At 40.4% G+C, this 144,179-nt stretch overlaps 1 protein-coding gene across 1 annotated transcript; it reads left to right on the top strand.

Annotated features, from left to right (window-relative positions):
- The first annotated feature begins 2,662 nt into the window (after nt 1–2,662).
- Nucleotides 2,663–99,978, top strand: TPH2 (tryptophan hydroxylase 2). The gene is made up of 11 exons (XM_047788533.1): nt 2,663–3,469; nt 5,832–5,984; nt 7,691–7,874; nt 7,985–8,085; nt 13,223–13,290; nt 34,597–34,793; nt 39,051–39,186; nt 58,716–58,842; nt 90,760–90,855; nt 99,341–99,474; nt 99,605–99,978. Exons 1-11 carry the CDS (start codon nt 3,365–3,367, stop codon nt 99,777–99,779), a joined length of 1,476 nt encoding a protein of 491 aa, XP_047644489.1. The 5' UTR covers nt 2,663–3,364; the 3' UTR covers nt 99,780–99,978.
- Nucleotides 99,979–144,179: the final 44,201 nt, after the last annotated feature.

Genomic DNA, 144,179 nt, shown 5'->3' on the forward strand with positions numbered 1-144,179 from the left:
GAAGTAATATTCAGTTCCATCAACTCCTGTTGATTCTTTTTTTTTTTTTTTTTTCTTTTTCTTTTTAGGGCCATACCTACAGCATGTGGAAGTTCCTTGGCTAGGGGTCTAATTGGAGCTTTAGTCGCCGGCCTATACCACAGCCACAGCAATGCTGAGACCTACACCACAGCTCATGGCAATGCCAGATCCTTAACCCACTGAACAAGGCCAGGGATCGAACCTGCAGCCTCATGGATACTAGTCAGCTGAGACATGATGGAAACTCCCCAACTCCTTGTTGATTCTTATGTTGACATTCCTTTTTCTGTTTATAACTGCCACCACTGTAGTTCAAACTTTTTGTTAATTTTCTTCCCTCTAACAGGTTGTCCTGCCTAGACTAGATCCTACTGAGACATTTTCATTAGGCTATAGTCACAATACAAAATAATAAATGCTTCCTTTTTAAATACAAATTTTTTATCCTGGCATTCAAATTTCCAAATAATCAGTCCTTCATTTTATTTTTTAAGTTTAATTATTGTCTTTGAAAAACTTACCTTCACTTGGCTTTCCTTTACCTACCTACCTGAATTTTTTTCTTTCTTATTTTCCTTTTCCTTTTTGTTTTTGTTTTTCCTTTTTCCTTTTATTTTAAACTGTTTAAGTTTGGTGTTCCTCAGTGTTATGTTTTGTTTGTTTGTTTGTTTTTGTTTTTGTTCCACAGCATATGGTCTTCCCAGGATCTAAGCTGCATTTTGAGACCTATGCTGCAGCTGTGGTGATGCTGGATGCTCAACACTCTGGGCTGGGCCAGGGATCAAACCTACATCCCAGTCCTCCAGAGATGCTGCCGATCCTGTCGCACCACAGTGGGAACTCCCCCAGGTTTCCGTTTTTGACTGTCTTCTCAAACACCATATTCTTTGTGAATGAAGCTATATTCACATAGATTCAGTTATTTGATGATTCCTAAATTTCTATATCCAGCTTAGGTCTCATTTCAGGTTTAAAATCTATATACTCAAATCCTTATTGGAGAGCTTCACTTGACATTCACATGCAATATGTATAAGATCTAACTTTTAAGAGTTTTTAAAAATTGCTAATATTTATTTATGTGTGGTCTAGTTCAATGAATGACACTAATTTACCCAGTCCCCCAAGGGAGAAACTTGGGAGTTAATTCTGGCACCTTTTTATCTGCTTCCACATCCAAATAGAGATGTTGTCCTATGGATTTCACCCCTTAACATCTTTTGTTCTTTTTATTACATGCCTGATCTTTTGCCATAATCCAACTCCTCATCTCCTGGTGAGACTATTTCAAGTCCTAAGTGGTTTATGCCTTCAGTCTTAAAGTCCCCCTCCAAGCTGCTACCTTTCTAAAATACCAATATGTTTATGCTATCACCTTGCATAAAGCCCTTCCAATTGATCTCTTTCCTCTACAGGATAAAGTGATAAAGGGAAAAGCCCACTGAATGCCATTCAAGGTTTATCAAGATTTGGACCTTACTTTTGCTTTCAGCCTTATCTTTCACTGGTGCCCTTACCGCAAATTCATACTCCATCCTTGTTGAGCAACAACAGTTCTCTATATATTTTCTTTTTTTTTTTTCTTTTTTGGCTGCACCTGCAGTATGTGGAGGTTCCCGGGCCAGGAATCAAACCCATGCCACAGTTGTGGCCTGTACCACAGCTGCAGCAATACCAGATCCTTGTGCTGTGCCACAAGGGAGCTTCCTCTTCATATTTTCTTATATTGTTCTTTCTCCCAGGAATTATCTCCCATTCCATTACAATTAAACCCAAATTCACTTTTTTTTTCTTTTTTGTTTTGTTTTGTAGGGCCGCACCCACAGCATATGGAAGTTCCCAGGCTACGGGTCGAATCAGGGCTGCAGCTGCTGGCCTATCCATAGCCACAGCAACACCCAATCCTTAACCCAGTGAGCAAGGCCAGGGATTGAACCCACATCCTCATGGATACTTGTTGGGTTCTTAACCTGCTGAACCACAACAGGAGCTCCATACAAATTCACTTTTAAATATTCAGCTCAGGCAATACCCCCTAGAAGCCTCTCTTGACTACCCTAAGGTAATATTGAGCACTTTGTCCCTTGTGCTTCTAATGTCTTCTGTAGAAAAGTCGGTGTATTTTGTTTCACTTGTTTATTTGCATGTGTATTTCTTTTGGCTAGTCTATGATTTGCTTGAGGCTAGGCATTATATCTCATTTATCTTTGCATCCCCAGGACTCAGGCTCAATACATAACATAAAGTGAGTGCTTAACAAATATTTGTTGAATTACACATCTTAAACCCTGTTCTAGCTGAAATAATCTGTGTGTGGTTTGTTGAGCCTACTTTTGTTTCCTTGTTTGGAATACTCAAGGGGCTTTAAAATGTAATAGTTGAGAGCATGGATATTGGAGCCAGCCTGCCTGAGCTTAAATCCTGCCTCAGCCACTCTTTAATTGTGTAAACCTTTGGCAAGTTGTCTAAATTCTTTGTGCCTCAGTTTCTTCATATGTTAAGGGAAAATAATTGTTACTGCAGTGTAAGTGTTGTTTGACTTTTTTGACTTATTGTAGTTTCAAGTTATCAAAGGAATGACTGATATATAGGCATTTGGTTTCCTTTTCTTTCCTGCTTAGTGAGGAAGATTCTAGGGTTAGTGTCTCAACCATATCTACATGTGGATAAATCACAGCCCCACATCTCCTGTACAATATGAGGGCTGCACATCATTGCACAGTGGCATCACATGGTTGGGAAGGAGTGCCTTTTATGAACGCCATTACAGACACACAAGTACATGCACACAGTCCTAACACATCAGATCAGAAGAAGTTTATGAAAGTAAAATGGCTTAGGGATTCTGCAGTGTTGATCTTTCTTAAGTTATTTTCCTCCTTTTGGAAAACTTTGCATTTATAGTCAACCCCAGGCTGAGGTTAACTTGCCAGGAGCAGGTTTGAGAGATGAGAACTAACGTCAGGGGATAGATATTTTCTTTTACAAATAAAACCCTGTTATGTATTGTTCTCCACCACCCACGCCTAAGCTGCTACTCGACTTATGAAACAATTCGAACCACGAACACAGATAACCCCAGGCTTCAGGTCTGTAATCTGACTGTGGCCATCAGCAGCCAGAAATGAGTTTCTTTCTAATCAGTCTTGCATCAGTCCCCAGTCATTCATATAAAGGAGCCTGGAGAGAGGAGGATTTGCATTGCTTTTTCTTCAGCACCAGGGTTCTGGACAGCGCCCCAAGAGGTCCACTGCTTGCAAGCCTCTGCTCTCTCTATCTCTGCGTGCTCATATTGCCCCTCTAGTCCCCCCTGCTGCAGAGAAAGAAAATTACATCGGGATCCATGCAGCCGGCAATGATGATGTTTTCTAGTAAATACTGGGCAAGGAGAGGGCTTTCTCTGGATTCAGCAGTGCCTGAAGAGCATCAGCTGCTTGGCAGCTTAACAGTGAGTATTGAGTAGCTGGCACTCTCCAGAGGAGAGTTTTCTAGGGTAGCAGTAGTCTTACCCTTGCCATATGAACACCTGCCGTAAATACACACACCCTTCAACTCCTTCCTCTTTCTGTCTATCCTGCCTCCCTCCTGTATGCCTTAACTCTTCCTTCTCTCTCCATAAAGTAAAGCGGGTGTACTGATCCCTGCTTGCTAAACTTTCTTTCCTCAAAGTTTATAAGTTGAATGTAGTTTCCGAACATTAAGAATGAGAGGTTGTATGGCCCAGCGTCTTACATCAAGAACCAAAAAAAGTGTGTAGAATTTTGAAAGGCTATTTGTTATGAGTAGGAGCAAGGAGAAAAATTAAATATATTTCAATGGTTCCTGCAAGATTTTTGTGTTTTCTATGCCCCCTTCCATCTGCAAAGACTGGTATTTAACCACAAAGTAATATTTTCTATTTCTGTCTACAGGTGCTGGTTATTGCAGTAAAAGAAAGATCAGATTCCTTTCAAAAGTCTTCCTGTGTTCCTCATTACTCCATTTCTTTTCAGTTTAATTGATGGGGTAATGAAAGCAATACACCTCTTGTTTCAATATTTAAGGCAGTTTTCGTTTAAATAATAACAATGAACAAGTAATATTTTGCAGGATTTTAGATCCTCATTTGGGGTATAGTCATAGGATTGAATAAAAAAGACAGTGAAATAAACATATTCATATTTCTAGTTATTAAAAATATTAAATGTTAATTCATTACTGTAGTACCAGAGTTTATCAACCAATTACAATTCAATCTGTACTATAGAAAAATCTGTTTTAATATTGTAGCTCCAAATATGTGCCAGAGGGTTGTATTGTACTGGTATCTTATTACTGCTAAAAAGTGTTGAAAAGTAATCAGGGCAAGTTTTGGAGAACTATTTAAATCAATTTACGAAAATGAGTTTAAAAACATAAATAGATTTTCTAACATTTAAATATCATGAATATTTGAATGAGATATTACAATGAAGAATTCTGAAATTGTAATGAACTGCTAGAAGGAAAATGAAGAAAACTCAAGGGTTATGATTAATGTACAATAACCCTTTCACGTAAAAAATGCTGTTGAAATATATGATCTTTGGCAGATGTTAAGAGTATTAGGACCTCTGAGCTTTTAATGAGTAAATATACTGTCAAATGCCAATGCCTGTATAAACCTCTTCTTTCTCTCATCATAAATTATAAAATATTTATTTTTATGATATATGAATCTAGTGAATTCGGCAATATTAATATGTGAAAATAGAGCTAGTAGAGAAATGAGAGGAACACATGGCAAGACACCAATCACTAAGTTCCATGTCAAATGTACATATCTCAGTTTCATGAGGAAATAATAGATTGGTGTGACTGCACTGTATCACTATCTGCCAGGGAGAAAGTTCTGTTTGCCCAATTCTTCATTTGCATACAAAGAACACGAAGAAGTACATCCCCTAAATTTGCTGTCTGTCAAAAGTTTCCAGCTTTTTTATTGTGTATTTCTGACAATGTGATCTGAGTTTCCGAAATCTATCATTTTTTTCTTTAACCAGTAGCACTAATAGTCATTACTTAGGTATTATAGTGTCTTGAATGGTCAATGAAGTGTTAATCTTTTTCAGTTCTTCAGATTCTAGCTTAGCTCCTCAAACGATGAGCTAATCCTCCCTTCCTTCCTTCCTTTACATTTTTTAATTGCTGAATTTTGATAGCCGCTTTTTAGAGATCACCTGCTGACACAGATGACCCTAATTGAACACACTTCTTTGTGCTGAACTTCTGCAGATAGATTCACATTGACAGTGTGGATCTAATTGCAGAAAGTAAGGTTATCAATTTCAGTACATGTCCTGACATATTTCAAAACAAAATGAATATATTGTTTTTAATATTTAATCAAAACAAAAATTATTATTGTGAAAAATATGTTTGGTCTTATTTTTGTTATGTTTAGGAATCATTATAGCTTCCATGTGGTTTAACTAGGCTAACAGATCACATTTCATACTGTAAAATAAACCTAGAAAGAAAGGTGGGACTTACTCATCCTTGAGACTTTTTACTTTATGGTGGGCAGATTTTTGTTGCTATTAAAGTGAAGCAAATATGATTCCCTTTTAATTTCAACCACTGGCTGATATTTTAGAGCATTGTAAACAGTGTTCCTGAGCAAATTAGACCAATACTTATGGTACGAAGATATGAGTGACTTTGGCAACTTCTCCTAGAGTTTATATGATTGCTGGGGCTTCCAATGTATGAATAGACTCTGGGGCAAAAAAGCTAGTTTTAGAGAACTCTGAAATCCTAATATTTGTGTGTGTGTTTCTACCTTCTTGAAGCTAAATAAAAGTAACTCTGGCAAAAATGATGATAAAAAAGGCAACAAGGGAAGCGGAAAAAGTGACACTGCTACCGAGAGCGGCAAGACTGCAGTTGTATTCTCCCTCAAAAATGAAGTTGGTGGATTGGTCAAAGCACTGAAGCTCTTTCAGGTGAATGTAAAATATCACTACCTAATTTTAAAAATGCCTCATGCTGGGTTACAAACCTATCATCTGTTGTGAAATATTACTGAATTCATTTCTGGATAGTGTGTTGAAGTTTCAAAGAAGCCAAACTTTGTGAGGCTTTACAAGAGGAGTTCTTCTGTCAAACAATGAAATAAGCAGATTTGTGGGAACCGTGTTTTATGAATTCAGAGTCAGTCTATTAGTAATGCCACAGACTGCTACCAGGTGAGGAAGTCAGGAATCAAAAGTATGAGCCCCACACCTGGAGATGCAAATGCCAAAGAAGTCACGGAAGATATCTTTAAATATCAAGAACCTGCAGCCTGATTAGATTTGTTAGCATTTGAATTGTGCACATGTCCTAGAGCACATTTATTTCATAAAATGAGGTATATTCTTATAGACATTCAGCATTCCCTTAAGCCTCATTGTTTCATGAACTTAATGTGTCTTTTGTAAAGATGAATCACTCTCCTTAAACTTGGGCTAGGCCTAGCTCTCTCTTTACCTTTAGCCCTTTCCTAGGCCAAATGGGTAGTTTGAAACCTTAAGAAAGAGCCTGGTTGAGGGGGAGGTGAGGAAAGCCCAGAATAAGTTTAAGTATTAAATTGCTGCCCTCCTTCGAAAACCGTGTAAGGAGACTTTTACCCCCGAAATCCATCATGATAGTTGCAGCAACACATCCTTGCGTGAAGTTAGGCCAGAAGTTGCTGAAAGATACCAGTTGCTAAGTGGTTCCATTTAGGAATTTGTTTTCTTCTTCTTGTTGTTTTTTTTTTTTCACCTGGCTACTTTTCTCGCCTCCCCCTGCCCCCCATGTGGGCCATACTTTGGCTAGTGTTTCCTAAACTTCAGTCATTTTCATATTACCTTCCCAGTTTCTGTCTTATATGTCTGCTATTCATACAATTAATTACTTTTCCTAAGATTATCTTATTATTTTAAAACTTTATTTCAGAAAGAAATGTTACACTACTATAAAGTCTGGGGTTTGAATTGTATTTTTTTTTTGAAAACATACAAAAGTAAATCAATCGATCAATCTGTGGATTATATGATGATGAACCCCCCCCCCCACACACACACCCCAAGAACTCATGCATATCACCAGTGGGATGTGGACTGCTCTGAAAAATGATAATGTTCATAATTATCATACATTTTATAGGGCCCTTTATGTACCTTAATGCCCCCCCCCCCCATTAAAAATGAGACAGGAAAACCTACACATCGTCACTTTTCTTATTAATAGAAACAGTGGAAAATTTTCTTTCTTTTCTTTTCTTCTTCTTTTTTTTTTTTAGGGCCACACCTGCAGCATATGCAAGTTCCCAGGCTAGAGGTCAAATTGGAACTGCAGCAGCCAGCTTAAGTCACAGCCGCAGGAACACCAGATGCGAGCCTCATTTGAGATCTACACCACAGCTCATGGTAATGCTGGATCCTTAACCTGCTGAGCAGGGCCAGGGATCAAACCCACGTCCAATAGATACCAGTCTGTTCATTACCACTTGAGCCACAGTGGGAACTCCAACATTTCCATATTTTAGTCAACTAAACAGTGAGGAGAGTGCCTTTTACTCTTTTGTGGGCACTTGGTTATGAGTTGAACAAGAACGTGAAGAACATGCCATGGCATCTCTTTTACTGTGCCCCGAAGGTGATTTAGAGATGCTATATTTTCACAGGAAAAACATGTCAATATGGTTCACATTGAGTCCAGGAAATCCCGGCGAAGAAGTTCGGAGGTTGAAATCTTCGTGGACTGTGAGTGTGGCAAAACGGAATTTAATGAGCTCATTCAGTCACTGAAATTTCAAACCACAATTGTGACGCTGAATCCGCCAGAGAACATTTGGACAGAGGAAGAAGGCAAGGCCAGTTTTTGCTTGTCGGGTAATCTTGCAATCTGACAAATGCTGCAAGGGGGAAAACACAATCTATGAGCTAATATTTTTGAACCTGCACTGTGTTTTCAACAGAGCTGGAGGATGTGCCCTGGTTCCCCCGGAAGATCTCCGAGTTAGACAAGTGTTCTCACAGAGTTCTCATGTATGGCTCTGAGCTGGACGCTGATCACCCAGTAAGTGTCTAGTAAAATCTATTCTACTCGTGCTCTGCCAGCTCCGCCAGTGTGCCATTTTCTGTGCTGTAGTGCTTTATTGTGGAGCAGTTTATTATTTCTTCCCCATGACTGAGAGCAGCTTTTAAATGATAAAGCTTCCCGGTCCACATGCTTTGGCTGGAGGAAGGTTAGAAGGATGGCATATCCATCTAGCCTTCACTTTTTAAAAGTGTTGGATAGAGGAGGAGAGTATAAACCTTGGAGAATATTTCCATAGAATTAGCTCGAAATATACTTGCAGATGGTGACCCTTGGAAAAATGATGCACTAAAATTGATCCTCCTTTGGGAAACTAGAGAGGACTAGGCATTTTTGGGGCTATTTTCCTTGACTGGAGGTAGTTGGGAGTAGAGGGATGTGGTGGACTTCAGTCTTGATGGAAAGGCAGGCGGAATGAATAAGACTGTAATGGAAGATGCATCTTTTTCCACATCTACACTGAATCTATTTACCACCATCTCTCCTCTACTCCAGTAAAAATGACCACCTTTAAAGAAATACAATATATAGTAAGCATTTCCCATTATTCGCTTTTTCCCTGTTTACATCAGTTTTTATTTAACGCAAGAGGTCTGGAACTTCTTTATGCTCAGAATTAAGTACAGTTTATAGTCTGGGAGAAGCAAACAATGTACTCATTTGCTACAAGCAGCTTTTTCCCCTGGTGCCTCTTGTCTAAAAATGGGCAGATTAAAGGGTGAAACCCAAGCAGATGGGTCATGCTTCTAGGAGCCTTTTGTGGTCTGAGGGCAGTGGTTTTCAAATATTCATTTTATTTAGATGGAGGAAATCTGGAAATCTGATAGTGAGACTGTATGGAATGGTTCTCTTAAGTGTGGTCCCCAGGACCAGCTGCATGAGCATCCCCTAGGGGTTTGTTTTAACAAGCCCAGACTTCAGTTTGAAAACCACTGCTTTAACGGAAACAACAGCAGCTTCAACAAAAGGGAATTTTTCAGTCAAACCAGTCAATTGGCATAATATATAAATTCAGGCCAAGTTGCAGCAGACCATTCAAACAAATAATTCAGTTGCATGACTTAAAAAGCTGAATCCTCTTTTTTTTTTTTTTTTTTGCCTCCCCCTGGCACTTGGAGTTCCTGGGCCAGGGATCAAATCCAAGACACAGGTGTGACCTACCAATGCCAGATCCTTTAACCCACTGTACTGGATGAGGGATCAAACCTGTGTCCTGGCACTGCAGAGATGCCATTGATCCCTGTGAGCCACAGCAGAAACTCCAAAAAGCTGAATTCACTCAAAGAGAGTGCCAACATAGCCTAAAATTTCAGAATAATTCACAGTAGTTCACATATAAGGCTCCTGAAATTTAGAAAAATAGTCAAAAGTGACTTAATATTCATCTATTTATTTTCCCCTTTCTACCTCAGAAGAGAGAATTAGCACAGAAGCCTGATTTAAGAGATTATCAAGTAACCGGATGGTCTAGATACCAGCTGTTAATTTGCAGGATGACCTTGGGCAAGTCCCTCTACTTCTGCAACTCAAATTCTTTATGCAAAAAGTGGAAATAAAATTCTTATTGACCTCAAAGGGGTGTTTGCAAAGCCTAGTTAATAGAACAACGGGAAAGCATTTTGGCAAGAGTGAGTGCTTAATTCCAGGAAAGGAAATGCTGTATTAAATCATCCAGATCAATGCCTAGACAGTAAAGGATTTCTTGCTAACCTCCTCTTTCCAAATGCTCCCCTTAGTCTAGTTTGGAAATTACTCATCCTGGAGAAAAGGGGGTCAGAACAACCACAGGAACCACTGACCTTGCTGTGAAAAAATTTATTCTAATACCCAGCATAGATTTTCCTGTGCTTAAATTTGTTCCAGTACTCCCAATTATACCCACCTTATGATACCTTCTCTTATTTTCTGTGCAGCCACTTGAAATAATTGCAAGTACTTAACAATCTTCTATCTCACTCATCATACTTTTCTGCCACATACATTTCTTTCATAAGTACACCAAATATTCATTACATAAAATTTGATATTGGTAAATTGGTATTTTTTAAAAAAGATTATTATTTGATGAAGATGAAAAAAGTTGTATAAGGAATTGCTGTGCCTGGGAATAATCCTGGTCCCAAGGCAGGGGTTATTATGTTAGGAGGGTGCTCTTGTACTGAGCCCCACAGAAGGGACTTAGCATATGAGTCAGGCTGCTGAGGCTCCCTAGAAAGGGTTAAATGTGTAGGTCAACCCATCTCAAATTTAAATGGACAAACAAATCACTTGGAAGATCTTTTCAAAGGAGGATCTTTTCAAAATGCACTTGAGAGGCCTGAGAGTCTGCATTTCTAGCAATCTCCCAGTTGAGGCTTATACTGGAGATCTGGAGGCCACAGTATTAGTAGCAAGGATCTAGACTGGGAGGGTCTTTCAAAGTGTTGCTTCACCCCACCCCCCTTTAATACAGTGCTTGTTAAAATGCAGTACCTGGAGACTCATTTGAAGTGTTCCAAGTCAGAACTTCCAGGGATGGGCCTTGGAATTTGCATTTAAAAGGATTTGCTGGAAATTCTGATGATTTCTAAAGTTTGAGAAGTAATGTCCTAGCTCAGAGATTCTCAGACCTAGCTTTCCATCCAAATAATCTGTGGGGAATTAAAAAATATACTCATGCCAGGGTCTCAACTCAGAGTGCTTAAATCAGAACCTCTGGGAGTGCGTCCAGGTTTGGAGTATTATTTAAAGCTCTGCAAATGATTCCCGTATTCCACCAGGGTTGACCTATTGGGGATAGCTATGTGTGCCCGTGTACATTCAGCTGTGCACTATTGTTGCTGGCTGGGTCTTCAATTCCTCTTGATTTAAATTGAGAGAGCAAGAGTGATGTGCAGAAGATACTCTCTGAGTGCTAGGATTTCCAGATTTGGCGAATAAAAATATCAGATGCCCAGTTAAATTTGCATTTCATATACACAATACATTTTTAAAAATGTAAGTATGCCCCAAATGTTTCATGGGTGTCCTGTATTTTATCTAGTACCCTTATCCCTGGTTTCAGTTCAGAATGGATGACCAAGAAATGCTGTGTCTCTGTAATCGCTGGTGTTCTGTTTTGCCAGTGCACAGTTCAGTCCTGGAGGCTCTGAATGTCCCATAACACTTGTGTAATCACCATAGCACTAGGCTAGTGAGGCAGGATGAGTAAATCACTCTCTTGCATGCCTGGAAAATGACTGGGTACTTGCCAAGAAGAGACAGTCAAGATTCTTTGGGAAGCCCAGCAAATTATGATGCCGTTACCATGGGGGATGTTACCATGCCATTACTACTTTGGCAGGAACCAGGGGACAGATGCTATGCTTTTCACTCTTCCTTTTGTCATGACCTGCTTTCTTTTTGAGTAATAAAAGTGTTTGGAACTCTTCATTCTTACCATCCCAGGTTGCTTGGTGTGATAGTGAGTATTGAAACCCATGTTTTCTAGCATGACCATGACTACCCTCTATGGCACAGGACCTTTTCTTGGGTCATAGACCCATTTGTGAAGGTGGTAACTATGGTCATAAAATTTTGTATACACATTTGAAGTTTCCACAAGCCTGCCTATGAACTCCAGTTTAAAAACTCTCAATGCCCAACAGAAGAAAGAGAGTGCTAACTTCAGGAGGTGGCGGGGCAGGGGGGCACTTCATTTCTGCAGGGCATTTGGGTGACCTCAGGGCACTAGTGCTCTCCCTCTGTTAGTGACCCTCGTGTCATTCCTAAGAGAAAAGCTGTTGCCAGTGGAAGTTCCTCATTTCCATTCAGCGTCTGGTCCTATGCAGATTTCTGACCTGAAGGCCAGTTCTCCTTCAGCCAGAGGAAAGAACGGAATGCTATACTCTGAGTTGAGGTTCCTCTTCAACAGCCCCCCTTGCATAAGTGAGTTGACACAGAGTGACCAGCCTTTGTGGGCCTGTCCCAGTTCTCCTCCCAGAGCCCACAACCCCAGTAGCCTGTTTCTTTGCCTGGCCTTTCTTCTTAGAGTGGCCCGAGCATCCTGGTTTCCCTTTGGGGCTGCAGGGGTTGTAGAGGTAAGAAGTTAAATTGAAACAATTCCTGCTGGGCTTCCAGCCATTTGAAGAAACTACCCTGGAAGGAAATGATCTTCTGAAAGTGCCTGAAGGAAAGGAAAATGGAAAGTCTGTTGACAGCAGTAGAAGTTTTTGAGTAAACCAGAAAGTCCTTTCAGAAGGAATCCACTTGATTGAAGAATGACAGATAGGATGTTTAATTTCCCAAATGCTTGAGATGGGTAAAATCTTGAAGTTGGATGAAGACTAGTCAGAACTATAGGAACTCAGAGGGGAAGGGAACTAGCCTGTTATCCTGAGCCTATGTGCCTCTTGTATTCCTAACATACAGCAAAACCTCCTTAATTCATCCTAATTTGGAGATTTGATGATTATTCTGAATCCTAGAATTTTTTGCCTTTTTTTTTTTTTTTTTTTTTTAAGGCTGCACATACACGGCATATGGAAATTCTCATGCTAGGGGTTGAATCAGAGCTGCAGCTGCTGGCCTATGTACCATAGGTCATGGCAACACCAGATCATTAACCCGCTGAGCAGGGCCAGGGATTGAACCCTCATTCTCATGAATACTAGTTGGGTTTGTTACCACTGAGCCACAACAGGAACTCCCCTGAATGATAGAAATTTAATACATGTATATTTATTATTCATTTACACGAAGATATTAAATTTGTGTTAACTACTGAATAACCATGTTAAAGGGACCTGTTTTAATGAACAGATAAGATTAATTTGTAAGATCAATTGTGTAAATGATAGAGAAAACCAAAGGATACTGTACACAACATCAATTTGCTTAATTAGCCATTCTGCCTGCTTCATGGAAAGGTTAACTTTAGTCTGAATTCCTATACATCCCAAATTGGGATGGTCCAAATTTAATGAGTTTTACTGTAAGAACAGTTTGCTTCTGCCTGTGTCCTCAAGGTCGTCATCCAAGGAAAAAATTTACATTTGAATTGGACACTCAATAAATATCACAGTGATTTTCTTTTAGGTCTTCTGCAGCTAATTTTTTGGGCACTCTGTTAAATAACTTAATCTCTTTTCTGTTTAAGGGATTTAAAGACAATGTCTATCGACAGAGAAGAAAGTATTTTGTGGATTTGGCCATGGGTTATAAATAGTAAGTACCTATGTAACTCTTTCCTGTAACTTGTTGCTGTGTTAAACAGACCTGTCTTCTCTACACTTTAACTTTTGCAGAAAGCAGACACAAACCATTTTAAACACTCACCAACTCTGAAGGCTTTAAATGCCAACATGGATCTTTGACTTTGGGTATAATTGTAAAATAATGAGAGCTGCTGGGCACATGCCAAGTAACATTTTCACCATTGTACTCAGCTCAGCTAAGGCAAGGAAACATTTTTGTATACTCTGCAGGGCCTGGAAAATGAGCTTTAATTTAAATTCTGACTTGGTTTTTCAGTAACCCCCTTCCATGTCCAGTTTCCCCAGGGAAACTTGAGGATTCAGAAAAAAATGGTGAAAAGGCTAGTGTAAGCACCCATAATAGGAAAGTGTTTGCTTTTCAGGAAAAGGGAAGCTTTTTGTAAGCTGGAGAGTCTATGGAAGAGTTTCATACCTACTCTGGGATCTAGGTTGTTATGAAATTGGAGAGCCTCAGGAGTGGGCTGAGCACTGTGCACAGTGCGTGGACAGTGACAGGAGGTTTGTGACTGGCAGTAATTGTAGTGTGGTAACTGCAGGCCACGTCTGGAAAAATGGGGTGGATGGTAGGCTTCTGTTTCTTCTGCTCACACTAATAAAAGTTATAGGAGTTCCTCAGTGGTCCAGCAGGTTATGGATCCAGCACTGTCACTGCTGTGCCATGGGTCTGATCCCTGTCTGGGAACTTCCGTACACCATGGGTGCAGCCAAAGAAACCAAAGCAGACAAACAAAAAAGCCTTACAGACCATTACAGCACTATCACTGTCTTTCCTTTGGTATGTGATCAGCTACGTGAATCTTGTCATCAGAACAAAATCTGTGTCTGTACCTGAAAGGAAAGAGTCTTTCTTACTTTAGTTGACTGGTGAGAGCTTGACTGTCCTATGGGGCAAGTGTGTCCTAAGTAAGAATTTAGGGCATTATGTGTGTTAGAGAGGGCACCATTCTTTGCCTTTTTTTTTTTTTTTCAAAGAAGCCTGACACACAGGTGCATAAAGCAAAGTGAGAGGAGTCCACATTGCACTTCTGATTGGGACAGTCATTTGCTCATTTCTAACCTCCCTAGATGCTTCGGTGCGCTTTCCTTCCTCCTCTTAAGCCCCAGGCATCCCTCATTCTTTCTCCACTATGTTTATAATCATAAAAGTCAGCACTCTTTGGCACATGCTTTTCCACAGGTGTTTACTCCAGTCCTGTATTCTCCATTCCAAGCAGTTTCTTGACCCTCTTTAGACAACTGTGACTTTCTGCCCCTTCACAATGTCGGTGTATTCACAGCCTGTCCTGGCCCGAGCCCAACCTCATGCCTACCTCATGCCCTCCCTTTTACCCTCAGCACCAGCTGGCTAACTCCATCTCCCAGTGTTTCTGAGTCAAATTGCCAAGAGAGGACTCTAATCAGCCAAATTTACTTTTTCACATCAGGCTCTGATAAGTGTTTGCAAGCCTTAAGGTTGGTGCCCCTTGGTTCACAGACCATCCCTTTGGAATCAGGTCATGTGTGCGTAGATGGGTCCTTAGAAGGGGTATGGACAGGACAGACCTCTGGGGCATGACCTTCCCAGGACATGATAAAAGCTCAGTGCTTGGTAGAATTTTTTCCTTAGATAAGACAGATAAATTCCCACTGTGGGGCAATGGGATTGGTGACATCTTGGGAGTGCTGGGACACAGGTTGAATCCCTGACTCAGCACAGTGGGCTAGGGATCTGGCATTGCCCACAGCTGCAACTTATGTCACAAGAGCGGCTTAGGTCTCATCTCTGGCCTAGGAACTGCATATGTCATGGAACAGCCCAAAAAAAAAAAAAAAAAAAAAAAGAGAGAAAGAAAGAAAAGGAGTTCTCATTGATTGTGGCTCAGTGGGTTAAGAACCTGACTAGTGTCCATGAAGTGTGGGTTTGATACCTGGCCTAGCTCAGTGGGTTAAGGGTCCACTGTTGCCGCAAGCTGTGGTGTAGGTTGCAGATGAGACTCAGATCTCGTGTTGCTGTGGCTGTGGCTGTGGCCCTGATTTGACCCCTACCCTGGGAACTTCCTTATGCCTTGGGTGCAGCCCTAAAAACAAAACAAAACAAAACAAAACATTAGAATGAGAATGAAGAAGAAAAGAACAGATAGATAAAAATGTATTTTATATGTAGATGCTATATATAATATATATAAGAACAACATATATATGTGTGTGTGTGGGTATATACGCACACGAAGGATTTTGTTAGCATGGTGATAAAGGGACTGCCTCAAATATAATTTATTTCTTCTTGCTATACCCCAGAAATTAGACAAAGAGAGGCTGAGAGTGTGGTGATACTAATAGAAATGGTATATATTTATCAACCAGTTTCAAGGAGGATTGATAATGGGGAGTCTTAAAAGTTTTAAAGAAAACGTTTATATGGAGAGGAGACAAAATGAGCCCATATAATTAAAATGATGGAGGATGAAGCTCTCAAACTGAGAGAGTTTGCATTTGCCATTTCCCCAAAGATAAAGACAGATTGAGGAGTGGTGTCTATGGAAAACAAAAAGTAAGAGATGGAAGTTTGCAATGGTGGAGATTTTGTACCAAGGAGGGCTACATGCAGCTGGAGCATTCCTCTATCTGGTCCTGGTATTCGAGGGGCCTGGCTCTTAGTAACTGAATGTTCAGGAGGCTGAGGTAGGCAGCATGCTGCCAATTCATCGTTATACAAGGAAAAACTACTCTCGTAGGACTCACAAAACTCTCCCTGTTGTTAAGATGTTGAGTTATGTTATTTGGTGGCTACAGAGTCAGAGCAAAGAGCGTTTAAGAGAGTTTGGAATCCAGGGGCATTATAACCCTCTCCTCTGGGCAGTGCTGACCACAGAGAATAACAAAGTGATTAAAAACTGGGGCTCTGGAGTCACATGATGTGGGGTTCGAGTCCTGGCTCCACTACTTCTTGGCTGGGTGAACAACCTCACTGTGCTTCCCAGCTTCTTCATCTGGGAAGTGTGTCTGACAAGAGGACCCATCTCAGGTCCATTGTCGGGATTATGAAAGAGAATGTATGTCCGGTGCTGAACATGGAGATGGCTCATGACTTGTGATCATAAGTGTCAGTTGTTCTTACTATGCCCCCTTTTCTTCAGGCTGTCTTCAGTTTCTAGTTGATCTATTTTTTCATTTTTTAGCTGTGTTAATGCTATTGTTTATTCAACATTTTAGCAAATGTTGTAGCTCAAATGTCCCTAAACGTAATCGTCGGAAACTCTTCCAGTTTCTCATTTAAAGGCTACTCATACACTGACACTTTTCATGCTGACCAACTCCCTCTTTATGGAGAGATTTCATAGAAATGAATCCTATTCCCATTTGGGTATATCTGGGGAGTTGCCAAGATACTGAGATACTGATAACAGATTGCCAGTTGCTTTGAGTGCTTCTTGTAAATGGACAGTATGAGGAAAGTGGTTAATCCTGCCTCAGGCCATCACTGCTGGGGCTTCTCTAAGTATGACTTTGAGGATGGATAAGGGCTAGCCACTGTGTGTGTGTGTGTACACTTATGTGTATATGGGCAAGCACCCTGAGGGCTGGGAGTAGGCTTGTGCAGTGGTGCTCGTGGGGTGGGGCACAGGTACTTACAAATCCCAAGTGGGTCTGGACCATGGTTTGCAGTGTGCCGAACAGTAAGGAAGGTTTCCTTTTGGTTTAACAGAAAATAAGGATGCAATTTCTAATTGCGATACGCATTTTTCTAGTGTTGATGGTTTTCTGCGTGAGCAAAGGAAAAAGATGTCAATACAATAATTTACTGAAAATAAGTTCATTTGAGGGGCTTCTGGCAGCATGCTGCAATCTGATTTTCCAAACCAAAGCTTGTAACCACTGGTCTGAAGGGCAGATTATTTGAAATTGGAGAGGTTCTAAAATATCCAGCATGTGAGGTCTCTGCAAATATAGTTTTGTAATAATAAAATTAAGGACTCTTTGGACATGGGGAGAATAATTTAGTTCCCTGTTGATAATTTGTTCAGGCTTAATGGGCACTAAGGAAAAGTCAAATATACGGTCAGAAATATAGATGGAGGTGAAGTACAGATATTTTGATGGTGTCGTAGTGCATGGCAGGACGGAATTTGAGGTGTCAAAAGTAAGGGGAAGGAAAAGAAGTGAAATCCAGAATAATATATATTGAAACCAATGCCCAGAAGCCCTCTGGGGAATTCGTGTTGAATCTGTATTTTCTATGATCGTCTTGAAATGATAAAGCAGGGGGAAAGAACACAAGCAGAGAAAAATGAAAAAATTCCACTCAACGATGGAAAAACAGTAGGCTCAAAGTCTGTGTTACTGTGAAGCCAAAAGGGGAGAGGGTGTGGGGACATCTCAGCACACTGAGAACTGTCGATAGGTGCCACTCAGGGGAGTTTCTGATTGACAGCGCTGCCAAGAAACAGGATTGATTACCCAGAGGCCGCCGCCACCGCCTGCAGACATGCCTGCGCGGCAGGGCCACGAGGGTCTGGAAGGCCTAATTGCCTCGCCAGTAACAGCAGAGGAAACATTCAGTAGTGCAAATATCATTCTCCACACACGACCTGAGAAGGAACTGAATGCAATGGATGGGGAGGGCATTGTTTCTAAAGTCTCCTGTAAGACGATGTGCAGATCACACTTCGTCCTCCTCCACCCAAATCGAAGAACTCCTAGTATAAACAGAAAAAGAAGCACCCCGTGATTAGATAACATGAAGTGTGTAAGACGTGCCGTTCAGAGGAAATGGAAGTGCGTAGGGGGCAGATGGCATGTGGAGGAAGAGAAAATTATGACTGTGATGCTGTGGCTGTTAGGTTTGTCTGAAACGATCCAGTTTTCTGTCACTGGCACCTTCATATTTTAACCCTGGCATTAGCTTTGTTACATTTCTGTGGGTTTCACAATTGCTATATTGTTGGGGAAGAAAAATCAGTAATATATTTTTTCAATGGACTGGAAATAAACACATTTTTCTTTGGGGGCTATTATAATGATTATTCCTCAACAATAGGCATGCATATTTAATTTAATTATATTTTTGGTGGGGGTAGCCGTAGTTATTTCAGTCTGTCTCACTCTCTTGGAAAAGGGCCCCGAGCTCTGACTTTAATTATGCCACTCTTGTTTGCTTAAATTGATTTTGAATATTACTATGATTGTGTTTGTTATAAATGTACTTTCTGCTGGTTGAAAGGCAGAGGTATATGAATCTCATATTTTTCTTTTGGAGCACTTTCTCTTTATTTTTTAGCCCTTGGAATCTGAAATGTAAACAGGTAAAGCAAATATCAATGGGTAAGGTAAACAAGGGAGTTTCAACATATCAAAATTTGCTTAAAGTTGAAAAATTCTCTAAATTTTGAAGAAAACTCATTTGATTTCAAATTCAAGGACCCTAGTAACTCCTTAATATCTCTCAGCCTCAGTTTTCTCCTCCATAGAATGGGGATAATAGTATCTCTCTGCCTCTCTCCTGCGAGTGTTTTAAGGATTGAATGAAATCAATGTACTTTATTATAATCTTTATCAAAATAATAATGGGGAGTTCCCGTTGTGGCACAGTGGAAACAATCTGACTAGGAACCATGATGTTGTGGGTTTGATACCTGGCCTTGCTCAGTGGGTTAAGGATCCGGCGTTGCCGTGAGCTGTGGTGTAGGTTGCAAACACAGCTCAGATCCTGAGTTGCTGTGGCTGTGGTGTAGGCCAGTGGCTACAGCACTGATTTGACCCTAGCCTGGGAACATCCATATGCCCTAAAAAGACAGAAAGACAGAAAAAAGAATAATGAAATAATCTAGATCAAAAGCCTGGGGTTTATTCAGACCCCTGACCCACTTAGAAGACCGTGGTTGTTTTATCCCGTTTCTCTTTTGATATGTGTGTAGAGTGGTTAAGAGCACAGAAATTGGAGCTGGATCACCTGGGTGAACTCCAGCTTCACCACTTACCAGCTGAGTGACCCCTGAAAATTATTTGTCTTCTGTGCCTCAGTTTCCTTATCTGTAAATTGGGGATAACTCTACCAGTGCTTTATAGTGTTGTCGTAAGGATTAAGTGAGCTAATATATTAACAGCATTTTGAAGATTACACAAGAACTGCTATTTAAGTATTTGCTAATATTGTTATAATATTTTTCTCACTTTAACTGACCTTTCCTTTTTGTCTACCCTTATGAACCAAATTTTTTTTGTTGTTATCTTTTGGTGAACACCCCCTTCATTCCCCTTGGCCAGTACTATCTTTAAGCCCTAACTTCTGTCTGATTTTTACACTGTATTAGTTATTCATTGCTGTGTAACAAATAATCCCAAAATTGGGCAGCTTAAAACAACAAACCGTTATTACCTTGCAATGTTTCTGAGGGTCAGGGATTAAGGAGCAGCTTAGGTGGGTGGTTTGGGATAAGGGTCTTTCTTTCACAAGGCTGAGTCGAAGTGTTGACCAGGGAAGCAGTTTATCTGAAGGCTTGACTGGGGCTGGAAGATATGCTTCCAGCATGGTCACTCACATGACTGGTGGCAGGAGGCCACAGTTTCTTGCAACATTGGCCTCTCCACTGGGCTGCTGAGTGTGCTCAAGATAAGGCATCTGGCTTCCTCCAAGTCAAGTGGTCCAAAAGAGAACAAGGCAGAATCTGTCATGCTTTTTATAACCTTGTTTCAGAAGTGACTTACCATCACTCCTGATATAGTCTGTTGGTTTCATGACCCAACTCTGACACACTGTGGGAGGGGACTACACACAGGGATGAATACCAGGAGGTAGGATTCACTGGGGACTGTTGTGGAGGCTGTGTACCACATACACTTAACTTGTGTTCAGTGTTATTTCTTTAAGACCCTTCCTAACTTATCTACCACAGTGGGTGCTAGTACCTTATGTGCAGAACTAATGCTCATGAAAGCAGAGGTACCATGGTGTACCAGAACATGTAGCTGTGTGTGTAGGCTCTGGAACTAGACAAAACTGGGTTTGAATTCCTGCTACACCACTTACAAGCTCTGTGGCCATGAGCACTGACCTAGTCTCTGAGTCCCAGTGCTTCCATCTTCAAATGGGCACAGTGTCCACATCTGACATTGTATTACAATGTCCGTGGTTGGGAGGATTATTTGGTGATTACAGAGCCCAGATGCTAATTGGTACAAAGTGGTGTCAAATCTATGATTGATGTGATTATTATTAGCACATGTCACATGTTTCTCCAGTTCATGTAATCATCTGTTAAGCTCATTTAAAGTGAACAAAGGACCTTGAAGTGTGAATGAATTAGGGAGTTTCAGGCTCCAAGATGGACTGGGTTAAAGGAGCTTGAAAAATATGTCTGTATGTGTGTGTGTGTGTGTGTGTGTATGTATGTATGTGTACATTGCAGTTTCATGTAATTTATGCACACAGCTTGCTCCTTCAGTCTGAAAAATTGACCATCTCTAGCACCTTCCCAGGCCAGTGAGTCTCAGCTAAGTTTAGAGAGGGCAGGTTGGGGCTAGACCATGTTGGACTCATCCCTGAGTGGTTGATGGTGGTAGAAAATGCTCACTGAAGCCGGACCTCTGAGTTGTCATGTTCAGATAGTTTTAGCTTCGTTTTGTTAAATTCCTGCCATGCGCTGGGCAATATGTTAAACATGTTGCTTATGGTCTCTCAATCTCACACTAAGCCTTTGAAGTAGGTGCCATTACTGTACTCATTTTGAAGATCAGGAAGCTGAGGTTCAGAGACATTAAGAAACTAAAGGTGACACAGCAGATTGTGTCACCTGCATAAACAGTAGCTGTTGATGCTGTCATTTCTCTGAAATTGGGCAGTAAATTGAAGAAGAGAATGAAAGCAAAAATTTATAATCTTAGGTTGATTTCCCAGGTGACCAGAATAGTTTCTAAATAAGGTCACTTTCAAGTATTCCTCTCATACAGAATCTAAACGTCTTTATTTGTTCAAGAAGGCACACCTTTTCTTTTTTCTGCTTCTCTTTTTTTTTTTTTTTTTTTTGGTCTGTAGGTGGCTATAGCACTTGACTTAACATAGGTAGCATCATACACAAGTTGAAAGTAAAAGTGACAGAACTAAGGGACTTGATATTTTAAAAAGTCATTCTTCACAGAATTCTCAGCATATTTGAAATGTACAGTTCTTGTGTGTACTTAGTACACTTATGACCTTATGACGCCGGCACTCAAAACAGCCCCTCTCTGACTTCAAGGCTTTGCTGTCTTTCCTGAGGCACTCAGGATGTCTGCCTGGCCCTGGTGTGGCAAACCCAGCAGCTCGCCCTGTGCAGCGACTTTGTTCTCTCAGGCCCTGTGCTTTTCTCCTCCAACTTGAAGCCGTGGCCCTCGTGGGATACATAAATGGCTGGAAAGAAACACAGCTGGGCTGAGGCTTAAAAAACAATTGCCAGGGATTTCTCCTCTCTGGCCTTTTCTAGTTGCGAGCCTATTTATTTCTTGATTTTTTTGACTTACAAAATTGCACCCTTTGTGATTCATTTGCTCCTAGTGTAAGTACATACTAAACAGAGACTCTAAAACAAAATAGCCCCAAATGGGGACTAGCATATTTGAAAAGTGCAATCACCCAGGCAACAGGCTTATTCAGTTTGGGTGAGCTTGTGAATATTCTACTCGGCGCCTCAGAAAGAGAGAGGAAAATTCACTCATTCAACATGGAGTGGTGATGATTTTAACCACCTCTCCCCATCTAAGCAGAGGAGGGCTTTTTTTTTTTTTTTTTTTGCCACCTTCCTTCCTCCCACCCACAGCTCCAGCTACCACGTATTGTCAAAATGAAAGCCTCCAGAACCAAGATTCAGTGATATGCTGTGCATTCTAAGATGTTGACTAGATACATAATCATGGCATGGATTTGCCTTGGAATAAACACATTGGGCTTCCAAGCCAACATCTCACTTCTCAGGCCTCCTCAATTTTCCTTTTCACTAGGTGACTCAGTGGAAGTCAGCCATAGGTCTGTAAAGAAAAAGAAAGAGATGGACAATCAGAGACAAAGGCTCCGGACAGATACAGGGTAGAGCTGTGTGCTGCCCTGCCTCACCTCCTGAGGCCCACCACTGGGCCTATTGGGATTTCCCTGCTTACAGGGAGCTGTGACGATTTAGCTTATGTTTCAACTGGAGGATTACTGATGTTGAGTTTTTTCCTACGAGGCATTTGCAATTATTGCAAGTTGCAGAAAAATAACTGGGGTGGCTCCACCTCTCCACCTTTCCAGAAATTTCAGTTGACCTTAGCATTTCTCATTTCATGCGAGAAGAGGCATGATTTATGGATCCTGCTTGGTTTCAGAACGTAGCTTAAAGGAATACATTACTAGCAGGAGTTGCGAGTGCCACATTACCTATTTTAAGATGGGCAAATCTTAATTGGAAACATAACAAGTAGAAGGTGGAGAAAGAATGAAAGGGAAAGTTATGCTTTCTTAATGAGGAAAAAAACTTAACTGGAAGTTGCAAATTTTTATCCTCGATAACATTTTCCTCATCACTTTCATTGGCAGATGGTCACCTTGATGAATTGTGGCCTCTATTGTGATGGGGGACTGAGCTTTAATTTTTTCCCTGCTCTGGCCTTTTGAGAAGATGCACCTAAGAAGGCAAATAAGTCTTCTCCCTGACTGAGCTAATTTTATCCCATTCCATTATCCTCTATTGATTTGCTTTCCCAAGTTTTGAATGAAACCGAGATGTATGAGGCTGTTTGGGTACTTTGTGACTCCTGCATAAACACCAGTTGTTGATGCTTTAATTTCTTTGAAATGGAGCGGTAAATTGAAAAGTAGAACAAAACCAAATATTTGTCGTACGGGGGTCATTTCTTGGATGACTTGGATAGTTTGTGAGGAAGGTCACATTAGGCATTTCAAGAGTCCTTCTCTTGTAGAATTTAAACACTTTTTGTTTTCTTTTTTGAAGAAAAAATCTGCATAGCCATTTGTATTTGACAGAGGTGGTATACACAAGTTGAAAACAAGAGTAATAACATTAAATGACATGGGTTTTAAAAAAGTTATTCTCCTCTGTACAGAATTCTTAGCGTATTTGAAATGCACTGTTCTTGTAAGTATTTAAAATAAGTCAGGCTTTATGGGAGAAGCATTTTCACACCAAATGTTTCTCTCTACCTGAAGTTCAACTCAATGGCTGAAAGGAAGGGAGCCTGAGAGTTGCAAAGAAAGACAAAAGGGAAAATTGATTTGGAAAAGATTTCTCCATTTTATTTTCGGGGCTTGGTAGGTGTTTTAGATGTGCGTGAATGCCTCAGTAGGATGTTGCCTGATTATAGCACGGCTCCCACAGCGGTGGAAAACATTAACACTGTTCGGCCAGGATCACTTACTGAAAAGGACAGAAGTTGCACCAAATTCTAACGTCTCTAATGGCGAATGAGGTATGAGTATTTTTCCTTTGAAGTGATTTTCATGAACATGAAGGATTAAAATTATTTCCACAACTACTGCCTGAGAAGTGAATGGATTTATATGGAAGAGGGCAGTTTTTCATCTCCAGACCTATTCCCAACCCTGCAGGGAAATGATGAGATTTTTTTTTTTTTCATTTGCGTACACCTGGAGGAAGGGAACTGACTATATTGGGTACCTATGAGGTACTAGGCATTGGCCTTGGTGCTTTGCAGATGATGTCTCGTTGATCCTGTGTGTTGTGTGGTTGTCTTATTCCCCTCACGAGGAAACAGAAGCCAAAGTCAATGCAGCATATTTATTAGGTACTCAGACTTTGCACTGAGGTGTGTTGGTTAAGAGTGGGGTCTCTAGGACCAGGCTTCCTGAATCTGAGTACCTGCTCTTCCATGTACTAGCTGTTTGCTCTTGGGCAGATCACTATGTCTGTTATCCTCAGTTTCCTCAACCATAAAGTAGGGGTACTGATAGTCATTTACACCATATAAAGTGAGCATTATATGACATGATCCATGCCATTTGCTATTATGTTGTGTTACTATTGTTACAGTTAAATAGATGGGTGGATGAATGATGCTGTTATTAGGCCCATGAACTATGGAGTAGCTGTGTTCTCTCTCATCCACCACTGAAAGAGGTTAGGGCCCAGTAGTCAGCAACGTTTAGTCCCTATTGATTAAGACAAGATATATGGAATTGTTCTGGAGACCCTAGCCTGGCTCTTTATCCCGATGGCCTGAGATCACTGGCTGCATTGACTTCTAAGCTCTTTTCTGGATTTTGTCCCCTGAGTTTTCCTTCCTGTGTATGTTGAGCATGCATATGCCGATGGATGTTAGATCTGCTGTTGTTGCTGTTGATATTTAATTTCATGGTAGTTTTGGCAAAAGAAAATCACCCCTCTGGAACGTGATAAGGGCTTTCTGCAAGGTGAGAAAATGGTGGGAAGCCCTATCCTGGAATGCACAGGACAAATAAAAACAAACAATTCCAGGAGTTAAATCTTCCCTCTCCCTGAGGCTCCCTAGGTGCAGTAGTTTATTTTCATTATGTCTCTTGTAAAGGCAGCACCGATATTAACAATGTGAACAAAACAAACTAACGTTTTTTGTTTGCTACCATCTGAAAGTTCCTTAGGGCCCATAGACTCATTTGCGAAAATTCATGTGCACAAAACTCATTTGCAAAAAGCAAATAAAATATGTGATCACAAATGCTCTTTACCTGACTGGCCTAGGGGACTAGCTGAAAATGAGTTCGTGCCTTTACAGTTTTCTCTCTGGTATAGTTTAGCAGTCCCAGGCTGCCCAGGCTCCTCATCAAATGAACCCCTCGTTGAACCACTTAACGTCAGATGACTTGAATGGTTTCAAGTATTGATATAACTCAAGATTTGGTTGTTAAGTCACTGAACTGATTTGTGAGTTTCCTTTTTGAAAAATTGCATTTTTTGGGGTCTTTTTAGGGTTGCACCTGTGGCATATGAAAGTTCCCAGGCTAGGGGGCGAATTGGAGCTGCAGCTGCCAGCCTGTGCCACAGTCATAGCCACACCAGATCCGAGCTGAGTCTTTGACCTACACTGCAGCTCACAGCAACACCGGATTCTTAACTCACTGAGGAAGGCCAGGGATCAGACCTGTGTCCTCTTAGATACTAGTGGGGTTCGTAACTGCTGACCCACAACGGGAACTCTGAAAGATAGCATTTAATCCCATTGTGCCTGTGGCTTTGAAAATACCTTTGAAAACCCATTCATTAAGGTAGCTAGCCAAGGAAACAGCTCTGTGTTTAGTTAAGTTTGGCTTTTATGTTGCTTTGGATTTGCACAAGCTGCTTTCTTTCCTGGTGAGTATTTTGGCTGCAAGTGTGATGGGTGACAATGCCTAGAAAACCTGAGTAAGAAAATTAGAAAAGAGAAACCCAAACCTGTAAGGTAAGCAGGATACAGGTTTAATTGGAAGTTATCAGAAAACTTATTAAAGTCTTAGAGTTTTTAGAGTTGCTTTTTCCTTAGCAATTAAAATACATGAGGCAGGGATGAGGTAAGACAAATACCTACCTGCCAAACTTTCTGATAAATAACTATACTTTTTCTTAACCTTTAAATGGGTGGCTTGTTTTGGTCTGATTGGTTGATTTACTTATTTGACAAATATTATTTATTGAAAACCTATTTGTTCCAGCCTTCATTCTGAGTGGCAAAGATATAAAAATGAACAAAGCAAACAAAAATCCTTGTCTTAATGGAGTGTACGTGGTCATGGGGGGCTCAATTTAGCAGAGAAATGATTTTGGATATTTAACTTGTTTTTCCTCCCTGAGTATTACTGATAGTATTTTATCATAAAGTTATTGAGCACCTTTTATGGTCTGAATTCTGAAGTGTAATATTATTAAATTTGAGACTTTCCTCCTTGACTCTTGAAAGTCAGTATATAAAAATGACATTGAAGTTCCCGCTGTGGTGCAAGTGGTTAAGGATCTGGCATTGATGCCACTCTGGTATAGGTTGCAGCTGAGGCTCAGATCCTACCCCTGGCCTGGGAACTTCCACATGCCATGGGTGTGGGCTGAAAAAAGAAAAAACAAAACAAAAACAAACAAACAAAAAACAATGGAGGAAAATTGGCATTATCTTTCTGGTTAAACTTTAATGGAATTCATCCACTTTACGAAGGATTTTGGCTTGTGGCAACATTTTTTTCCAGTCTCAAAGGCATAAGCCATCTTCTTGTAGAACACTTACTGACTGTGTGGCTCTACTCTGGAGACACCTGGCTGCAGGTGATCCTTACTCATGAAGATGGTACCAACCAGCATAGTAGTAGGTCACTGGCTATGGGTGCGAGTCAACTAGTAATTTCATGTAGTAAATTGAAGTTTCTACTCATATGGGGTGTCACCTCAGTTGTGAGAAGTATAGCAAATGCTGGGTAATAATTAATAGTAAATTTTATGAATGATGACTGTTTCTTTTTAAAAATTACGTTGAATCAAAATTGGGATTCTTTTAATATTTATTTATTTATTTAGTCCTTTTAGGTCTGCACCCACGGCATATGGAGGTTCCCAGGCTAGGGGTCAAATCAGAGCTACAGCTGCTGGCCTACACCACAGCCACAGCAACATGGGATCTGAGCTGCATCTGCAACCTATACCACAGCTCACGGCAACGCTGATTGTGTAACCCACTGAGCAAGGCAAGGGACTGAACCCTCGTCCTCATGGATACTAGTCAGGCTCATTAACCGCTGAGCCACGATGGGAACTCCAGGATTATTTATTTTTAGAATAATGTTGGAATAACATCAGTCTTATCTTTCCATATTCTTACGGCTTTCTTGGATGGGAAGGAGAGAGGATGAATTACAGATAGCTCCCTGGAAATGATGCAGAATTCAGGGTATATCCATGGAGGAGTGCAGCACACATGTCTCATAATTTGAGGAGGACAGAGACCTCCTGTCTTCATGTGCCAATAATTTTTCTCCAAAGTCTTTGTCCAAGCCCTTCGAGGAGCTTCTAATTGCTAACGAGTTGCAAAGTTGATGGATTTTTACATATCACCTCTTCTCATTTCCCTTCTGCACCCCGAGGTGGAAGTGTCAATCAAGAGAGAAATGCCCAAGGTGGGGAGGGAGAGAAAAGATGAGGCAGAGAGGAGAGAGACAGTTTATTCCAGGCAGATAAACAGCTCTTGAATAAGTGAGGCATCTCTTGCCCCGAGGAACATGTAATGAAATAAGATAGAAAATGAGTTCATTCCTGTTCCTATCAGATTCACCCATCCCCTTAACCAATTCTCTGTTTCCCTTCTGCTCTGTTTTGTCCTTGCCACTGAGGAAATCCAACTGTTTCCAAAGAACACAGTCTGCCTTGTGATTTAGCCAGTCTTGCCATCTTGATGTAAATACTATCAATTGCAGCCTGTCACATCTTCCTCCACTGAATAGGGGAATTGCTTCTGGACAATGGAGTTGCTCTGAAGATAACACAAGCCGAGAAACTATATCTCACATTAGGAATTCTAGCAGCAAGGAATCCAGGTGGTAGCCAGGATGTACCACCATAGTCAAATGCTTTCCAATTCCTCGAATAAGAAACATGTATAAGAAAACGAGCTTGCTGTTGGACATCCTGGAGGAGAAGATCAAATAGTTAAATAAAACAAAAGCATTATTGCTTATTTGTCTGGCTATAGAAAGAACCCCCATAATTTCAGCCTCAGTGGTGTACATGTCCCTGGATTTCAGTGTAAAAATGTGTTTGTTAAAAAGATTTGCTCTAAAAAGCTCAGGGCTTACATAGAATAACTCTATCTGTACGTGGCCCCAGTTAGGTTTGTCTGTACCTTCCGCTTCTTGCAGGGAATTATCACCCTGCCTCGAGGAAGAGTGGGATTTAACCTTGCAGGCAGAAAGTTGCCTCCCACAGCCTTCCGTATTTCCAAAGAAAATTCTTAGTCATCTCTGAGTCACATACTGCACCAGTAGGTTTTTCCTATTGTCAAGCTACATCCTGACAGTGAAGGTTTTAATCCTTTTCCTTGTATTGTCTTCACTGAGCAATGGTTCCCTATTGTGTTTATAAGATCTTCGTTTGCCATTCTTTGGCAAGAGGGTAGAAACTGCAGTGAGTGGAAACTGCTGAAAGTCACATCTGTTTTTCTCCAGTGAGTTAGGAATCTGTGAATAATAATTTTAGCCATTGTCAAGAATTCCAGAATCCTAAGTCCATAAAAGCAGAGGAGACTCCTTAGAGGTCTAATTATAATATTCATTTGTAATTAGTTTGTTGAGGAATCTCATCTTGTTGGGGTTTATACCAATGTAACATGGTTTTATTTTTTCCCCATTCACTGCTTTCAGCTATATTGTGTTGAATCCTACTTTCCTGCTGGGAAATAAGTTCCTTAGCAACATCTAATTTCCTGTCATTTTCAATTATTAGTATAGTCTCACTGGGGTATTTAAGGCCTAGTCTCATTCATTTAAAAACAGATTAATCTCCAACTTGATTCAAAGTGTATTCTCCCTCTTTGGAGTAAGTGTGCTTGTGCCTCTGTGTGTGTGTGTGCACAGGTGTGCACAAGCTCACGTTCTGAAATACCTTTCCTTCTCTCTTTTAGGACCTAGTTTCTCTGGAGTTGGGGGCTGGGAGTAGGGAAAGAGAAGGCTGAGGGCTCTTTGCAGGATTGTTAGACTGTCAAGGGTTGGCAGGCCTCAGGCCACTCTCACCCTGGTTCAGAGACCTGGGTGGTCTCTGTTCACATGGTCTCTGCATAGTGTTATGTGTAATTGTCTTAGGGGCAGGACCATCTTGTCTACCTCCACCCCTGCAAATATGCTTCTTGCCTTCCTCTGTCCTTGTCACTGCTCACAGATCATCTTTTTCTCCAGGTTGGGCACATCATAGCTTGGGCACCCCTTACACACCTGTGCTTTAGTGCTTCCTCATCGAAGGGAGCTCCTGGGGCATTTCTGTCTCCTGAGAACTGAGCAGAACTGGATTCAGAGGGGCTTCCCCATCTTCCTACCATGCACACCACATTGGGTCCAATGGAAATTGTTAGGTTTCATTGGGTATCAGGCTCCATGTTCACATGAACCTCAGGTTTCAGAGGATACTTGTCAAGGATCCCCTGTCTCCTTTGTAGCACATCATACTCCTGGGCTTTCATGCTCTTCCCAGGACCATCTCTACTGTTGTACTCTGGTGACAGCACCAGAGAGGGCAGGTGGTCCTGCCACTCAGCAAGTGTCCAGACGGGAAAGGAGAGGCCAGACCCTACTTCTTGAGGGCATCTTCAGTCCTTATAAATGATTCTTGTGGCACAGCCTGCCCTCTTCTCTTAGGGAAGGAGGAAGAACATGCCTGTCCCCACAATCCTGCACATCTGATTCCCTGTTATACTGGTGGGCGAGGTTTGGGGGTGGGTGGGAAGGGTGGTATAAGAGGGGTTTGTTGGTGGTAGAGCCATCTCTGCTGCCTCTTACCAAGCCCTGCAGGGAGATGGTTGGCTCCAACTGCTGGGAGCTTTCTCTAAAATGGGGAGTACTTAGCTGACTTCCGATATGGGCCAGAGCAGAGCTTTTGGATTCTGGAATATGATGCCTATTACATACATGTTATAATATGTACCCACAGATAGATGCTTAATGATATGGGGGTATATGTTCTAGGCCCTAAAAAGATCAGGACTCCCCTCTGTCCTCATATACAGTTCACAAAAAGCCCACTAACCCATAACAAGTGCAGAGAAGTGTAACACACTTTGATTTTTCCAATGACTACAATGTTTATTTTTCCAAATGTCAAATTTCAAAGTTTTTAAAAAATATGTGGGGGAGTTCCCGTCGTGGCGCAGTGGTTGACGAATCTGACTAGGAACCATGAGGTTGCGGGTTCGGTCCCTGGCCTTGCTCAGTGGGTTAACGATCCGGCGTTGCCGTGAGCTGTGGTGTAGGTTGCAGATGCGGCTTGGATCCCACGTTGCTGTGGCTCTGGCGTAGGCCGGTGGCTATGGCTCCGATTCGACCCCTAGCCTGGGAACCTCCATATGCTGCAGGGGCAGCCCAGAAATAGCAAAAAGACCAAAAAAAAAAAAAAAAAGTGAGTTCCCCTACATTCCTGTTGCCTCCAGGACTATCTCCCAGTCTCACTAAGGTTAATGAGTGAATAAATATGAAAGTACTTTATGTGATCTACAAATACATGCTAGTCACATGACTACATATGATTGTATGTGAGATTTTCTATATGTAAGTACACATACCTATAAGCCTTATTTTAATTTGGTATGTGAAAATAAGCTGGTGTCTGGCATAAATTTTTTATTTCTTTGGTGTATGCTAATCAATTAAGACTACATCCAGTCTTGAGCCAGGCTGACTGGATTTTAAGCTTGACACCATGATTTTAGGCAAATAGCTTAATTTCTCTGAGCCTTAATGCCCTCATCTGTAAAATGGGGGTCTACCTCATGGAGTTTTTGAGAGAATCAAGTGGGCTAAGTTAAAAACATTTAACTTTTAAAAAGTATCTGGCACATAGTAAATTCCCAAAGATGAGCTATTATTATATACCTGTAAAAACTACATAGAAAAATGGGACATTTATATTTTCTGTATTTGGGATATTTTTAATAGTAATTAAATGGATAAAACTAGCCTTTACTTTGTGTAAAGTTTATTTTTATTTTTTAAATTACTATTATTGTTATTATTATTTGGTCACACCCACAGCACATGGAAGTTCCTGGGCCTGGGGTTGAACCCTTGCCATAGCAGCAGCTTGAGCCACAGCAGTGACAATGCCAGATCCTAATCCCCTGCACCACTGGGAACTCCGAAGTTGATTTTTAAATATTTATCTTAAATAGCTGCCTGGGATGTGGGGATCAGAGCGATATGAGAAATCTCTTGATGTGATCAGCCAGACTTAACCTGTTCAGGCCAGCAGCAATGCACCGCACCAGCTGCTTACTCAGAGAGCAGGCTAATTTATTACCCATGCAGGACAGACAAGTGGAAACAGATGGGACTATACATGACCATTTGTATTCCCAAGATCATGATGCTGGAAATTCATTATTAAGTAGTAGATGCATACAATCAGTCCCTGACTTAGGATGATTCGACTTTATGATGGTGTGACAGTGAAATGCATTCAATGGAAACTGTATTTCACAACTTGAATTTTGATCTTTTTTCAGCACAATATGCAGTGTAATTCTCTCTGATGCTGGGCAGCAGCTGGGAGCCACATTTCCCAGTCAGCTACTCAGTCACTGGGGTGAGCAACTGATACACTTACAATCGTTCTGTGGCCAAACAACCATTCTATTGATTACTTTCGGTATAGTATTTCATAAATTACACGAGATATTCAACATTTTATTGTAAAATAGACTTTGCATTGGAAGATTTTTCTCTACTGCTGGTTACTGTAAGTGTTCTGAGCACGTTTAAGGTAGGCTAGGCTGAGCCATGATGTTTGGTAGGTTGAGTGTATTAAATACATTTTCAACTTAGAGTATTTTCGGTTTACAGCGGGTTTTTAGGGAGGTAACCCCACTATAAGTGGATGAAGATCTGTATAACTCCTCCTTCCTACCTGAACTCACACTTGTCTTTCTTCTGCTGCTGCCTGTTAGCCATAGTCAGCTCCCCTTTAAAATGCTGCATGTTTGTAGATTGATATTGAGGGGAAAAGTTTGACTTAATGATTTTTTTCAAGTGGCTTCTCAATATTTCATTTATTGTTTCAGCCTCATTGCTTTCTATCTTCTGATTGTGCATAGCCCTTATTAGCGTTATTGGCTTCCCTGACTCAGATTGATTTCATTGAATTTTTTGGAACTAGAGGCAGACCGTTTATATTTTTATTTCCTTATATCCTTTCTATTTTTATCTTTTCATTTTAAAATTTCACCTGAATTCATCACAGATGCCAAGTGTCAGCAGTCTTGATCTTCTTAGCAAATATTTGCCAGGTTGTAATTTTTTATTTGTTATCAACAGTCAAATTTAAATTAGGCTAATCTTGTTCTAATTTGATTTGTCATAAGCCCTAGTTTTGGTACTTAGAGAAAATAAATGTTAATTTCTCTTTTTTTCTTCAGTGTGTGTTATTCCTTCATCCCTTGTGTACTGCAGTTAACTTTTTTAAATAGAAATAATTTGGGGCAGGAATTCCAATCATGGCTCACTGGTTAAGGAACCTGACTAGTATCCATGAGGACACGGTTTCAATCCCTGGCCTTGCCCAGTGGGTTAAGGATCAGTGCTGCTGTGAGACGTGGTGTAGGTTGCAGGTGTGGCTCGGATCTCACGTTGCTGTGGCTGTGGTGTAGGCTAGTAGCTGTAGCTCTGATTCAACCCCTAGCTTGGGAACTTCCATATGCCTTGGGTGCAGCTCTAAAAAGCAAAACAACAACAACAAACAACCGAAAAAACAAACAAATAAAAAAATTACTTGGGGCAGTGTGAACCACATATGGGCCTGAACCTTGAACAGAAAGTACTTTGGTAAGAGCACTCTGAAGTATTTGGAGGGTTAGGTGCGGGATCTGCTTATGAGACTTCTGCTACTATCCTCCGCCTCCTTTTTACTACCTCAGGGGGTGCTTCCAGAAAACCTTGGCCTGCTGACGATGCCGATGCCATAGCTGCAGCAGACCTGAGGCACAGCTGCTGCCTGTGCATGGGCTCCTGGGGTGCTGCTGTGTAGACTGGTTACTTAGACCACAGGGGCAGAATCCCTAGCTTTATGTGTGTCTATTGGACTTCCATATTTTGTGTGTTTATGCCCCTGTGGTCAGAACTTGTGACAAGTGGCCAGGGAGGGCAGTGGGGGACTGTTGCAGGTAACTGTTGAGTTTGTTATGAGAAGTTTTCTCAAACCCCAATTTCACTTTCAGGATAGGTGTCTTCATCAGAGGCTATATCCAGTTTCTGGCTCCTCAAGTGATAGTTTGTGAAAGAACATGTCCGTATTCTCCACTTCTCCTGGCCTCACGTGGCATCAGGAGCTTGGTCCCTCTTCATTGCTGCTGACTGCTGTTAGAAGAGCATTTTTAAACTCACCTTTCTTTCTATCAGGGGACTCGAAGATGCTTCCTAGCCAAAAAGGCTCAGCTTAAGTTGTGCCTCTTCTAGGAAGCTCTCCCTGACTTTTTCAGGCCAGGATCATCTCTCAATATTTGGAATATGTGTCAGCTTGCTGCGGCTTGTGGGCTGAATCTGGCCCGTTGCCTGTTTTTGTAATTCATGTTTTATTAGAACATGGCTACATTCATGTGTTTACATATTGCCTGTCTTCAAGATATAATGGAAGTAAATTGAGCAGTTTTGATGGATACTGTATGGCACACAAGCCCAAATTAAAATATTTACTTTTTGGCCCTTTGCAGAAAAAGTCTGCTAACCTCTCTCCTAATTTAGAGGGCTTAATGTTTGCATCTCTCAGCATGATCTGTAATAGATGCTCCTATTTTGTGGTTTGCAAAACTCTTTTTTAAATTTATCATGGTCTTTTAGTATTTCCCAGACATTTTACTCACTGAACAAATAACCTCAAAATTATACTAGGAGATTGGGGTGAGTTCCCCACAAGGGATGAAGAGGACCCATAGGCAATTTTATTTTCAAGAGACAACATTCATTTATTACTGTTGTCAGGTTTTTGCAGAAAAAGAGCACAGCTTTGTACCTAAACAAGTTCCTTCCAACCCAGAATTTTTAACTTGTTACTGATCTCATTGTCAGAACAAAAATCAAATGTCCATAAGGATGTGTGAAGACATAACTTAATCACATCATTTATATGAAAATTTATTTTATTTTATTTTATTTTATATTATTTTTGCTTTTTAGGGCTGCACCTGCGGCATATGGAGGTTCCCAGGCTAGGGGTCTAATCAGAGCTGTAGCTGCAGGCCTACACCACAGTCACAGCAACGTAGGACCTCAGCTGCATCTGTGACTTACACCACAGCTCACAGCAATGCTAGATCCTTAACCCACTGAGCAAGGCCCGGGATTGAAGCCGCAACCACGTGGTTCTTAGTCGGATTTATTTCCACTGCACCATGATGGAAACTCCCATTTATATGAAAGTTTAAACACACATATACACACAATTAGAAGGTTAGCATTTACTTAAAAAAGTAATACTTAGTGGGATCCTTTTGGATACTCATGTGTCCCACTTTATATGAATCTGACTTGCATAGGCATGAAGGTGAGAATATGCTTAACTCTGTGACCCAGAGCTAGATTTATTCATTTCTCTTCTCTTCTGCCTAGTGGTCAGCCCATCCCCAGGGTGGAGTACACGGAGGAAGAAACTAAAACTTGGGGCATTGTATTCCGAGAGCTCTCCAAACTCTATCCCACTCATGCTTGCCGGGAGTATTTGAAAAACTTCCCTCTGCTGACTAAATACTGTGGCTACAGGGAGGACAACGTGCCTCAACTTGAAGATGTGTCGGTTTTTCTGAAAGGTGAGCATTGCGTGGGTTGTCTCTTCCTAGTCAGCATCTTCATGGGCCTTCCAAGGACACACGTGACAGCAACTGCCCTTTCTCTAAATAAGGAAGAACTCCCTCTGATTTAAAAAGAGGAGCATTGCACAGTTGCCTGGGAGGCAGAGCAGAGCCTCTGGGTGGGGAGACAGACTTAGCTGTTCACTCAGCTCAGAGCCTTGGGCTCTTTACATGGTAAACCCTGATGGATATTTGCAAGTTTGGCTTTGAGCTTTTTCTGATGTAGGAATGACTCTGTTGGGCTTATATAGGCATGGAATGACCTTACAGGTGGCTTTTTATTTGCTTTGTTAAAAATTAGGTACTCAAAATTCCCATCATGGTTCAGTGATCAACAAACCCGACTAGTATCCATGAGGATGCGGGTTTGATCCCTGGCCTTGCTCAGTGGGTTAAGGATCTGGTGTTGCTGTGAGCTGTGGTATAGGTCACAGATGCAGCTTGGTTCTGGAGTGGCTGTGGCTGTGGCTGTGCTGTAGCCCTGCAACTGTAGCTCCAATTTGACCCCTAGCCTGGGGACCTCCACATGCCGCAGGTGTGGCCCTAAAAAGATAATAAAAAAAAAATTATGTACTGAATGAAGAAATATGGATGATGTTGAACACTAGTGACTTTCCTGGGGTGGGAGGGGGGAGGAGGAAATCAATGAATCCAACCAGTACTTTTAGGTATAAATGGCCTGCCAGGGACGTTGATGTTGCGAGGTGAGCAGAGTCACCTGGTGTTCTTGTTCTCTGTGGTCACTCTCCTCAATGACCCTTCTGGGACAGCAACTGGGAAAACTTGTAGGGGTGGGGCAGGGGTCCCCTTCTCCTCTGTCCTTCTCTGTGGGTAAATCCTCAGGTTCTCTGCTTTTGTCTCTCTTCCCCATTTCAAGCACAGCAGTTCTCAAAGCTAAAACCTTGCTGCCTGCTTCCTTTCCTGGAACCCCCTTCCTCAGCTGTCTTCCCTCTTTCTATCGGTGATGGTAGATTCTCTAGACTTATCAGGCTCTAAGGACCCCTCATCTGAAATCCTACTCCCCTGCCCACTGTACTTAGCCAGATTTTCTATTCACTTCCTAGTCAGCTGTAACTATTACCATAAACATAGTGACTTAACATGAATGTATTACCTCACAGTTCTAGAGATTAGAAGTCTAAAATCAAGGTCTTGGCTGGGCTGGATTCCTTCTGGAGACGTCTGTTTCCCTGCCTTTCAGCTTCTAGAGTCTGCCCCCGTTCCTTGCCCAGTGGCCCCTTCCTTCCATCAGTCCCCATCCTCTGCTTGCATTGCCACATTTCCTCTGACTCTCACCTTCCTCCCTCTCTCTTATAAGAATCTTGTGATCATATTGGCCCCACCTGTATAATCTTGGATACTCCCTATCTCAAGATCCTGGAGTTCCCGTCGTGGCGCAGTGGTTAACGAATCCGACTAGGAACCATGAGGTTGCGGGTTCGATCCCTGCCCTTGCTCAGTGGGTTAACGATCCGGCGTTGCCGTGAGCTGTGGTGTAGGTTGCAGACGCGGCTCGGATCCCGCGTTGCTGTGGCTCTGGCGTAGGCTGGTGGCTACAGCTCCGATTCAACCCCTAGCCTGGGAACCTCCATATGCCGCGGGAGCGGCCCAAGAAATAGCAACAACAACAATAACAACAAAAAAGACAAAAGACAAAAAAAAAAAAAAAAGATCCTTAACTGAATCACATCTGCAAAGTCCATTTTGCCACCTGAAGGAGCATATTCCCAGGTCTGTCTAGGACATTAGGAGGGCCGCTGTCCAACTTACTCATCTCCAAGGATTACCACTTCTAGCTTTGTGACCCATTGTGAACCAGTTCTTTTCTTTCCATTTCACTGCCATCACTCACATTGAGGTCCCCATCATTATATCCTTGAAACCTCTCTCTTCTCCCCTCTACTCTTCTGCTTATTTCTTCCAGATGAAGCCTCCTGAAGCACTTCTTTCTTTCTGGCATCTCTGTTCAGAAGCTCTAAGTGGTTCTTTTGATTTTACTGGAGTTGGCAAACTTTGAAATTTTTTTAAAGGCCAGGTAGATAGTAAATATTTTAAGCTTTGTGGGCCAAAAGGCAAAATCGAAGTTATTATGTAGGTACATACAGAACCGTTAGATGTGACCATTAAAAAATGTAAAAACTATTCTCACAGGTGTACACCAACAGGCAGCAAGCAGGACTTGGATTATAGGTCATGGCTTGCTGGCCTCTGGCTTATACGAGCAAGTTCCAAACTGCTCAGCCTCCAGTCACAGCCGTGACCCAGCTTCTCAAGTTTGTCTCCTTGTACTGCACTCCTTGACACTCTTCCCCTTTGTGCTGTACAAACCCTCTCTTCTGGCTGTGCGTCTTCATACATTTGCTTAGGCTCTGTGCCTTGCTGGAAGAGTCATCCCTCCTCCAGCCACTCAAATTCCACCAGCTCTTCAAAACTCAGAGCAAGCCCTGTCTCCTCTGTTAATCCAGATCACAACAGCTACCACGACCTCCCCCTTCTCCAATTTCATCCTAGATCCTGTATCAGGAGGGCTGCATGAGTGGAGTCAGCCATGATATTTGTTATTGAGAGGAAAAGATTGAGAACCATTGATCAGTATCATTTAATTAGCACCTAATTACATGATACCTTATGCTATTATTTAACTAGATTATATTCTCCCTAATGGCCCTGCCTCTGGCATGTCCTGCTTTGTTGCCCACAGAGTTATGTGTGTATTATTTATTTACCATAGGCTTGATTACTTCTATATGGGGATTGCTTTTTTACTGCTTTGTTTCTCAACCCTAGTAATTAGATTACTATCTCATAATTTTTGCCCTGTCACCCAACTTAATATTTTTATGAGGGTAAGTATAGTACAGCACAGATTGTGGATGTGGAATGCCTGGGGTTGAATCCTGGCTCTGCTAGTTCCTGGCTGTGTGACTTTAGATAGATGAGTTAACTTCTCTGTGCTTCAGTTTCCTCTCTGCACACAGAGATAATTTTATCTACCTTACAAGGTGGTTGGAAGGGGAAACTCATTGATATACCTTAAAGCCCGAAAGTTACTGCTTTACAATGCTGGTATCAGAGAGAAGAGCCCTCCTGTTGTAAATTTTCTGGGCCTTCATGAGCAGGAAGCATTAGGCAGCCCTTAACTGGGTTAGCAGTATAGACGATTTCATAGATTTTGTTGTATTCTACTTATTTTGTTTTTTCCTTTTACCATAAATCACTAGAATATGTAGAACTTTAGTGTACCTCTGCAAATGCAGTAATTAATATAATTGTTTTCATAATATCACAGAAAACAACAATGTGGGATGAAGGGGTTAGGTGGTATTGATTCCATGATGCTAGTCGGGAGCGGGGGGGTTAATTAGCTGTGTGTCCACTGACCACACACTTGCAGAAAGGATCCCCATGTAGATGTGTCTTTAGAAAGATACCAAGTAATACATGGTAAGCACCACTTTATTTGTTTATTTATGTATTTTAGCAGCTTTATTGAGGTATAGTTTATACAACATAAAATTTACCCACTGTAATTGTGCAATTCAGTGATGCTAGTAAACTTAGAGTTGTGTGACCATCACACAATTCAGTTTTACAGTGTTTTCATCACTACAGAAAGTTTACTTTTGCCTCTTTACAAACAATCCTTGCTCCTGCCCCTAGCCCTGAGCAGTCCCTGATCTGCTTTTTGTGTATAGGTTTTCCTTCTCTGGACACTTCATATAAAAAGAATCACAAAAATATGTAATCTTTTGCATCTCATGTCTTTCAAAAATTTTATTTTCTTATTGAGGTCGCATTGCTTTAGAACATTATATAAGTTTCATGGTATAACCTCATATTTCTACTTCTGTGCTCATTACATTGGGCTCACCCCCCAAAATTTAGTTAGCCTCACTTTAGATTGTAATCTTCTGTGTCTTTAAGCTTTCCTATCTGAACTTGGCTTCTAAACTTAAATCCTTACATTTTTTTCACCTTTCTTTCCACATTAATGAATGCCTTGTTCCCCTGGAAACCATCATTATCAAGTGTATTTTAGTCATCAGAAGCCACAAATGCAATAGCTGTTAACGGTATGTCATTCAATTGTCAGAGCGTTTTAGAACCTTGATTACTTTGTTTCTAGAACATCCTTCTAAATAATAGGAAGCCCTGATTGGGCCGTCAAGTCCTGTCACATTAATGTTTAGCTGGCTTTTTCTGTTGCCCCTTTAGAAAGGTCTGGCTTCACAGTGAGGCCAGTGGCTGGATACCTGAGTCCACGAGACTTTCTGGCAGGACTGGCCTACAGAGTGTTCCACTGTACTCAGTATGTCCGCCACGGCTCGGATCCCCTCTACACCCCAGAACCGTGAGTACCCACACTGGACACCTAGGCTGGACAGAGACCACAATGGGAAGTAGTCAGTGCAAACTTTACTTGAAAGGAAATGGGGTCCAGGAAACCACTGTTCCTCTGAGTTCCACTGAGGTTATCACTTTGCTTATGAGGCTGTTTCACCTGAATAGTCTCATGATTAATGGGCTGCCCAGGTCATCACTGGGGAGTGGAGAGCCCTCGGAGAGCCCTCGGAGGTTCAAGCAGTAAAGTAGCTGATGGCAGCAGAAGTGGGCAGGGATTAGAGCTGAGTCTCTGAAGCCCCCTCCTCTTCCTAGGTGGGCATGAGGCTCACTCACCAGGTGGGTCCCTGTAGGGTCACTGCATTGTTTTTTAGCTCCTTTCAGCTTCCCTGAAAGTGTTTTCAGGGTAAACAAAGGTTTCTTATAGGACTCCAGACATTTGGGAGGGAAATGCTTTTTAGAGTGGATGAGTGCTCAAAGGAGAGTCAGAGTTAGCAAGGCAATCTCTAAATCTAGCCCAAAGGGTTTACAAATGACCCTGTTTACAAATAGTGGGCACTTTGTTAGTTCCCTTTGAATAACCAGCCCTCCTGAGACCTGGTGGTAGCGTGCCAATAGGTATGCAGAGAGAGGGCAAAGAAATGAGATTTTAGCCACAGAGGTCTATAAAATTGGGGGGATAATGTGTTACATTTTTACCAAAGTACTTTCAGCCAATTCATTCAGCAAACATTTATGTGCAATGCTAGCAGGGAGGTGCAGCGCATTCAAAGATGAATAAAATATAGCAGCTGTTTTTTCTTTAAAGCCTCTCACATTCTGGCAGGGGAGACGGAAACATAAATAATTATGAAAGAGCGTGGTTAGGGCTGTAATTGGGGGCTTGTGCAGAGTGTTAGTAGAGCAAAGAGGAGAGAGAGCAGTCCCGAAAGGCTTTTCAGAGAAAGTGTAGAAAGAGTAGGGGTCTAGAAGGGTGGGTAGGAATTTCTTTTTTGGAAGAAGCATGGTGGGAGAGAAGGGAAAGCTTTTGAGTGAAGGAAACAACCAGTGCAAAGATGCGGAGGCACAAAAAAAGGCATAAATGACCAAGACTTTTTTACCTTTAGAGGAGCCAGAGCACAAGTGTGTGTTAGGGATGAAATGATTCTTCTGTCTGCAGTATAAATAGTCATTTGTCAAAACAGGACATTTGAGCTTAATTCTCTAGGCAGCAGGGCTTGAGCATGATCTGATAATTGTGTTTGAGAAAGATGATGGAGGTCGGGTTGGAGAAGTATGGAGGATGAACTATATGGAAAACCAGTAGGAACTCCCACTCCAGTGAAGGAATAGTTTATAAAGCATCAGTGGAATAGAGCAAGAGGTGACCCCTGTGACAAACATCATCAAGATGGAATTAACAATATTCAGTGATGGTAATGAGGGTAGGAGATGAGAGGGTCCCGAAGGCCATAGTAGGGCTTTTGGTTTGGGAGGCTGAATGGGGAGTTTTTTCTAGTAATAATTGAAAATACTGGAAGGAGATTAGGCTTGGAAGGAAGAGGGAAGGCAAGAGGGAGAAAAGAGGAGGATTTAGGTTTGGAGCCTCCTTCTTTGAGGTGCCTATGGGTGGGACCTCCAGATGGAGAAGGCCCTGGTAGTTGGAAATAAGGGCTGAGAGTTCAGAATTGAATTATAGCTCCCCGTGTAGATTTGAGTACCTTCTTCTTTCACAACTCTGCTGACCACACAGACAAGAGGACGTCAGAGCATGGAAACTTGGGATTTGCTAACTTGGGCTTGTTTTTACAGGTTCTTTTTGGTATGTTTTATATCATTTGTTTTTGTTTTCTTGAAAAATTTTATTGAAGTATAGTCAATTTACACTATTGTGTTAATTTCTGATGTACAGCAAAGTTCATTCATCTGTTTCTTAAATTATTATTACAGTTTTATGAACAACATATATACAATTCAACATTCAACGCTTATAAAAGGGCACACCATGAATGATAACTTTTTTTCCCTCCTCTGCTTCCTTCACACTTACTATTCAGGGGCATCCACAGTTACTAGTTTCCACTGTATTCTTCCAGAAATACACTGTGCTGACACAATTCTCTGCAAAGCTCCCTTTAATCCTTGTGTATTGCAAAGTCCTAAGTCTCTTCCCAGCCACATGCAGTAGTTTGAATCTATGAAACACCAGACTAGTCGGGGAGGGCCATTTCCTGCCCAAGCACTTTCACAGGCATTGTCTTTGAAATGAAATTTCATTTCCTCAGTTGAGAACCAACTAGGGGGCAGCTTCTCCAATTTGTGTTCACCTTGGCTCCTGTGTTTGGTGCTTGTTCTCTGCTTCCACGTAACTGCCTCCTATTGCTCAACTGTTATGGTGGAGGCAGCTCTAATGAGACAAAGGTGAGCTCTGAAGACACGGGTAGAAATGAGAGTGAAAGCAGCAAAAACACATTATCTGAAAAAATAATTTTATTTTCCTTTTCAGTTTGGGTAGAATGTATTTTGATATCTCAGTTTTCAACACATATTGCGTTTTAAACATGACTTGTTCTACCATTTTACATTTTAAACTCTAGCTTCTCTAAACAACCAGTAATGGGACTTGAATTTAAAAAGCAATGGCAGTTGGTTCCCTGGGGTATTATTTGGCCTGGAAGACAGTAGGGAAAGTCCTGGAGAATCAGTGAGTCCTAGTTTTCTTGGTAGGAAGAGTTGCTTTTCCAAGTGTTTCTACCTGGATTGGAAGGTCACTGCTTCTACTGATTCTAAGTGAGGCAGTATTCTTGCCCTTCCCCCCTTTGAGAACTGCCCGAGGCAGGGATTCTGCACATCATTGTCGCACAGCTGCATACCTTGATCAGCTGTGATTGCAGGTAGCTTTGTCACTAATCTAGTATTGAAGTTTACAAATGATTTCCTTTAAAAAAATCATTTGGGTCAAATTCAAGGTTATTCCAGTAATAGCATCCCTCCCACTCAGCGGAATGAGAGGGAGAGAGGCAGAGCTCTAAGTTACACGGGTGTGTGAGCATCACCCAGCAAGCAGATAGTGGCAGAACAAAAATTTGGGAAGCCCCACCATCTCCTGCTCTCCTCTTTGCCTCTCTGGGAAGTCCATTGTGGGCTGTGTCATATCACATTCTCTGGTCAACTCATCTTTCATTTTTAATTTTTAAAATTTTTAGCTAGGTTTGACTGTGCTCATGGCATGTGGAAGTTCCTGGGTTAGGCAAATGTCCATCGACAGATGATTGGATTCGGAAGATGTGGTATATATACACAATGGAATACTACTCAGCCATAAAAAAGAATGATAAAAAAGAATCCATTTGCAGCAACATGGATGGAACTAGAGAATCTCATGCTGAGTGAAATGAGCCAGAAAGACAAAGATAAATACCATATGATATCACTTATAACTGGAATCTAATATCCAGCACAAATGAACATCTCCTCAGAAAAGAAAAGCATGGACTTGGAGAAAAGACTTGTGGCTGCCTGATGGGAGGGGGAGGGAGTGGGAGGGATTGGGAGCTTGGGCTTATCAGGCACAACTTAGAATAGATGTACAAGGAGATCCTGCTGAATAGCATTGAGAACTTTGTCTAGATACTCATGTTGCAACAGAAGAAAGGGTGGGGGAAAAATGTAATTGTAATGTATACATGTAAGGATAACTTGATCCCCTTGCTGTACAGTGGGAAAATAAAAAAATTATAAAAAAAATAAAAATAAAATTTTCTTCGAGGCAAAAAAAAAAAAAAAAGAAGTTCCTGGGTTAGGGATCTAACCCACACCACAACAGTGACTCAAGCCACAGTAATGGCGTAATCTGTTGCACCACAAGAGAATTCCCACCTCATCTTTTAAAGCAGGGTTTCTCAATCTTGGAAGTATAGATGTTTTTTAAAAAAACTTTTAAATTATAGATGATTTATAATGTTCTGTCAATTTCTGCTTACTGCAAAGTGACCCAGTTTTATACACACACACACACACACACACACACACACATTCTTTTTCTCACATTATCCTCTATCATGTTCCATTACAAGTGATTAGATATAGTTCCCTTTGCTATAGAGCAGGATCTCACCACTTATCCACTCCAAATGCTACAGTTTGCATCTACTAACCTCCAACTCCCAGTCTATCCCTCTTCCTCCCCCTCCCCCTTGGCAACCACAAGTTTGTTCTCCAAGTCCATGAATTTCTTTTCTGTGGAAAAGTTCACTTGTGCCACATATTAGATCCCAGATATAACTGATATCACATTGTATTTGTCTTTCTCTTTCTGATTTACTTCAGTTAGTATGAGAGTCTCTAGTTCCATCCATGTTGCTGCATGGCATTATTTTGTTCCTTATTCTGGCTGAGTAATATTCCATTGTGTATATATACCACACCTTTTTAATCCATTCATCTGTTTATGGACATTTAGATTGTCTCCATGTCTTGGCTATTGTGAATAGTGCTGCAGTGAACATACGGGTGCATGGATCTTTGTTAGTGAAAGTTTTGTCCAGATATATCTCCAGAAGTGGGATTGCTGGATTATATGATAGTTCTATATTTGGTTTTCTGAGGTACCTCCGTACAGTTTTCTGTATTGGTTTTACCAGCTTACATTCCCACCAGCAGTGTAGGAGGGATCCCTTTTCTCCATACCCTCTCCAGCATTTGTTATTTGTAGAGTTACTAATGATGGCCATTTTGACTGGTGTGAAGTGGTACCTCATAGTAGTTTTGATTTACATTTCTCTAATAATTAGTGATGTTGAGCATTTTTTCATGTGCCTGTTGGTCATTCTTATGTCTTCTTTGGAGAAATGTCTATTTTTTTTTTTCCCACTGTACAGCAAGGGGATCAAGTTATCCTTACATGTATACATTACAATTACATTTTTTCCCCCACCCTTTCTTCTGTTGCAACATGAGTATCTAGACAAAGTTCTCAATGCTATTCAGCAGGATCTCCTTGTACATCTATTCTAAGTTGTGCCTGATAAGCCCAAGCTCCCAATCCCTCCCACTCCCTCCCCCTCCCATCAGGCAGCCACAAGTCTTTTCTCCAAGTCCATGCTTTTCTTTTCTGAGGAGATGTTCATTTGTGCTGGATATTAGATTCCAGTTATAAGTGATATCATATGGTATTTATCTTTGTCTTTCTGGCTCATTTCACTCAGCATGAGATTCTCTAGTTCCATCCATGTTGCTGCAAATGGCAGGATGTCATTCTTTTTTATGGCTGAGTAGTATTCCATTGTGCATATATACCACCTCTTCCAAATCCAATCATCTGTCGATGGACATTTGGGTTGTTTCCATGTCCTGGCTATTGTGAATAGTGCTGCAATGAACATGCGGGTGCATGTGTCTCTTTTAAGGAGAGTTTTGTCCGGATAGATGCCCAAGAGTGGGATTGCGGGGTCATATGGAAGTTCTATACATAGAACTTCCATATGGTATCTCCAAACTGTTCTCCATAGTGGCTGTACCAGTTTACATTCCCACCAACAGTGCAGGAGGGTTCCCTTGGAGAAATGTCTATTTAGGTTTTATGCCCATTTTTCAATTGGGTTGTTTGTTTTTTGTTGTTGAGCTGTGTGAGTTGTATGTATATCTTAAAGATTAATGGAGTTCCTGTTGTGGCTCCAATAAAGAATCCAACTAGCATCCATGAGGATGCAGGTTTGATCCCTGGCCTTGCTCAGTGGGTTAAAGGATCCAGCGTTGCAGTAAGCTATGGTGTAGGTAACAGATTTGGCTCGGATCCTGCATTGCTGGGGCTGTGGCATAGGCTGGCAACTATAGCTGTGATTCAACTCCTAGCCTGGGAACTTCCGTATGCTGTGGATGTGCCCCCGCACCTCCAAAAAAGATTAAGCCCTTGTCAGTTGTATCATTTGCAACTATTTTTTTCCCATTCTGCACTATTGATATTTTGAGCTAGATAATTCTTTGTTATGGGAGTCTGGCCTTTGTATTATAAGATGTTTAGCAGCATCCCTGGCCTCTACCTGCTAGATGTCAAGAGGATGCTTCCACCACTGCCAGATGTGACATCCAAAGATGTCTCCAGACATTGCTAAATGTCCCCAAGGGCTACATCTCTCCAGTGAGAGCCACTGTTTGAGAAGAAGAAATTTGACAGGTCGTGTTAATGTTGCTGTTCTATCTGCCAATTATACTCTTGGAATCAATCTGTTTTGTTTCCTTTTAAAACACCAATCTGAGTGTAGCATTCCCTTGTTTAACTTCTCTTGGTTCCCTGTTACACACAGGGAAGAAATGTCTGATCTCATAAGATCACATCTTCTGTCTCTCTTTCTGCCCCCTCCAAAACATAACGCTCCAGCCATGCTGTGGAGCTCGTTGATTCATGCTTCCATCCCTTTGCACATTTGGTTCCTTTGGCCTAGAATGACTCTTGTGAAATCATTTTAATTCTCAGGATTTAAGCTCAGTTGCAATCCTTTATGTGAAGACTTTTCTTATAGCCCTTACTTCTATTTACTTCTATTTTAGTACTTACAACATTGCATGGTAATTACTTGTTCATGCGTCAGTCTCCTTCATCAGACCATAATTAATGGAAGGCCAGCTGGCAAAGGCAATGTAGGAATGAGAAGATCCAGACTGAGGTTGGAGTTGATCCCCAAACCTGGCACATAAAGTGAAAACTGAGTCCAAAATGGGCTGAAGCCTTGAACACCACTGCCATCAGGAGGTGCCAGATTTGAGACATACTTAAGAGTCCCGGACTCAGTCTGAGATCTGTAGAGTGAGGGGGCACAGCAGAAGTCCTGGCTGTACCCTGTGTGGTGGTAGCACCTTCTTCTGCAAGGCTACAGCCCTGTATGGGTGCATGTCCTCCACTCCCTCCTGGGCCTTTACTCTGATTTCAGGAACTGCTGCTGGACACCCCTCTATCAGTAAGTCATCTTAATGTGTTCAGTGTATTTAGGCAAAATCATGAACCATTAACAGTGGAATTTTAGACATCAGATGAAGCCGTGAGGAAAGGTCACTGGACCAGGATAGTTTTCTTTCCAAATCACACCCAGGAGGGGCAACCTGTTCTGCTCATCTGTTTTGCTCTGGGGATGATCATTTCAAAAGAAAAAAGTGGCTGTTCACTGTGAAGCTGAAGGAGAGGAGGGAAAGGAAATGTGAAGGTTGTCCCTACCTCCCTCTTATGAAAATGAGAGAAAAAGAGAGAGGGAGGGAAGGAAAGAAAAAGAGAGACCCAACTACACTTTTCATGGTGCTAAAAAAAAAGGTTTCCCTCTTTTTGGGTAACAAACACCATAAGGGCCAGAGAGCTCATTGTCCTTGCTTAAAAAACAGTGTCAGTCTGTGATGTGTTCTAAGTTAAATGTTTGAGCTTCTTAAATATGACTTTAAGAAATGTGACTTCCAACCTATGAGGTTGAAACTGGTGCAGGTCCCTGTGGGACAGTCCTGTGCCTGGATGTGTTGCCCATGTCTAAAGTTGAGTGGATCCTCCTTTCCCAGGGCAGACAGTGGATCAGAGAGGTAGGACCATCTCTGGATTTGTCTCTGGAAGACTCTTGCTGGAGAGGGATGGTGGAGATTGAGTTTAAGAAAGTCCTGGGCATATTGGGGAAAGAAGAGAGTTGGAGGGCAGGATCTTTCTCTCACTCCCTGGTCTCATTTGGCCTGGTCTGGTCCTGATGTCAGCTTCTGGTTTTCAGAGAGGGCTTTGGATTTCCAGCTATCATATGCATAACCCTCCCCCTAGTTCTGCTTCTGTTCATTTGGCTTTTCTTCCCGAGCACTTCCTTCTAGGGGATCTGTGCTCTCTGATCTTCATAGTTCCAACAGACTTTGTTTTTTGTTTTTTGTTTTTTTTAAATGTTTTCTAGGGCCGCACCCGCAGCATATGGAGGTTCCCAGGCTAGGGGTCGATCCCACAGCCATAGCAATGTGGGATCTGAGCCATGTCTGTGGATCCTTAACACACTGAGCAAGGACAGGGATCAAACCCACATCTTCATGGATACTCGTCGGGTTCATTAATCACTCAGCCACGACAGGAACTCCCCAACAGACTTCTTGAATGTGCTTTGTGCAAGGTGGATGTTGAATACTTGTGAACTGAATTTGCACGGGCATGTATACTTATGGTTATGACTTTCAATTTTATCTGCAGTTCCAATGGCCAGTGGTATCTTAGAAATGTGAAGCTCTTTAATAAGAAATACAATTTAATAGAACCATATTCTTCCGAGGCCAAATCTCATGCTTTTCTTCCAAAGATGTGTGGGCTCAGTAAGGTCTTGGAAATGCAGGCAAATAAGGCAAGAAGATCCTATTTTCCGAGGTTTTTTAATCCAGTCTTGTTCTCTCCAGTATAGGCCCAAACCCACTCTTTATATTTCTGGGGACAAGCAGAGGTAGCCAGATGCCTCATGGTTCTGTACCTTTGGAACACAGAACACTGCCCATAGCAGTGTTGAAGTACACATCCATAGCACAACCCTCTTACCCCTTGTCCATTGTTCAGGGAGAAGTGACCAGGAGTTTTCAATACAAACATACATTCTTCCACATCTGTTCTTGGAGGTCAAGCCAGTTCAATATCTGTCTTTCCCAAGGAGCTATTGCCAAAGTACGAGTGCGATTTTGTAGCAGAAATCCCTTTTAAAAGTGTTTTAATGAAAACTTTAAAAAATGTTCCTTCTTTTTTCAGATGTTGTGCTTAATATACTGGTAACAAAAATATCCTTGGCACAACATAATATAAGCTTATTCAGTCAGGGAGTTCCAGATTCAGGGCTGCATTGGGATGATTGATAATTCAGCACATACTGATGTGGGTCTATCTTCTGCTCTTTCCTAGTGTGTCACTTTTCAAATCAAAGAGCAAAGTTTCACCACTAGGAAGTAATTCATGACACCATTGACTCATATTGCAGCGTTTATTGCCATAATACAACTAAATGCATTTGCGCTAAGGAAAATTTTTCTTGTCACAGTTGAACACTTTAGGGGCAATTAATGTTATTTTTAAATATAACTATTTTAAAGTTTAAAAAAGGTTTTGCAGCCAGGTGATTTTTCTTATAATTGCCGCTGTGTTTCAATTTTACAAGAAAAATAAAAGTGAATTATTTCTGACATTAGTTTTCATCTGTTTCTAAGCTAAGCAAGTGAATTTTGTGCTTAGCCCTTGCTTATTAGAACAGAACCTTCTCTAAAACAGGCAGATGTCACTCATTTCCTTTTCTTGTGGCTCAGACGTTAATCCTCATTTTTTCAAGTCACAAAATCAGCGGGTGAAGACACAGACTTTCAAATTTATAAGCAAAGTTGGCTGCCCCTCTCTTAATTGAACAGATGCCTTTCACTAGGTCTGTAATGAGAGGGAAGTTAGGACCTTTCGTTTCCCAGCTTTCCCTCCTTGATGCCATCTGAGATCCTGGGTCTGTGAACTTGTCTGATTTAAGCCCTGACTGTCATGGGTGTTTTTAAATATGGGGTCTAGCTGAAGTCAAGTCTGGGCAAGGTCTTACTGGAGAGCTGGGAAGATAAGCCAGAGCTTTATAGAGTTTAACCTTCATTCGAGGAGCTCTTGTTTAGCTTACACTTGCTCTTTCCCACAGATCATCCTCATCCCTGCCAAGCGTGGTGCCAAACCTCCTGCCCAGCCAACTGGCTTCCTCCACATTTCTATCATCATTTTTGTTCAGGGTAGCAGAGAAGCATCATACCAGCAATTCTCAGAAAATGGCATGTTCTCAGAAAGCCAGTCCCATCTGGCCTCCTTCTCCCATGTTTTAACCCAGAGCTCATTCTCTTAGCATAGCAGCCTTCTTCTCCCTTGGGAGAAATTTGGTTTGGGCTACACCCATGGTCAATTAAGGTGTTAGAGGCCCTAAGGCCTGAGAATATTTTCCTGCCTTCTGTCCTCCAACATAGATAATTTCAATATTATTGAAACAGCAGAATTAATAATAATACAGACTTACTATTAATAACAAACATGTATATTCCAACTATTATGTGCCAGGCACTATTTTAAGTGTTGTATGTGGCTGAATTCATTTAATACTCATAACAACCCTCTGAGTTGTGAGTTACTATTATTATTCTGAATTTATAGATGAAGAAATTGAGGCGTCAGAAGTTTAGGTTAAATAACTTGCTCAAGGTCACACAAAGTCAGGATTTGAACTCAGGGATTAGTGCCAGCACCTGTGGGGTTAACCACTCTTCTATATTAAACAGTAGCGCTACACAGGAAAACTCAAAACTTGTGTGTGTGCTAAAGTTGAATAGCTTCTTTCTTGGTTTTCCAATTACAAGTTTTGTATAAGATAGTTGAGAGTGATACTTTCTTGCTTTAATTTGGTGCCCTTACTTTGCCAGGACCCTGAATACTAGTGCTGTGCTGTCCTATCCAGTGTTTGGTCCAACTACTAGGCTTTGTTAGAAGCCCACTCTCTCCTTTGATCCTGACAGGCCCATGGCTAGCCCTGCCCCCTTTATGAGGAGGAGGCATCTTTTATTTCCCCAGGAAAAAGAAGGGGGAAATATCTCACTACAGAGCAGTGATGAAGATGGGAGGCTGCTGTGTCCTCATCCTCAGGCAGAAGGCCCTATGGACCGCATGCCTGAAATCCAGGCCCCACTATCAGCTCTCAGTGTGCCTGTTGGCAAACCATTTAACCTCCCTGTATGAAGCATGATGAAGTAACGCTTTGATCTTCACAGAGAAAAAGGCTTTATATAAATACTGAATAGGTTCACTCTTTCTAGGCACCTCTTAACTTTGTGGAGGCTGCTGTGCCTGGTAGCGTTCCAGTGTGTCTTTGGTTACTCGACCACATTCCCAAAACTGGGACGCCCAAGTTTTCAGTATTTCGTGTAGTTTTGTGAAGTGGCTCTAAGCAAAAATATCCCCCAGGACTTTTTGCTGAGTCTTTTGTCTCAAAAGCTCCAAGCACTCTAACAATAGACATTCTATTAAAAAAAAAAGAGAAAAAACCAAAAAAACCCACAACCCTATACATTATTTAAAATCTGTGTATTTTTAAAAATATATTTTATTTTTTCCACTGTACAGCATGGGGACCAAGTTACACTTACATGTATATATTTTTTTCCTCCTTTGTTCTATTGCGATATAAATATCTAGACATAGTTCTCGATGCTACACAGCAGGATCTCATTGTAAATCCATTCCAAGAGCAATAGTTTGCGTCCAATAATCCCACGCTCATTATCCCTCCAACTCTCTCCTTCTCCCCCCGGGAAGCACAAGTCTATTCTCCAAGTCCATGATTTTCTTTTCTGTGGAAATGTTCATTTGCGCTGTATATTAGATTCCAGTTATAAGTGATATCATATCATATTTGTCTTTGTCTTTCTGACTTATTTCACTCAGTATGAGAGTCTCTATTTCTATCCATGTTGCTGCAAATGGCATTAGATCGTTCTTTTTTATGGCTGAGTAGTATTCCATTGTGCATTGTAAAACCAAATTTGTGCCTAAGTGCCTGCTAGAGCCCTGTTGTTGTTCTGTTAGGCTGTTAATGGTAGTGACTTGGGACAAAGCTTTCAGCTGTGTGTATATATGTATGTCTATATATAAAATTAGATATATTTTAGCAGAGTCAAAGTAGAATTCCTTTTTTATTCCCACTTCCACATTCACCAAGGTTTGCCTTCCTTATGCAGTGCCTGTAATCCCAAATTAGCACTCCTAAACATCCACACCCGAGACGACCTGGGAAAAAATGTTTTCTTAGAAATATTTGCATTTTTGAATTGCAAGTTCAGAAGAAATTCAAAGTGACTGAATCTTAGGAAAGGAAGAAGTAACCACTGGTTATATCTCTTCATTACTGTGTGGAGAATTATATCGATTGATAGGTACAGGAGCCACTATAAAAGAAAAGGAAAAAGAGATCTGATGTTTCCCACACGTGTTCTGTTCAGCTGGCATTATTCCACTCACGTCTATGAGGTAGGCAGGATTGTCACCATCTTACAGATGGTAGTTCCAGAATTCATTGAAGTTGGGTCATTTCCCTCAAGTCATACAATTAGAAAAGAGCAAAACCAAGATCTAGTCCAAAGTCCTTCTGCTACGTTGGAAATTAGGAAAATTATGCTTTGGATCTTGGATTTACCTTTATGTGGTATAATAGAGCCCTACCATCTCTGCTTTATTGTGTTGGGTTCAGAAAGCAGTTAATAAACATCTATTATGTGCCAGGCCTTTCTAAGCACCGGGAACCCAAAGATGAACATAGATAGCTTGACCTCAGTCTTGGAGAAACTTAGTGCTTCTTGTTTAAGTGGTAAAATGTCTTCCAAAAGGATGAAACCTACTGAAGTACAATAGACTTAGGTTTAAGAATAATTCTTTTTTTTTTTTTTTTTTTTTTTTAGGGCCACACCTGAGGCATATGGAGGTTCCCAGGCTAGGGGTCAAATTGGAGCTGTAGGCCCTGGCCTACACCACAGCTCACAGCAACGCCGGATCCTTAACCCACTGAGTGAGGCCAGGGATTGAACCTGTGTCTTCTTGGATGCTAGTCAGATTAATTTCTGCTGAGCCATGATGGGAACCCCAGGTTTAAGTATAATTTAATGTGTAGTAATATCTAACTTTGTTGGGAACTTATGTTTCTAATCCATTATCTTACTATACTGTTAAGAACCCCCTAAGATTGGGAACCTTATAATCTCCATTTTATAAATAAAAAATAATAATCTGTGTTGTCCAATGTGGTAGAGATATGACTATTTAAATTTATTAAGATGAAATAAAACTATAAACTTAGTTCCTTAATAGGGCTGGTTACTTTTAAGTTATTCAATAGTCTCCTGTACCAAGTGGCTACCATTTTGGATGATACAGATTCAGAATATTTCCATCACTGCAGGAAGCCCTATTGCATAGCACTGATCTAAATAACTTGCCCACGCAGGAGGGTGGGACATGGACGTAGGTCTGACTCCAGGCACAATACTTACTACCATTATGATATATTGCCTCCTTAATATCTAGCGAAAATTTGAGGGAAAGGCAGACAGGGGAGGAGTTAAAAATCTTTTATTTATTTAAGCAATTAGAAATACCTGGGATGGAGTTCCTGTCGTGGCTACCATGGGGTTGCGGGTTTGATCCTTGGCCTTGCTCAGTGGGTTAAGGATCCAGCGTTGCCGTGAGCTGTGGTGTAGGTTGCAGATGTGGCTTGGATCCTGCCTTGCTGTGGCTCTGGTGTAGGCCGGCGGCTATAGCTCTGATTAGACCCCTAGCCTGGGAACCTCCATGTGCCGTGAGAGCAGCCCAAGAAATGGCAAAAAAAGACCAAAAAAAAAAAAAAGAAAAGAAAGAAAAAAGAAATACCTGCGATGATAGGGGAACTAGAGACTAATGGGACAGTTTCCCTTGCAGCCTTTTTGTGGTTGTTTTAAGAATTGGAAACTATTTCTTTCACTGGATCAGGAAAATTAGTACTTGCTGTTTTCTCTTTTATGGAACCATGACGTGACTTTTGCTGAGAGTTGTTCTAGGATTATGTCTTACTTACTTTTAAGCCCCAGTTCCTAACATAGTACTTGGTATATAGTAGGTACACAATAAATACTTGAACTAAATTTCAAAAAACCCTAAAACTGCAATATCTTCTGCCGGTCTCAAAAGAATTGTTGTGAAGAGGAGTAACATTGGTGGCCTTCCTTATGATTCCTAGGGGGCAAAGGGAAGGAAGATTTCCACCAGAGCAATATCCAGGTGCTCGGCTTCATAAAAAGAGGGCCACAAATGCATTTATCTATACTCTGACAGGCACATAAGAGGGAGTGATCTTAAGAGCTGCCTAAAATCTTATCTGGGCCAGATTTTACAGTATGCTATTTTAAATCTAAAAAAACTTTGTATATAGCTTCAAAAAGAGCACTGAAAAAAAATTACCTCAATGTCAAATTAATTCCCATTATTTTCTCCATGCGATGCAAAGCTGCCCCCTTTTCAATATGTCCTGGTATGTTATCCCAGATTACTTGCACTCACCCACCAAATGTTGTGTGAAAGCTGGAAAAAATACCCTATTTTGGCTCCCAGTTCCACCTCCTTATTTTCATACAATGTACGCCCTCCCCCCCCCATCTTCCTTTCCTTCTCTTCATGATTTAGCTAAAGTGTTGGCTTCTGTGTCATTTAGAACAAACAAAACCTATTGAAATAGGGTTTGAAAGACAGAAGTGCTGATTTGGGATGGGAAGCAAACGCTGCATGCCCACTCACTGCTTCTTAAAAGCTTTAATTTACTGCAAGAATAAAAAGTTGTTCAACACAACAAGGAGTCAGCTTTGAAAACTGATAAGAGGAGAAGAATGCCAGACTCATTTTGAATTTGAACTTAACAGCTAAGACCCTTCTTTTCCCAGCAGCAAAGTGATCACAACTTTCTTAGAATGATTTAAGAATTCCCTGGAGGCATTTTGCCCAGGTCCCTTTGTAAGCTTTAGAATCCTCCTAACAGGGCTTATCAGAGAAGATTCCAATTTAGAGCAGCAAAAGTTTAGTGTCTGATATCAGCTCTAGCTTTTCTTTTTTCTTCTTCTTCTTCTTCTTCTTTTTTTTTTTTTTTCAAAAGGCGACATGATGTTTTACAGTGTTAACAGTTTTGAAAGGTCCTACATTTCCAGTGAACAGAGCACTTTTGTGAAAAAAGGCTATGAAAAGCATTATTCAGGCAAAAATGCATCAAAGGATGTGAGTTAAAAAAGAGAAAACTTTGCCGATGTGGAGATTGGAGACGGCATGTGCTGACAGGTGCAATTATAGCCAAATAATTGAATCTTTTAAGAGAGATCGGGTGAGATAAAGCAATAGTTGTGGACTCACATTGGAACTCTGTTCATAATTAGACACTCAGGGGTCCAGCTGTGGATGACACAACCAGAGTAGGGATCATGAAGTACTTCACATGCAGGACATAATAGCTATTGCACTTTGTGAAATAGCATGATTTCAGCCCAACAGAACTTAATTGATACAAAGTTTGGAAGGAAGGCTCAGCCTTCTCCCTCAGATTCCCTATAATAGTCTGGAACCTCTTTCTGCCCCTGAGTCGTGGTCAACCCAGCTTCTAAGTCCTTTGATCTCAAAGGAACTAAAGAAAATGTCAACTTTTCAGTTAATTAATTACTTTAACTAACAGCATTAAAATATCTATGCTGGTTGAAGAATTTCCAGACACTTCAGTTTCCTTGTCTTTACCTCACGTCTTAGCTAAAGACACTGGGATGAGAACAATCTGGTGTTTATTTCTGAGAATGTCCCACCAAAGTCATAAAAGATAATAACCCCTTTTCTAGTCTTGAAATATAGGTGCTTAGAGCCTTTGCTTAGTGAGAAGTGGGGTGACCTATGTACTGCATCTCCGCTTGCTCAGAAATCTGAACGGCAGTTCCTCCTCAGGGTCTCTGCATGGAAACCCAGCAGCAGAGAGGGTATAAGCTAGTGAAACACAGTTCAATTATTTCTACTTAGAACTGGGCAAAGGCTTCTCTGGCCTTTAGTTATTCTGTTATACTTCTTGCTTCAGGCTTTCATTCTTAATGAAACCATATAACTTATTCTGCTGTAATTATGATTTTCAAATTTATAATTTCTTTTCTTCTATGTATGATTGGATTATCTTGTCGATAAATGCTATTAAATGTACTTAAGTTGGCTGTGAGTTATAGGTTTCTGATAATGACACCTTAACTTAAAACCCGGGTCATAGCTCCTTTTCTGCCACAAAGAACTGACTCCTTAATGTCTTTGGATCTCTAATATTTTCCTTCTTGCCTTTTTAGCTGTCCAAAGTGAAAACGTTTGCTTCTATATATAAGCATTTGGGCTCCATTGGTACCTAGGCAGGTAGAAGACTGTCTTCTTCAAGTATTTAGCAAGCTCAAAAAGTAAATCCAGTTTTGCTTCAAGAATCCACCACCATGGGAGTTCCTGTCGTGGCTCAGTGGTTAGCGAATCTGACTAGCATCCATGAGGACACAGGTTCAATCCCTGGCTTCGCTCAGTAGGTTAAGGATATGGCGTTGCCATGAGCTGTGGTGTAGGTGGTGACATGGCTCGGATCCTGTGTTGCTGTGGCTATGGTGTAGCCTGGCGGCTACAGCTCCAATTGGACCCCTAGCCTGGGAACCTCCATATGCTGCAGGTGCGGCCCTAAAAAGCAAAAAAAAAAAAAAAAAAAAAAAATTTCCACCATCATGGTAACCACGCCCTACTCCATTCTTACATTATGAAGCACCCAGCACAGTGCCTGGCCCATAGTAAGCATTCAGTCACATGTTGGCTGCAATAACTGTTTTAGTGTCTGTTTATTTATTCAGACCATGTGCTAATACTCACCATCTTTAGTTTTTCCCTGGAGTTTGACATCTGGTCTAATTTTGAAATTATTGTTGTCATATTTTCTTCCTGGACTGGTAGAGGTGTTTTAGTATTTACATCAGAGACTGCAGTGGGGGTATTCAGATTTATCCATGGTGGGCCACTCGATGCCAACATTGGTCCAGATTGCAAGACCTTTTAAAAAAAAATCAATCACAAGAGTGAGTCTACAGTGCCCACTCTTAGCACAGAAGTAATTAGACCTTTAACTGAATCAAAGGCAGGGGGAAGGGTAATTAGTTACCTAGTTAACTGTGTTTACCACCTTTCCTTATTCCTCAGTATATATGTATGATGTAATTTTATGGCATTAAACTTGGGCAGCTCAAAATTACATAATCACACTTAATTTTAGTTTTAAGTACTAATTGCTTGAAGCCTGCTAGTGTTCTAAGCATCATCTGTTACAATAGTGGGTCTGCACCCTGTCTTATTATCACCCTGTAGGCTTTTAAAACAATACAGATGCTCAGGTCCATCCCAGAGAGTCTAATTAAATTGGGCTTATGTAGCGCCCAGTCACTGGTATTTTTAAAAAGACTCCTCAAGTGATCTGGAAGGTTGAGGAGTGAGTGGTAGGAAAAGAGACTTAGGACATACTGACTACATTTTTACTTGTGCTAAGCAGCTTGGTTAAACTCTCTCTCTGCAACCAAAACTGTGCCCCACCCACACCCTTCTCATTTACTCCACTTTGTAAATTAAAACAACAGAGCAGAAAGAGCATAGCTTTGAGTCAGAGGCATTTGATTTCAAATCTTGTCTCTGTCTCTTATGAACAGTGTGTCCTTGGAAAAGATGCTTGCATTTACTGAATTTTAGTTTCCCCATTTATCAAACAGGAATAATAAGACTTCTTGTAAATGAAGATGAAATTACTAATGGAATATGAAGACATTTAGCACAGTACCCAGCACATAATAGGAGCTCAGTGCTCAGTACATGTTAGCTTCCTTTTTTTTTTTTCTCCTTCTGTCTTTAATTTCTTTATAGGTGGAATGAGGGCCTCTGATAACATTTGAATTCCCCTTATGCCCTAAAATTCAATGAGTCTGATTCTCCACTTTAAGCAATGTGATTGGAGTAACCACTACATATTCTTTCCCACAGATTCAGTTTCTGTGCAAAAAAGAGATTATTGGCACGCAGTTGATGGGAAATTAATTTGGAGTTTCTTTTAGTGTCATGTCCACATATTATCACTTGGCTGCCCTTTCAACCTGATGTATCTGTGAAGTGGCCAGCCAAGGTTGGGCATGTGGTTTGTGTTGTGGGAACAAGATTTTTTTTGACTGAGTAATGCCATCTGTTTCATGTTTGCATCCATCTTCTGCCCTTGACCACCACTGCCTCGCTTCAACTACAGAGCCATCCTGCTCCCTTGATACTTGTAATAATGGCAGTAGTACCTGGCATTTATGTTACAGCGTCTATTTGAAGCAGTGCAGTTTAGAGGAACCCAGGTGAAATCAGGAAATATCTTTCAATTACTACCTGGCTCATTAATTTTTGTCAAGAAAATAAAATATTGCTGCCTCTTGATTCATTTCCAGAGAGTCATAGGGGACCTCATTCCAATATAGCGTGGTATCAGGAAACAGTCTGTGATTCACGGCAATGACTCAGGAAGGCATCTGCCTTGCTGCATTGTGACACACACCTGCCTTTGCCTGGTCATCTTGCTCCAAATGGAAGCTCAGGCAAATGAGAGAGGATCTAAACGTCTATTATTCTATTATTAGTCCAGGCTAACCAAAAATCAAAGTTTAGGCTGGAAGAGTCTTCCATGGTACCAGCTCAAGGGAGTTGCCTGTCTTAGAGCAGATAAATTATCTGTGGAAAGAGCCGTTCCATGATGACAGTATGATCCTTTGTGTTTCCCAGTGCCTGCAAATTTTAACATGGGATATGGTGCAACTTAAGGGTTAAAAACAAGAGTTTAGAAATCGGAGTTCCTGTCGTGGCGCAGTGGTTAACAAATCTGACTAGGAACCATGAGGTTTCGGGTTCGGTCCCTGCCCTTGTTCAGTGGGTTAAGGATCCGGCGTTGCCATGAGCTGTGGTGTAGGTTGCAGACGCAGCTCGGATCCCGCGTTGCTGTGACTCTGGCATAGGCTAGTGGCTACAGCTCTGATTCGACCCCAAGCCTGGGAAACTCCATATGCCGTGGGAGCAGCCCAAGGAATAGCAAAAAGACAAAAAAAAAAAATTAAAAAAAAAAAAGAAATCATGGTAAGCTGGATTCAAAATTTGGCTTTATTACCACCTGTAGCAAGAGTCAAAAGACTTTTTCAGTGAAGGGCCAACTAGTAAGTATTTTAGGTTTTGCAGGCCATGTAATCTCAGTCACAGCTACTCAACTCTGCCGTCTTAGTCAAAAGGATCCATAGACAACACAATGGATAGACAATCATGAATTTTATTTATTTATTTTTTATTTCCCCAATATATTATTTTTTTTTTCCTAGTGTGTAGCATGGTGACCCAGTTATACATACATGTATACATTCTTTTTTCTCACATTATCATGCTCCATCATAAGTGACTAGACATAATTTCCAGTGCTCCACAACAGGGTCTCCTTGCTAATTCATTCCAAAGGCAATAGTCTGCATCTATTAACCCCAAGCTCCCTTAATTTTAAATTAATGAATGGGCATGGCTGTATTCCAGTAAAACTTTCTTTACAGAACTAGGCAGTAGGCCAGATTGCCCACCCCTGATCCATAGAAAGTTACACTGATAAGTTACTTTAATTCAAGTTTCTCTTGAGTGTTAAAAGAGGTAATGCATGTAATAAAACACTTACCACGTGCTTGGCATATGATAAGGCGTTGAAAATAGTAGTCGCTATTATTTGGTTTAAAATATTACATATCATGTAATTTAAGATGTGATTGATTATAAGATGCATCTGAATCTCAGAGATGTTAAAATGTGATGAAAGGTCTTAGAATTGGTGAAATTTGGCAACAATAATTAACGATAATAACAGGGTTATATGTAGAATTTTAAGTCTTGTTCTACTAGTGATAGTTTAACTGGATAAATTATCTAGAGATAACATTTCTCTGTGATGTTTTTCTTGCCAGAGACACATGTCACGAACTCCTGGGACATGTACCTCTACTTGCGGATCCTAAGTTTGCTCAGTTTTCACAAGAAATAGGCCTGGCATCTCTGGGAGCATCAGATGAAGATGTTCAGAAACTAGCCACAGTGAGTTCATTTTCAACTAAAAAAACATTCTGTTTATGTTGATTTGTAGGGTAAAGAAAGCTTCAGAGTTATTGACTATGAATAATAAGGCAAACATTCTGAAGAGGACATGGTGACTTGACTTTTCTCCATGTGTGTTTCTTTGACGCACAGTGTATTCTGGTTTATTAAATGTCAAAATCTTTGTATTTTGTTCTTCTTGTTCAGGGTTGGCTAGATAGTAAATATTTTAGCTTTTCAGGTCATGAGGTCTCTGTCATAACTACTTGGCTCAGCCACTGTGGTGCAAACGTAGGCACAGACAATGTGTAAATGAACATGTGGCCATGTTCTAATAAAACGCTGTTTATGAAGCTGGAGGTAGGCCACCTCTGGCCTGTGTGCTGCTATTTGCTGATTCTTGTTCTAGTTCCGTGTTGATTTCCTTGTAAACGCTAGTGCTAATAAAAGATGTATTTGTGGTAAAGTAGGGGTGGTACTTAAGGTTATCTCTGGCTAGTCAATGTGGGTGTGGTCAGAGGCAGTTTGAGGCAGTAATAAGAAGCTCATGCTAAACAGCTGTTAGAAGTACAAAACCAGAAAAAGAATTTAGGAGAGCTGTCCTCTTCTATAGCAGAAGGCTGCCAAGGGGGAATGCAGGCCTTTGGGTTGCTGGTTCTCCAAAATTTTGAGAGGAGGCTGGAAATCTAGATTTCTAATGAAATTTAATGATTTAAAATTTTTGGTTCATTAAACAAATCCGTTATGAGCTAAGGAAAAAAATATATATGTACACACATATGTGCAATGAATTAGGATCTTGATGCCAACTTATAACCGTGCTCTAGGGATTGTATCTCACGTATATTAGCTATCTATTACTGTGTAACAAATAACTCTAAAATTTAGTGTCTGAGAACAATGAACATTTATTATCTGTTTTTGGAGATTTGGAAGCAGCTTAGTCCAGGGGTTCTGGCTCTGCAACTCTACATGGTTGCCCTTACAATGTGGGCTGGGTCTGTAGATGGCTGCAAATTTGGGAATCTTCTCCCAAGATGGCTCACTTGTGTGGTTATTGGCAACTGGATTCTTCTAGAGTGAGGAGAGGGAGGGAGAAGTAGAAGGGGAGAGAGAAAGAAAGAGGGAGAGAGGGAGGAAGAGAGGGAGAGGAAGATGGGGGAGAGAGAGAGAAAGAGAGAGGAAGGGAGAGGGAGATGAGGGGAAGAGGGAGGGAGGGAGAGGAAGAGAGAGAGAGGGGAAGGGAAGGGCAGGGGCATGATAGAGAGACATAAACATTGAGGGAGGAAGTTGCAGTGACTTTTGTAACTTGATTCTATGCTGATCATCAGCCTATTCTATTCATTAGAAAGGACTCACTCCAGCCCATATTCAAGGGGAGGAGAATTAGTCTCCACTATTTGGAGTACCGAAGTGTTTGTAGATATATTTTAAAACCACCACACTGTAAATCCTGTTATTTAATTTTCAAATCTTAGCTCTGGCTTTAAACTTTACATTTTGGAACTTTTTGTGCCGTTCAAATTTTTGTTTAAATTTTCTGGCTTCAGCTTTCGACCCTCTAATATACTCTTTTTTTTTTTGTCTTTTTATTTTGGGCCACACCCACAGCATATGGAGGTTCCCAGGCTAGGGGCTGAATCAGAGCTGTAGCTGCTGGCCTATGTCACAGCAATGCCAGATCCCAGCTGCTTCTGTGACCTATACCACAGTTCACAGCAACACGGATCCTTAACCCACAGAGCAAGGCCAGGGATCAAACCTGAATCATCATGGATGTTAGATTCGTTTCTGCTGAGCCGTGACGGGAGCTCTCAGTTTGTACTCTTGACCAGGGTTGAATGTACTGCTTACTTGTCTTACTCTGAGCAGCTGCAAACTGGGATTCAGCTCTGTCAGGCTGCGTGTGTGTGTGTGTGCGTGTGCGTGTGCGTGTGCGTGTGTGTGTGTGTGTGTGTGTGTGTGTGTGTGTTGTCCAAAGAGAGGAGGAATGGGGTAGTCTTTGTGGATGTGAATGTAGGTGGGTCCTAGTGAGTGATCTTATTGTTTTCTTAATAGCAGTAATAAGAAAGCAGTTTTATTGTCCCCTGTTTTTACATTATGTTAATGATTAATTAATCCCCATCATTCAAACCAACAATTACAAAGAATATGACAGGGTCCTCACTTTTGAGAAATCCATTGTCTATATAGATTAAACTAAGATTTTCAGAGGAGAGAAACTTTGTGCCAAGTCTTGAAAGGTGAGAAAAAGTCAGCCAAGTGGTGAAGGGTGGACAGAAGAGTTAGACGGCCAGTTAAAGCCAGAATAAGAAACCTCTGGTTTGAGGCTCCACAAGGAATGCCAGCTCATCAATTTAGAGGGCCATGCTGAAGCCAAGGATTGCCTTTTGTATTCATTTCCTATCATTACCATTAACAAATTATGCATGGCTTAAAACAATACAAATGTGTTCCTTTACTGCTTCATAAAGTTGGAAGTCTGACACAGTTCTCACTGGTCTGAAATTAAGGTGTCAGCAGAGCTGTGTTCCTTTCTGGAGGTTCTGGGGGGCGATCCATTTCCTTGCTTTTTCCAGCTGCTAAAGGCTGTCTGCTTTCCTCACTCATGGCTCTTCTCCATCTTCAAAGCCAGCAAGGTTGCATCTCTCTGACCTTCCTTCTGCTGTCACATCTCTCTCACTGACTGAGCTGGGAAAGATCTTTTGCTTTTAAGGACTTATGTGGTTTCCACCTGGATAATTCACAGTAATCTTTCCATTCAAGGTCCATACCCTTAATCATGTCTGCCAAGGTAACATATTCACAGGTTCTAGAGATTAGGGTGTGGATATTTCTGGGGGAGAGCATTATTCTATTTCTATTTTTACACTTGAACCTTGAAATCTTTATCACTAAGACCAGTGAATTTGTGGGATGTGGAAGCTTTCTGTTAGAATTTATATTCCTTAGCGTGATTATAACATCCTTGGCAAATGTGTTGCTGTAGCTCCAACAACCAAAGCCATTTTCATCTTTTAGAGGTCATTAACCATGTTTCTCTCTCCCTCTCTTCCTCTTTTTCATTGTTCTTTCTCTAGAATGTACCTGCTTTTCTGTAAAATTTAATTCAAGTCTGTGGATAGTCTCTAAGTGGCTAAAGAATCTTAGGTACCATGAGGTAGGAATAGGGAAAAGGCAGAGGTAGTATTTACTTCAAGGAACTCGTGATCCAGTACACAAAAATACAGAAAACCCAGAGTCGGCATTAGCTTTTATTCATGTACAGAGGCAGATATGTAGGAGAAGTGGATTTAAGGTGAACCTTCTCAGTGTGTGTGAATTCTGAGTTCTGTGTTGGAGACTGGGACTCAGAATGGAGCAGGGGCCAACAACGGGGCTCTTCTCTGCATGGGAATGACTGATGACACATTAGGTGGGATCAGTTAGCTCCCAAGGAACCTCACAGTGGCCTTGACAAGGAGAATGTAAACTTGCAAAGACTCTAATATAGAAGATTTTGAGTCTCTTCTAAATGCAGTAGAGAGTTGAGGGGTGTGGTACCTCACCATGGTTTTGCTAAATCTACTCATTTATCTTATCTCTTTCCACCCACCTCAACTCTCCTTGATTTTCTGTCTCTCATAAGCCTTGAGTTTCAATTCCTTCCAATTTTATAGACAGCCCACTTACTCTCGAGAGTACTTTGCAGACCATGGAGAGATTTGGAAAGCTTTTCCCGTGTGATAGGGAGAATATGGAGGAAGATAGATTCACAGTGTGAAGAGGCTAGAGAGGTTTGTTTTTTCTTTTTTGTTTTTTTTCCCCGAAATGGTACTATAATTTCCATTGACCTCTAGCACCACATCCCATCTCTCAGTTAAAAACAAAGTGAATAGAAAATAGCTAGAAGATGGTCTGGAAAGAAAACACAGATTCCAGCCAGGCAATTTCACAGTAAATCTGGAATAAATAACATGTTGGATGCTATGCATGTTAATGACCCTCAAGCCATATACTGAAGCTAGAAGCCCAATTTAATGACTCTCTTGCAAGGATTAAGAGATTAAGAGGGAAGGCCTCACTGGGAGGGATAAAAAGTCCAAATATGGCGGGAGAGTGGTGGCTAGTGAGGGCTTTTAGCTGTCCAGATGAGAAATGGAGGTATTATTAGCTGATTTCCTTCAAGTTGTTTCCATTAAGTCCCCTGAAAAAGTACGAGAATAAAATGAGAGATGAGATGTACCAAAGGAGAAAAATCCATAGAGAGAACAAATGGAAAACCACGGAAAGCACTATTTATGCAGAACAATGAGACAGCCCATATTATTCTTTTACTCTAGGTGAGATTTATATTATTAATGACTCTGTTTATATAGTGCCTGCTTTTCCTTCTTTAGTGAATTTAAGCACTTATGAAAAAGAGAGTCACTCCTAGTGAAAGTAGACACTTAATAACTTTCTGTGATGTGCAGTCAAGGAATCCATCTAAGGACAAAAACAACCTCTGCTAAGTCTAATGGGTGCTGCCAAACTCCTGTTTTGTCCAAAGCTGCTTTTGAACCTCTGGGTCTGATTTCAGAGGGACTAGGCTCTTGCCTATAGACACTGCCTCTTCTTGCTATATTTCTTTTTTTTTCTTCTTTTTTTGTCTTTTTGTTGTTGTTGTTGTTGTTGTTATTGTTGTTGTTGCCATTTCTAGGGCCGCTCCCGCGGCATATGGAGGTTCCCAGGCTAGGGGTTGAATCGGAGCTGTAGCCACCGGCCTACGCCAGAGCCACAGCAATGTGGGATCTGAGCCACGTCTGCGACCTACACCACAGCTCACGGCAACGCCGGATCGTTAACCCACTGAGCAAGGGCAGGGACCGAACCCGCAACCTCATGGTTCCTAGTCGGATTCGTTAACCACTGCGCCATGACGGGAACTCCCTTCTTGCTATATTTCTGCATGATATTTACTTTGACATTTTAATAATGCTCATTTTTGAGAATGAAGCTATCTTCACTGTTTTATGTGGGCAATGGTTTCTACTCCCAGAGAACCATTTAAATGAAACTCTTTTGTATCGGAAAAAATTAATGATGATGCTTGGTAACTGTATTTGAAATGCATTGTTATACATGTAAATAATTTGCCCTCTGGTGGATAATGAATAAGGCCACCGGATTTGGCAGCTGCACTCTTTTCATACTCATCAGAGCTGTCCAGGGTCTGTGCATGATAGATATGCAAAAATATACCCAATAAGGGCTGCTTAGCATGTGCTATAATTTTCAGACCAGCCATTTCCCACGGTAGTGCTGGCTTATGTGAATTTCACAGGTTAGTGTCTTCTTTAAGGACTATAAACTTAAATGCCTTCAGGGGCCAGATAGGTAGCAAACATGAGTGAAATAGCCTGATATAAGATAATAAGGGGTATTGGAGCCTGTGGGGAACTGGAGAATATTCATTCATCTAAAGGCATTCAAATTCAAAAAGGAAAACACAACAAAATATTCTTTGGCTACAAATCATGTCTGCAAGTTGAAGCAGAATTACAGGCTCTCAGCTGCCTGCCCTTGTATTTAAAGGTAGATTATACATTATACTATACCATGCTGAGGGACCAGCCCATGCTAGATTCATTTTTATATGATATTGGATGTTCTCAATTACTGCTTGCTAGACAACTGACTGTTTTTTCCAAGAAAAGATAGCTATTACCGTGTACACTAGAAATAAGTATCTTATTGCTATTGAGAGGTGACTGATTTTGAATTATAACTTTAAACAGGTACAATCATGACTGTCAGACATATGTGCTGAGCATGTGTCAAAGATTTATTTAACTCATTCATGAGGGAAAAGCAGGATGGTAAATCTAGCTCAAAGAAGAATTTGAATTACTGAAAGAAAGAATCCTGGAACAAGGTGTGAAGTATTTTACGTTCTATAGGGCAAAAAACTGTAACCTTGACTATTTTTTTTCTATGAGGCAGAAATAACTTGCATGCCTAGTGGACAAAAATATCTTATAATTATTCAATCTTCAAAAAATTAACGCCTGACTTCACAGCATCTGGGCCTCAATCAATATACACAGGGAGTCAGATAAAGGGTATATTCCCCAGATCAGTGCTTTTTCAAATGGAGATGTGTCTAAAATAACCTAGGGATCTTGTTATAGGTAGATTCTGGTCAAGGAGGCCGGAATGGGCCTGAGATGTGGCATTTCTGGCAAGATCCCAGATGCTGCTGGTCCAGGAGAAGCAGGTAACCTGTTAGGTGGGTCTGTTGGTCAATGCTTGAGTATGTCTTTCAAATGGCACATGGTAATCTTTTAGCCTTATTTTCGTATTAAATTTTTTTTCTCAAAACTGGGCTGATAGGGCTTTGCCAGATAAATATTGTGCAGTGTGACCTGAGTTTATTTAAGACTTTTTCTGGGCCTGCATATGGACCCTTGCATCTCTGAATGCCATGTCACTGGTTCTGTTTTATGTGCCTACTCTCACACTCCCCTACTGCCTGCTCTTTAGCCATATGACATATCATTCAATTTTATAGGAATGCACAGAAACTTGCTGATCAGGTAAATTTAGGAAGTAGTCCTAGAAAATTATTGATTTCTTTCCCCAAATGTTAGGAAATGTAAAGGGATGCCTTTCACCAAATGGTGCATTCCATCCTGTGATGCAGATGGCTTCAATTCAGTCTATTCCTTTCTCACATCATAAAGGCATTTGAAGCAGATAAAGCTGTGCATCATTTGTTGGAGAAAGCAATCAGTAGGAGTACACCACAGATGTTTTCCAAGCAGAATAAATCGGCCTCTGGCCCAGCTGGAATTTTCCCTCCACAGAGAGTTTTAGGTCATCCATTCAGTTCTGTCAACCCCAAAACATATTTACCTTCACTTCCTGATGAAGGGATTCTGTCACTGGGTGTTAGTAAAGCTAATGAGAGAAGAGTCTTGGCCAAGGTTAATGAAAGAATAACCAGTTTTTCCCAGAATGTGTTCCCAGAACATTAGTCTCATGAAATGTCATTAAGAGTTCTGTGACATAGGGGATCCATGGGCAAATATATTTGGGAAACACTGGGTTAAATGAAGTAAATACCTTTGTTTTTAAAGTGTAGGACTTTTCAGGACCTTTAATAAGATACTGTGTAGAGTGAATCCTATAAGTGATAAAAAACTTATTTTTACAAACTGATCATGTTTCTTCCATTTTAAGATGCCATTGGTTGTAAGATAGACCATTAAATTGATTTAATAGCTTTTTTTTTTTTTTAAGGGGAAGAAAGATTCAGCTAGCAATTTTTTTTTTTTAATCTTTTGTCTTTTCAGGGCTGAATCTGGAGCATATGGAGGTTCCCAGGCTAGGAGTCGAATCAGAGCTATAGCTGCCGGCCTACACCACAGTCACAGCAATGTGGGATCTCAGCCGTGTCTGTGATCTACACCACAGCTCATGGCAATGCCGGATCCTTAACCCCCTGAGCAAGGACTGGGATCGAACCTACGTCCTCATGGATACTAGTCGGGTTTGCTAACTGCTGAGCCACGATAGGAACTCCCAGCTAGCAAAATTGTTTGACAGTGTAAGAAGTTCCATTTTGGAAATGTTAAAATGTGAAAAAGTGAAATTGGAAATTAAGAAAGTACATTATATGGTTGCAGAAGGCTTTTTTTTTTAATGGAACAAATTTTAGCATTTCAAGCTATTAATATTCCAAGGAGCATCGTTTAAGAGATACAAGTCTAGAATGTTTTTTGAAAGGGTGAAATTTACTGTGAGCAGACCTGATCACCAGCTATTTTTTTTTTTAAATAGGAAAGGATTGTCAAAAAATTAATAATATAGGCTTCTGTTTGTACTTTGTCAAAACAAATTATTTGCTCCAAGGAAAAAGTTGGCATTGTTCAAGGTTTTTGATGACCATGAATTGTGTTTGAATTTCTATGTGTAAATGGGACAGTCTCATGCTGATAGCAGTAATGAAATGTATAGTCAGCCTTGAACTAATAACTGACTGTGATTCACATAGAAGTGTAATCGTAAAGGTAACCTTAGTTTATGAATTGCTAATTAATATTTTCCTGCCTGTGGAGGACATTAGCTTATTTCCCAGCCTCATGACTTTGCCTACCTGGCTGAGAACGTTCAGCTTTTAAAAGACTTACGCCCAACTCTTCTTCTTTCTGAAGATGGATGACATTAAAAATGACCATTTTAGTATCTCTACACAGAGCTCAAAATAAGCCCCAGGCTTATTTATTCCATGTAGAGTCTTTGAGCTAGTTCAGCTATTTGGATCATTTGATACCAAGCTGACAAAAGGCTGGAAGGAATGTGCTTTTATATACTCTTAATTGAGATGTTTGGGTGGTTGATCAGTTTGTGTGTTATTTCTAAGAGTAATTTAATTAAAAGTTAATAACATCTATTCCAATTCATTACATTCACTTTTATATCTTCTCTGCATGTAGAAAAGTGGTCTCCCCTTGCAGAGAACATTATATTTCTTTAGTCCCAGAGAGCTTTACTTTTGTTGTCGTTGTTTTCATCACCCCCTCCCTTGGTCTTTTTCTACCTGTGTGCTCCAAGGCCACCCTTCCTTCTGACTATATTCTTTTCTGAGATCTTTGATATTGCAACTAAAGCTATTTTGCTCTATCTTTACCTGTTTTACTTATAATACACATCATTGCAGTTATAGGTGTTTGTCATCTATTTATATTATGATGAAAACACCACTGTTATTTGGAATTAAAAAGAGAGCTCTGCCTTGCTCACTATATTTAGAAACCAGTCTATTTGCAGTCTGGAATAGTCGTGCATTTTTGCAACTCAAATCTTTTTTCATCATTTATAACTGTATCCTAGGGGCCTCAGAGAACCGTCATATAACTGTGGATGAGGAAAAAAAACCCCAGCAACCTACTTTACATATTTGGAAACTCATAAAAATAGAGCTGCTTTGGTAATTGTTAACTCTCTGTTTGTGTGCTAAGCTGTGGAACCACTTGGTTTTCATAGTAGCACCACAGGTCTAGTCAGATGTTCTGATGGGCATTGTGTGGTGTGGTGTGACGTGGTGGGAGGGACTGAACCTGAAGTGAGCCCAGTAGGGTTTGACTGCCAGCTTTATTTTTTCCTAGCTTTATTGAAGTATAATTGGCGTACACCATTGTATAAGCTTAAGGTGTATAATGTGTTGATTTGATTCACGTATCTACTGCAAAATGATTCCCACTGTAGTGTTAGCTAACACCTGCATCACCTCATATAATTACCATTTTCTTTTTTGTGTGGCGAACATTTAAGATCTATTCTCTCAGCAACTTTCAAGTACACAATGCAGTGTTATTAGGTATGCTGTTGATCCCCAGAACTTATTTATCTCTAACTAGAGGTTTCTATCCTTTGACCAATATCTCCTTTCCTCCCCTAACCCCCATCTTCTGCTAACCACCATTCTAATTTGTTTCTATGAGTTCAGATTTTTTTTTTGTAAGTCAACCAAACTTTAATTAAAAATTAAAAAAAAAAACATGAAGAAATAACCTTTATTTTATTTTTTTAATTTGAGGAGTGTGCCTATATTCCATAATTATTTTTAATTACAACAATAATAAAAACTCCATTAATGAAGCAAATCTTGTTAGAAACTAAGAAAACTTGGGGAGTTCCCGTCGTGGCGCAGTGGTTAACGAATCCGACTAGGAACCATGAGGTTGAGGGTTCGATCCCTGCCCTTGCTCAGTGGGTTAACGATCCGGCGTTGCCGTGAGCTGTGGTGTAGGTCGCAGACGCGGCTCGGATCCCGCGTTGCTGTGGCTCTGGCGTAGGCCGGTGGCTACAGCTCCGATTCAACCCCTAGCCTGGGAACCTCCATATGCCGCGGGAGCGGCCCAAGAAATGGCAAAAAGACAAAAAAAAAAAAAACTTGGTAGAATTCAAATTGGAAACAGTTTGAATTGACAATTCTGAGTGCATAGTGGTAAGAAACCATCTATCATACAGTTATTAAAGAGCATTTTAAATCTTACCCTTCAGCTGTATCTTCATAGCTCTTTTATAATTGTAAGTAACTAGCTAGTTAACTAATTCCAAAGCAAATATATTCATCACTGTATACAATTTTCTTTTCATATTCAATAATATCTAGTGATTGGTTTGCATGGTTTAGGAAGAATGCCTGTTCTTTAAAGTTTTTTTTTTTTTTTACAAAATAAAATACATATATTTAAACACAATTACATTCACACAGATTATTATATCATGGATCTTAAGAAACATATTAAACGACTCCTTTTGGAGAAGTGGAATGGAAAATATGCTGAGACAAATAGGAAATTTGTTCTATACTTTATCCCATTTTGTATGGCTTTCATCTTTACTATTTAGTATTATCTATTACATTTCAATTTTTCTTTAGAAATTAGCATTATATTAAAATTGTGTGTATTATGCAACTAAAATTTATAAAGAAGAAAGCCTTATATACCATTAAATATTTTATATAGCACAATAAGAAGAATAACTTAACTGGTAAGAATAACAAAAATAATACACTCTCTGAAAATAAGTAAAATATAAAATTCATAAGTTGGTTAAAAAACAGTGTAACTATATAACTATGTCCTCACAATTTGTTACATCTCATTGATTCTTCAATAAAGGCATTACACCATTCTAGGTAATGTGATAAACATGACATTATAGACTTTACATTGTACCATGGAGAGAAATGGTTATTAATAATACAATTGTAGACATTTCATTTAATTGTACAGTTGTATTATTTAATTATAATTATCATAAATTCTTTGATGGAGAGAAAATCAGAATCAGATGTAAGACTTCAGCATTCCAAGAATGATGTCAAATGACCCCCTTCATGGTGGATTATGCACTTATTTACTATGAGATATTTTTCTTCTTCAGAGATTCCTTGTTTGTGTATCAATTGTAGATTTTTGGCTTGCAGTTATTCTGAAGTTTTGATATGAGTCTATATGTATATAAGATTGTTTTAAGTTGTTTTTCTCTTAATTGCAAGTTAATCTCCAGTGTCCTGCATTTGTACCCACCTCTTCTCACAATTTCTGATTTTGGTGGTATAATCGTGCATGGATGATTTCGTATCTTTACTGTATATATACCTTTACTGGTGAGCCTTGTCATTTGTGGAATTTTTGTTTCCTGTTGCTGTCTTTTCTTTTCTGCCTAGAGAAGTTCCTTTAGTATTTGTTGTAAGGCTGGTTTAGTGTTGCTGAATTCTCTCAACTTTTGCTTATCTGTGAAGGTTTTGATTTCTCCTTCAAATCTGAATGAGGGCCTTGCTGGGTAAAGTAATCTTGGTTGGAGGTTTTTTCCTTTCATCACGTAAAGTATATCATGCCACTCCCTTCTGGCCTGCAGAGCTTCTCCTGAAAAATCTGCCGATAGCCTTATCGGGGTTCCCTTGTATGTTATTTGTTTCTTTTCCCTAGCTGCTTTCAACATTTTCTGTCTTTAAATTTTAGTCAGTTTGATTATTATGTGTCACGGAGTATTCCTCCTTGGGTTTATTTTATATGGTACTCGTTGTGCTTCCTGGATTTGAGTGAGTGGTTCCTTTCCCATTTTAGGGAAGTTTTTGGCTATTATCTCTGGGAATATTTTTTCTGTCCCCTTCTCTCTCTCTTCTCCTTCTGGCACCCCTATAATACGGATGTTGCTGCGTTTAACATTGTCCCAGAGATCTCTGAGACTCTCTTCATTTGTTTTCAGTCTTTTTTCTCTTTTCTGTTCTGCATCCGTAATTTCCACTAATCTGTCCTCCACCTCGCTTATTCGTTCTTCTGCCTCCTGTATTCTGCTGTTGGTTGCTTCTAGTGAATTTTTTATTTCAGTTATTGTATTTTGCATCTCTTCTTGTTTAAGTTTTATATCTTGTATCTCTTTGGTCAGTGTTTCCTGTAAGTTATCCATCTTTGCCTCCAGTTTATTTCCAATGTCTTGCATCATCTTCAGCATCAACAATCTAAAGTCTTTTTCCTGGAGGCTGAGAATCTCCTCCTCGCTTAGCTGATTTTCTGGGTTTTTTCTTTTCTCCTTCATCTGAGTTATAGTTCTCTGTCTTTTCATTTTTATAGGTTTTTGGTGTGGTGACCTTTTTACAGATAAAAGGGTTGTAACCTCTCTTACTTCCGGTGTCTGCCCCCCTTGTGGCTAAAGTCTATATGGGGGCTTGGTGTAGGCTTCCTGATGGGAGGGGCTGATGCCTGTCCACTGGTAGGTGGAGCTGATTCTAATTCCTCTGTGGCATCTGTGTGCCTGAGGGGTCTTTAGGCAGCCTGTTGACTGAGGGATGGGGCTGTGATCCCACCTGGATTGTTGTTTGCCCTGGGGCTTCTCAGCACTGACAGACAGGTGGGGCCAGATTTTCCCAAAATGGCCACCTCCAGAGAAAGGCAGCTGTTGAATATTCCTGAGAGTTTTGCCTTCAATGTCCCTCCCTCACAACAAGCCACATTCACCCCTGTTTTCGCAGGATGTCCTCCAAGAACTGTGGTCAGGTTTGACCCAGATTCCCATGGAGACTTTGCTTTGCCCTGGGATCCAGTGCACGTGAAAGTCTGTGTGTGTCTTTTAAGAATGGGGTCTCCGTTTCCCCCAGTCCTGTGGAGCTCCCGTGCACAAGCCCCACTGGCCTTCAATGCCAGATGCTCCAGGGGCTCTTTCTCCCAGTGCCGGATCCCCATATGTGAGGGTTTGATGTGGGGCTCAGAACTCTCACTCCTGTAGGTGAGTCTCTCTCTGTGAACCAGTTAGTTTTCAGTCTGTGGAGCTTCCCACCGGGAGGTATGGGGTTTTTTATATCGCAAAATCGCCTCTCCTACCTCTTGATGTGGTCTCCTCTTTTTCTTCTGGAGTAGGGTATCTTTTTTAAGGTTTCCAGTCCATTTGGGTAGGGATTGCTCAGCTTTTAGTTGTGAATTTTGTTGTTTTTAGGAGAGAAGTTGAGCTCCAGTCCTTCTATTCTGCCATCTTAATCCTCTCTCCAAGTTCAGATTTTTTTAGATTGCTCATTTAAGTGATATCATAGTATTTATCTCTGTCTGACATACTTTACTTAGTGTAATACCCTGATGGTCCATCCATGTGGTCACAAATGACAGGATTTCCTTCTTTTTCATGGCTGAATAACTTTCCATTGTGTGTATGTATGTGTGTGTACATACATACACACACACACATTTTTACCCATTCATACATTGATGGACACTTAGGTTGTTTTCATAGTTTAGCTATTTTGAATAAGGCTGCAATAAACATGGGAGTGCAGATAGCTCATGGAAATCTTGTTTTCATTTCCTTTGGTTATATGCCTAGAAGTAAACAAGCTGGATCATATGGTAGTTCTATTTCCTTCCTCCTTCCCTCCCTCCCTCTCCCTCCCTCCCTCCTTTCTATGGCCACCCTATAGCACATGAAGTTTCCAGGCCAGGGATCAGATCCGAGCTGCAGTTACGACCTATGCTGGAGCTGCTGCAATGCTGGATCCTTAACCTGCTGTTCTAGGCCAGGAATCAAACCTGTGTCCTAGGGCTGCAGAGATACCACAGATCCTATTGTGCCACAGCAGGAACTCCTGGTAGTTCTATTTTTAATTTTTGAGGTGCCTCCATACTGTTTTCCATAGTGGCTCTACCAATTTACATTCTCACCAGCAGTGCACAAGAGATCTCTTTCCTACACATCCTTGTGAACCCTTGTCATTTTGTCTCTTTTTGATGATTTGAGTGCCAGCTTTGTTACTTCTTAACCCTATACTCAGAGACAAATTACATTCCCTATTTGTGCCTCACATATCTTCTTTATTTTTATTTTTTTAATTTTTTGTCTTTTCTAAGGCCGCTCCCACGGCATATGGAGGTTCCCAGGCTAGGGATCTAATCAGAGCTGTAGCCACTGGCCTACGCCAGAGCCACAGCAACGCAAGATCGGAGCCGCATCTGTGACCCACACCACAGCTCATGGCAACGCCGGATCCTTAACCCACTGAGCAAGGCCAGGGTTCGAACCTGAAACCTCATGGTTCCTAGTCAGATTCGTTAACATCTGCGCCATGATGGGAACTCCCTCAGATATCTCCTTTAAAATGGAGATGTTTTACTACCACTTGATGCTGAATGAGGAGCATGTATACTGTGGTATTATCTACATCATCCCCATATCTGATACTACCAGATCTCACTGTTACCCCCCAAATCCTAACTGCACCCAGGGAGTTATACTGTTAATTAAATTAGTTCAAAGTCATTTTAAGCTCCTAAATTCCCTAGTTCCTCATCCGGAGGTAATGTCTTCCTGGGACTCAAAAGCCCTGACATTGAGTCCTTCTTACTTTTTCTTTTCAAAGTAAGCTGGAATGCATTCTTGAAGCACAGATTTGTGCCGTTATCTTAATTTCCATAAAGACGTACAAAAGAAGGAATTTTCTGGTTTAACTACAATAAAGTAGGCTTTCAAAATTATAGACTTATGGTAACAGATATTTCTGTGGTATAATTCCATTTCTAGCAAAAGCAGAGAGAAGATGGTTGGTTTTTTTTTTTTTTTTTAACGAAGAAGAATGGCAGAGGTAATATATTGAACTATAGGAATTTAATTACCTCATTCTACAAATGTAGTTTTCAAATAAAGGAGTCAAAAGGATTTCCAGAGCTATTCTTCTGAATTGTGATATAAAACCCCAGAACACATTTAGGAGGTGTAAAATGTATTACTGTACATTACGAGCCACAATGAATGAAAGCATAATAAGAAATGCGACATGAGATTGAACACACAGTGATTAAAAATCTCTTTGTTCCCTTTGTGGAAATATTGTAATTTGCTTAGAATTTTATATGCTTCTCACTGTAAGGATGGGCCTTTATAGAGCATTTCTGATAGGTGGATTTCATACTAGGGAAAGGTTTCCCAGAAAATGGAAATGTTATCATTTGAGGACTTCAGTGCAGAGTAGGTTTAAGTAAGAAATGCTGGGAGGTTTGGGAAGAATAAATCACCTGGGGGCCTCATCATTCTTTTCAGAGTTTGAAATTCTGTCCTTTATGGTGTCCATAAAAAATCACGAAAGTTGTTAAAAGAGTAAATCTTAAGAGTTCTCATCACAGGGAAAAACTTTTTTTTTTGCTTTTTCTTTTTATTGCATCTATATGCGATGATAGATGCTAACTAAACTTCTTGCAGTAATCATTTCGCAGTATATGTAAGTCAAACCATTATGTTGTACACCTTAAACTTATACTGAAGTATGTTGATTATATTTCAGTAAAACTGGGGAAAAAACCCATTCCCTCAGCAATGAAGAGAAGGCAGGGTGAATTAGGGACTCCTTTACTGAGAAGTCTTTACAAAAACCTTCATTTCTCTTCCTTATTACAAAAGTGACACATATTCATTGTAGAAAATTTTAAAAAATGGTTAAGCAAGGAAAAGAATGTAAAGATCATTTGTAACATCACAGCAGTGATAACCAGCGTTAACATTTTAGTAAATAGCCTCCTAGTTTTTCTGAAAAGTCATTTTGCCATGTCAAATAAGAGCTAGTAAAGGGGAGTCCTGGCTTTGGAAAAAGGAGCAGCAAGACATTTATCAAACACTTGTGCTGTCAGGAGAGACTTTATCTTTTACATCAACGGAGAAAAGAATAAATTGGAAGTACTCTAGAAATATGGGGTTGATGACTTTTCACTCAGGTTAAGTTGCAAAGTGTTTTAGTGAATATCAGATGTACCTAATGAGTTTTGTTTGCTTTTTCTTGCTTGCTTTTTGTGTGTGTGTGTGAAAAACATTAGCACATTGCATTTTTTAAAATAAAAAAGTTGGTTTTCATTTTAATCTTAAGTCTTCAAATTTTGCCTTATTTTTGTCCCCATTAATGAGTGCTACTTTTATCTAATCAATATTCACCCCTCCTATTCTTCTTCTTCTTCTTTTTTTTTTTTGGCTTTTTAGGACCTCACTTGCAGCATATGAAAGTTCCCAGGCTAGGGGTCAAATCGAGCTGTAGCTGCCAGCCTACACCACAGCTCACAGCAATGCCAGATCCTTAGCCCACTGAGCGAGGCCAGGGGTCAAACCTGCCTCCTCCTGAATACCAGTCAGATGTGTAGCCACTGACACATAACGGAAACCCCAATCATAAACATCCTTCCCCATATCACTTGATCTCAGCTAATCATACCTATAGGGAGGAAAGGGGAAAACTGGAATGAAATAGAGTGTACTCTACTATATATGCCACCCTGTGGCTTTCCTTGAGCCTGTGCACCTGGGACTTGCTAGTGGGGCAGTATAGCATGGCACAGCATAGTAGATATCCAAAGTTCAGGCTTTTAGGGTCAAATTACCCGCTTTCACATCCAGCTCTATGACTTACTGGCTGGGCAACCTTAGATGAGTTAGTTAACCTCTCTGTGCCCTAAGTATCTTCATTTTAAAATGACAATAATAATACTATCGAGTCTTGTAGAACTATTGAGGATTAATGAGATAATGCATTGTAAAGCTGCTTAGCACAGAGCTGAGTGTTCAGTAAATGCTGGCTAGTGTGTTTGACATGATTGTACCCTTAGAAATCTAGGTGGCCACATCAGTAAGGCTCAAGTTCAGGAAAGACCCCTGGAGAGATTTTCTACTCTTCATGTGACCTTGGTTAATTCTCCAACTTTCAACAATTCAGGTTTTCTGTTCTGAAATGCAGACTCTGCAGTTTATATTACAAAGGGGTTTTAGATGGAGAGGGCATGCTGCTTTGCAATGTAAAGTGTTTAACCATAAATAACAAAGGTAAGGCCGCTCCTATGTGATGTCGAGCTTCTCTCAGGAGATGAAGGAGGCCTCCCCTGAGTTAATAGCACACCTCCCCTGAGTGAACGTAGAGAAAGGCAACTTGTGGGAAGCAGCTGGGGAGAACAAATGAATAAATGCTGTTTGAGTCAGTGAGAGCAGAGGAAATATGAATTCCTGACTAAACTTTTCAAGCAGGTTAGGAGTGATGCTGTTCATTGGTACATGCAGCACTCCCTTAATAACTCAAGAAAGCAATAAATTTGGGGTTTCACATCTTGGCTGCTCCTCCTTATGAGTTCAAGTTCCTGAGAATTTAAGCCAGGTGTTTGCAGTTTGCTGTAAGATAGTTACATTAACATAAAAGTGTGCAAGCAAACTATTGGAAGAATTCCAAAAGATGTTGTTTGCTCTAGTTTTGATGCATTTTGGCTGTGTCTCTATTTATATGCAGGAGTCCTACATTGGTGTCTAACTAGCAAGGCTTAAAAGTTCTCTGTAATAAAACAAGGGCAGATAGCTTAAAACAGCATACTTCAGAAATGTTTAAGTATTTAGCTCTCGCAAATGCTTTTTTGTTTACCTTTTCATCTCTCAAATCTAATTAAGAAGAGTTCTTTCAAGATAAAAGTCAAGGCTGTAATTGTCTAGAAAAGGGGTATTGGACTCTGCTTCATTGCAAAGATGTTTAGCAAAGGCATGACCTTGCTGGATTCCTACTACATGTCTTTTCCATAGCTCTGATATAATCAATTACGGCCTGACCATTTATTCATTCAGTAAATATTTACTGAACAACTACTACGTGTCAGGCATGAGGAATTCAACTGTAAAACAGGGAGACATGTTCCTGCTTCTTGGGGACTGAGAATCTAGTGAGGGGTACAGTAAGGATTTAAATATAACTTAAGTGCACAAATAGGGAAAGGGAGTTCCTTCTGTGGCTCAGTGGATTAAGAACCCAACTAATATCCATGAGGATGTGAGTTTGATCCCTGGCCTTGCTCAGCAGGTTAAGGCTCTGGTGTTGCTGTGAACTGTGGTGTAGGCCGCAGACATAGCTCAGATCTGGTGTTGCTGTGGCTGTGGCATAGGCCAGCAGCTGCAGCTACAATTCGACCCCTAGCCTGGGAACCTCCATATGTCATGGGTGCAGCCCTAAAATGACCAAAAAATAAAAAATAAAAATAAAAAAGATAGGGAAAGGAGGGCACTTGGGTCAGGTTCAGGGAGAGGAATGGATGATCAAAAGTGCTTTCCTGGGAGAAGACTTTCTCAGCAGTCAAGTTGTTTTTTTTTTTTTTTTCACTTGCTATTTTATATGCTTACTGATAGAATAGCTATCCATACTTCAGGAAACTTTTGCATCTTACCAGGCTGTCCTCATATTGCAAAGTTCCTTAGATTGAGCTTCAGGAACTGTTGACCTGTAATTAGGTCTGCGATGGCCTATCCAGAAGGGAATTCTCTGTAGAATCAGGGTTCTGAGACAGAGGGTGTGTCAGCCAGGACCATCACTGTGGTCTTCATCATGTCAGAGCAGAGGGCCTTCACCTGAGTTATAGCTCTTACCTTGATTTAGCAGTTGACATGTGTTTACTCATTTGAGTCTCGTGATGGCACTTTGAGATAGGCAGGGCTCACATTATCATGCCCTAGCATGCTCCCTATTATCCACATGGTGCTGTACACACAATTGGTGCCCAGTAAAAATTTGGGAAGGAAAAGAATCCCCATTTTATAAATGAATACAGGGTGGCTCAGACGAGTGAAATGACTTGTCTAAGATTGTACAGTAAAATAATGGCAGAGACTGAGTTGCTAGATTTTCTGAGTCCTGATCTGGGCACCAAACCACCTCTCAGGAGTTTAGGATGTCAGGGCAAGGTGTGATCAGGTGAGGCAGCAAAGACATGTGCTTGGTGTCCTAGAGGCAAGTTATTGCCTTTTTTTTTTCAAGTTATTGTTACAGAAGTGGGGTTCAGGCTCTTTAAGTCATGCCACCCTCCAAAGGGATTACAAATTAGAGTCCTCTGTTCTAGCTAATGTTTGTGAGAAAAAAATGTATAGTCTATTCCTTGATTAAACTCAAAAAATGGCCTGCATTTCCACCTCAGAGGCTAGCATGTGAACATCCAGATTCCCAGCTTCTCTTGAAAAGACCAGTGCCTCTGGCAGTCAGGTTGCTGTTATCCGAGGACATACTTAGCCAGAGCCAAGTTGCTGTCCCAATAGATGGGGTATGTGATACTGAATTGGGAAGTGAAAGTTCGTCTCCAATCACCTGCCTGTCCCCCCTTTACTGATTAGGGCAAGGGGGAGAGAACAGAAGGATTGGCCTTCTAGGTGGCAGAAAACATACCAGTTCTCTTGGTAGCCAGAGCCAGGGGATAAGTTTGGTTAAGCAGCTTGTCTTGAGAGACCAAAATATTTCAGGTCATACCATTCTTTAATGTCTCATGAATTCTCATTTTCCTTTACCAAATCTATGTTGTGTCTCTCAAATAATACATCTGTTTCCAGTGTAGAAATATTGCTGCAGTTTAAAGCAGTACTATGTAGTATTTGATTTTGTGTTTTGTAATAGGACTTTTTAGCATAAATATTATGTGTTTTATTTCTAACCCATCATCATTTATCATAGTCTCAGCTCTCCAGAGCCGGGTTAGTTGCAGTGCTGTTTCTCACTGGCAAGACTCAGAAAACTTGGCTCCCTGTTATGGTTGGTTTCTAATGTGTGCTCCTCACTGGCTCCTGATAGGCCTGTGATGTGCTACTTGCCTGATCCAGGAGCTGAACAGGAGATCGAAGGCACCCACCTCAGTGTAAGCCAGAGAAGGATGACTGTAGGCAAGACAAACAGGCCCCCATCTTTCCTGGCACACACCAAGCTCAGCTGTCACAAAGGTGGCATAAACATCAATTCTAGGGCCTGCAGTATTCAGTCACCGAGAACAGAGGAGAACAATATGGTATGGTACAAACAGCATGGACACTGGGGGTCAGGCACAGCCTACTCCAGTCCAATTCTGTCCCCTCTAAAGTTGCCCATGTTATTCAGCCTAAGCCTCAACTTTCCCATCTGTAAAATGGGGCGGGGGAGTTAGCACTTGCACATACTAAGAATTCAGTAAATATTAGTTATTTGTTTTATTTTCTCCATTGTACAGACAAGGAACCTACAACTCAGAAAGGCTGTGTAACTTTCCTAAGGGCAAGAAAATGGCAGAGTCTGCTCTTGAGCCTTGGTCTTTCACTCCAAAGTCAGTGCTCTCAAACCACCATGTTATGTTACTGTCACAGTGCCTGCCTCTGGGGGCTGCGGTGAGCACCTCGTAAGGTGTTTAGGATGGTGGTTTTACTAACTGGCAGTGATTATTATTAGCAATAGTGGAGTTCAGCTGAGCTGAAATTCTATCTAAAGGTTCAATTATATATAGACCCTCATTGTGACAGGGACCCAATTCACAGGTAAATTTTTTCAACTCCATTTACACATATGGATGGTTAGTGTCGACTCTTGAGTGTGAGAGATGATGATGGTAGGTGGTGATGGTTAGTGACTGGAAAAGAAACACGACTTCATTAATAAAAACTTAATAGAGAGGATAGCTCAGTGCAACAGAGTGGTGAGAATGGCTCTCCCCTCTAAACGTAGCTTTCTCTCCAGTTTTCAGACATAAAATGATTTTCCAAGATTCTTGGTCATGCCTGGAAAGAAATAGGTGAGAAAGTGCCAGCTTTTTAATCCTAATGTCTGGGAGGGTGTTGCTTTTCGTAATGCAGGGATAAAAATAAAACGACCCTCTAAAGCTGGTGGTGACTACCCATGGCTTACTTGGGAGTCAGTAAAAACCTCATTTTTTTTATACGAGCATTCGAGAGATGACCTTTAAAATCACCACATCTGGGGAGAATCCGTGATTTGATGTGGAACATTTTAGGGCATGCCAAAGGACGCGAATGGCTGAGAATGTGCTCATCAGTTTTCTTCTCCTTCAAGGAGCACAGAATTGCTTAGGTTATAAAAGTCAGTTCCTAGGCACTTCCAAACCTATAGCATTTGCTTAAGTAGGTCTTCTGTGCAAAAGAGGTGAAGCATGCATATATATATATATATATATATATATATATATATATATATATGCTTATATGGAATGCTGATCTATATACCTGGTATAAAAATAATGAGTCTCTGTGTGTGTGTGTGTTGTGTCCATGTCCTCAGAGTGAAGTTTAGCCATTTCAGGGTAGCTATATAGTAAGTTCAGCAAAGGGTCTTTTGAAAAAAGATGGAATTGCTCTAAATGGAAAGCCAAACCCTGTGAATCACTTTGTTACGGAGGTGGTAACACTGAGGCTCAGGAACTACATTTAGGGTCCGAGGAGCAATACTGAATATACGACCAGCTTTTGATTTGCAAACCCAAATACCTGCAGATCAGAAGGCATTAAAAAGAAGCCTGTTTGCATTCCTAATATCCTTTTAAAAGAGCAACTGAATTTTGTGGAAAAAAGAATTGGATGGGTGGTCATCTCAGAAATTCATCTTCAGGAGAAAATAGCATCTGTCTGCTCTTGTGTGTCATCATCTGCTAAATGAAGGTCCAGGCAGGGATGCTGATAGAAATCCCTTCTGGATGCTAATTCTGAACAGCCTGGGCCTTGAGGCACTTCAGGGGCTTGATCGAGCACAGTCAAACTCCTCCACACCCTGACCAAGCACAGTTAGCATTTTTGTTGGCTTATTTCCAGTTGGCTACAGTCTCCAAAAATGACAAACTGAAAAACTTTACCCTGACATTTTGGGATGAGGATCAGGATGTCAGAAGCAGTGGATTTTCAGAGTTGCTTCTTGTCATGAAGGAAGCCAGAAACCACTCAACCGAAAGACTGCTGAGCTTCTGCAGGAGATACCTGCCAGTCAACCTTTGTCTTGGCTCCTGAAGGCCTATGAGGAGGCTGGCTCCTCCCTTCCTCACTGGCTTCAAGGCCCATTGGCTGTTGTCGAGTGGGACGTAGAGAGAGGTCAAGGGACCAGTCTATTTTTGAAGCTATAAGTGAAAAATGATTTGATGGTTATAGTAGTGAGGTTTTCATCTTTTCAAAAAGTCCATATTATTGGGAAATGTGCTGATGGCGGTAGTTACTGATCTGGAAGATTGGCACAGACCCTGTTGGCTTGGCCTACCGGGAAATTCTTCTTGCTTAAACTATTTCCCCTCTTCCTTCAGTATTTGCTGAGCTCCTGCTATGTCAGGCAGAGGGCTAGAGACGAGCCACAAAACAAGAACAACAGAAACAAATCAGACCCTGCCCTTGATCTCAGAGCCTGATGGAGGGACAGGCAACAAGACTGGAAATTTTTGTCGGATCCATAAGTTTTAGACTGAGAGTGGGGAGGCCCATGTCTCCTGCAGATCAGCAGAAATTCTGCAAAGGGGCTGAGCAATGACAAGAACATTCCAAGCAGGAAGGTGGTGAGTGAAAGCCTGGTTGGGAAGCTGAAGAGAGCATGTCTGTCTGCACAATTGCAAATGGTTCCCTGAGGAGCTGGCCATAGGGAGGAGAGGGACTGAAAGATGAGGCTGGAGGAGGCAGGGGCAAGATCTGAAAAGTCTTTTCTGCCCTATGGAATATAGACCTGTATCCTAGGGTGGTGGGGACAGTGAAGATTTATAACTGGGCCACCACATGGCCATTGTGACCTGATGTCAAGTCTGGGGGTGGAGCTTCTTTGGGTGGATTTTTGTTGGAGTTTGAGGGCTGGACCAATGGCTTGGGTGGCACTGATATTTAGTGAATGGTTATCATTCCTGTTAGTCCACGAGCAGGGGAAAGAGGATGAGAGGTGTTTCTTTTTTCAGTTAAAAAATGCTGTTAAGGCCTGATGTAAAACCAGTAATGTTAAATGATACTAAATCAGGTGACCTCTTTTGAAGTTGAAAATGCTCTCAGATAAGCTAAAGAAGAGGCAGTAAAACTGAAATGGCCAGAGGGCACTTAAACAAATCATCCATTTGTTCTTAAAAGCAACCAAAAGATATAGGAAAGGGTAGTTAAGAAACACACAGAAACAATGTTGCTGAAAATTGCCTGTGTCCATGTATTCTTCAGTAAAAGTTGTTTTCTGCTGACACTTTTTTTTCTCCCCTACAAATGTGCCTCTTGTATTTGATGATCAATTTTCCACAAGGTTTGCCATAATGTTTCCTCAGAGTTTAGGTTTTTACATTTTAATTCATTTGATGACTGTTCTTAACCTAAGACAATGGATGCTGTTTTCACAATTCAGGGTCATCATTTTCTAGCTGACAAGACATTGCTTAAATTCTAACTCACCTCTTCTCTTTGTTTGTCTGTCTTGGTTTGAGGAGAACCACTGGTGAAAGAGACAGTTTCTGCCAGTTTTAGTGGAGCCTACGATGTGGTATAGTCCATAATTTGGCTTCCCTTTATCTTCTTACAATTCACACTGGGACCCCTATAAATCGTCCCCCTCTATCAGTCCCTTGATGTTACTCTTTCCAACAACTTCCTGTCTTCATGAAGCCCATCAAAGATCCCATTTATTCTTCCAAGTCCAAACAAACTTCATATTCCTCATCTTCTGAGACAGAAAAGCACACTGAAATTTCAAGACAGAAGTTTGCAGTGGGATAAAAACAGCAGAGCGTTATTATTATCACATTAGTCTTGTCTCCCTATCCCTAGTGTACATTTCTGGTGCGTAGAGACTATATCTTTAGCTGCTTTTATAATCTCCACTAGAGCTCGCTCAGTAGAATTGAACAAATATAAATTTTAAAAATGTACTGATGAATTTATGATCTGCTGAGAGCTACACTGGTTTTCATTGAGAGGCTCGTGGTAGAATATGAACATAGATAAGTGCAGCTACAACCCTGCAAAGCATCTGGACAGTGATGCTTAGAATCTAGACAGTGACTGGCCCCCACATCTGTGAACACATGAGGGGTGGCTTCCTTTTGCCAGGGGGAAGCTTCTAGAGGTGATGGGAGGGGCCTGTGGTTCCAGAGTGGCTGTAGCTCTGGACTGCCGAAGACCAATGTCTTCCAGCTCCAAGTTTCTAGCCTTTCTACACTTTTGTTTTACACAGGACCAGCCCAGGGTAAATTAATGAAGCCTGCAGAATCTCCCTTTCTGTTATCTTCTGAAGCCCAGTCCTAGAGAGTGTCCCCAGTCAGGAACACTTGCTCTGCAAACAAAACCTGGGGGTAATCATTGCACCCTAGTGTGATTTGGCTTTATGTGTGCCCCTTGGGAGTATTGGCAGTTTAAATGGTCAACAACAACAATAACAAAAATTGATACATGGTCGGAAGTTTTCTACCTTGTGACAGCTGAGTGGTGATGGGTAGGTTTTCAGGTGCAATAAGAATTTGATGGCTTAAGCAAGAGAGCCTCCATTTTCCCTTTCATTTCCCCAGTGTGGATTTGTATTGCCTTAATGTTTCTATCCCAAAGCTTCCTTGGAGCCTCATTCCTATTCCAATCCTATTTTTAAAAAATTTTTATTCAAGTATAGTTTATTTACAATGTTGTATTAACTTCTTCTGTATAGCAAAGTAATTGTATAACTAACACACGTATAGATTCTTTTTAATATTCTTTTCCATTATGGTTTATTGCCGTAATAATAAATTATTCAGTATCAAGGATATTGAATATAGTTCCCTGAGCTGTACAGTAGGACCTCATTTTTTCATTCCAAGCCTATTGTCATTTGTAATTTAATCAAGATTAAGGGAATTTGGGCCAAAGGTGGGAAGGTAGTTGCTGTTTGTAAACTGAAATTTGTTGTAGCTAAGATTCAAAATCTAGAGCCTGGGGATGAGTGGTAGAGGCGTGAGTGGATGGGGATCTTGGACCCGCTCTACTTTTTCAACAAATTTCAGGTATTTTCTTTGACATGCTAGTTGTTTGATGGAAAGATGTTTGAGGAAGAGTGGCTGTGAGACATAGGGCCCTCATCCTGTGTTTTTATTGGCACTAACCAGAGGCATAGACCCCTGGTGTAAGAGCATCTTTGCATGGCATTCTTCCTTTCTGGGACTGATCCTTTTGTTATGACATGGCTACCAAATAGACCAGCTACTTTATATGTATGGGAGCAGGGTCCCAAAAGCCCCAGATTCATAGCTATTGAGACCTTGTTTTCTAGATCGTGAAGTGATGGTGGTGGGGAAGTAGGGGGATGGAACCCAGAAGGGCATTTGGGCAGCATGGCTGGCTAGGGGCACTTGGGGAGCTATTCGTACCCACTCTGGAACTATTTCAGTATTTCAGCTGCGAAGCCCTCCGTGCCAGGGTGACTGGCTGGTTGTGGGTCTGTATCTATAAGTGCACTTGCTGATGAGGAAAGTGCTGGATCTGAAGTTAGGAAACTAAAGCTTGACTCTTAGCTCTACCAACCATGAGTCATGGAGTCTGGGCAGATAACTTGAACATTGCCTTTTGAACACAAAAGGCAAATTTGGCCTCAGCTTTTCCATTTATACAGTGGAAGTAAGAATGACTCCTTTATCTCAAATTGGTGGTAAGGTAACAGATCTATGGTAAGATGACATATGTGCGAACACTTTGTTACACTGGAAGTCTATGGGCTAAATTTCCCTGTTATTTCGGTATCTTAGTGTCATGATTGAATTCTGTTGTTTAGAGAAAATTTCAAGTATGTAAGTGTTTAAAGTTGTTTGCTTAAACACAAGATATTATGTTTCTGTGCTTTTTGAGTTGTTGGATCTTCTTTTTGTGTATTTTTCTTGTTCCCCTTTTATCTTAGGGTGTGGGCTTAGAAACTACAGAACTGAAGTTTATTTGAACTTTGTACTAGATAAGGCTAAATAGGATCTGACTGAGGACCTGAGGGCTTCCTTTGTATGTAAAGCAAATCAAATTTAGCACACCATAACTTTTGGTTTGTTTAGCACTTTTTGTTCTGTTTAGCACATTCTCAGCTAGGGCAGTTTCAAATGTCCTTTGCTAACTTCTTGTTTCCTGTCTGTCCTGCATATGTGGATGATGGAATTCTAGTTGTGGAAAGATACATGCAATTATTTAGAAATATATACTACCAGTATGAAAAGATCACATTTGTCATGAAGGTGGTAGAGAATATACATCACTTCCTCTCTCATTCATGCTTTTATTAAACAATAAATATAGGTCACTTTCCTCGATGAAGTAAAAGAAGTAGGACACCTGGGCTTCCTCCTAGGAGTTTGTGTATCATTTTCATCCAATTTAAGAATATAGAATGACTCTCAATAGAGGTTATATGATTTTTTTTTGGCCACACCCATGGCATATGGAAGTTCTTGGGCCAAGGATCAAACCTGAGCCACAGCAGTGGCCCAAGCTACTGCAGTGACAACACTGGATCCTTAACCTGCTGTACCACGAAGAAACTCCAAGAGGTTATATAATTATTTCAAGGGATGCAGGGAGTTGGGGAAGTGGGAGGCAAAAGGATCCTTCCAGAGGGAAATGGGAACAATAAATTACTTTTCCATTAAGAGTTTGAAAAAGATGTACATCTCTTTAATTGGAGTTTGTACCTTTCCAAGAGCTTCTGGTACCTAACACCAAGCACGACAAGGATGTTTCATTGTGTTCTTTTGTAAATCACCATGTGGGATCAGGTGGATTTTGTTGATGTGTTTAGTGTCTCTGGTCTTTGTTCCTTCCTGCGCTCTCGTAGCTGCCAACTTGGCAAGGCCAGAACTGCTGTGAGAGCGGTGTACTACCAGTAATGATCTGAAGATGGCAGCATTGGGTGACCTATCTCATTTTCCTAAGCACACGCCCTGTTACTAGCTCATCCTGGAGCTGTGTTGCACAGCCGTGTTTGGATTTCATATTGTCACTCAGACCTTCTTCTGCTTAATGACTGTATGTATGTAAATGAGTCTGCTTTTCTTCTAGGGAAGAGGTCTGATCCATCATTCCTGTTTTGGTTTTCAGTTAATGATTATATGTAATTATATTCAAATAAAATATTTATAAATAATTTCATATAATTAGTGGTATGTAAAATGTAGAATTCATGAACATCAGCTTTGATGAAAGGTACCCTTCAATTTGGGAGGTTTTAGTTTTAGAATTATTATTTATTTCTTTTTAAAAGACATTAGTGACCAAGACACTGCAATTCTCTTTTATAGGAATTCTTACAGAGCTCAGGTTTTTTGTTTGCTGTTTTGTTTTTTGATAATAGGTAGGATATTTATTTGGTAATTCTCTAGGGAACGTATTACAGATCCACATCTGGCGAGCGCTCTGAGGAAAACAAATTATATGTTCTTAAAATTTTAAGAAGCAATTAGTTACCCTTGAATTCTGAAGGGTCTCCAGTCCAACTCTAAGCAGGCTTTGCATTTAAAACCAGGCAGAAGATTGGTTCCTACTCCCTACCAGTGATCACGCCCAGGGCCCTCTGCATTTTGAGGTCTCCACTGGCATTAGAAACAGAAAGAGAAATGTTATCCTGAGCAAGTCCATAATTCAAATTTTGCCAATGCCGAGGTTCTGTTCATTTTCCCATTCCTCTTTATCTGTTAACCACACATGGAGCCAAAAATGGAAAGCTGTCCCAAGGCGAAACGTCTAATTCTCTGGGGAGAGGAGGTTGTGAAAGCAGCATCTAGGCTCATTCCTTGGTCGAGGACAGCAGGGAAGCAGTGAAACGCAGATAGGGAATGAGCAGATGGAGCTGTGTAAGGTCAGAGTTTCTGGAAGGATTCCTAGTCGAGGGATGGGGCCAGAGAGCATTCTAAGCAATGGGAAAGAAGACACCCAGTGGCTCTTTCCTCTGAGGTTGCCCTGATTCTAGAAGCACAAAGACCAAAGACACACTGATAGATTTAGCTTGGAATCTTGACGCAGACCTTTTAATTCTTGCCTTAAACTGGGACAGGATGCCAGATCTATGTGAAGCCCATTTGAATAGTGCACCAGATTTTCTCAGGGGCTCTCTCAGCCTGCTTTGATTTGGATCATAACTATGACCATGCATTATGTATTCACTGATGTAGCAAAAGGAAAATTAAAAATGCACATAACAGGCTGACCTAAATGCTCCTGTATCTGGCTCCATATGTGTACTATTCTGGAGGCTTTTGAACATGACAGCATATTTTTTCCCCACAAACTCTTCTGTATTCAATGCTAAGGCTCCAAGGATTTCACATCATGTGCTATAAATGGGACATAAATGAGAGAAATTAGCCAAAGACACACCAAGAAGATGCCATGAGATTCTAATTTTCCTGATTTAGGCTTTTATTTTCCCTGTTTTTGTTTATAAGGGGAAATCATGCATCTATTAATCCTTTACCTTAGAAACTTTAAAATAGGAAAGACATTGAACTCATAAAACAGGACGCTCTAGCTCTCTTAAATATCACCATCTACCTTGGTCCTGGATGAATCACTTCCTCTCCTTAAATTTGAGTTTTCCTTTTGGTTAATTTAGAGGCTTAACCCCCAGCCTCTTGTTTGATGACTGTATGATCACTTCTCTCCATTGTGCCTGAGACTGTGCAAAAATTTTTGAAGGAAAGACTAGAGGGCTCTATTTTAACTTTCTTTTTTGCAGTTGAAGCATATTTGACTTACACTGTTATTTTAGTTTCAGGTGTACAACGTAATATTTTGCTGTTTGTATACACTACAAATGATCACCATGACAAGTCTAGCTGTCACGGGGTTATTATGATATTATTGACTATATTCCCTATGCTATACATTACATCCTCTGTTATTTTAACTTTTCAACGCATACTGACATCTCTTGTTTTGGTTCTTCTTATGAGGTCTCTGTGGCACTGACTTCTCCCAATTCCCTGCTACCTTGGCCCAGGTCACATTCTAAGTCGCTCACCACTCTTGTCTCTTGGCTGCCACTGCCTTCGAACTGGTCTCTGCTTTCACTCTTGCCACCCCCCACCCCAGTCTATTCTTTACCCAGCACCAGCATGGTCTTTTGAAAATGAATTCTGAATATATCTCTGTCCTTGCCTTGGAGCATTTGCATTTGCTATTTTCTTTGCTGGGAACACTTTTCCCTAGATCTTTGCACAACTGGCTTTTTCATTTTTTAATGAAAAGCTGATTTTCAAGCAGGTTGTGGGTTAAATATCACTCCTTCAGAGAACTTCCTTGATCCCTCCATCTAAAACAGCCACATACTCTGCTTAATATCTAATATATTATGTGACTTTATTATTTATATGGCAGACTTCATCTGACATTATCCTGTGTATTGATTTTTATTGTTATTGTTGTTACCTGTCCCATCCCAGTAGCGTGTGTGCTTCATAGGACTGGCAATTTTGTTGCCTTGCCTTTTGTTCCTTAATGGCTAGAGCAGAGTCTGGATAATATAGACGATTTGTAGGAGTATTTATAGGGATAAATGAATGGATGAATGGATGTCACAGGCAGGAAAACTACAGCCTAGAGATGTTGTGGTCACATAGGTAATTACAAGCAGGGGTGAGACTAGAACTTAGGCCTCCTCATGTGTTTCTTTTTTTGTCTTTTTTTTTGTTGTTGTTGTTGTTGCTATTTCTCGGGCCGCTCCCGCGGCATATGGAGGTTCCCAGGCTAGGGGTTGAATCGGAGCTGTAGCCACCGGCCTACGCCAGAGCCACAGCAACGCGGGATCCGAGCCGCGTCTGCAACCTACACCACAGCTCACGGCAACGCCGGATCGTTAACCCACCGAGCAAGGGCAGGGATCGAACCCGCAACCTCATGGTTCCTAGTCGGATTCGTTAACCACTGCGCCACGATGGGAACTCCATCCTCATGTGTTTCTTACCTCCAGGTTCTGCTGCCACGCAACAAGCCCAACTTCGTTCATCCAGAGTTCCCGTTGTGGCTCAGCTGTTAACGAACATGACTAGCATTTATGAGGATGAGGGTTCGATCCTTGACCTCACTCAGTGAGGTTAAGGATCCAGTGTTGCCGTGAGCTGTGGTGTAGGTCGCAGACGCGGCTCAGATCCAGTGTTCCTGTGGCTCTTGCGTAGTCTGGCAGTTACAGCTCTGATTGGACCCCTAGCCTGGCAACCTCCACATGCCATGGGCACAGTCCTAAAAAGACAAAAAGACCAAAAAAAAAGAGGAATAGTTCATTCACTATTTGTTTATTTATTCACCTGATATTTATTGAGCTCTTACTATGTTTTTAATACTATTCTGTATCAACTGTTTATAACCAGGCATGATGTTGCCCCTCTGGGCGTTTTTTGATGTCTGGAGGCATTATTGTTTGGGATGGGGGGCGGTGCTACTGACATGTAGTGGACAGAGGCCAGGAATATCGCTAAACATCCTATAGTACATAGGACAGCCCGTCACAGCTAAGAGTTATCCAGCCTAACATGTTAGTGCTGCCGAGATTGGGAAACTGCTCTAGATGAGCGGACAGGGATCTGGCCTTCATGGAGTTGATAGTTTAGTTGGTGGTAGTGGTGAGGGGGTGGACTCAGATGACAAATAGTACATATCATACATAAATTAAATACTATGTCAAAAAAGTGGTGCGATAGAAGAGAAAGACAAATCAAAACAGAATAAGGAGGTGTGCTGATGGGTGCTGTGGGTGGTGATGAGGAAGGGCTATAGTTTTAGCCTCTTTGGGAGATGAATGAGGAAAGGAAATTTTGCCTCTAGAAGTTCAGCTCCATGACTTGGAATGACCAGTCCTTTGGGTCCAGCCCAGGGCTGCAGAGCATTGGCCACTCAACCTCAGAAATCATCCACTAATAATAATAATAATAATAATAATAATAATAATAATAATAATAATAAACACCCCCTCCAAAGTCAAGAGACAGCTTAACTGCCAAATAAAAGCAGAGCAAACCACCATGGGCTAGAACTAATTATTGTTTTCTGCCCCTTTTCAAGAGTGTTTAAATTCTCTTTCCCAACACTTTCATTACTCCATCATCATTAATGCAGGACAGTGTTACTTTGATGCAGTTTTTATTGCTCACTGTCAGCTTCTCATTTTTCTCTCAGAGCACACATAGGGTGATTTCAGCCCTTCTTAAGAGCTTTGTGCATTTTTTGGTTCTGCAGAGATTTCTGTCTGTCTAGATTGATTCTTTTTTTTTTTTTTTTTTTTTTTTTGCTATTTCTTGGGCCGCCCCTGCGGCATATGGAGGTTCCCAGGCTAGGGGTCGAATCGGAGCTGTAGCCACCGGCCTACGCCAGAGCCACAGCAACGCGGGATCCGAGCCGCGTCTGCAACCTACACCACAGCTCACGGCAACGCCGGATCGTTAACCCACTGAGCAAGGGCAGGGACCGAACCCGCAACCTCATGGTTCCTAGTCGGATTCGTTAACCACTGCGCCACGACGGGAACTCCTAGATTGATTCTTAACAATCAACAGAAGCAACTGTAGATTTTAATATCTTGGGGAAGCTGTAATAGTTGATGCTGGTAAAACTTGGGTTCTTACTTTATTATATGTATATATACATATACACATGTAAGTGCATACATAGGTATCCATTTAAGATTTCACTAAGAAAATGGTAATTTGGTCAGTATATATTTGCTTTCTTGGCCTCTCCTGGTGTCTTCACCACAGTTCTTTACCAAGCATTGGCACATAGTATGTACTTAACAGATGTTTGTTGAATGAATAAATAAACTGCAAAAATCAGTTTGGGATTACTGAATTCCAAGTTACTTTTCTACATTTCCATGGATTAATTTGTTACTGAACCACAACTTAGTATTTCATTAATTACTAAATCTGTGTTGTTTTTTATCTTTTAAATCATTGCAGTAAATATGATTTGACTCATAGGGTTTCTGAACCCAGGAAGCATAAGACTCTTGGAGTTAATGCTTTTTCCATATACTCTTAACCTAGGTAGGGGTTATTAAGTAAGAAAATAATGTTAATAAACTTTCTTGATTTAAATGTATTTACATTGACAGTGCTGAAGAAATTATGCACAGTGCATCATTTTATTTTGGACCATTTTATTCTACAGAAGAACTTGTTGCCCAGTTCACTGTAGGTGTGTCCATTTTTTTTTTTTCAGTGCTATTTCTTCACGATTGAGTTTGGCCTTTGCAAGCAAGAAGGGCAACTGCGGGCATATGGAGCTGGACTGCTTTCCTCCATTGGAGAATTAAAGGTATGAAGCTGTGAACGAAAATATCCTTCCTAAGCAAACTGGTTCAAGGTCATGGAAAATATTGATTTGTCTGTCTGAGCCTTTCTACTCACAGATACCCCATGAATATTTAGTACAGAGGATTTGGCACCTCATATGTGGGTGCTGACCTAACTTTTTGCACTTCTGAAAATGGGTCATGCCTTTCTGGGTTTGTGGTGTGACTCAAATGGATGAGCAGCCATGTGCACAAATCAACAGGAATGACAAATGTATGCTCAAACGTTGGGTAACAAATGACTGGCCTAAATTCAGTGCTGAAAAGTGGGCATTGAGCTAGCAGCGATCCTACTGATGGAACTTCCATTGTAAGCATGGCTTGGCTGCTCTTATGTCTGTCATCCCCATGGTGCTCATGGATTCCCCAGCATTTGCTTCCAAAAGGGAAATTTGAGGTTACTTTTGCTTCTTCAAAATTAATGTAAATTAAAACATTTTTGGGCACATACAATTCCAAAAAAAAAAAAAAACCTACTTACGTAAACATGTAGTCAGAGAGGCATCTAATATGTATAGTGATGCTGAAGGGATACTATTTTTTTTTGCCTGAAAATACATTAAAATGATCATTTATTCAGAAATGTTGGGGCTGGAACATTCTGATCATTTAAATATTCTGGTTACTTAAGAATTTCTGTCTGTGCCACTGGAAGATAGCGAGTTTTTATGAATTTAGAATGCAGGGTGATATCTAATCTGGAAATAATACTGAAAATAATTTTATCTTTGATTATTCAGACTAAGATAAGGATTTTGGACTATCTTTGGGTCTTTATTTTGAGAATTGATTGTCCTAAAATAATATAACTGGGATATATATGATTATTGGAATTCTTCACAGATGTTTATACTTTTGAAAGATGCAATTTAAAAGTAGTTTCATCAAGTCCACCCAGTTTTTGGCTTCATTCATTCATTCTACAAATATTTGTTTGAGCACCTACTGTGCATCATATATTGTGCCAGGCACTGAGGATGCAGAGGTAAATAATAAGAATATGAAGAAAAATATGAATATGAAGAAGATAATAGTGCCCTCAATAGATACTTAGACCTTAGTTTTTTCTTTTCTTTTTCTTTCTTTTTTTTTTTTTTTTTGACTACCCCACAGCATATAGAGTTCCCAGGCCAGGGATCAGACGTGAGCCACAGTTGTGACCTACACTGCAGCTGTGGCAGTGCTGTATCCTTTAACCCACTGTGCCAGGCTGGAAGTTGAACCTGTGTCCTGGCACTGCAGACATGCTGCAGATTCTATTGCAACCACCGTGAGAACTCCTAGACTTTAGTATTTTAGGCACTTAACCCACTTAATTCTCATAACAACACAATGAGATAAGTAACATCATTATCAAAGGTGGGAATATTGAGGCATAAAAACATCAAGGCATTTGTTCAAAGTCCCTTACCTAATAAGTGTTGGAAGTGGTCCCAAGTCCAGGCAGTCTAGGCTCCAGGATCCAAGATCTTGACCATTAGACTATTGCCTAGGATCCCTGTTATCAAGGAGGTTACACTCTAGTGCAGAAGATAAATGACCAAGATAGTATAGATTATGCAAACAGTGGGATGATAATATAGATTATACAAACAGTGGGACAAATATGCCTGGCACATTTTAGGCAATACCTGGGAAGGCCTCCTGACCAGGGTCCTGCTGCCCACGCTGATTCTAGAGTGAGAAGGTGCAAAGGGGAAGAATGAGATGCTGGATCAATCAGTAGTCAGCAGTGTGTGTGCTCCACTCAAAGCCTGGCCTATTAAGGGAGCTGCCTGAGGCCTGACCTGGCTGGAATCATAATTATATTTAATATAACAAAAGCCTGATGTAACATGGTAATTTTTTTTTTTTTTTTTTACTATGTTCTCAAGAACAATAAAAGTCTGTTTGGGGTTAATCTCAGTGCAGTGGCCAAAGCTCACAACAAAAGCATAATGTCTGTCATATCCCTGTAAGATCCATGCCTTCTGTAGACTGCTTTTTCATTTCCCTGAAAAAAGAATTAGATAGAAAATGATGTAGCTCTTGAGCTACATCTATTTACATTCTCCTTAGAGGGCTTATAAATGACACCAGAAACAAAAGAAACAAATCTCTCTTATTGCCCCAACTTTCGACAGGGTCCTCTGCTCTGGTTAATGAGGCGTGTGTAGGCAGCATTGGGGTGAATCTGTTGTTTTTGTTCCTGTTGGTGTGGACCGAATCGTCTGGAAATGGAAATCAGCCAGAAACATGTACACTGAAGGGCATTGTCTGCTGTGAATCTTCTTGTTCTGGTCCATCACCTCTGGTCATTAGCATTCTTCCATTCCCAAATTTCAACACTCCAATATCCCTATGATTGCTACTTTGGACCATTTTTACAACTCAGAAATTCTTTCTATAAGAAATGTCTTCTGTTTGCTCACAGAGAATACATAACATGAAACTTTTCCTTAGTCTTAACTTTTCCCTGCCTTCACCCCATCCCTGGCCTGCTCTGGGGGATAGGGGTGGTGTCCAGAGCCCTCCCCCAGTGCTTGTGAGTGCATCCGTCCAACTTTTACTTGAGTGACCAAAGGGCAGTCCCGGGCCTAGGTGGGGATAGCTTTATTACATGCATTATAATAACTCCTGTGTAAGCATACTTATGATTTTGAATGCAGCCACCTTTTGTGGTAAGCATGTTTTTGCTGTTCCAGTTGCAGCTCATACATAGGTCTTGGGTAAGTTGTTGGAGGTTTTCATGTGGTCCCTATAACTTTTATGTAACTATCCACAATTCATCTTCTGTCCTTGAACTAAACACATTTTAAAATGTGTGCTTTAAGAGGCTAAGTTTTCTAGGGTGTAAACGTTGCACTTCAGAGCTGTCCAGCCACTTGCAAGTGGTATATCTGTAGGTTGGAGAATAATTTTCATTTTTCCCTCTTATTTTCTGACAATGCTTTTTTATTTTTAAGAGAGAAAATAGATACAGAAATGCTTATAAAAGCTAACATAAATCTGATAAATGTAAAGATAAATTTTAAAAAAAGAATGATTGCTCTCTTTCATTCTAATTACTTTTTCAGTGATGTACTTTAAGGAATTTCAAAAATGTATTTGGGAAGGGCCTTTCCATACCTTCATCCCTGTGGGGAGAAGTTAATAAAGAGCTAGATCATCTGGAAAACTGACTTTAAGAAAAGGTTGAAAATATGATAATTGCTTGCTGTTCACCCAAAAGCTAGCCTGTGTCTTTTCTTTCACATTCTTTTTCTCTCTGTCTCAGAGTTGACTTAACTATGTCATTCTCTTATTAAAATTTTTATTATTTACTCATTCATTCATTTATTTTATTCAACAAACCCAAAATTGAAAGCCTCAGATTTCAAGAAACTTGGGGTCTTTAGAAGGGAAGGTCTAAGACAGTGATGGATATGGGTCTTTGCTGAATCCAGTTCTCTTGGAGAAGCAACAGTGATGTTTGTTCACTTTAGGTGGTATAGAAATGATTGCTAATTGATGAACTAGCTGAGTCTTATCGAAAAAAGTTAATTCATCTCAAAAGCAAAAGACAGTTCCTCCTTTTTCATGGTTAAGAGTAAAGTCTAGTTCTTTGTTGCTTTAAGCACAGAGATTAGATTTTGTTGTTGTTGATGTTGGTAAATGGCTTAGCACCTACCCCATAGGAATCACTGGAATATCACATATAAATACATCTGTTCTGCTTTTCAGGTTTTGATAAAGCTGATGGTTTTTAAAAATTTAATTATTATTATTTTTTGGCTTTCATTTTAGGATATCCTTGCATGGTAACTTTATTGCACTGCTTTTATATAGCTATTCATCAGCATTCATAGAACAGCTTCATATTTATTGCAGTCATTTGTATTTACTATGGTTGTAGCAGCTCTTTGAAGTGGTTGGAGTTACTGCCGGGCTGAGGAGAAGAGGCACTTGTGGGTTTCTTGAGGTCATCCAGTGTGTCTGCAGGGTGGCTGGAGTTAGGACTCTGAGAGCATCTGAGCTCTCACACCTTTACCATGTTCAAATGGCTCACAACTCCCTTCCTCCTGCCCCTTCCTTTCCTGAAGCAGCACTGTTAGCAATTAGAGAGCAAATTCTGGACATTGGGAGCTGGAGAAGGGTCTTTGGCTTTTACGTAGGGATTTCTTGAAGAGGGAGCTGGTCCTCTCCCCCCTGAAACTTATTCCACTGCTGCAACCTTCAACATCACTGATAAAATAAGTGTGATGCCATCATCACCCAGCTTAGCAATAGAGATATTGCTATCATTCTGTGCCTGGCTAGGACATTTGATCATTTGAGGGAGGTTCAAAACTACTATAGACATGCACACATAGATACGCATACAAATGTATGTGTTTGTCGTTCTGATGTGGCAAAAGATGATTGTAGTGTGAGTGTAGTGGTGCTTGCAAATTTTTATTCAGAATCTAGGGCCCAAACTACCTAGACTTCACACTTTAGATTTTTCCCAACTTTAACCAGTCCTAATATAGAGGGTGAGGATCACAGGTTTACATCTAGAATAGTTGAGATGATAACTCTGTGTCATTGCAAAGGCAGGTGGCTGGGAGGAAGGAAGATTTTAAACTGATGAACTCAGGAAAGGTACTGTTGCCGTCTAGGACTTGGCAGCCTCAGAGCCAGGGCCATGTTTCTTTCCCGAAGGGTTCCAGAGGAGCTGCATGAATGGTGGAAGGTGTGCCTGGATGCACATGTACACCAAGAATCATCTGGAGACTGAGGTAGCAATGATAACAAAATTTATGGAGCACTTCCCACATGCCAGGCACTTTGCATGCATTACCTCATTTAATTCTTACCACATTCCTGAGTATTAGAGATACTATAAGTATTCTTATTTTTCAGATGAGCACTGGAATGGGCCTAAAAAGGTGAAATAACTTGCCCCAAATCATGTAGGAGCTATTTGGGCTCTGGGGAATTTTTGATGTTGAAAAGAGAATCTTTACTTACAAATAAGTCTTATTTTGTGCACTATAGCCAACTAATTGGTAATGGCCATCTGCCAGGAAGGGTGGGAAGGCCATGCCCAGGCCCAGTGGGGAAGACTGCCCTGGTCAATTTATGGTGGCCGAGATGGTGGGAGGGGATGGGGGTATGAGTGCTGTGTGTGTGCATGCCCTGTTACTGTTGTATTGCAGGATGAGCTTTAGAATTCATGTTGATATAATCTTTTCAGTTTATCAAAGAGGAAACTGTATCCTAGCCTGGGGAATTTTCACTCATTTGATAAACCACTGAGACAGCTATATTTAGAATCCAGGTCTCCTGGCTTCTAGTCTGGGGTCTTTGTCTTTCACACTGTGGGTAAATCCAAAATAGTCCCTTTAGAGAGCATGTAGATAAGAGGAGGTGATTCTCAAGCGTTCCTGCACTTTAAAAATGGCTTGAGAGTAAAAGACGGTCAGCCAGATTTTCTCAGCATTATAAAGCCTCTCTCTGCAGGAAATTGGATTAATTCTTGCAGACTTCAGGATATCAGACTGTTAACACTTTGGGAAGGATTCACTACAGAGTCCCCTGGGGACATCAAACAGTTGGCTCTGTGTTTACAGAGAATCTACTGTGGACATGGAGGAGAGGGCATGATAGCTGCTTCTTGAAACCAGGGTGGTTTAGAAAGAGATACGGATAGGAGTTGAGAAGTAAACTCCATCAGGCCGTGGAGTCAATGGAGACTCGAATGCTATTTTATAGCCCTTGAGCTATGCTTTAGTGTTCAGAAACGGGGGCCCTCAGCGCTGCATGGATGTCCCTGGCAGTCATCTGGCACAAGAGAACTCCCACTTATAGTGTGATCACCACCTCATTCGCTGGCCTCACTCAATGGCTGCTCCCCCAGCTCTGGGCTCTTTTCATTTTCTAGGCTAATCCTTAGGTACCAGTATCATCCCCTTATTTATAATAGCCAAAAAATAGAATCGGTCCCATACTCCGTGGATGGAGAGGTCCTCAGCAGGTAACCAGCATGTCAAATGTAGCAGGATACTGAGGAGAGACTGCATTTTTGAGAGCTTAGAAAAGTCAGCTCCCAGTTTTCTCTGTGATTTTTTTTACACTAGGCAAGTGTGAGATATTTTGTCTAATGGTCTTTGCATCAAATCATATGCTGTGAATCCACTGACTTTTCTTGAAGTCTAGGGTGGAGCACTCTGCCCTCTGGGCATTTTCTTGAACTATCCTCATCCCATTTACCATTAAAATGATGAAACAGGCTCATCTGAGTATCTAGTAGAATTGTCACATGATAAATTTTCTAAAACTACACTGATTCAGACTGTTATTGCACACACCCCTTCTGGAGGCATCCTCTGCATATGGTGACAGCCAAGGGTGCTAATGTCCTATCACAGCATCCCAGACTAAAGAGAGTTTCACCCTCTTCCTGCACTTGTCCTTGACTCGGTGAAAAGTCTCACTCAGCAAGGAAGACCCCCGAGGGAGCCATGGCTTAAACATTCATACCACTCTGCCCAAACCCCTGAACGTAGAAGTGAGAGCATGGAAACATCAAGATCCTGATGCAGTCACTGTCCTCATTTTCATATATATTGATGGATAAATGGACAATGGGAGCAACATATTAAATAAAATGTGCACCCAGAGTGTATGGCTGCAAAGAAAGCAATGTCTGGTTCTGAAAACCAAAGCGAGCCAATAGGAAGCCTGTTCTTTATAGAGAGCAACAGCTGTCATCAAAGCACCTTTTGTTTGTTGAAACAGTGAAGTTGTTTTAAAAATGTGGACAGAATTATTAGTCATTTGGAACCTTTGGTCCCTGATGTTCATGACACTAATACAAATGCATTTGCTGGTGTGGTGACCTTCCACATGTAATGAAGTTGTCTTGTGGACCAAAAAAAAAAAAAAAAAAAAAGAGTTCCCTCTGCATTGCTTGCCTCACATATGCATTGATCTAGACAATGGAACTTTGCGGGAAAGCAAATCACACACAGGGTAGGACCATGTGCCCTTTCTTGGGCCTGTCAGTCCTTGGGTTCACAATTATATTTTCAAATTTAGGCAACCACAGCCTTCTTCATGGAAGGCTGCAAATCATCCCATGAATTTTGAGGTTGTTGGGGGAATGCATAGAGAATATTGAACATGAAAGGTTTTTCAGATTTCTCCTGGAAACCTTAGCAGTTACAGATTGAAAAGTGCTTGGGGTGGAATCCAGAGATGGAATAGAGTGTTTTCAGAAATCATCCAGCCCAAACCTCTCATTTACACTGGAGGAAACAGAAGCCCAGAGAGGTGAAATCATTTGCCAAGGTTATCCAGAAAGCAGCAGTGCCTGGACAAGAGCCCTCACTCTCAGTTCAGGGGTGTTTCTGCTACCCCTTTCTCTCTCTACTTCTCTCCCCCAACTAATTTATCCTTTAAATTAAGAAGAGAGAATCTAGGGGAGTATTTCTCAAAGTATAATCATAACCACCTGTGTCTGAGTCACCTTGGATGCCTTTAAAATGCAGATTTCTGGGATTCATCCGGATGTACCCAAGTAAAATTGAAGCCCTAGTACCTGCATTTTTCGCAAGCTCCTCAGTGATTCTTAGGCATATTCCATGTGGGAACCATTGTTCCAGGGGCTATAAATAGGCAGGTGGCACATGGCAGTAAATGAGCACTAACTTTTAGCATCACTGAATTTATCTTGAGACTACAATCATTCATTGTCCCTTGCTGTTCTTAGTGCCAGTCATGTGGTGAGCTGAACAGGGATAATGATGGTTCAAAGAGTAATTACATTGGCTTTCCTGTTTCTCTAATACCTGCTCTGGGCAGAACTATAAGTATTAATATTAGCTCTTTTTTCCCACCTGGTAGTATTTGTATGCTGTATATTGCTTTGCTGTACTTGGAAAGTAAGTGAATGCTTCGCACACATCCTCAAATATACAGGCCCACTCCAGCCTCTGTTGATACACAGTAGCTGGCCTCAAAATGTCTCACATATTGAGCCCACAAATAGTTCAGTCAGAGTCCCAATTACCTCTCCATGCAGGTAATTATTACTTCTGCCATTTAAGGGAGATTTCAGTGCATTGCTTATAGCAATAAATTTAGGACCATATTTATGCTCTCCTGCATCTATTCATAGCATAGATTTAAAATTCCATTTCTGTGGGGATACAGCTCTGAACTGTCCTTCAGTATGAATTTGGCTGATAATAAATAAAATAATACCATAATCTCATTTTTTTTCCCTCTCAGCACCTAACAGACTCTAAAAACAAACCAAAAAAAAAAAAAAAAAAACCCTCAACACTCAATTTACCTTGCATATGGGAGAGTTCCATATTTCATGGTAGACTAGCAGCTGAGAAGTTCTGTAAAATGACTGAGCTCTGCTGCAGAAATATGACATCATGGCACTTTTGGAAGTCTCATTCTGGAGTTTAACAGGTTTTGCGGTGTGTTTTGCAGCATGCTCTTTCTGACAAGGCATGTGTGAAAGCCTTTGACCCAAAGACAACTTGCTTACAGGAATGCCTTATCACAACTTTCCAGGAAGCCTACTTTGTTTCAGAAAGTTTTGAAGAAGCCAAAGAAAAGATGAGGTAAATGTATTTTTCTTCCATCTAGAGAAAATAACTTCTTATTTTTTTGGGCTCCATTCCTTCCTTCTATCTATCTCTTGAACCAACAAGGGCTGATCACATATCCTTTTCTTTTCTGTTTATTTTGCAGGGACTTTGCAAAGTCAATTACCCGTCCCTTCTCTGTCTACTTCAATCCTTACACACAGAGTATTGAAATTCTGAAAGATACCAGGAGTATTGAAAACGTGGTGCAGGACCTCCGCAGTGATTTGAACACAGTGTGTGATGCCTTGAACAAGATGAACCAGTATCTGGGAATTTGATGCCTGGGACCAGTTTTGTTGCCAGCATGATTTTGGGGGGCTTAGCATCAATTCAGTCAATGACCTATAACACCAATGGCTTTCTGTGTCATGGCTTGGCTAGTGAGCATGTGATTCTGTATATTTCTACCTACTTGTAGCTTATTGTGATCATATGTGAAACACCATAAAGAATCCAATGACATAACTACTCATTATGTGAAAGATCGTAATACCTTTAAATGTCTTAAATAGATTTGACATTCCTGCTTAATGTCCTTAACCAAGCTGTTTAAATTTGGTAGCAAATAGCCCTCTTATGATTCTAGCTTGTGACCTTTACTTTCTCAGATCTGAGCCTTTCCTCTGTGTTCATTAGGTAAAATGAAAATACCAGTGAAACTGTTCCTATTTACTCTAGTATCAGTGTTTTCACAGCACTTATTTGAGATAAACCTAGAGTTGTATGAAACTTCCCAGCACGTTAACAAAAGATTCAGTATTCTGCTTCAAAAATTAAAAGCGGTGAACACACTAGTTAGAGTGGTTTTTAGGTTGATTATGTATACAATGTAAGAAAAAAGAATTTTTTACAAATAGTATATATATATATATATATATATATATATATATATATATATATATATATACATACGTGGCATTGACCTTGTAGAAGCTGAGTTGTGGCATGCTTCCCACGGTATTTTGGAAGAAAACACTTCCTGAGAGGACATTAGGAAAGATTAAGCAGTGGGGAATAAATCTTGGGACTATGAATTTTATGCTGGAATGAGGTGATTTATCATGCTCAGGTGTTTAACCCTTTTCCCTTGGAGAACAATAATATAATAGAGCTTTGATTTCAATGATGTAGAAGCTGAGTCTCAGAAAGGTTGTGATTTGCCCCAAGTAGCTCAGTTAGTTATACAGCAACACTTATAGCCCATCACATCTCACTTTTGGGTTGCTAAGTCCTTCAACTTGGTGTATGTATGTATTTATGATGTGTCATCATAAAAGGGAAACTGATGCTTATCAAAACTAATATTTATCTCTAAATAGGACCTGGTTTGTGATAAAGGGTTGACAATAGTACAGATGTTTCCTTGCACAGCTAGATCTCTGGGAGTCTGTCCACTTGCCCAAAGTTTAGGCAAATGTGGGTAAACAATAGTGATCCACCGTAAATTTCCAGTCATCTTTGCCATAAGAGGTATTATCAAGTAATTAAGTGATCAAATAAAAAGTTGCTGGACGAGTGAATGAATTTTAGCTTCTTTTGATTCCCTCAGCAAATGCAACCACTTTTGCTCTAAATCGTCTTTGCAAGTACAGAATACTGCATGGAGGAAAGAGAGGACAAGAAAAGTAGAGAAGAATAAGATGACAGAATGACTCTAACAATTCTGAAATATTCACTTGAGCAATTTCCAAGAGTTCTTTAAACAAGAAGTTACGGGGAGTTCCCGTCGTGGCGCAGTGGTTAACGAATCCGACTAGGAACCATGAGGTTGCGGGTTCAGTCCCTGCCCTTGCTCAGTGGGTTAACGATCCGGCGTTGCCGTGGGCTGTGGTGTAGGTTGCAGACGCGGCTCGGAGGCTCGGATCCCGCGTTGCTGTGGCTCTGGCGTAGGCCGGTGGCTACAGCTCCGATTCAACCCCTAGCCTGGGAACCTCCATATGGCGCGGGAGCGGCCCAAGAAATAGCAACAACAACAACAACAACAACAACAACAAAGAAAAGAAGTTACATGTAATTTCAAACTAATTCATACTCTTGTATGACCCATTACAAATCAGAAATTTTTGGACTAAATATATTCAGGAAGAACATGAGAAAGAGTTAAAACATATCAGGGAGAGATACAGTTACATGAAAAATCAGAAGTTTGAATGTTGGTTATCATCACGATTGAAGCTCTTTCATTTCTGAAGGGTTCTCAGAACAGAGTTTTGAGAAGGGATTTAGTGAATAATATGTGAGAGTCAAATGGTTTAAATGCTATTTTATGTCAGAGATAGTGCCTTGAAAAGTGTATTGGTGGTAGAGAAATGATGAGCAAGCTGAACCCAAATAAAAGAATCTAAAATGATCAAGTAGTTATAAATTCTAATCATTTTATAAGTCCATAAATACATAATTTCTTATGTCTTGTTTTGCTACATCGAGATCCTCCTGAGTAACTAGTTATTTAAAAATACTAATCTAGGATAATAACTCAGAACAATGAATCCAGAAATTTCCAATAAACAATAAATGAGACTAAGAACAATAATTTAGACTTTTCCAAAACCAGTTGCTGAATTTTCTCAAAGGAAAAAACTCTTAATGTCTGCTTTCCCTGTTGTTTCCATAACTTGGTGTTGCTTTAGACAATATCTGGCCATTTGTAGCAACGTGGATGGAGGTGGAGGGCATTATGTTAAGTGAAATAAGCCAGATAAAGACAAATAGAATATGATATCACTTATATGTGGAATCAAAAAAATAGTAAGTATAACAAAAAAGAAGCAAACTCACAGATATAGGGAACAAACTAGTGGTTACCAGTGGAGAGAGGGAAGGGGGGAGGGGTAAAAAAAAGGGTATAAAGTTAAGAGGTACAAACTGTTAGGTATAAAATAAGCTCTAAGGATTATATTGCACAACATGGAGAATATAGCCAATGTTTTATAATAACTATAAATGGAGTATAACCTTTAAAATTGTGACTAAATATACCATATACTCATAACTTAATATTATAGTAACTATCATTCAATATAAAAAGAGAAAACCTCATAAGTAGCCATCGAGCTTTTTTTTCCCTTTGCCCCAGTGAAAGGGGAGCTTCTTAGTCAAATGTACTGAAGGAAGAATTATATTTAATTGAAGACGAATTCCCTCAACAAAAATAACGTTTGAACTGACTTCTGATGACTATAGTGGTATCTTCAATTTTCTTACGTGTGCAAAATCTATGTTGTTTCAAAAATAGAGGAGTTGCAAACTTAATAGGTTTTCCCACAGAGCTTATATAGGTATCATACAAGGAGGAGGAATTACGTGATTCTTTTTAGATTTGTTCTCCATTTGGAATAGCAGTAACCATGGTTTTCACCATGTGAAACAATGGAATCACGGTTTTCCTTTGTTGTGAGCATTTAACATATGAATGCCGTTACAATTAATAGTGGGAAAAGTCCGATAAAATTTAATAGCTATCATAGGAAAAAGGTTGGCAGAAGAACTCCCCAAATGGAGCTAGTACAACAAAATAATCACAGCCAGCTTCTTGTCATATCTGATACCTGCTCAGTGTAACCATTTGTCTCAATTATACCTCCTGACTTAAAGCTAAATTAGATAGATCCAAGGGCAATTATAAATTTAAAGACACTTGCTCACTGTCATCTCACTGTACGTTGCTACTTTATTTTGCCTTTGCTGCTGTCTTCTGTAATCAGCTAATCAGAAATCAAACCAAGGTTCCTAGCAAGACCAGGTTTCTTATGTATCACACTTTGCACAAAACACCCAGAATCTGATAAGTCCAGTTTTTTTTCTTGAAGCTTTTTTGTCTGAGTTAGGGTCAGGTAGCCAGTGTCTTCTTGGATGATCAGTTTATTTGGGATAATAGGTTGTTCATAAATTGAATCTTTTGAGTAGGGAACTGACCTAAGATGGTTTAATTTTTTTTTTTTACATTAGTGGGAAGGGTTGTGAAACTTGGGTATATGGCTTAGTCTCATTTATTTACTGTGTAATTTAGAAATGATGCTTTATGGGGATGATGTATCTGTGCTCATGTTGCTTGCACATGGTAAATGGGCCTGAGCCTAATGAATGTAATGTATTGCAACATTTACCAACATGAAAAGTTCTAAAATGAAAAACAGTGTGCTTTAACGTGGAAGCAAATAGAAATACGAAGTTTCATTTTCAAATGGAGTCATGGCTCACATCATCTCATTTTCTTCATTTGAGGAGGAAAACATTAACACAAGATGTAGTTGTCCTCCAATTCATTTGATCTAATTTTCAACTTCTAAAGAATCAAGCGCTGATGCTTACTCTCATGAACCTTGTCTTACTTATAATGAAAAAGAAAGCAGCCCAGAGTTTTCAAGTGTGTCTGAGTTTTTTTTTTTTTTTTTTCTCTTTTTCTTCAACTTCCAAAGACATTCTCTTATTTGGGGAAATAATTCTCATGCAGATTACCATTTTCTGGGAAAAGGCAAGGGAATTAATAGTGACATACTGCTTCTTCTAATATTAGATTTGCATGTGTTCAAAATAAACCAATTCTGAAACACGGAATGGTGAGTCTTTATAATGTGAATTGTGGTCTCAAAATATTCGTTCAATGGCTTAGACCATATCAGAGATGGTATCAGGCACTGCTCTAGACACTGAGGATATAGTGGTGAATAAGGCAGAAGAAATTTATGTTCACTTCCAGCTTACATTCTAGTAGAGAGATACAGGCACCCCCCCCCCCCAAGATTATTTGAGGTCATGGCAAACTTTATGGAGAAAACCATTGGGGTGATGTGGTAAAGAGCCATGGAGAGCAAAGGGAGAAAAGTGGTCAGGATGTTCTTTCTGAGTAGATGGCATTTGACTAAGAAGCATGGGATGAGCAGAAAGCAGACGTGAAGAGAGCCATGGGAAGAGTGTTTCTGGAAGAGGGGACAGCAAGATCAAGTGCCCTAAGGTGGACATTGATGTGCTTGAGTAGGACAAGGGAAGATTGCCTGTGGGCTAGGGAGGAGGGATAAGACAGCAGCCTGGAAGGGAAGGATGAGACCATACAGGGTTCCAGATGGGGTCAGGTGGACTCTAAATGCAGTGGAGTTACTGGAAGGCTGTAGACAGGATCTGATCTACCTTTTAAAGGTTACTTAGGCTGCTACAATCCCAATTGTAGGGGGATTGGAAGGTGGGGAAAAACTAATTAGGAGGCTTGTAATATTGGAATCTACACAGTGAATATCTTACTGGATCATGGTGGACATTATTATTATTATTATTTGTCTTTTTGTCCTTTTAGGGCCATACCTGCACCATATGGAGGTTCCCAGGCTAGGGGTCTAATTGGAGTTGTAGCCATCAGCCTACACTTGAGCCACAGCAATGCCAGGTCCAACCTATACCACTGCTCACGGCAACGCCAGGTTCTGAACCCACTGAGCGAGGCCAGGGATTTAACCCAAAACTTCTTGGTTCCTAGTTGGATTCGTTTCTGCTGCACCACGATGGGAACTCCAATGGTGGACATTATTAAAAATAGTTGTAATTAAATAAATTACAAAGTTAGGTAGGTGGGTTAGAATTGTTAGATGAAACACTGGGGGGAAGTGGAATAACCAGTACCTGGGTTGATGATCGTTTGGCTGGAGAAGCAGACATCAAATGATAGCCTGTGTCTTTTGCAAATACTTAAAGATTTCTTTGGCAAAAAACATCATGCTAAACTTCCCCTGAACAGCTTTTAAGGATAAAAAGCCAGACTGGAAAGCAAATGCATTTTTTTTTTTTCCTCTAGAGACTCACAGATATTCAGTACATAAGCAAAAATGAAGTAGAGAATAAGGCATTATTGGTGAATTTGGTGGTGCTGTCATATAGGGGAGTTCAGGACAAAAAAGCTCCCTCACCTCCAAGCAAACTGAAGAGCTGTGATCACTGTCCTTGCGGCCCTTTCTATAGGAATAGGCCATATAAATGTAAGTGAATTAGTTAAGTCTATTTCCACTCTTCTCACTGCCTTCTGTCTCCCCAGATGTATATTTCAGATACCCCAGAAAGGTTCACTTGCTGCGATTTCTTCCTCTCTCTAAGAAGGATGGGTCTGGTGCAGCAGCTGGAAGTATATTTCCCTCTTTGGGAGGATCATAGTGAGCCTGATGTTCAACCCAAGGGCATCTGTGGTTATGGTGCCTGCAAACAGCATTCTCATAATCCAGCCTGGATACAGTTTTTATAATTGAACAACAAAAACATCTGACAGATGTGGGCAGGGTAATTCGAAAGCTAGTGGCACAAAGAAATCAGGTTCATTTTCTGTCAAAATCAAATCTTTATCAAACATGCAAGCTCTCTCATTTTATAGGTTGGGAAAGATATTATTAATTATTAGGAAGGTGGTAGGAATTTCCTGGTGTCTCTTTCAATCTTTCCAGATCCCTTGCAGTCTCCTTACTTTTTAGCTTGTTAATTTTCATGGAACTAGAAGATGCTGATTCAGTAGGTCTGTTATTCCCAAAGGTTTGCAAACCACTGAACACATCTAATGTACAGCTTGCCCAATTTTAGTGAACAGCTAACTTCACAGACGTTAATGAGGCCAATTATTGGCAAGTGAATTTGAAGTGAAGAGCACATGAGGTTTGCCACGATAGCAGTTATTTGTTTATCGGGATTGATTGAGGCAAACTTCCTTTTGATCATTACATCTGATTGATTGCTGCACGTGGCATTATGAAAGAATAAGGTTCTCAAATTAGATAGTTACTTGGAAGAAAAATCTCTACCTTGCAAGGGCAGGGCATGTCCCCCTATCCATTTCAGTGTGAAAGCCTAGCCATTAAGTTGGAATAGATCCTAATTAGCCTCCTTACAAATCTCTAAAACTTTTTGGTCTTTCCTGTTGAGCAGAACTTAAAAGAAGCCTAAATTCCTCCCTTGCCCACGTAGAGTCAGGATCAAAGAAAATAACTTTGCAGGGTGATAACTTACTGCTGAAAACGGGTGCAGACATAGCAATCCTGATTTGAAGTGGCATTGGAAAGTATAATTTGATTCACCCAGCCAAATGATTACTGCAAGTACAGATCATCAGCACGGCCCACTCCAGCGTATTTGAATTGGTGATCAGCTGACAGCTAATTGCCAGACTGAGTCTGCCTCTTGAGCTTCTGCCTGTGAACAGAGGGGAAAATCACCATGACTCCTACCTAGCCTGGACAGAGATATTTTTTCTATGTTGTAAATATGCCCTTGTGGGTGGTTGTCAGTCGGCTTACACTGCCAGCTGCTGTTTGCTCAGCATCTCTACCTTTTTTGTCCTGGACCTGCATCCCCTTTTTTTTCTTTTGTGAGTACCCTCCACTATACATGGGCTGAGGCTGACTTCACCTCCCAGTTCCAGGGGTTGGGCTTCTGACCAAGGCTTCAGTGAGATAGCATATCCCCCTGGCTTGAATGATTGCTGCAGGGTTGTGTTGGTGATTGGCCATGCCCTGAGGTGGGCCACTTAAGGGCAAAGCCAGGACTTTTCTGGAACCTTTGGGAAACAGGTGTGCTTTCTTAAGTGATTGGAGGGTGGTGGTAAGTGAGTCTAGAACTTCTAGGGGCTGACGTATAGGGAATACAGAACCAAGAGTAAGAGGCGGGACAATGTTTTAAGGTCATTGTCAAGCCCTTGGATTTAGCTGTGCCGGAAGCTCAATGGATCTTTGGACTTTACAAGTCTGTGAGCTACTAAAGGGCCCCTCCTCCTTCTGCTGTCATTTTCTTTTACTGTCACTGGCACCGAAAAACTGCTAATACTCAGGATAAAAGCATAAGAGGAGATGCAGGAGATTTTACATTTACATTTGCTCTCCCCCCACCCTTGGCCCCTGTATTTTTCCGCTTGATTTTGGAAATCGAAACTTCTTGAAGAAATGCTCTTCATGTCCTTTTGGCTTAGTCTGTGCCATAGAAATATGGAATATCTGGCCTCTTTATCCTCCTCTAATGCTGGTAACACTGTGACTTCTGCCAGTGAGACGTGACCAAGCAAAATTGCTCAAAAGAAATGTTTAATTGGGTGACTATTTGAGATTCAGTCTATAGGCCACTAATTTGGTCCATTGGAAAAGAATACCAAGGCGAATTAAACTTAACGATAACTGGATAAAACTTTTTCTGTTCCAGCTTTTTACTGTAACTAGCATTAGGAGGATCGGGTTTTCATTAGAATAGAGCATTTTAAACAAAAATTCCCAGAGTACAGAGAACATGGGCTTTGAAATCAGGTAAGCAGAGGTACAAATTCTCATTTTTCTGCTTACAAACTGGGTGATCGCTACAGACTTAACTGACATTTCCTGAGCTTTAGATTTGTTTTCTGTAAAATGGGAGTGAACGTCCCTCGTTTACATAATTATCATGAAAATTCAATACTACATACATAAAACTAACCATAAAAATTATTTAACACATGTTAATTTCCCCCACTTTTTGTTTTTAAACCTAAATGCTCTTAAATGTCTCCAGCATTTCCCACATTTTTTTTTTTTGCTTTTTAGGGCTGCATCCCCCGCCCCGGCATATGGAGGTTCTCAGGCTAGGGGTTGAATAAGAACTACAGCTGCTGGCCTACACCACAGCCACAGCAACTTGGGATCTGAGCCTTGTCTGTGACCTACACCACAGCTCATGGCAAAGCCAGATCCTTAACCCTCTTAGCGAGGCCAGGTATCAAACCCAGAATCCTCATGGATCCTAATCCGGTTTGTTAACTGCTGAGCCACGAAGGGAACTCCTTCCCACACTTTAAAATGATAAAATCATTGTGACTTAATGGCCCAAAGAAATACCATCCCAGTGTTATGGGCCATTGTTTTTATTTCTATGACTTTTCATACTTTTTTTGACCAGATTTTAGTAGACCTGACTGAATCTCATTGAGATGTGAGTCTGTAGGCTTGTGGTCATTTGCATGACAGCCTTAAATCATTACCTCAAAATTCAAAGCAGTGGATACTAACTGATTCAGTGACCTCAGAGATGTTTTGCATTTCTCTGTGGACATCAAAATTTATATCTATGAAATGGGAATAAAAATATAAAAACCTGTTGAAATTAATGAAACAACATAAAGGTTGGAATTTTCTGGAAGAATGATACTGAACAAATTGAACTATTATTCAGAGTTCACTGGATTGTGGCAAGTTGACTCTGAGACATTCTGCAACTGTCTGTCTTAGAAACACTGAAATAGAGAAGAGTGGTTAGTGGGTATAGGTTCCAGTTACAAGTCCAGCTGCCAAAAGGCAGGCCCAACCAACCCCCTCTATGTCAGAGGTGCTGCACTCCCAAGGATCCATTTCAGAGAGCAATTGAGCTTAGGGTTGTCTCTGATGAAAATAAAGTCCTGGTCACAGGGAACAAATTACATCCAGAATATAAATGCACTTTATTTGCAGAGCAGGAAAGGAAAATGCTAAGTGAAAAGAGGCAATTGGAATATTATGTGTTGGGAGAGCAGTTCCTTTCATCCCTGTAGCTAATGGACTGAACAAAAAGTGAAGGATTTGTTTCATGTGATAATTCACTAACTAACTGACAAGGTTTCCATTTCTGGGTTCCCTTCCACAGGCAGCTGCTTGTTTGGCAGTGCAATAGTGCACTTAGCTGCCTACCCATTGCACTGCATAAACAGGACGGCTGAAATTTATGTGAGGAATAACCATGACTGTTTAAATCCTTCCTATTAAAGGAAGAAGAGAGGGACAGGCAATATGGAATGTCTCCTACTTGCCTTTAAATAACCATCTGTTTCCTTTGTGATGTCCTCTTCTTCTTCTTTGGAGAATTCACTTTTAGAGAAATATTCTAATATAGGAAGGGGCATAATAGCTGGATTCAATTTCACTTTGAGCTCTATTCCTCCCTCCTTTTCATCTTTGGGGTAAATTAAACAACCTAGAATGGAGTACCAGTCCTAACCAGTAGCCTAGATACCGAGCAGTTACTCTTGTGTCATGCCTTTACCTGGGGACCTGGGTTAGGCATGAAGAGAACTCACATGCTCATTTTAGCAAGGGTTGTAATCCAAGATGGATCAACTATTAGCTTTATTTTCTATTCCTAAACATTGCTTTGTTAACTTTTATTTTTGTATTGTATCATTTGGGTTCACTTTGAAGCTTCATTACAAAGGACTCCTGGAACCCAAGAGGAGGGGCGTCATGGGCTTGCTTTCTTTTTTTTTTAAGGGTCGCACCTCGGCGTATGGAAGTTCCAGGCTAGGGGTTGAATCAGAGCTGTAGCTAGCTGCTGGCCTATGCCACGGCCACAGCAATGCCAGATCTGAGCCACGTCTGCGACCTGCACCAAAGCTCACAGCAATGCTGCATCTTTAACCCACTGAGCAAGGCCAGCGTCCTCATGGATACTAGTCAGATTTGCTTCCACTGAACCACAATGGGAACTCATCCTTTTTTTTTTAAATTATAGTTGATTTACAATGTTCTGTCAATTTCTGCTGTATAGCAAAGAGACCCAGTTTTAAATACATATGTATGTATGTATACATATATATATATATATTCTTTTTCTCACATTCATATTCCATCACGAGTGACTAGATATAGTTCCTTGTGCTATGCAGTAGGATCTCATTCCTTATCCACTCCAAATGCAATAGTTTGCATCGTCATGGGCTTTCAAAAGGGACCTGAGGTGGTAACCTGAGGGATGTCACAAGTTTCTGCCTTTGCCTCTGCCTTCTCTGCACATCTGTTCATTCTGCTCTCTGGGACTCTGTTTTATTCTTCCCTTTTCTCTGCAGATGGGATTTTTCTACTTACCCATCTGCATGGTAGAATATGGTGACTCCTGAGTTTTATGTGTTATAGTTTTAGCCAAAGATAGACTCACGGTCTGTGAATTCCAATTTCAAATTCTTGAGAAAGAGAATCTGATTGTTCCAGTATGGGTCAGCTATTCACTCTTCGTCCAATCGACTGAGGTCAGAGTGGGAGGGTAAATATGCTGCAGACACTCTGTTCTGTGGGTGGGGAGGCAGTTCTGGGAAAAGGTGGGCCGGGCAGAAATCTAAATTCTAGTCTAGACTACAGCTGTTGTCCGATTTAAAAAATCTTGCCTAATGGAGCTTGTCCTTGGATCCTAAATGATCAGACTTGGGGTGGGATTTTACCCCCTATGTTTCATTTTTTTTTTCTTTTTAGGACTGCATCTGCAGCATATGGAGGTTCCCAGGTTAGGGGTCAAATCAGAGCTGTAGCTTCCAGCCTACACCACAGTCACAGCTACCCCAGATCTGAGCCACATCTGTGACCTACACCACAGCTCACGGCAACACTGAATCTTTAACCCACTGAGCGAGGCCAGGGATTGAACCCACATCCTCATGGATACTAGTCAGATTCACTTCCACTGAGCCATGACGGGAACTCCCTCGGTTTCATTTTTATCGCTCTTTTCTGGACTTGTTAGCTTCTCATCAAAATGTCCCAGTTTGCAGAGTGCATGAAGTGAACTCATGCTAGTGGTAAACGCCACCTTTGGTCAGTCCATTCTCCCCCCAGCCCCCACTGCTCCCTGACATCGTGTCACATGCAGGATAGGGAAGGCCCTTGGGGGTCTCTGACAGTGAAGTGGTGGGAAGAGAGGATAGGGGAGTCAGGAATGGGTGGTTTCAGATGCTAAAGGAGAAGAGCTTTCAGGGTTAAGGAGCTGTGGACTCCAAAGGGCTGCACCTCCACACCCTCCCCTCTCCCCCGCTACATGGATGGAGCACCTGTGTGCTGAAGCACATGTTCCATGGGACTGTGTTCCTACTGGGGTCCCCGCCTCATTGTGAGGGTGGTATTTTTCTTTTTTGTCTGTTTAGGGCCGCACCCAAGGCATATAGAGGTTCCCAGGCTAGGGGTCAAATTGGAGCTGTAGCTGCTGGCCCATGCTGCAGCTCATGGCAACGCTAGTTCCTTAACCCACTGAGCAAGGCCAGGGATCCAACCTGTGTCCTCATGCATGCTAGTCAGATTCGTTTCCACTGAGCCATGACTGGAACTCCAAGAGAGTGGTATTTTTCTTTCTTTGGAAAGAGAGGTACATTTTATTGTGGTCCAGTTTCGATCAAGATACTACCTGAAAGGTAGGCTGACAAAGCGGATTGAATTCTGTTTGACTCCTGTGAGAGGTTGTGGTACCTACTATGGGAAAATTTGGTCCTGACTCCTTTTTTCTGTCTTAAACTTTTCCAGGATTTTTTTTTTCTTGTTGTACTGTGACCTGTGATGATTTGAGAAACATAACCTAGGAAAATAAGCACAGAGGGCCAAGCCTCAGAGGAATACACAGTGTCAAATGCCTCCTTTAATCATAGAAAGAAGTTGACTGTTTGCTTCACTCATGATTTACCTTTACTAAAAATGTTACATTTGGAGTTCCCATTGTGGCGAAGTGGAAACGAACCTGACTAGGAACCATGAGGTTGTGGGTTCGACCCCTGGCCTCATTCAGTGGGTTAAGGATCTGGCATTGCCGTGAGCTGTGGTGTAGGTTGCAGACGTGGCTTGGATCTGGCATTGCTGTGGCTGTGGTGTAGGCCAGCAGCTGTAGCTCCGATTCAACCCCTAGCCTGGGAAGCTCCATATGCCATGGGCGGGACCCTAAAAAGACCAAAAAAAAAAAAAAAAAGTTGCCTTTGAATGACTGCACTCAGTTTTTAGTATTTATAGCTTCACTCTCTTTTTTTTTGAGATGCGTAATAGAGTTTTTAAATGAAGTAGTGTTTCACTAGCTAATCATAGTTTATCATTTAGAATAACATCACAATTCAGGGAAAATGAGAAAATATGCACTATTATTAATTAGCTTGTTTTGTCAGGATTAGTCTAATATCCATTATTTTTAGTATAATTGCTGTACATGAAACAAAATCAAAGAGAACATAGTGGTAGGATTGTCTGAACACAATATCACATTGTCCTATTTTTTTTAAGAAGCCCACATGCACACGCGCGCGCACACACACACACATAGACAAATAAAGATATCTCTCTTTTATTTTATAGACTCACTTTCCTGGTTCTTTTTCCTGAGTTGGGTTGAAACTTTGTAAAATAGTCAGATTTCTTTGAATGCAGGTGAGGAAACTGGTTTGCTTTGACCTAGCAGATGTGGAGATTTTCTTTCCTCTTTGATGTAGCAGCTCAGAGTGCAGGGGTTGGGGTCAGTTAATCCAGCTGAATACCCAGTCTTGCTGCTACTAAGGATAATTGGCTTAATTACTCTGTTGTACCTGTGAAATGGGAACTAATAATGGTACAGATCTCGTAGAAAGGCGGTGGACATAACATGAGATGATACATTTAAAGCCCACAGAATAGCATCTTTTATTCATCTCATTGGTCTTCTACTGAATTGAAAAATACATGCAAAGTATTTAGCTCAATGCCTGCCACATGACGTTTGTAAACGCAGAATAAATGTGAGCTATCATTATTTTACACATTACTGGTTTTTTTTTTTTTTTTTTTTTGGCTGCTCTTGCAGCATATGGAAGTTCCTGGGCCAGGGATTGAATCTGCAACCTGTTCCACATCCTTAATCTCCTGCTCCACAGTGGGAACTCCCTACACATTGTTCTTTATTTTTATTTTTATTTTTTTTGTCTTTTTGCTTTTTCTAGGGCTGCTCCTACGGCATATGGAGGTTCCTAGGCTAGGGGTCTAATCAGAGCTGTAGCTGCCACCCTACACCACAGCTCACGGCAACCCTGGATCCTTAACCCACTAAGCGAGGCCAGGGATCAAACCCTCAACCTCATGGTTCCTAGTTGGATTCGTTAACCACTGAGCCACAACGGGAACTCCCACATTGTTCTTTTTTAACCATCTGGTTCTATCTTCATAACTTTTATTATACAATGAATACATCAGCACATTTAAAACTATTGGTTAGGAGCCTAGAATCCAAAGAGCAACGAACAAACACACGTCTTTGCTCCCAACCCTGATCCTGGCCCCCCCACCAACTCAACTTTCAACCTTTTATTTAGGAGGATTTGGTCTTCTCAGAATCTCTGTCAATTCTCTCTCACCATACTTTGATAATGATACTTTATTATCAATGACACTTTATTATGATCTAGTTTTTCAATTTATGCAAGTTCTAAGCAAACATAACTTGGAGCTCAATAATACTTTTTGATGGAAGGTCAGGATAAAGCAGGTTTGGAAACTGGTGACACAGGGGCAGTACCTGAAGAGACAGGGAGACCTACCCCAAAGAAAGTCTGCCGGTGGGTAGAACTGTCTTCAGCCATCTGAGTGACTTCTGTGAATTGCTGATCTTAAAATACTCCTATGTACATTCAGAGAAACTCTGTATTTTGTGAGTTCTTTTCTACTGCCACTGCTAGTTTTACCAAATTATAGCCTGGCTTCCCTTTTGAGCTTTAAGAGAGTTAAACCTCTTTTTTTTGTTGTTTTGTTTTGTTTTTGTTTGTTTGTTTTTGTTTTTGTTTTTGTCTTTTTGCCATTTCTCGGGCCACTCTCGAGGCATATGGAGGTTCCCGGGCTAGGGGTCTAATTGAAGCTGTAGCCGCCAGCCTACGCCAGAGCCACAGCAACGCAGGATCCGAGCCGCGTCTGCGACCTACACCACAGCTCACGGCAACGCCGGAACCTTGACCCACTGAGCAAGGGCAGGGATCGAACCCGCAACCTCATGGTTCCTAGTTGGATTCGTTAACCACTGCGCCACAACGGGAACTCCACCTCTTTTGAATGATTTCTTTTTGACTTGTAAGTAGCAAAAAGTTTTTTAAAATTCTTCTTTGAATGGACTTCTCACCATACATGGGAGAGGATTTGGAAACATTCAGGTTTTTGGAAGATTTAAAAAATAATTTTGAAAGGCAAAGAAAGATAAGAAAAATAAACTCCTGGTTGTGCAGTTTTGCTTATTATTTATCAGGTACAAGTGCTAGGCTAAGCCCTTGAAATGTGTTGTCTCAGTAATCTTCATAATAACCTCAAGAACTAGATATGTTTATTGTAGTCTTTTCTTTTCTTTTTTTTTTAGATAAATAATCTGAAATTCAGAGAAGGTAAATAACTTACCCAAGGTCATACTGAGTGCTGATGTCATTTTTTTCTTTTTGAACACTGGTGTCATTTTTTAAAACCTGGAATATCCAACTCCATAGCCTAGCCTTTGAACTTCAGCGCTATTCTGCCTTGTTTGTGCTGAAACTATGCCAGGCACTGGAAATGCATAGAATAAGTTCTGATTCTTTCCCCTGTACTGCACAAGAGCTAAATCAAAACCTGGTCACAGGCTACCTCCAGAATCAGAAATTCTTTGTTCAAAGTCTAGCTCTACCACTTAGTTGCAGAAATGGCTTTTACCAAGTTACTCAACCTTCCTGTGCTCAGTTTTCTTGTGCATAAAGTGAGGATAAGAATATTTTGTTACTGGAGTTCCCGTCATGGCTCAGTGGTTAATGAATCCGACTAGGAACCATGAGGTTGAGGGTTCGATCCCTGCCCTTGCTCAGTGGGTTAAAGATCTGGTGTTGCCGTGAGCTGTGGTGTAGGTCGCAGATGCAGCTCAGATCCTGCGTTGCTGTGACTCTGGCGCAGGCCAGCGGCTACACCTCCAATTCAAATCCTAGCCTGGGAACTTCCATATGCCTCAAGAGTGGCCCAAGAAATGGCAAAAAGACAAAAAAAAAAAAAATTTGTTACTGTGAGAATTAAATGAGATAATACACACAAAGCACTGGAACAACACATGGCATATACTAGGTGCTCAGTGATGTGAGCTGCTATTATTATTTGCTTTACCAATAATAAGATCGGTTGAGACTGGGCTGTAACACCCACTAAAGGAGCAAGATTAGTTCCAGGGTCTCAAAGAGGCTCCTTCCCAAAATGTAGGTAGGTGAAGGGGCTTTGTTTGGGAGTGTTACTTGGTGTTTTCATGGTGCTTGGCAACCAAGATTCTGAAAAGTTGCTTTTCTCCTAAGGACATGGTGCTTCTCAAGCTTAGAGTATCTTCTTCTTGGCCAATATTAATATTCCATTTTGGCTGGAATTTAGAGTAATGTATAATTTCTCACTCTCCAAAGACAACTCTTTTGCTCCTACAGTTTACATTTAGAGCTTATCAAGAAATACACTAACTCTGAAGTTGTAGCCAGATCTTATGATTTTTAGGCAAAGCTACTGATTTGGAGGGCTGCCTTCTTGTACTAGCTGTGATATTAACTACTTTGGGCAAGCCCTTTCATCTCACTGAGCCACAGTTTCTTTCTAAGTGTAAAAAGAGGATTGAAGTAGTTGGCGAGGATGTGGATAAATTGGGAATGTAGAATGATGCAGCCACTGTGGACCATTTCTTTAAGATTCCGGGATAAAGTTTGTTGAATTTGTTCATTTAACATATTTATTGAAATGTTTATTGAAACATTTCCATACATATGGAAAACAGTATGAGCTTCCTCAAAAAATTAAAAATGGAACTACCATATGATCTAGCCATCCTACTTCTGGGTATATATTCAATAGGAATCAGGATATCAAAGAGATATTTACACTTCTATGCTTTTTGCACCATTATTCACAATAGCCAAGGTACGGAAACAACCTGCATGTTCACTGATGGATGAATGGATTAAAAAAATGTGGTGTAGACATACAATGGAATTTTATTCAGCATTAAAAAAGAAGGATATCTTGCTATATGCAACAACAGGGTGGAACCAGGAGGATTTTATGTGAAGTGAAATAAGCCAGTCACAGAAAGACAAATATTAATATGATTCTACTTACATAAGGTATCTAAAATAATCAAATTCATGCAAGCAGTGAGTAGAATGATGGTTGTCAGGGGATGGGGAAAAGGAGAAAGAGGAGTTTGTCAATAGGTATAAGGCAACTTCTAAAGATCCGCTGTACAACATACTGCCTATAATTAACAATGCTGTATCATGCACATAGAAATTTAAAACGGTAGATTTCATATTAGGTTTTCCTACCAGAGCTCCCCCCCCATACAAAGGGTCATGACAAGACTTTTGGGGGTGACAGGTATCTTTATTACCTTGATCATGGTGATGGTTTCACAGGTGTTTGCATATGTACAGACTCAACAACTTGTATATATTAAATATGTGTGGTTTTCTTGTGTATCAATTATACTTCAATAACTTTGCTAAAAAATGTAAAAAATAGATAGAAATAAAGGGGGATTGGATTATATAATTTCTAAAACTACTTCCATTTCCAAAATTCATTGAACATATGATTCTCTGAGTCTGTTTATGGGCCAATAGCTATAGGGTAGTTTTTCTCCAGATTCCACAAAAACTTTCTACCCCACTGTCATATGGTTATTAAAGATTCTTAGGTGTTTTCAGAACTGATCTACCAGAAAGTGTACTGAACCCTTCCCACCATATCATACCAGTCCTTCCCTTTTACATCTCGAGCACTAATTGCAGCTCCCTCTCATCATTTTCAGGAGGCTCTTCCAGAGGCCAATTTGAGTCACAGAGGCAGATGGGTTTTCTTGTTTTTTTTTTCCTTTTTTTTTAACCTTTTATTATTATTATTTTTTTCTACCGAGACCCAGTTACACATCTAAGTATACATTCTTTTTTCTCACATTACATGTTCCATCATAAGTGACTAGACAGAGTTCCCCGTGCTACACAGCAGGATCCCATTGCTAATCCATCCCAAAGGCAACAGTCTGCATCTGTTAACTCCAAGCTCCCAGTCCATCCCACTCCCTCCCTTTCCTCCTTGGCAACCGCAAGTCTCTTCTCCAAGTCTGTGATTTTCTTTTCTGTGAAAAGTTTCCTTTGTGCTATATATTATATTCTAGATATAAGTGATATCATATGGTATTTGTATTCCTCTTTCTGACTTACTTCACTCAGTATGAGAGTCTGTAGTTCCACCCATGCTGCTGCAAATGGCATTATTTCATTCTTTTTTATGGCTGAGTAGTATTCCATTGTGTATATATACACCACATCTTCCTAATCCAATCATCTGTCAGTGGACATTTGGGTTGATTCCATGTCTTGGCTATTGTGAATAGTGCTGCAATGAACACTTGGGTGCATGTGTCTTTTTTTTTTTTTTTTTGTCTTTTTGCTATTTCTTGGGCCGCTCCTGCGGCATATGGAGTTTCCCAGGCTAGGGGTCGAATCGGAGCTGTAGCTGCCAGCCTATGCCAGAGCCACAGCAACTCGGGATCCGAGCCGCGTCTGCAACCTACACCACAGCTCACAGCAATGCCGGATCGTTAACCCACTGAGCAAGGGCAGGGACCGAACCCGCAACCTCATGGTTCCTAGTCGGATTCGTTAACCACTGGGCCACGACAGGAACTCCTGCATGTGTCTTTTTTAAGGAAAGTTTTGTCCGGATATATGCCCAAGAGTGGGATTGCTGGGTCATATGGTAGTTCTATGTATAGTTTTCTAAGGTACGTCCATACTGTTCTCCACAGTGGTTGTACCAGCTTACATTCCCACCAACAGTGCAGGAGGGTTCCTTTTTCTCTACACCCTCTCCAGCATTTGTTATTTGTGGACTTATTAATGACAGCCATTCTGACTGGTGTAAAGTGGTATCTCATGGTAGTTTTGATTTGCATTTCTCCAATTATCAGTGATGTTGAGCATTGTTGCAAGTGCTTGTCAAGGTGTCAGGATGGCTGAGAGGTCTAAGGTGCCAGACGCAGACGGGTTTTCTTTCACTTCAGTCTCTATAAAATTTTTGCTTTCTCCTCTACCCATGTCCACAAGCAGCTCTCTCACGTTAATAGGACACTCTTTTTTGATTGCTGTTGTAACATGTCATCACAAACTTAGTGGCTAAAACAACACAATCTTATTAAGTTCTCTAGGTTAGAAGTCTGACACCACTTTCGCTGAGCTAAAATTAAGATGCCAAAAGGGCTGCATCCTTTTGGGAGGCTCTGGGGGAGAGGCTGCTTCTCTGCCTTTTCCAGCTTCTAGAAACGGTGGCATTTTTGGTTCGTGGTTCCTTCTTCTATCTTCAAAGTCAACTATGGCAGGTTGAATCTTTACATCACTCTGATCACACTTCTATGACCGAATTTGCTTCTCTGACCCTTCTGCTCTCATTTTACACTTTTTTTTTTGTCTCTCTCTATTTTTTAGGGCCGCACCTGTGGCATATGGAGATTCCCAGGCTAGGGCTCCAATTGGAGCTGTAGCCGCTAGCCTACGCCAGGGCCACAGCAATGCGGGATCCAAGCCACGTCTGCAACCTACACCACAGCTCACGGCAACTTAACTCAGTGATCCTTAACTCGCTGAGCAAGGCCAGGGATTGAACCTGTGTCCTCATGGATGCCAGTCAGATTCGTTAACCACTGAGCCACAACGGGAACTCCCTCATTTTCCACTTTTAAGGACTCATGAACACATTGGGTCCACCAACATAAGCCAAGGTGATCCCTGTATTTGGAGGCCAGCTTCATCTCATCTGCAGCCTTATTTCTTTTCTATTATATAATCTAAAATAATCACAGATTCTACAGATTAGAACAAGGACATGGTGTTCCCTGGTGGCCTAGAGGTTAAGGATTCGGTGTTGAAACTGCCGTGGGGTGGGCATGATTCCTGGCCCAATTTGATCTGCATGCCACAGGTACAGCCAAAAAGCAAAAACAAAAAACAAACTAAAGGCATACTTTTGGGGGTCTTATTTTGCTTACCACAATATACATCTTCTAAAACTATAGCTCCACCATCCAGACTTTCTAGATAACTTCTTCCACATCCTGTCCTTCCTCACAAGATCAAGAAGTGAGGAGGTTGAAGAAATCAGCAGTGGCACTGGCTAAGAGTTGCTAAGGATTCCAGGTCGGTGCTATTAGGTTTGGACATAGGGGAAAGCCTTCCCAGTATCTTCTATAATTTACAAATTGAACAGATGTCCAGTGAAAGGAAACTCCTTGCTTTCTGATCACTCATCCCTCTTAGAATACAAAATTCATTGGAGCAGCCGTTTCCCTTTTTTAATGACCTCAGAGATTGCAGTGTCCTCATTAAGTAATTTAAAATAATCTTTATTTGAGTATCTTTGGGCTTATTCAATTTCTTCCTCCCTAAAGCTGAGTAGAAGAGTACTAAATACGCATGCTCCCAAATCATGAACTACAGAACTAACATGGATAATGGAAAAATATCACTACATCACTTCCTAAAGTCATTCCTTCTTGATCAGGTGCCTTCTCCAGGCCTGATGTTACAGAGGAAGGTCAGATAGCTCCCTGCTTTCCAGGAGCCAGATGTTACTGGAAGGATTACAGGCAAATCAAATCCTTAGTGTTGTTGTCAATGACAAAGCTTCCAATAGGAGCAAAGTAGTTCTTGGCTGAAAAATAATTGAATGTGTAATTTTCTTTCCTTCCCTAGCATGTAATATTCTTCCCTTCTTTCAAATATTGTTTATTCATTGCCCAATGACAAGAGATGGGGTTTGGAGTTAGACAAACTCAAGTCTGAATTTTATCTGTGTGAAGAGCCTTGGGACCTTGGGAAAATTACTTAATCTATCAGAGCCTCATTTCCTTATCCTTGAGGGATAATAATATTTTTCTCATGTGTTTGGTACAAAGGTTCAATGAAATAACATACTAAAAGTTCCTAGTACAGAGTCTTGCACATGGTAGATGTTTGATAAAGAGCATTATTATCATTATTCAAAAATTTTTAGTGAAGTGTTTACAATGTGTTAGTTTCAGGTGTACAGCAAAGTGACTCAGATATATGTGTGTATATACATATATATACTCATTGTTTACATTCTTCTCCATTATAGGTTATTTCAAGATATTATAGGTTATTTCAAGATAGAATTCCCTGTGCTATAAAGTAGGTCCTTGTGGGTTATCTATTTTATATATAGTAGTGTGTATATTTTGATCTCAAACTCCTAATTTATCCCTTCCCCCTCCCCTTTGATAACCATAAGTTTGTTTTCTATGTCTGTGAGTATGTTTTAGTTTTGTAAATAAGTTCATTTGTATCATAGTTTAGATTCCACATATAAATGATTCATATGATATTTGTCTTTCTCTGACTTACTTTACCTGATTATGATAATAAGCTCTAGGTCCATCCACATTACTGCAAATGGCATGATTTCATTCTTTTTTATGGCTGAGTAATTATCTGTCATCTATCATCTATCTATCTATCTATCTATCTATCTATCTATCTATCTATCTATCATCTATCTATCTATCTATCTATCTATCTAATCTATCATCTTCCACATACTTTGTCCATTCCTCTGTAAGGAGCATTATTATTAATATACTATCTGGCACACCCAGACATGTATGGCTAACAGAGAATTCTATTAGAAAGGTTTTTTTTTTTTTTTTGTCTTTTTAGGGCCGCACTGGTGGTATAAGGAAGTTCCCAGGCTAGGGGATCGCTTGAATTGGAGCTGTGGCCACTGGCCTCTGCCACAACCACAGCAATGCCAGATCTGAGCTGCATCTGTGACCTATGCTTCAGCTTGTGGCAACACTGGATCCTTAAGCCACTGAGTAAGGCCAGGGTTCAAACCCGCATCCTCACAAATACTAGTTAGGTTCTTAACCTGCCGAGTCACAAGGAGCACTCCAGAGAGATTATTTTTCTGATTTGCTTTTTCCTGCACCGGAAATTTTTTCAATAGAAAAAAGTCTATTTTTCAATAGAAACTTTTAGAAAATTTTCTACTAGAAAAGCAATGTCTTTTCACTATATGAAGTCTGGAAAATTAAAAAAAAATAAATAAACTGACATGGATACTTACCTTAGAGACACAGTCACTCTTGACATGTTGGTGTATTTCTTCCTCTTACTCCTGCCATCTCATAGTCTTAGTTGGAGGTTTATAGCTATAAGCAACAGAAACTCAAACTAGCTCAAGCAAAAATGGACATTTATTGAAAAGACATCCATGAAATTCAAGCATGTTACAGAAGAATGGTATTCATAACTGAAAAGACAGCAATAGCATTTAGTCTCTTCATTTCTCCAGGGCACAACGTTTTGTCACTGCTTCCTTTTGTTGTTTCCTGAAGACCAGCTTTCCCAGCTTTGGACATGTGTGTGTCTACTCCAGCTCACTGGCTTTGTAAAATTTCATTAAAGGCTGAGCTGCTGTGTCACAGAGCCCCCAAATACAGCGGCTTAAAAGAAATGTATTTCTGTCCCACTCCAGTTAATGGGGGCAGGTCTGCTCCATGCAGTCATGGTGGAATCCACGTTTCCTCCGTCTTTGCTCTGCCATGCCCTTGCCTGCCTGGTTGAAGCTGGTTCATGGCCATATCCAAGTTCCAATTCATGGGACGGGGTGAGGGGAGTGCTAGTTCAGGAGGAAGAGCTTATCATTGAAGTGGGAGACTGTCTAGAAGTTGCCTGCATTCCTTCCGTTCATCTAACCCAAGTATAATCATATATGTATGACAAACTTTAAATGAGGATAATGAGACTAAAATTTCAATTCATCCTCGTGAAGGAAAGAGGACAACCTTACCTAAATGTGGCTGAGAGGAACAGCTCTGGTTCTGGTTTTCTCTCCTGTACCACCCAAGTTTTGGGGATCCTTTTCTGCGTATCTCATGATGTTCTTGCTCCACGTCAGAAGGCTATTTCCTTTGAACAGGACATTTCTTACTGTTTGCTGCAAATTTTTTGTTTCCTTCTTAAAACACAGAGTCCATCTTAGTCTTCAAAGAGACTGCATCTCCCTTCTACCGTGCTGAGCACTTCTGCTCCTGCTGACCCTGTTTTTAGGGTCCTTGGCAGACTCTCTCTCTGGCGAATTGCCTGGTTATGGTGTTTTCATCTAATGTTCTGGATTTCAGCAGAAATACTAGGTCAAATTGTACAGCAGCCTAATCACTGTTCTGTTTCCCCTGTCACACTGTTATGTATCCTCTGGACAAGAGCAGGTCAGCTTAATTATTTATTTACCTGCTTCATAACCATGAAGCCCACACTAGTGAATGATGGATGTAAAGTTACAACATAATTTATTACATCAAAACTCTTATTCTGATATAAAAGGAATCAAAGAGAAACTTCAATGCAGAGATTCTCATTTATTTAGGAATTCAGGAGCAGCCTGCCTTAAAGGCAAGTGTGTGGCCTCTATGCTTTTTGTAACGTTGTTCCCTTTCCAGTAACCATAAGACTAAAAAATAACAATGAAAATCAAAGTCCCTACCCAGTTTGACCACTGGGTAATGTTTTTTTTTTTCCTATGTTTATAAAGGACTGACTTTAGGAATGAATCATTTGATCTCCATGGTTTGCTTGTCTAAATTCTGGTCTAGTTTAAAGTAACATCAGAAGCCCTTTAATCTAATGAAATCAGGGCAGTAGTTAAAACAGTTAATTGAAGAAGTTGGTTCCAGCAGGGAATTATTTTGAAAAGATGCCTTAAAGATTTTACTTACCTGAAGAACATATAAACCTATACTCCTTCGCCAGTGTTTGAGTGTAGTATTGAAATGGCTTCATTTTGAGTACGGGTGCCCTGGTTGGAGTTCTGTGTCTTCTTTCTTGCACCAACCAAACCTGTAATTCATGGTGAGTTCCGGTTTGACTTCTTCTAGTGGAGCAATAACCTGGGGAGATGGGCACAGCCACCCAAGTGCGAACACTCTCTATGCTTTTATGATTCTTTAAAAATATTTTATGATTGTCTCACTAGCATCTAATCTGACAGGGTCACACCAAGCCTTCAAAATGGCTTTCTGAGGAGCTACAACTGTCTCTTTGCAATCACATATCATTGCCTTACGTGATATTTCATTAAATCACGCAATTATACAATTACAGAACAAGTGTAAGAAGCATAAACAAGGGTGGGAAACAAACAACTGAGTTTCGGCAAGCACCCAGCTCAGCTGATGGTAAGAGAACTGAGGGAACAGATTGGGGAGCGAGCTGTCTCTGCTCTGGGCTTCAACAGTTTAAAAAGCTTTCTAGGGAGATGGGGAGCATGGGGTAATATGGTAAGTTGGTGGAGGTGGGCGAAGAGTTCTACTACACATGCCTATGAAATGGATTTAAAATTTGTTTAATGTTTAATTTTAATTAATTGATTACAAATTTTAAAATTGAACTGTAGTTCATTGGCAATATGTTAGTTTCAGGTGTGTAGCAAAGCGATTCAGTTATATATATATATTTTTTTTTTTTTCAGAGTCTTTTCCCTTATAGGATATTACAGAATATTTAATAGAGTTCCCTGTGTGTAGAGTAGGTCCTTGGTGGTTATCTATTTTATATATAGTAGTGTGTATATGTTAACCTCAGCAAAATTTAAATGCTACTTACTTGATTTCAGTTAAAGTGTGAAATATTTTGCAGAAACCCAAAATCTTTTGAGTTTTTGGAAGACTTTACCTTTTAGTTCACTGACACTTTATCACCCATCTTGATGGAAGTCTTGGCAGTTTTGGAGCCCAGATGAATCTACACCTTTTCATTTCCTTCACCTCCCCTCCCTCAATAGCTTGTTCTCCACCCTCTTGCAACACTTCCTTCTCAAAATCACCTCCAATTTGATGTTGTCTGTAACCTCAACCTCTCCATCAGCCCTGTTCCAAACAGCTATTTCTTATCATCGCCACCACCCTTGTTTCGCAGTCCTTCAACTCAGTTTTCCCACTTTGTCTCACCTTTTGGCATGCATCACTTCTCCAGCTTAAATTTCATGTTCAGTCATTATCACTCCCTTGCATACATCCTCAGTTCCCCTTAATAGACTCTCTTGTTTTTTAAGTTTTGTTTGGGAACATCCCAATCCTGGATAAATCTAATATTCTTCCTGCCTAAGCCTACACCCACGTAACAGAAAGTGGCTGTAGACAGCCACACAACTGTGTGATTGGTCTCACTTTAAATTTGAGATTACTCATCTCAAGTGGGCTTTATACAGCTGGGCCTTCTGTAGTCCATTTATTTTTTCCTCTCTCCCAGGTGTTTTATTTCATATTTTCTCCCTTTTCTTTAAACTCTCATATCCCCTGCTCTATCTTCTGTCTTATTTGACCTTGCTTCCTCTTCCACTGAGTAAATATGAGTAATCAAAAAAGACTTTCCACCAGCTCCTGTCCAAACCTATTCACCTTCTGGCCTTAGCTTCCATAGGCACTGTCTTCTCTCCTGTTTATCAGGTGTCTGCCTCTCTCCTTCTCTCAGTTTTCCTCTTCTGCTGGATCATTGTCATCAGTATATGAAAAAAAGAAAAGCCATTTTCCCTCCTATTAAAAAAACTTTCCTCTTTGAGTCTCATTTCTCTCTTGTATCAAAATTTGTTAAATAGCCATCTGTACACACCGACCCTTTTCTTTTCCTCCTACTCTCTTGAACTCATGCCAGTCAAGACTCTTCCCCTGCCACTCTACCAAAATTTAGTCAAGGCACCGGACCTTCACACTGCAGAATCTAATGGTAATGGTTCAGCCTTCGCCTTCCGTCACCTGTCAGCACAGCATGTCATGCAATGGATCACTTCCCGTGTACATCACTTTATTCACCAGCCTTCCATGCATTGTCCTCACTTGGGCCTTCTCCTCTAACACTCGTTGCTCCTCAGTCTCCTTGCTGCGTCTTCCCTATTTCCTTAACTTCTTCACACTGAAACGTCCCAGACTTCAGTTTCATTCTTTACCGACATTCCCTTCCTTGGAGATCTTAACTAATCTTATGGTTTTAAATACCATCTCAACAACCTATGACTCCATTTCTATTTCAGCCTAGACCTCTTCCCTGCTATGTGCAACTTGTATTCAATTTCCACTTTAAAGTCTAATGGGAAACTCAAACTTAATGTGTCCAAGGTGAAGATCCTGATTTTCTTCCCCAAACTTGTTTCTTCTGCAGGCTTCCTTATTTTAGGAAATACAACTCTTTTCATTAAGTCATTCAGTGTAGCAGTTAGCTATTGCTTTGTAACAAGCAATCCTACCCTCAAAGGCTTAAAACAAGAATCATTTATTATTTTTCATATGTCTAAAAGTAGACTTGGAGTTGGTTGATCCAGAATGGCCTTGGCCAGGCATCTCTGCTTCAGGCTTCCCAGGCTAAGGCATCTGTGCTTCCTACTGAGGATTTCTTGGTCACCTGAGCAGCTCTACTCAACTTGTTTCTTTCTTTCTTTGTTTCTTCCCAGGGCCATACTGGTAGCATATGGCAATTCCCAGGTGAGAGGCTGAATCGGAGTTGTAGCCACTGGCCTATGCCACAGCCACAGCAATGCCAGACCCAAGCCGAGTCTGTGACCTACACCATAGCTCGTGGCAACACTGGATCCTTAACCTATTGAGCAAGGCCAGGGATTGAACCCGAGTCTTCATGGATACTAGTTGGGTGTGTACCACTGAGCCATGACGGGAACTCCTCAACTTGTTTCTTACTTCCCTTGAACAAGCAGCCTGGGAGGCATGTATTCTTCTTATGCTAATGGAAGAGGTGGCAGGGGTAAGGAACAATGTGCAAGACCCCTGAAGGCCTAGCCTCAGAACCAGCTTGGAGTCACCTCTGCACACATGTCATTGGCTAAAGATAAGTCTGTGGCTGAGCTCCAGGTGGTGGGAAAACAGACACGGCCCACACTGAGGTCTTGAGAAGGACACAGATTCTGGGAGACATAAAGAGTTAGGGTCAGGAGTTCTCATTGCGGCTCTGTGGTAATGAACCCAACTAGTATCCATGAGGACTTGGATTTGATCCATGGCCTTGCTCAGTGGGTTAGGATCTGGTTTTGTTGTGAGTTGTGCTGTAGGTCACAGATGTGACTTGGATCTGGGTTGCTGTGGCTTGGCATAGGCTGGCAGCTGCAGCTCTGATTCCACCCTATCCTGGGAAGTTCCATATGCCCTGGTTGTGGCCCTAAAAAGAGAAAAAAAAAAAAGAGTTAGTGTTAGTACTTCAATACTCAGCCATAATCCTCACTGTCATAATGGACTCCTTCCTCAGACTAGCCCATAACATCTAATCAGTGAGTCCTGTTGATTTTACCTTCAAAATACATGTCAAATCTGATCATTTCTCACCATTGGCACTGCTACCACTCAGGTCCCAGCTACCATTGGGTCTCACTCGGGGAAACATATAGGCTTCTATTTAGACTCCCTGATGCTTCTGCCCCCCCTCCCCGCCCCCTTTCTTTTCTAGGGCTGCACATGCAGCATAGTTTCCAGGCTAGGGGTCAATTCAGAGCTGCAGCTGCCAGCCTACACCATAGCCACAGCAAAGTCAGATCCGAGCTGAGTCTTTAACCTATACCATAGCTCACAGCAAAACTGGATCCTAACCCATTGAGTGAGGCCAGGGATGGAACCTGAGTCCTCATGGATACTCAACTTGTTTCTTTCTTTCTTTGAACTGGTTGGGTTCTTAACCCGCTGAACTACAACGGGAATTCCTGCCCCCTTTTCTCTCTCTTTCTTTTTTTTTTTTCCTTTTTGTGTGTGTGTCTTTTGTCTTTTTAGGGCTGCACCCATGGCATATGGAGGTTCCCAGGCTAGGAGTCCAATCAGAGCTGTAGCTGCTGGCCTGCACCACAGCCACAGCAATGCTGGATCCTTAACCTACTTAGGCAGGGATCACACCTTCATTCTCATGGATACTAGTCAGATTCTTTTCTGCTGGGCCACAACGGGCACTTCTGCCCCCTTTTCTTAAATGGTCCTCTTTAATATGAAAACCAGAGTGATCCTGTTAAAATATGTCAGATCCTGTCATTCTTTTCAAATCCTTCCCAAAGCTTCCCGGCTTAAAGAAAAAGCCAAAATTCTTTCAGTGATCTAAAAGAATGTACACAATCTTGATCTTATTCTCTTAGCTCTATGATTATCATCTTTACTTACTCCTGCCTCATGTAGCTCCAGAAATAATGCACTCCTTGATGTTTCTTAAAAAGGTCAACCACACCCCTGCCTCAGGGCCTTTGTACTTGCTGTCCCCTCTGCCTGAAATGCTTTTACTTCAGATAGCGACATGATTTGCACTCTTACTTCCTTTAGGTCTTTGCACACAATCTGCCTTCCTAGAGAAGCCTTAATTATTCAACTTTCTACCCCTCAACCTCTCTCAAAATCTTGCCACCTCTAGTACTCTCCCATCATCCTTTCTTGCTTTATTTCTCCACAGTATTTATCAACATCACATATACATATATTTTGTTTATTTTTTGTTAATTTTCTGGAATGAAAGCTCTTATATCCTTCTAGTTGAGATTTTTACACCCCCGCCTCTTTTTCACTGTTCCTTCAATGTCTAGAAGAATACTTGGCATATAGTAAACCTTCAATAAGCATTTTTTGATTGAAGGAATAATTGAATGAATTTTACTTTTCATCAGCATTCAGTTCATAATGGGTAGAATGACCATTTCTTTGCTCAGTTGTGAATAGTTACCACTAAATATCTTAGGGATATTTAACTTTCAAAATATCGTTCATTATATATAGTATCCTGAAATAAGCTATGGACTTAGACATTATTTTGTCAGAAAAACTTTATAATTTAGATGGTGATTAATTATTATTAAAGTATATAGTAGACAGTTCCTTGAAATTACTTTTCAACTAAATCCATTTTTATCTTTCCTCTTCCTTCTTTAATCCATAGCGTTTACTCTGGACAGCACAAAATCTATATTATTTGTTCCTTTTCTTTTGCAAAATGACTGTTTTTGCAATTTCAGCAAAAATGGCCTCCGTTGAGGAAATACGTTTAATTCTCCTTTTGGTTTTGAGATGATTAAAATTGAGAATGGGGGGATGTTTCTTTTACATGTTATTTCTCCAGCTTTATAATTTTATGTTCAAACTAGTTTATTTTTCTAAGTCCTCCCTTTTCTTTTTCCTCCTCTGAGGGCAAAGTAAATCGCTTTACCTCGCAGAAATGTGCTAGCAGCATCGTGCAAAATCTTAGAGGAAGCTTATCCATTGTCATTAATTTTGGAAGATTCATGGAAACCTGTAAAAGATATAAAAAGTCAGTGCTTGGAAGCTGATGATGATTTTTTACTTTTCTTCCCTTTCATATGCAAGGGGTTGGTGGGCATATTTCCTTCATTTTAATGAGAGTGACACATGATCAGAGGGAGTCATTCTTCTCCAGCTCTAATGGGAGGGAGTAACTGCTCATCCAAAAAATAGAGCCTGGTCTGCGGTAAGAATTATGTGTGTCTGGATGAAAGGAATTGGTTTGGGTCTCCTGGCATATATCAATAAGTTTAGTTTCCTTTGTATATCTTACAAAGTTCCTTTCATTTCTTTTACTTTATGAAAGGTGATTGAAGTAGAGGTTTAAAGGAACTAAATATATTGCTGCAATTCCCTGCAACTATTATGTTTCCTTCCATATGTCAGGCTGAAGACAATTATCAATAAAATGTATAGAATTATTATCTGGCACTGACACTTACCACTTATCACACACATTTATAAAGGCACAGGGGATATGATATGTTGGGTTAGGTTTTCCGAGTCTTTACAAACCACCCTTTTGATCTTTGATTGTTTTAATTCATTTTAAAATGATTTTTAACTCATTTTTTTTTTGGTCTTTTTGTCTTTTTAGGTCTACATCCACAGCATATGGAGGTTCCCAGGCTAGGGGTCTAATTGGAGCTGTAGCCACCGGCCTACGCCAGAGCCACAGCAATGCCAGATCGAACTACGTCTGTGACGTACACCACAGCTCACAGCAACACCTGATCCTTAACCCACTGAGTCAGGCCAAGGGTAGAACCTGCAACCTTATGGTTCCTAGTTGGATTCATTTCTGCTGTACCACTAAAGATTAAGTCATATTTTTTAATCTTCAATTTTGTGCAGGAAAAAAATCCTCACTATCCTATTTCTTCATGTTCTACATTCCTAAGGTTTTTTTTCCTGGGGGGGGGGGGGATGAAGGAGGGAGACATAGTCATTTTATTCCCTCTGAAAAAAATCAAATGATAGTTTTTCTTTACATGGAAAACTTGACCTTATGTGGTTTAATGTAATGGCTGAACCATTTTTAGCTGCCAGCATATATTAAGAAAAACACTTCACATTCATTATTTGGTCTTGTTCCTAAAACCCAAAACATTAGATCAGTGAATGTATAGAAAGACTAGTCACTTTAGATTTCTCCTATGAAAACCTTTCCTATTGGTCACTAGTATCTTGTGATATTTTCTTTGTGGTCCAAGGGATCCTTTATTCCTGTGACACTTCCTGATAAGGAAATAGGAGACCTCACCTTAAAAAAACAAATAGGAAAAAAATAAAAAATAAATGGACATATCACCCTGAACATACTTTGCAGATATTTCCAAAGTCAATTTCTCCTGGAGGAAGGACAGTAATCCAGCATTCACTTTGGAAGGTCAAAGTCTTATTTTTAGCCATTTAAAATGGGAATGTTAATAAGAATGCAGAGTAAATAGTCTACGGCCCACGTGAGAATCATCAAAGTTATGAACAAGAGGAGGCATTTAAGTGATAAACATAATTGCTGAAATCATGTTGGAAAGGAAAAAAAAAAAAAAAAGATGAGACTGAGAATATTGCTGTTGGGTTTCAATCAGATCTTTCATGTTTTTTTATACATGCCCCTCAACTTGCCTCCCCCTAGTATCAGACAAACTGTGGTCTTCCTCTTGAGTCTAGAGGGGAGGGAGGGTGACACTTAGGAGACAAGGTAGGGAACACAGTTCCCCCTCTCATTCCCAACCAGGTGGCAGTCTACCCTCCCAGCTTACTCCTTGCTGGAGCCACGCCCACATGCGCTGGAGCCACGCCCACATGCGCTGCGAAGGAATGGCTTTTCCCTCCTGGGAAGGCACATGGGGCTTTGAGGAGAGACGTGCTGATAAGGCTTTCCCTATTTCTCTGGAAATCTAAAAAAAGAGACGGGTTGGACTCTAGGACACAGTTTTTAAAATTTAAAAGCACTAGAATTGGGATTGTCAAAAAAGGCTTTACGTTTCTGCTATTGGAGATAGTCAAGGAAAACATTCAGTTCATCAACAGCTATTCACTGAGGCTTATTTTGTTTTAACGTTCAGAGTTTTCACATCTGCTATCATATGGCTACAGCACGACGTTGATGGCACATGGAACTTGTTCTATGTGACTGAAATTGCTGTTGTCTGAAGGTGGGGTGGGGGGAGCAGCCTGACCAGGCTGAATAGCACCTGGCTGATGGAGATCATGGCCTCTGTAGTCAAATTGCCTGCCTTTGAATTCCAGTTCTCTTGCTCACAAGCTGTGGGACCTTGGCATGTTATCCAACCTTTCTGTGCCTCAGTGACCTTATCTGTGATATTGGGGCAGTCATGGTAGCTCCCTCACAGTTTTGGTAAAGTGTTGAGAACAGTGTCTGACACATTGTAGCTCATGAACTGGAAGTGGAGGAGGCTGAGAATAAGAATGAGACTACTTTGCATTTAATGTGAGATGTGACTGAACTGTACAAAATTAAAGTGACTCATTAAAAAGTGCTACAACAGCGATGAATTTTATTCTAGTCCAAAATTTAGGTGTAATTTTTTTTTTCACTTCTCTAAATCAAATTTAATCTGATCTGAGCCTGTATCTTATTATGTTGGCTGGAAATAATGGCTCACTAGTTACTGGAGTTTTCTGTGTCTCCAGATTGGAAGATGCTGGTGAGGCGGGAATGGGTGGGAGGTGAATCTACAGTGAGACTATCTGGGGAATGAGTCTCACGTTTTTGGTTCAAATAGATCTTTGCCTAGGCGCTCATCTCTCCTTGATGGGGAGAGGTTCTCCTGCTTCCCTCCTCTACTCACACTGTTGAGGTATAATTGACAAATAAATTTGTATATATTTAAAGTGTACAATATGATTAGTTGATATATATATATATATTATATATAATATGTAGTGAAATTATTACCCCTATCAAATAAATTAACACAGTCATCACCTCACATACCTTTTTTTTTGGGTGGTAAGAAGGCTTAATATCTAATCTCAGTAAATTTCAGGTATACAATGTAGAACTTTTTTTACAAAATGAGACATAATTGATGTATAACATTACATTAATTTTAGGTGTACAACATAATGGTTCAATACTTTATAGATATTATGAAATGATCACTACAATAATTCTAGTTAACATCCGTCACTACACAGAGTTTTCTTTGTGGGAGTTCCCATTGTGGTGCAGTGGAAACAAATTCACCTAGTATCCATGAGGATGCAGGTTCGATCCCTGGCCTCACTCAGTGGGTCGGCATTCCAGCCTCGGGCCAAGACAAGCCTTGGAAGTAAGTTCCCTTGCTTATTAAACCTCATAAGTAAAGTTCTCTTGCTTATAAAACCTGCCACTCACCAGTCCCCAGTGGCCTCCCTCTTTCTTCTGCCTCTCCTTGCCCTCAGTGTAAGAGAAGGATTTGCAAGCCAGCACATAGAATTGAAATAAGCCAATTACCTTCACTTCTGTAAAATACCATCTACCAGATTTAAAAAGACAAAACAAAACTCTGAAATTTTATTATCCGTGACCCTGGAATATTCATGTGGACTTGAATCCCTGACAACCTGCCACTTCCCATCACAGGCTCCTTGATCTTTTCCTCTTTTTTCCTTACTATTCCCCCCCCCCCCTTCCTTCTCTATCCTTTTCCTTATTATTTACTCTGTCTTTCTATGTTCTCTGTCTCCTTTCTTTGTACGTTCCCTAATTTTCCATTACAGGATAGTTATTTCCCAGCTCCACTGGGGACAATCAGGACTTAAGAGATTCTTAATTTCTACATGGAGACGTTTTCTTTCCTTTTATCTGAAGAACTGCTTTATTTTCTCATTAAGAGAATTTCATGTATGTATAATATGGTATCCTTTTTCTATCCCGAATATCTAAACTATAATTTAGGGAGCCAACATAATCTCAGCAAATACCATTCCTCGAGTTCTTATCAGAGAAAATAAGGTCAATTTTCTCTACCCCAGAACGAATATTTAAGTATCTGATATGCCCTTAGATCTTTTTAAGATCAAGCAGTTGTATTGAGGTCAGAACTTAAACTGTGAAAGTCCAAAGATTTTTGTTTCCGTTAGGAAGTCACACACACAAAAGCTGTTATTTCTGCAACTAGATTTTTCTGGAGGTGGTTATTGTAAGTTAACATTGCTTCAAATGAATAAAAAATATGTATCAGCAAAGATCAGAGTCCAAATAGTTCAATTCAATTCAATAAACTATAAAGATGATACAAATAGTTTCCATCCTCTGGAACAAGATTCAGCAAACTATGACCCATGGGCTAAGTTTGGCTCCTTGCCTGTAAATAAAGTTTTATTGGGACACAGCCAACCCCATTTTTTTCCATGTTGGCTATGGCTGCTTTTGGTGATATAGTGGAAGGGTGGAATAGCTGTGACAGAGACATCATGGTTCAAAAACATGAAATATTTATTATCTGGTCTTTTGGGAGTGATATGGAGAGTGGGCAAGGAGACACAGACTCCTTTTTGTTCACCTGTATTATGTCATTCTGCATGAAGAGGCAAAGTACTTCAATAGCTATATTTCCATTGTATCTAGTATATAGCACTTGCCACTCTGTTATTGCAGTTACTGTTTAAAACAGCTTTCTGTCTTACTGTAAGATGCTGTTTTTCCAACACATTAATTGAGGATCTACTTTGTGCCAGGCATTGTTCTAGGTGTGTCAGATATGGCAATAAGTAACTACAACAGCAGCAAAAAATTATGTCTCTCTCCATGGAGTTCACAGTCTAGATGTGGAGTTGCAAATCCAATTGGCTTGAGTGACCGGGAGGCTAATGTAAACAAGTGAATCCTCCCAGGTGTTGTAGTCTGTTTGAGCTGCTAGAACAAGATTCCATAGACTGTTTGGCTTATAAACAATGAATATTTATTTCTCACAGTTCTGGAGGTTAGGAAGTCCAAGATCATGGGGCCAGCAGATTCAGTGTCTGATGACGGCCAGCTTCGCATTGACAGTCATCTTCTCACTGAAATCTCACACGGCTGCAGGGGCAAGCAAGCTGTCAAGCTCCCTGGGGCACTAATCCCATTCATGAGGGATACATCCTCATGACCTAAGCACCTCCCAGGGGTCTGAACTCCTGGTATTATCGCCTTGAAGGTTAGAATTTCAACATATGAATTTTAGGGGGGGATACAAACATAGTACCAGGTATAAGACACACATTCACTTTCTTTGACTATTAAATGTTTAAAAATAGTTTTCACTTCCATAGAATTTGTGCTGTTTCCCAGTTTTCCTGAAACATGTGCTCCTCTTGGATTATCCTTCCCTTTTCCAATTTTGATAGGGACACATTTGAGATCTACTTCTCTCCTATGAGAAAAACAACAGTGTATGATAGTGAATGGGGACTAACACTTGGCTTCAGTGGCAAAGACACCAGAGGGACTGGTGGGGACTGTGACACTATGACAAGGAATACCTTCTTTACAGGAAACACCAGCTTCTCAACTCCAAGGAATTATTGCCATATAGGAATGTTCAGTTTCCTCCTCTTCCTACTTTTGTTCTTTTTAGGAGAGAGAATAAGTTGGATGGCTGATCTGGATTTCATGTGACCCCCCAGTCTTTAAATGTTGGCTCCACTGAAAAAGTATCGTGCTGGCCAAACACAATATATATGTTGATCAAATAAATTGTTTTGTAGTTCACCAGCTTTTTTTTTTTTTTTTGGTAGGGCTGCACCCATGACATATGGAAGTTTCCAGGCTAGGGGTTGAAATGGAGCTGTAGCTGCAGGCCTACACCACAGCCACAGCAATGCCAGATCTGAGCTGCCTCTGTGACGTACACTACAGCCTATGGCAATGCTGCATCCTTAACTAACTGAGTGAAGCCAGGGATTGAACCCATGTCCTCATGGATACTAGTCCGGTTCATTACTGCTGAATCACAGCAGGAACTCCCTGTAGTTCATCAGTTTGTGTTCTCTCTGTGAGAACTGTGTAAGGTCCTTGGGAATAAGTACCTTGTTTTAATAATTCTAACCATCTTCTCAATGATTCCTTAATTATGTTATTATCATTCCTGATTTACAGATTAGAAATGAGGTCCAGATAGAAATAATTTGTCTGAGATTATGAAACTCTGTTCCTCTTTCCCCAAGAAAATAGTACTGGAAACATCTGAGGAATTGTGTAAAAATTTAGAGAAAACACTTGCAAAAACTTTTGGTAACATGTGGTATTGATGTTTATTCATAAAGTGATAAAAAGAGCTTCCATAATCTCTGGAAGAGTTGAGGAAAGACATAATCACTAGTTTTCTTGTCAGAGACAGACTTAGATGTGGCCCTTCCCAGAAAGCTGGACCTTTGGAGGTGTGGAGAAAGAGGACATTTTAGGCAGAGGAACTGCCTGGGCCAAGGCCAGAGTGTTATTTCCTAAACTGTTTCTGGGAAGCCCTTTGGAGCATTGGTGTTTGAGAAATGCTGGCCTAGATATTTGTAGCCCATTTAGGGAACTGGGTGTAATTATGTGACTGGGTGTCCTGGACACATGTTTGAAGAGGTAGGAAATTGCCACATTGGAGAGGGTCTGAAGGGCCAGGCTGGAGAATCTGAGCTTTATTCTCTAGGAAATAGGCATCATTAGAGGTTTTTGGCAGGCCATGAGATATGCTCATATTTGAGTTTAAGGAGGAATAATCTTTAACAGTGACACACATGATGGCTAGCTCTGGGGAACTGACCAGAGGCTGGAAAGCCAGTTTGCCCATATGGGAAGTGACTCAATAAGTGCAAATGGAGGGTGAGATTGGGAAAAGTTTTTCATAATCTTTCACTTGTCTGTGGTAAACGTGGATTTTTATGTTACTTTCACATTCAATGAGAATAATGCAGCATTTGCATCTAGGCTGTAGATTTCTTTTGGAAAACCTGAAGGACTTTCATGTTAGTGAATTTCATCCTTTGGTCACCTGCCATTAAGAGGAGAAAAGTGAAAGCTCTGGAAAAAGTAGTAAACATTAGTTTTTGTTCAGGAAAGTTCAGTGAAGAAAAATCCATATTGATGGTACCATTTGATGTTCTTATGTTCTTGCTTTAGATTTACATGCTGGCTCACTCTGCATGTCATGATAGTCTAAGCTGTCTGTGGGAAGATCTTAAACTTTCCTCTCCCACTTTTTTTTTTAGACACATCCATGGCATATGGAAGTCCCCAGGCCAGGGATGGAATCTGAGCTGCAGCTGTGACTTATGCTATAGCTGTGGCAATGCTGGGACCTTATTCTTAACCCCCTGCACTACAGTGGGAACTCCCCCCCAACTTTTTTTTTTTTTTAGTGGCAATAACTAGTCTTTGTTTTATTCACTTGCTTCAGAATATTATCCATTTATTAAATTTATATTTATATATTTTCTTGCCATTGTTTCTTAAGTTGCTTAGGTTGTTTAATTGTGAGTTTCTTTAATGTTTTCTTTCCCACGTAGAATTCTTTAATCTAGCAGATCAAAACTTTTCTGCTTCGGTTGAAAGTTGGTTTTCCAGGCCTGCTAGAGAAAGGCTTTTGGATAAAAAAAAAAAACAAAAAAAACCAGTCAAAAGACTGTCTCTATGATCTGTTATTTCTATGTTTTGGTCAGCATGCTGCACCTGTAGATGTTTAAAATGTAGATGTCTGATAACTCTTTTCAAGTCTCAGATTTCTACTTTAGTTTGTAAATAGCCTTCTCAAGAGAAAACTAGGGGAAAAAAAATTCTGAGTGGAAGTTTATGCAGATGGATTCAGATTAGCATTATTCATTAACCTCAGCAGTTTTTGCTGGTTAATAATCGCTAACACATTGCACTTTGGGAGATTACTTATTAGGTGGTATAAAATGTCCCTTCAAAGACATTCTTGCTATTTCATTTAAAAGGCAATGAATTAGCTCTGGACATCTGCCATCTATGATTTCTATCTAGTGAAACTGTGCTTCTATAGCATATTAGACTTTAGTGCTGGGAAAATGTTACCACTAAGTAACATCTTGTTTCTCTAGAGGAGGAAAGATTTGAAGACAAGAACAATGTCAGGAGTGATGATTAAATTTACATGTTATTTTTTGATGCAGATTGTTCTAAATTTACTTTTAAAATATCAAGTAAATACATATTTAGATCAGAAAATATATATAGTATGACACATTATTTTAAAACAACTCAAATTTTATAGTTTGAAGTGTGAGAGTTCAGATTCTAGATATATAGAACAGGGTTCTATTTGATCTCAATCACCCGTTACATGTGACTTGGGTGAATTATTCAGTTTCTATGAGCTCCAATTTCCTCAGTGCAAAAAGAGGCTAGTAACTGATTCTTTTTTTTTTTTTCCTCAACAAAGGTTTTTATTTAAAAATTTTTTTTAAAGTGATTTTTATGTTTTCCATTATAGTTGGTTTACAGTGTTCTGTCAATTTTCTACTGTACAGCAAAGTGACCCATTCACAAATACATATACACATTCTTTTTCTCACATTATCTTCCATCATGCTCCATCATAAGTGACTAGATAGAGTTCCCAGTGGCTACACAGCAGGATCTCATTGCTTATCCATTTCAGAGGCAAGAGTTTGCATCTATTAACCCCAGACCCTCAGTCCATCCCACTCCCTCCCTCTCCCTCTTGGCAACCACAAGTCTGTTCTCCATGTCCATGAGTTTCTTTTCTGTGGAAAGTTTCATTTATGCCATATATTAGATTCCAGATATGTGATATCATATGGTATTTGTCTTCCTTTTTCTGACTTACGTCACTTAGTATGAGAGTCTCTAGTTCCATCCATGTTGCTGCAAATGGGATTATTTTCATTTTTTTATGACCAAGTAATATTCCATTGTGTATATACACCACATCTTCTTAATCCATTCATCTGTTGATGGACATTTGAGTAGTTTCCACATCTTGGCTTTGTGAATAGTGCTGCAATGAACATGCGAGTGCATGTGTCTTTTTCAAGGAAAGTTTTGTCTAGATAGATGCCCAAAAGTGGGATTGCTGGGTCATGTGGTAGTTATATATTTGGTTTTCTGAATAACCAAATAAACAAAAACTCCATACTGTTTTCCATAGTGGATGTACCAGCTTACATTCCCACCAATAGTGTAGAAAGGTTCTCTTTTCTCCATATGCTCTCCAGTATTTGTTATATGTTATATTATGATGGCCATTCTGACTGGTGTGAGATGGTACCTCATAGTAGTTTTGATTTGCATTTCTCTAATAATCAGTGGTGTTGAGCATTTTCTTTTTTTTCACATTTTTTATAGTTGTACAATGATCATCACAATCCAATTTTATAGCATTTCCATCCCACAACTCCAGTGCATCCCCCCCACCCCCTGAACTGTCTCCTTTGGAAACCATAAATTTTTGAAAGTCTGTGAGTCAGTATCTGCTCTGCAAAGTTCATTGTGTCCTTTTTTCAGATTCCACATGTCAGTGAAAGCATATGATGTTAGTGTCTCCTTGTCTGACTGACCTCGCTTAGCATGATAATTTCTAGGTCCATCTATGTTACTATACTAAAAATTCTGGTATTTCATTCCTTTTTATGGCTGAGTAATATTCCATTGTGTATATGTACCACATCTTCTTGATCCACTCCTCTGTCAATGGACATTTAGGTTGTTTCCATGTCTTGGCTATTGAAAATAGTGCTGCAATGAACATTGGAGAACATGTGTCTTTTCAAATCATGGTTTTCTCTGGGTAGATGCCCAGGAGTGGGATTGCTGGATCAAATGGTAGTTCTATTTTTAGTTTTCTGAGGCATCTCCATACTGTTTTCCACAGTGGTTGCACCAATTTACAATCCCACCAACAGTGTACTAGGGTTTCTTTTTCTCCACACCCTCTCCAGCACTTATTGTTTGTAGACTTTTGGATGATGGCCATTCTGGCTGGTGTAAGGTGATACCTTAGAGTGGTTTTGATTTGCATTTCTCTAATAATGAGTGATGTTGAACATCTTTTCATGCGTTTTTTGGCCATCCCTATGTCTTCTTTGGAGAATTGTCTGTTTAGATCTTCTGCCCATTTTTTGATTTTTTTTTTTTATTGAGCTGTAGAAGTTGTTTATAAATTTTGGAGATGAATCCATTGTCAGTCGATTCACTTGCAAAGATTTTCTCCAATTCTGTGGGTTGTCTTTTTGTTTTGTTTAGGGTTTCCTTTGCTGTGCAAAAACTTTTAAGTTTAATTAAGTCCCATTTGTTTATTTTTGTTTTTACTGTCATTACACTAAGAGGTGGATCTGAAAAGATGTTGCTGTCATTTATGTTGGAGAGTGTTTGGCCTGTGTTTTCCTCTGAGAGTTTTATAGTATTTGGTCTTATATCTAGGTCTTTAATCCATTTTGAGTTTATTTTTGTGTATGGTGTTAGGGAGTGTTCTAATTTCATTCTTTTCCATGTGGCTGTCCAGCTTTCTCAGCACCACTTTTGGTCTTTTATCCATTGTATCTTCTTGCCTCCTTTGTCATAGGTGCGTGGGTTTAAGTCTGGGCTCTCTATCCTGTTCCACTGATCTATATTTCTGTCTTTGTGCCCGTACCATATGGTTTTGATGATTGTTGCTTTGTAGTATAGTCTGAAGTCAGGGAGCCTGATTCCTCCCGCTCCATTTTTCTTTTTCAGGATGTCTTTGGCTATTCTGGGTCTTGTATGCTTCCAAACAAACTTTAAAATATTTTGTTCAAGTTCTGTGAAAAATGTCCTTGGTAATTTGATAGGGATTGCAGTGAATCTGTAGATTGCCTTAGGTAGTATAGTCATTTTGAAAATATTGACTCTTCCAATCCAAGAGCATGGTGTGTCTTTCCTTTTGTTTGTGTCATCTTTGATTTCTTTCATCCGTGTCTTATAGTTTTCAGAATACAGGTCTTTTTTCTCTTTAGGTAGGTTTACTCCCAGGTATTTTATTCTTTTGGATGCAATGGTAAACGGGATTGCTTCCCTAATTTCTCCTTATGATCTTTCATTGTTTGTGTATAGAAATGCCATCAATTTCTGTGTATTAATTTTGTATCCTATGACTTTGCCAAATTCATGGATGAGCTCTAAAAGTTTTCTGGTTAGAGTCTTTAGGATTCTCTAGGTATAATATCATGTCATCAGTCAATAGTGATAGTTTTACTTCTTCCTTCCCAATTTGGATTCCTTTTATTTCTTTTACTTCTCTGATTGCTGTGGCTAGGACTTCCAAGACTATGTTGAAGAGAGTGGCGAGAGGGGACATCCTTGTCTTGTTCCTGATCTCAGCAGGAATTCTTTCAGATTTTCACCATTGAGAATGATGTTCACTGTGGGTTTGTCATATATGGCCTTTATCATGTTGAGGTAGGTTCCTGCTACGCCCACTGTCTGAAGGGTTTTTATCAGAAATGGGTGTTGGATTTTGTCAAAGGCTTTTTCCACATCTACTGAGAGGATCATATGGTTTTTATTCTTCAGTTTGTTAATGTGGTGTATCACACTGATGGATTTGTGGATTGTGAAGAACACTTGCATCCCTGGGATAAATCCCACTTAATCATGATGTACAATCCTTTTAATGCATTGTTGGATGTGTTTTGCTAGTATTTTGTTGAGGATTTTTGCATCGAAGTTCATCAGTGAAATTGGCCTGTAACTTTCTTTTTTTGTGGTATCTTTGGTGTTGGTGTGAGGGTGATGGTAGCCTCATAGAATGAGTTTGGGAGTGTCCCTTCCTCTGTGATTTTTTTGGAATAGTTTTAGAAGAATAGGTGTTAGCTCTTCTCTAAATGTTTGATAGAATTCTCCTGTGAAGCCATCTGGTCCTGGACTTTTGTTTGTTGGAAGTTTTTTAATCACTGTTTCAATTTCATTTCTTGTGATGGGTCCATTCATCTTTTCTATTTCATCTTGGTTTAGTCTTGGAAGATTGTACTTTTCTAAGAATTTGTCCATTTCTTCTAGGTTTTCCATTTTATTGGCATATAGTAGTCTCTTATGATCCTTTGTATTTCTGTGATGTCTGTTGTTACTTCTTTTTCATTTCTAATCTCATTGATTTGAGTCTTCTCTCTTTTTTCCTTGATAAGTCTGACTAAGGGTTTATCAATTTTGTTGATCTTTTCAAAGAACCAACTTTTCGTTTCATTGGTCTTTTCTATGGTTTTCTTTGTTTCTATTTCATTGATTTCTGCTCTGATCTTTATGATTTCTTTCCTTCTACTAACTTTAGGTCTTATCTGTTCTTCTCTCTTGAGCTGCTTTAGATGTAAATTTAGCTTGTTTATTTGAGCTTTTTCTTGATTCCTGAGATGGGCTTGTATTGCTATCAACTTTCCTCTTAGAACGGCTTATGCTCCATCCCATGTGTTTTGGAGTGTTGTATACTCGTTGTCATTTGCTGATAGGTATTTTTTAATTTCCTTTTTGATTTCTTCAGTGATCCATTGGTTGTTTAGTAGCATGTTGTTGAGTCTTCATGTGTTTGTGTTTTTTGCAGTTTTTTTCTTGTTGTTGATTTCCAGTCGTATAGTGTTGTGGTCAGAAAAGATGCTTGATATGATTTCAATTTTCCTAAAGTTACTGAGATTGGATTTGTATCCAGGATGTGATCAATCTTAGAGAATGTTCCATGTGCACTTGAGAAGAATGTGCATTCCATTGCTTTTGGATGGAACATCTTATAAATATCTATTAAGTCCATCTAGTTTAATGCTTCATTCAGGGCCTGTGTTTCTGTATTGATTTTCTGTCTGGATGATCTGTCCATTGCTGTAAGTTGGGTGTTAAAATCCCCCACTATGATTGTGTTATTGTTGATTTGTCCTTTTAAAGTTGTTAGCAGTTGCCTTATATATTGTGGTGAACCTATCTTAGGTGTGTAGATATTTAAAATTGTTATATCTTCTTCTTGAATTGATCCTTTGATCATTATGTAATGATCTTCCTTGTCCCTTAAAATATTATTCATTTTAAAACCTTTTATATCTGATATGAGTGTTGCCACTCCAGCTTTCTTTTGATTCCCGTTTGCATGGAATATTTTCTTTCATCCTCTCACTTTCAATTTGCATGTGTGTAGAAGTGAAGTGGGTCTCTTGAAGACAGCATATATATGGATCTTGTTTTTGTATCTGTTCAGCCAGTCTATGTCTTTTGGTTGGTGCGTTTAGCCTATTAACATTTAAGGTAATTATTGATATGTATGTTCTTATTACCATGTTATTAATTGCTTTGGATTTGTTTTTGTTGCTCTTTTTCTTTCCTTCTCTTATTCTCTCCTCTTGTGGTTTGATGACTATCTTCAGTGTTGTATTTGAATTGATTTTTCTTATTTGTTTGTGTATCAATTGCAGATTTTTGGTTTGCAGTTATTCTGACATTTTGATATGAATCTATATATATACAAGTTTGTTTTAAGTTGTTGTTCTCTTAATTGCAAGTGCATCTCCATTGTCCTGCATTTGTACCCTCCTCTTCTCACAATTTCTTATTCTGGTGGCATAGTTGTGCATGGATGATTTCGTATCTTTACTGTATATATACCTTCACTGGTGAGCCATGTTATTTGTGGTATTTTTGTTTCTGGTTGTGGCCTTTTCTTTTCTGTATAGAGAAGTTCCTTTAGTATTTGTTGTAAAGCTGGTTTAGTGTTGCTGAATTCTCTTAGCTTTTGCTTATCTGTGAAGGTTTTGATTTCTCCTTCAAATCTGAATGAAAGCCTTGCTGGGTAAAGAAATCTTGGTTGGAGGTTTTTTCCTTTCATCACATGAAGTATATCATGCCACTCCCTTCTGGCCTGCAGAGCTTCTGCTGAAAAATCTGCTGATAAACTTATTGGGGTTTCCTTGTATGTTATTTGTTTCTTTTCCCTAGCTGCTTTCAAGATTTTCTCTTTGTCTTTAATTTTGGTCAGTTTATTTATTATGTGTCACGGGGTATTCCTCCTTGGGTTTATTTCTTATGGTACTCGTTGTGCTTCCTGGATTTGAGTGAGTGGTTCCTTTCCCATTTTAGGGAAGTTTTTGGCTATTATCTCTTGGAATATTTTTTTCTGTCCCCTTCTCTCTCTCTTCTCCTTCTGGCACCCCTATAATATTAATGTTCGTGCATTTAACGTTGTCCCAGAGTTCTCTGAGACTCTCTTCATTTGTTTTCAATCTTTTTACTCTTTTCTGTTCTGCATCCGTAATTTCCACTATTGTGTCCTCCACCTTGCTTATTCATTCTTCTGCCTCCCGTATTCTGCTGTTAGCTTCTTCTAGTGAATTTTTTATTTCAGTTATTGTATTTTGCATCTCTTCTTGTTTAAGTTTTATATCTTGTATCTCTTTGGTCAGTGTTTCCCGTAAGTTATGCATCTTTGCCTCCAGTTTATTTCCAATGTCTTGCATCATCTTCAGCATCAACAGTCTAAAGTCCTTTTCCTGGAGGCTAAGAATCTCCTCCTCGCTTAGCTGATTTTCTGGGTTTTTTCCTTTCTCCTTCATCTGAGTTATAGTTCTCTGTCTTTTCATTTTTATAGGTTTTTGGTATGGTGACCTTATCACAGATACTAGAGTTGTAGCCTCTCTTACTTCTGGTGTCTGCCTCCCTTGTGGCTAAAGTCTGTATGGGGGCTTGGTGTAGGCTTCCTGATGGGTGGGATTGATGCCTACCCACTGGTAAGTGGAGCTAATTCTAATCCCTCTAGTGGGTGGGGCTTTGTCTCTGGGTGAGATTAGAGCCAAGCCTGTGTGCCTGGAGTGTCTTCAGGCAGTCTGTTTACCAAGGGGCAGGGCTGTGTTCCCACCTGGATTGTCATTTGGCCTGGGGCTTCTCAGTGCTGATGGGTGGGGCCAGATTTTCCCAAAATGGCCACCTCCAGAGAAAGGCATGCTGATGAATATTCCTGAGAGCTTTGCTTTCAATGTCCTTCCCCCACACCAAGCCACATTAACCCCTGTTTTCCTAGGATGTCCTCCAAGAACTGCAGTCAGGTTGACCCAGATTCCTATGGAGACGTTGCTCTGCCCTGGGACCCAGTTCATGTGAAAATCTGTTTGTGCCTTTTGAGAATGGGGTCTCCATTTTCCTCAGTCCTGTGGAGCTCCTGTGCACAAACCCCATTGGCCTTGAATGCCAGATGCTCTGGGGCGCTTCCTTCCAGTGCCAAATCCCCACTCATGGGAGTTTGATGTGGGGCTCAGAACTCTCACTCCTATAGGTGAGTCTCTGAACCAGTTAGTTTCCAGTCTGTGGGGCTTCCAACCCATGAGGTATGGGGTTGCTTATATCACATAATTGCCCTTCCTACCTTTTGATGTGGCCTCCTGTTTGTCTTTTGGAGCAGGATGTCTTTTTGAAAGTTTCTGGTCCATTTGGTTGAAGATTGCTCAGCATTTGGTTGTAAATTTTGTTGTTTTTATGAGAGAAGTTGAGTTCCAGTCTGCCTATTCTGCCATCTTAATTCCATCTCTGTTGAGCATTTTTCATGTGCTTGTTGGCCATCTGTATATCTTCTTTGGAGAAATCTCTATCGGGTCTTTTGCCTATTTTGCCATTTGGTTGTTGACTTTTTTGCTTTGAGTTGTATAAATTGTTTGTATATTGTAGAGATTAAGCCCTCATCAGTTGCAACATGTGAAACTAT

This window comes from Phacochoerus africanus, chromosome 7 (genome assembly GCF_016906955.1).
Source record: "Phacochoerus africanus isolate WHEZ1 chromosome 7, ROS_Pafr_v1, whole genome shotgun sequence".
Classification (NCBI taxonomy): Eukaryota; Metazoa; Chordata; class Mammalia; order Artiodactyla; family Suidae; genus Phacochoerus; species Phacochoerus africanus.

What these genes read in the sequence shown, in the direction of transcription:
- TPH2 (XM_047788533.1), top strand. Translation starts at nt 3,365, where the DNA reads ATGCAGCCGGCAATGATGATGTTTTCTAGTAAATACTGGGCAAGGAGA. An exon ending in CATTTGGACAGAGGAAGAAG is followed by an intron (nt 7,875 to 7,984) that starts GCAAGGCCAGTT and finishes TGTTTTCAACAG; the next exon opens with AGCTGGAGGATGTGCCCTGG. An exon ending in CCTCCATTGGAGAATTAAAG is followed by an intron (nt 90,856 to 99,340) that starts GTATGAAGCTGT and finishes TGTGTTTTGCAG; the next exon opens with CATGCTCTTTCTGACAAGGC.